Raw genomic sequence first — 144,179 nt, 5'->3', positions numbered from 1 at the left:
GAGAAAGTGAAATTGTGGGAGTCAATTTACCACTTCATTAATCTAATTGTTACCTAATTTGAATCAAGACCAGTGTAACAAATATAATGAAGTACTGAAGGACTTGAGAAAAGAATTTGAGACCAGATTTCAGATTTGAATAATTCTAATTTAAAATAATTGTGAATTTCTAAGTTGTTTTGGTTATTGTTAATTATACTGAAAACATTACGAAACATATTATTTTACTATTATTGTAATTAGGCTATTATATTAATATTGACGTATCGTAAGCATACGTACCTTAACAAGCAACAAGTTTAATTGTAATTTTATTATTACTATGTGACTGAAATTTATTTTATTACATATAGTATAAACTTAAAAAAAGACATACCAAGAAACATTTACTAGAAATGAAGTACTGTTGTTGTTGTTTAGTCAACTGTCCGAAGAAAGGTCTGAACCTCACAAGTGATACCAACAAGACACCAATTATGAGGCAACTAGGCCAGGAGATAATGGGGTAGGGTTGCCAGTTCCTTGTGCTTAAATAATTACGTAACATGTATGGTTGTTCATGCTTCAGATTTCTGTTTACTCAGTTTAGAAAAAAAATGGGATCTGTAGTTATACTGTTACTATTAAAGAGAAGAGTTTAACTTCTTTCTTATGCTTTCAAAACATATGCTTTTCTTTAAAGCTTTATTAATATATAATTAGAAAATAAAGTTGTTGTTATTATTATTATTATTATTATTATTATTATTACTGCAAACTACTTAAGAAATGTTATTCCTTCCGAAAACAACTGTCTATTGTGACAGTACAACTCAAAAGTGCAGCTTTGTGAAATTTCTCCCACAACAGTTGCAACTTAGCTCACTCATGCGTGTGACATGAATCAACGAACGGCTATCTTCGGGTACTGCGCTTATCTCTTCAGCTGACTACGCTATCTACACTTCCTCCCTGTAACAATTTTTATGCGTTGGCTTTGAGACGCCTGGTCTAGTATATACAGTCACGAAGCTTGAGTTGTTGAGGGTACTAGGAACAACAGACTGTGCCGGTACTATTTCGCATTGTCTGTGATGAGGCGATAGTAGCGATCCTAGTGGTTAGCAACTATCTATGGATGCATATTCCCTACGTATTGAGCTTCGCGACTTTATATACTAGACTGTGGTAAAATCGTAATTTCGAAGTCCACGTACCTTGGTAATGTAACCAGTGACCTATATAGTAAGTACATTTGTTATATTACGACAATAAAATGTTGTCAATCAGAGGTAAGCCTAACCTCAAAGTATTTTGAAAATAAAAAGACGGATGGTTAGACTTCAGAAGAAAGATTGGAAGTAAGTAGAGAGAGATTTCAATGCAAGAAAACCTCATCTCAATGTCTTCAGCAATATTGAGGACAAAATGGGATAATATAAAAGTAGATGCAAGGAAAATAATATCATGCAACAAGGAAAATGAAAATACTTCATATATTTACGCTATTCCAAAGTCTTCAAACATAATATTAGGCCTAGGCGATACATATGTTATTCATGTTAGACTACTTTAGTTTCCGTATTTTAGGCAACCGAAGATTGATTAAACGAACCATCAGTTGGAAATTCTAAATCACCTTTTTGCTATTGAAAATATACAATGCTTATGTCTTGCTTAGCCTAAACCGCATTTGAAAATCTTTTTCGTCCGTTGTATTAAAATAATCTTCTCTTTCGGAAATTATCCTCTCCCGTCTTGGTAAGAAATCATAATTTTCAAGTATCAAGTCCATCTTTGTCCTCGCCATGATGGGAATTATTGACGTTAGTGCATGATTAATTATTTAAATGACCAAATATTGACCAATTAACTTAATGTAGTAATACGGCTTAAAACCCAATTTGTGTTGGTGAAATGCATTTCCCCTTAAGTGTCAATTAAATTAAAAATATTTTAAGTAACGGGTTCTCTAAAAGCCATTTGTAAGTAAGCTAAGTAACAACTGAAGTAAATAATTTTGGTTAAATCGGCCTTTAGTTTACGTTAATTAAACAAATGTAAACTTCAGGAGACAAAATTCTTCTCAGAGGAACATTAGCCTAGGCTTCAAATCCCGACTAGAAAGAAATAGCAGTTAACCTACCTTAACTTCGAAATTTATTGGCAATTCTGTAGGCTAAATATGATATTTTGGTCTATTTCGTGTTCACATTTCAGAGAATACTAAACCAAGTTACGGAACTCCCTGTGGATGTAGCTGGTCAGCCAAAGACGATGGCTTTCCTTCGAGCACTCAACAAGCACGAACAAAGAGGGAACGCTTTCAATCACAACTCAAGGACGAAAAATCAAATTTTCTCGTCGGGAATCGAACGTAAGTCCGCTGAATTTTTAGCTGGATATATTCCCGTTTGAGTTTCAGTGCAAGCCAATTCATTTTTCAAATAGCTTTAAATATCTTCTAGGGTAGGTTATATTTTTTTTAGCAATTCTAACTTAATGACCAGGTTTCCTTATTCCAACGTTTACTTAACAATTCATGTATGAAATTAGAAAAATCTTACATTTTTATGCGGAGAAAGTTAAATATGTAGCGTAATATAAGAAATAATTGCTATAGGCCTAGAAATGAAAATTTACATAAGACTGCGGTGCGATAGCCCACGAAGGGCCAAAGCCGACCAATCGACTGCTGGCATCAAGACCGCATGCCACAGAAGAGGTGAACGATCATTCAACCAGAACAGAGATGATAAACCGAATTTTACTACCTATCGTATCTCCCAAAATTCATCAAGATGCTAGGTGGGCAGTTGTCCCATGCGCTGATCAAAAATTCATGAACAATTCTTTCCCCATGAGGAAATGTTACTTTATTATACAGGGACATAATTTTATTTTTACTAACATTTTTAATATCAACCTGGCTATATCTTTGGATTAAAGGTATAGAACCGGAAACACCGCTTGCTCCCCCTTCCAAGACTGGAGTTCGATGATACTGGCGTAAAATACAAATCACTTTACTAGGTATAGGAGGGAAGAAAAGTAGATCATCCATTTATGTAAACTAGGAAATATCATGATTTTGAGTTTGATAATTTTCATTAGGTTTTTGTTTAATCAAAATACGGTACTGTATTAATACTTAAGTGTTTTTAACTCACGAATTGAGCTATCCATTCGGACGTATTAATTATGCAGTGTATATTGTACTGTTACAGCACATTAGCGTACAATATAGAGAATGAAGTTAAATTGAAAAATAATCATAATATAGATATTTAAACACATTTTTGAAAATGGTGGCCGTTCATTTCGATACAGGCTTCAGTTCTAATGTGCATATTATCGCACTATAGACTAATTCCAATTACCAGTTTCGTCCTTCGTACGAGTAACTCATGTTGAAATAATTCTGTACCTACTCTATAAAAGAGTACCTTACGTACTGTAAATTCAATCTTCACTTCTGTCCGATCTGAAAAGATAAAATTACTCAGACATACTATATACTGTCCGTCCAAGTGGTTATGTCGTAGGGTCGTAGAAAGGGAGGAAATCACGTGACAGTTAATTACTTAACGAGGCCCTTTTATTCAAGTTATTCTAAACAGTCGTATAATATTACGTAGACGTCAAATTCCTAACAGAAATTAATGTTCTCAGAAAAGAGCTAAGACAGCCCAGCTACTAGCTGGCGAATAAAAGCTGGTGGGGGAAACCGGGATACGACGTAGGCAAATGGACGAGAGTACCTGTGCGAAAATGATTCAATATTAAAAGTTCTTTCGTCACTGGAAAACGCGAACATATTTTTGGAACGTACTGTTTACTATGACCGTAAGGCTACTATCACTGTATATGCGGTCTTGGATCTGTGTGGAGTACGGTTGAACTTCATTATAGAAGGGGTGGGAGTGAAGTACATTCAAAAACTCGGGTACAATAAAAATTGAAGTAAAAATAAAATGATGTTCCTGTATATCCTGTTTGATAGATTTCAGCTTCAAATTCACTTCATAGTACACACGTGCTCACGGCGAGCATAATGTCCGGTGCAGTAAGAGAGGGGGTTCAGGAAACCTGCTGTAAATGTAAACAGCCACAGTCACGCACTCAAACCTATCGTACCGAAACAGTAAGACCGCAGACGGTTCGTAATACGGATAGGTCCACGATATGTGCAATGGAATAGAATAACTACCGTGGACAGGTATTAATACGGCAGAGAACATTACAAGAATCGGCACTACATTTGAAGTGACTCAAGATTCCTAATGGGGTGAACAATTTCTCTTTGTCCAAACTGTCGAACGTGCCAAATGCTTAGTAGACCTATCGTTATAGCAATGTATATATAAAGTTAAGGAAGATTCACATATTATTTAGTTTGAATGTGTATACTTTATAATAATTGCTATATGTTTCCATTGAATTACGGTAACTATTACACTTTTACTACGTCACACTAGTTTTGACCAATAAAACGGTACGAAAGGACGTCTTTCAACCAATCATGGCTGCTTATCGCACAATTTTATCGCGTCCCTAGCATTTCTTTAATTTTATCGCGTCCCTAGCATTTGTTTTTCATCACTACCCTACCATTTGTTTCTTTGTTTGCCAACATTTGAAACTGCGCTGGTCTGGACGTCAAAAAAAAAAAAAAAAAAAAAATATATATATATATATATATATATATATATATATATATATATATATATATATATATAATTACAAACCACTCCAGTCGATGCACAGCAGTTTCAAATATGACTCGCATTGGCATTCTAGAACAAGAATTAATAAAACTCACAGATCATACCTATGCATCTTCTGAAATCCGATTTACAAATAAATGAAGAGCACCATTCGGAAATCCTGAATAAGTTGAATACACCAAATTCAACATTCAAATTTGAAGATTGTACATTCAATAATTATTCCTTTTAAAATTATTCATGTTTATTTTTTATGTCATCGTCGTTAATTAAAACTTTTCTAACACTTGTGTATATTAGTTAGGTTAGGTTAGGTTATAGCTTCTGCTATATGATATTATGGATAGTCACGTATCAGAGATTGTTTAATATTAAGGTTTATTGAAAATCATCTGTCAAGTGACGTTGATTACTGGGATTCGGATAATTGAAGTGGAATGTTGCACTTTAATAAAAATGAAACTGAATCAACAAAGCCTTCTTGACTAGTAACATTGCCATCGTGTATATAGATCGAGAACTTCTCGACGAGAAGGCATTGCTCACTACTGCCATCTAGCATGCATCTAGCGTAATATTTGTAATGTTGACATGGTACAATAATACATTTGAAAACAGTTGTATTTTCGTAAGTCAATTAATATTTTATTGTATTGGAGTACTTCGTTACTTCTAATCTTTATATACTTTCTTCTAATCGTGTAATAGTCAATTAAATCCCACTTGAGTTTTGATTTTCTCTAGGTAAATCTGCTCGTATTCCACTCGCAGATTTATCGATAAAATCAAAACGTCTAGTGAGATTACTGTTGATAACTTCATTTTAACCTTTGTTTTCTACGGTTTAGGAAATGGCTCTTGCCCCACTATGATTCTGAACCCTTCATATATATCAGTGGCGGTTACTTCTATAGCGCAATGGGCCCCTAATGAAATTATATATATATATATATATATATATTTCTGCAGTGCTTGGGAAAAGTGACATAAGTCAGTTTCCACAAACGTCTCTTGATAATTTATTGACAACTTACACTGGTTTATGTCGATCTGATTTTTGTCTGTATGAATTATGTATTTTTTCCAAGAGAGCAGATGTTCCAGCAGAGGCGTAGCAGGGATGCCAATGTCGGCAAACGAAATGAAACTGTGAGGAATGTTACAACAGGTGTGCTAAACGTTAGGAATGTTACAATTTAGGTTAGGTTAGGTTAGGTAAGGTAAGGTTAGATTAGATGTGTAAGATAATATGAATGGTTACCACAGTTGGCGACACTGTAATCATTCTCCCACTCCACCTCAAATAACGTCACAACGACGGAATATGGCCGCCTTCTTCCTTCAATTACGATTTTCCTATATAAGTAAGGAACCTATTTACGGCGGCTTGTGTGGGGCCACAGCTCTCCTAGTGATCACATCGAATTTCTACTACTCCACATTACAAAACTAATGTATTTTCAGTGTTTGTTTTTAATTTCCTATACTGGCAGTACAGTAATAAAAATTCACCCAATTTAAATGCATATTTTACAAGTCAAGTCATTGTTTTCTGGATATCGACACATACGAAATACGTGACAAAGACAATATCGGAAATAATCTCCCCCAGTTGATAAACTTACACTCCCCAAATTAGAGTTAACTCCGACGAAGGTCTTCCTATATGATTCACTGTCATACAACACCGAGCATCACATTCTACGCTTCTGCATTCAGATTTACAACCGTGGCTAACGGATTTACGAAGCTTCATACTGAGCTAATGTTTGTGCTGTATAAGAAAATTCACATATTAAATCGGAATACAAAATAAAACAAGAATAGAGGACATTTTCATTAAAGGCTGAACAGTTTCATTACAGAGACCAGCAAACAGCAAACGTTAGTTCAGCTGGGTAACATTGAAACAGTGAAATGCATCAAATATATTTGCAGCATTTAGAATAGTGAGGTGAAACTAGCGCTCAGGTAGTTCCGGTGATTTCAGAAGTGAAAATCGTTTAATTTGTAAGGATTTTTTTTTTTTTTGAGGAGATGCAGTTAATTTAGTATTTATTTATTTAACCTGGTAGAGATAAGGCCATCAGGCCTTCTCTGCCCCTCTACCAGGGGATTACAACTATAATATGAAGAATAAAATTACAATTAATATTAAATTTACAATTAGGCTACAATAAAAATTAAAATACGACAAGATTACCTGATTAATGAAAGCTAGACAATTTATCATAGAAGTTAAGAACAAAGAATATTTTTGTATTTACTGAATTACAAATTAAACCCAGAATAACAAAATTTTATAGCGATGAAATTACCATATATTGAGATACTTTGTGATAGATTAAGAGAACTATTTACAAGAAACCATGTCTGAACGAGTCTCAATTACTGACCAAATGCCTAGTAAGTTTGCGTTTGAATTCAATTTTATTTCGACAGTCCCTGATGCCAGCAGGTAACGAATTCCAGAGTCTTGGCAGGGCTATTGTGAAAGAGGATGAGTATGAGGAGGTGCGATGGGATGGTATTGTTAGTATTGTTTCATGGCGAGAGCGTGTGTTCAGACTGTGGTGGGAAGAAAGGTAAGTGAAGCGAGACGACAGGTACGAAGGAATAGAGGAGTTCAAGATTTCGAAGAGAAGGAGAAGTGAATGTAAATTTATTTTCTTATCTAGTTTAAGCTAACCTAAGTTAATCGTATATACAAGGCATAACAAAAGCCTAAACTAATGAAACCTAACCTGTCACAGATTAGTAGGCCTTTATGCAAAGAGTACAAGCAGAGTACGAAGGGAACTACCTCAGCGCTGGTCATGCGAAGTAATTTTGCATTGTTCTCGTAACAAAAATAATTTTGAAAAATGTTTCTGACTTTTAATAATCAAGTTTGACAATTATTAAAGCATCTGAAAATAATCAAGTTTGACAATTATTTAAGCATCTGAAAATACGCTGAAATAAATTTATATAAAATATGTTTTTATCTAATCTACAGAAATATTCATTTCATGAAATTAGAATATCACCAGTGGCGCCAACTTTTGGAAAACATTGGGTGGGCTCAAACACTTCAGTTTTAAGTTAAAGTAAATAAATCTCATAAATAATAATAATAATAATAATAATAATAATAATAATAATTAGTAGTAGTAATAGTAGCAGCACAACAAATTATTGGGTGGGCTCGGGCCCCACGGGCCCATATTAAGTTGGCACCTCTGAATATCACAACAATGAAGTATGCTTGTCATGTATTCTATGGTCAAATATAATGAAATAAAAGTAAGTAATTATTGATTAAATCCATTAACAGAACATGCGGTAACAAAACTCATATTAGCGATCACTAGAAAGGGATATTGAAACGGGAAACATTAATACTTCATATGAATACTTCTTAAATAAATAAATTAACCCTATTAGTCCTACTATATGATACTGTATACTGAATTTGTTAACACAGTGTTATATTTACTCTGTAATTTGCCAATTATAGCTACACTAGTGGCTTGTGCAGCAAATGCTGCTGCAAAATAAGTTCGTTAGACGTTCAAATAACAATTTTTCAGATTTATTTTCAATGAAGAATACTTGTCTTTTTGATAGTTATTTGCTTCCATAATAATGAAACATACTCCCTCTGAATGGATTTTTTTTAGGCCAAATACTTTTTCTTGAACCTATCCAACTTCAGTTTTTGAGTTTCAACGTGAAAACGCAAGTATCAATGTCAGGACCATAGCAGTAGCTATTTCAGGTCATTGTGGATTGTAGGCAAAAGTTAAAAAAGTGTCAGGTTTGCTAAGCTTTCGAACAATAGCATTTTCGTATAGCTGCTGCATGTAGAACTTGAAATGTAGAGCGTAAAATCATTTTATCCTGCTAAGAGATCTTGCTGAAATGATCTATCTGGAGACTACAAAATTTTCTAGGCCACTTATTTTATCAGTAAGTAATACCTTTTGATCTTTCCTTAGGAACTGTAATTTTTGCGCTCTCTCAAGCCAATACTGAAGACAATGACACATATCAATATCTACACTACACCGCCATTAAGTATATGGAAAAAGACCCAACCCCACTGGGTTAATAAGTATAAAAATATTTGATTTTTAATAACAATATTATTATCTTACTTAAGTTTTGTAGTTATATATAGCAGCCACTCAGTAAATTATAGAAATGAAGATCTAAATTAAGATATTCTTTACTTTTACTTACATAACCTCAAAACGTTTCACTTTCATGTCATCAATATAGCATCAATATTATGTACAATTAATGAAAAATAGACGCATCATGATATTAACTATAATAATATTTAATTTATAATGGTAACAATGTCATCAAACCACCTCAAGTTTCGTAGATTTGAATAACCAATACACAGCTGTACTCAGAAAATTATACACTGCAGAATCAGTTTTTAATAACAAATTGAATTGAGCTCTAAATATGTCGGCAATCCTGCAGGTCATGGCCTTCGTGTAATAGCCTATTGTTTATTGTAGTGTGTGTTTTGTTCTGAAATTCAATCAAGTCGGCCGTGATTCCATAAAATTAGTTCTCAAAATTGACAGACAGAAGGATTTTGGAAAATAGGAAAATTATGTAGGAAAATTGACATTTCACTGAAAACTACTACTTTTCCGAAAAACTTTGGATGCCAGGCATGAAAATGAGGGGTCACTCATTAAAATCCGTTCAGCCATTTTCCCGTAATTTCCATTACCAGTTCAAATTATATATATATAGATTTTACATTTTTGGCTATGATATCTATACTTAACTCTTTTTAATTTATTTTTATTTGGTATTTTTCATTTATATCTACATCTGTGTCTTTTAATTAGGTAGTATCTATTTGTTTTTTTTTTTTTCATTTTTAATCTTTCATTTAAGCTACTTGTATCTTGCATTTGTTTCTGTTTTACCTCTTTTTTTCATGTTATATGCAATTCTATGTTTTTTAACAAATCTATGATGTCTATTATAACTGGGGCTTTGCCTTGTTATGGACATAAATAAATAAATAAATACATAAATAAATAGGCCTGTTGGAAAGTTATCCCCCTCTCATAAATTCATATTAACATCCCTGCCAGGGATAAATTCTACCCCCCCCCCCTCACAAAATATAACTGTTTTAATACGAGTATAGGCCTATGTACTTTATAAAGTAGAAAGTAGGCCTAAGCGAAGAGAATAATATTAATGTATTATCATCACCAGCAAGTCCACACCTGTGGAGTAACGGCTAGCACGTCTGGCCGCGAAACCAGGTGGCCCGGGTTCGATTCCCGGTCGGGGCAAGTTACCTGGTTGAGGTTTTTTCCGGGGTTTTCCCTCAGCCCAATATGAGCAAATGCTGGGTAACTTTCGGTGCTGGAACCCGGACTCATTTCACCGGCATTATCACCTTCATCTCATTCAGACGCTAAATAACCTAAGCTGTTGATAAAGCGTCGTAAAATAACCTAGTAAAATAAAATAAAATCACCGGCAAGCTAACAACAATCAATAACTTAGGAATTACACATCTTATCTTAAGCCTGTTCACGGATATAATTTCATGTATGGTATTCTCTATCTAGGATTCTACCTCCCCCTCGTCAGAAATCTTAATTTGCACCCTGTACATAGGCAAATAAACTATATTTACGTGGAAAGTATGTGTGGCTGTACGTGAAGCCACTTGATTACGGTTGTGCGACACAACCCACTGAGAAAACAACGAAGAATAGCTTCCTTTGGTGTAGCTTTTCTGGAAAAACACCTAACCACTCTGTTTTAAGTAAGTATACAATAAATATCCTTGACTGAAAATACATATCTGGTAATATTTAATATTTACTAGCGAAATAATTTATCTATATATATAATTTGAACTGGTAATGAAAATCACGAGAAAACGGCTAAACGGATTTTAATGACTGACCCCTCATTTTCTAGCTCGGCATCCAAAAATTATCAGAAAAATAGTAGTTTTCAGTGAAATGTAAATTTTCGTGCATAATTTTCCTATTTTCCTAAATCCATCCGTTGTCAGTTTTGAGAACTAATTGCTTTTCAGAATAAAACAAATCACACACACTACAATAAACAATATTACACGAAGGCCACGACCTGCAGAATTGCTAACATATTTAGAGCTGAAATTCAATTGGTTAGTACAAGCTTCAAGACTTGCTAAAAATAATTCTTGATGTGTGATTTTCTGAGTACATTGGTTATTAAAAACTACAAAACTTGACGTGGTTTGATGACGTTATTGTCATTAGAAATGAAATATTATTATAGTTAATGCCATGATGTGACTATTTTTAATTAATTTACATATTAATGGTATATTGATGATATGAAAGTGAAACGTTTTGAGGTTATATAAGTACATGTAGAAAATATCTTAAATTAGACTTTAATTTCTATAATTTACTGAGTGGTGGCTATAGTCTACATATATGTTACTGAAAACTATTACTGAAATCTACAAAACTTGCGTTAGATAATAATATTGTTATTAAAAATAAGATATTTTTTATAGTTATTAATCAAGTGGGGTTGGGTTTTTCATATATTTAATGTGGTGTACATATTTGATTCTGTTTAGTATTGGCTGAAAAGAGCGCAAAAATTACAGTTCCTAAGGAAAGGCCAAAAGGTATTACTTACTGATAAAATAAGAGGCCCACAAGATTTTATAGTCTCCCAATCGTTAAGCAAGATCTCTTGGCAGATAAAATGATTTTACCGTCTGCATTTCAAGGTAGTTCACGAAACATGCAGCAGATATACCGAGATGCAGTGTCTATTGTTCGAAAGCATAGCAAACCTGACATTTTCTTAACTTTGACCTACAATTCACAATACACTGAAATAACTACCGCTTTACTCCCACATGAAACACCCACTGATCATCCTGAGATTGTTACTTCCGTTTTCGCGTTGAAAGTCAAAAACTGAAGATGGATAGGTTCAAGAAAAAGTGTTTGGCATAAAAAATATTCAGAGGGAGTATGTTTTATTATTATGGAAGCAAAAAACTTTCAAAATGTCTGGTAATCTTCATTGAAATAAACCTGAAAAATTTTTATTTGAACGCCTAATGAACTTAGTTTGCAGCATTTGCTGCACAAGAAACTAGTATAGCTTTAATTAGTCCGAACATGTCAATAGTTACAATAAATAACCCTCCTAATAATATATAAAACTTGTGACTTGCTCTTGCTGTAGCGTTCCAGTCGATCTTTCACCTACATACGCCATATCTCGCTATCCCAGTAACCCTAACTCACCCATTCAGCTGTTCACAACGCATTCAAGTTAGTTGCTGCTTGTAAACAAACAAGGGAACAATAATGTTTATTATCCTAACATTATGGAAATATCAAAGTAAAGTTTTGTGTCTGTTGACTCATTACAATCAACAACAGGGGAAAATGCAAAACAACACAATTCACTCACCAGTTGTTGCTGTCGCCGGTAACGTGTTTACAAACATCAGGAGCAGCATCGCCGCCCAAGTTGTTGCGACGTAAATGCCTCTTGACATCTTCATAGCGATCAACAATGTATTGTAAACGACGTTAAGAAAACACTTCGTATTCAAAACAATTACTCCAACCGTAATTCACTGTATATTGACGAAAAGAATGTTCCGACAACTCACGAAAATCTGTTTGCCTGAAAAGCACACTGATATACTATCTCACACACAAAATCAAAATTACGGATTAAAAAAAAAAACTATAGAAGTTGTGTCATGGCACTGACAAAACAGTAAACCAGGAACTTGTTAAAAAAAATCACTTCGATACAAGCGCACCTTTTATACAAAACACAGAATTCGTTGCTAAAATGTATATTTACTAGTGGAAGATATTGTATATATATTTTTTTAAAAATCCCGCACACATTGACACTGATTTGTTGGTCAGAACTGTCACAAGTTTTTTTTATCAACCGGCACACAGCGCGCGTGTGTACGGCACGGCACGTTATAAAATTAGAACGTAGTGCTTCAGTACCACGAACCTGTACGCCAGCTCGCACTCCACCACTCGACTGAAAGTCCTTGGCCACACTGTGCCTGGCTTTATAGTATCTCTGTCAAGTACTTGAACCCCTGACTGCTTAGACGTACCCGCAACACTGACAATTCCGTCGCCGAGCTTGCCGCTGCATTCGGCCTGCGGAGACGAATCGAGTCAAGCAAGACTCTTCGAAATACGCAATCTTCTGACATTTTGAACGGAAAAACTTATAAGGTGAAAATTTCCACACATAAACACTCCTCAAGCGAAGATGCTTCTAAAACACTTTGTTAATCTGAGAGTCATTTATGAGCTTCACCACTGTGACCAAGTGACAGCGTTTGCGGTTACAAATCCAATAATCCCGGTTCGATTCTCGGCAAGAATACTTAAATATTCATCTATATTATATAATTTGAATTGGTAATGAAAATTATGAGAAAACGGCTGAACGGATTTTAATAAATGTCCCCTCATTTTGAAGCTTGGAACCCAAAGTTTTTCAGAAAAATAGTAGTTTGCAGTGAAATATAAATTTTCCTACATCATTTTCGTATTTTCCAAAATCCATCTGTCATCAGTTTTGAGAACTACGAGTAATAGCTTTTCAGAATAAGACAGATACTAAAACAATATCATGGAGGCCATGACTCCAGAATTGCCAACAGATTTTACTTACTTACAAATGGCTTTTAGGAACCCGAAGGTTCATTGCCGCCCTCACATAAGCCCGCCATCTGTCCCTATCCTATTGCCAACAGATTCTCTGACGAAATACGCAGTCTTCTGAGATTCTGAACGGAAAAACTAATAAGGTGAAAATTTCCACACATAAACACTCCTCAAGCGAAGATGCTTCTAAAACACTTTGTTAATCTGAGAGTCATTTATGAGCTTCACCACTGTGACCAAGTGACAGCGTTTGCGGTTACAAATCCAATAATCCCGGTTCGATTCTCGGCAAGAATACTTAAGTATTCATCTATATTATATAATTTGAACTGGTAATGAAAATTATGAGAAAACGGCTGAACGGATTTTAATAAATGACCCCTCATTTTGAAGCTTGGAACCCAAAGTTTTTCAGAAAAATAGTAGTTTGCAGTGAAATGTCAAATTTCCTACATCATTTTCGTATTTTCCAAAATCCATCTGTCATCAGCTTTGAGAACTACGAGTAATAGCTTTTCAGAATAAGACAGCTACTAAAACAATATCATGGGGGCCATGACTCCAGAATTGCCAACAGATTCTCTGACATAATACCAATAGGTCGATCTTCATTTGTCTCTTCATTGGTTACTAACAACTTCAAAACTTCTTACGATGTTATATTATCATGAATAAAATTTATAGATCTGATTTTATGTGGTGTAATTTTCTTAGTACAGCTATGTAATGGTTTTTTTTAAGTTTATTTTTATTTATTTAATAATAACATATACATAAAAACGTTACATTAAAATACCCCAAAAGAGCAAAGCTCGTGTTCGGGGACAGTTCCGTTACATAGATACACATGCTTTGTAGATAAAATACTTAAGAAAAAAGCTCACATAAAGATTGTAATAAAATTAGTAAATAATAATACTAATAATAACTGAGTGAAAAAAGAGACGATGTTTAGATTGATGGATTAATATTAAATTATTATTAGTAGTATAATTAGTGCAGGTCATGTTGATATAGTAACCAAGATAAAATAGAAAAATACACTTAGGATAGAAATAAACTTGTTTTACAATACATGGTACATAATATATATACAGGGAAGCCTGTCATATAAATTTTTTAATTCTGGATCTGAAAATTTCATTGCTTAAAGTAGTCAATTCTGGGTGAAATTTTATTATCGAATTATATAGACGTGGACCATAATTTGTACTGTGTAGTAAAGCAGCAGATGTGAAATATTTAGGTTCAACTAATTTAAGAATTTCATTTCGTCTCGTATTATGAGCATGTGGCTGAGCTACAAAATTCGTTCTATTTTTATGATAGAATTTCATTAAAGAGTATTTATAAATTTGGTCAATTCTAAAAACATTCAATTCGGAATGGATCAAATTTGTTGGATAATCCAGTCGCCTTTTCAAACAAATTTTGATTATACGTTTTTGCAACATAATTAGAGGAAAAAGAGCAGTTTTTGTAATGCCTCCCCATCCAATTATACCATATTGGATAACAGATTCAATTAGAGCCAAATAAACCAAACGTAATACATGAGTAGGCAAGTAATGGCGAAGGTTTACAAATTTGTAAATTGTTTTACGTATCCTGTTACATAAAAAGGTGATTTGTCTATCCCATTTCAAGTGCTGATCAACAATAATTCTCGGGTATTTCACATCTACAGATTCTTTCAGGCAAGGGCATTTACAGGTTGTAAAGAGTTTACAAAATGAGTTGTGGATTATTAATTTTAAATGAGAAAGTGATTTCAATTTGTTCAATCCAGAGACTGTTAAAGAAAATGGCACCAAAGTAGTTTTAGTTATATTTAGAGATAGCAAATTTGCATCAAGCCAGTTTTTGATCAAATTTATACCTACATTGGCATGTTTATAAGTGTCCTCCCAAGTTAAACCACTGAAAATCACCACCGTATCATCAGCGTAAGAATAACAGGAGCCATTATGTACTTTCAAATCAATGTTTAATAAATCATTAATATATATTAAAAATAGAATAGGACCTAAAATTGTTCCCTGAGGGACACCTATATCAATATTTACATTTTCACTGATATTATCATCAATTTTGGTTACCTGAGTATAAGTTATTAAAAACTACAAAGCTCAAGAAGGTTTGTTGAAATTATTTCCATTACAAATGAAATATTACAATTAATTGTATGGTGTATTTTGTCACTGATACACATTGATACTATTATTGATGATATGAAAATGAAACCTTTTGAGGTTATTAAGTAAACTTGGAGAAAAACTTACATTAGATCTTCATTTCTATAATTTTCTGAGTAACGGCTATACATACATATGTTACTAAAAGCTACAAATCTTACGTAAGACATAAATGTTATTAGAAATGAAATACTTTTGTAGTTATACATCAAGTGGTGTGAGTCTTTTTCAGATATTAATGGCGGTGCGTTGTTGATATGTATGTGTGATTCGCTAATTATCCTAGGTAGAGGCATTATTAATTAATTGAGTCATGTTCCCTATCCTGCGTCTTTAAACTGTATCAAATTTATATTCCTTTGATTTAATCGGTCAGATTCGTGAACGCTACCAAGTACATCATTTTACTGTAGACCTACGAAAAATAGCAGAACATTTCATTTCTTGCTGACATGACGAGTTAGTTTATTTCCCACAACCAAAAACGAATAAAAAGCTGAAACAGTTAATGATTTTCGATTAATGACTTTATTTGCGATTTATACTGTATTATACAATTCTACAACTCTGCTACAGCATCCGCATCATTTTCAGCATCTCAACAATGGCTTCCCCGCAACAGCCTGTTGAAAATATGTGGGAAAATACATACATAGGCCTAACTTACATCTCTGATCTTCAGCGAGTACTCATTACGAGATTACGGCCAATAAATACGTCATTGATTGAATATTATTATGCTAGCGTTTTAACGTGGCCAAAATGATATCCAGCATTAACTGGTATCTAATACACTCCAAAATGTCATATTCTTGCCAACAATCTGCAAAGACCTGAAATAATAATAATAATAATAATAATAATAATAATAATAATAATAATAATAATAATAATAATAATAATAATGATTTATTTTAGCTGGCAGAGTTAAGGCCGTAAGGCCTTCTCTTCCACTCAACCAGCAAAACGTGTGTGTGTATATATATATATATATATATATATATATATATATATATATATATATATATATATATGCATGAATTTAAGAATTCAACAATTTGATTTAGATGAGAGTTACATGTATACAAGAGTTATTTACAAATTAAACAACAAAATATTATGAACTATTAATTAAACACTGAAATAAACTGTGTAGCAGAATTAAACTAAAATACATAGAATTTTAATATATTTCAAATAATATTAGATAATAGAAAGAGATTATTATGAGACAATTAAAATACAGCACAATCAGGATGATGTCTAAAGAAAAAAGTAACAATGTAGTCAGTGCTATTTTAAATCAGTATGATTGGAGTGAAATGCTAATAAGGTTATCTTTTAAGCTGTTCTTAAAGGTGTTTGTTGTCTTGCAGCTCCTAATACTTTGTGACAAGGAATTCCATTGACCCGAGGTGGATATTGTAAAAGATGATGAATAACAAGATGTTCTATGAGGAGGTACACTTAGCGTGCCACAGATAAGTGATCTGGTATTTACGTCGTGGTTAGAGTATAGATAAGAGAAACGAGACGAAAGGTAATTTGGTGTTGAAGTGTGCAGAATTCGAAAGAGTAAAGACAAAGTGTGTAAAGTTCTACGTTCTTTAAGTCGGAGCCACGAGAGACTTGCGAAGGACGGTGATATGTGATCATATCGTCGGATGTTGCACACGTATCTGATGCACATATTCTGAGCTCGCTGTAACTTGACTGACAGTTCAGAACTTAGGTCACTTAACAGAACGTCACAATAATCGAAGTGTGGCATTACTAGGGTTTGTACTAGGGTAAGTTTTAGTTGCTGGGACAAGAAGTTTCTCAAGCGACTACTACTTCACTCTCAAATGAAAAAAATCGTTGATCGGCTTGATATTGATAGGCCTATTTGCGTTTCCGCATTGAAACTCAAAGAAATGAAGATGAATATGTCCAAGAAAAGCATTTGGCATAAAATAAATTCTGAGGGAAGTTAAAAAAAAAGATACATTTGACAAGGTTAAACTTCATTGAGTTATTACGTCGCTTTCAATGTTACATATTTCGAGGAGTATGTTTCATTATTATTGAAGCAAAAAACTTTCAAAATATCTGATATTCTATCTGGAAAATAAATCTGAAAAATCTGTATTTAAACTTCTAATGAACTTGAAGTTTTATGGTATTAATTGAAGTTTTATGGTATTAAAGATGAGATGTTGGGTTGGTTTACATCGTACTCATCAAATAGAAAACAAAAAGTAGAAATAAATGTACCAAATAGTCATAAAGTTACTATTAAACATGGTGTTCCGCAGGGGTCAATTTTAGGTCCATTGTTGTTTCTAGTTTATATTAATGATTTAGCCTTGACCATAAACAATTCATCCCATGTAATTTTATTTGCAGATGATACAAGTGTAATTATTTCAAACAAACAATACGATCATTTTATAAACACTTCTAATACAGTGCTGAATCTAATGAATGAATGGTTCCATGCAAATAAACTAGCACTTAATGTTGATAAAACCAGTGCAGTCAAATTTAGTACACACAATAGTGCTCAGGTTTCCTACAGTATTCGATTAAATGGAACTCATCTCAAAGAATCTATAAGCACAAAGTTTCTTGGTTTAGATTTGGATAATCACTTGAACTGGAAAACGCATATAGAATGTATTACTCGTAAATTGAGCTCTGCCTGTTATGCATTAAGATCCTTATCTACTATTGGTGATATAAATTTACTTAAAATGTCATACTTTGCATATTTTCACTCTGTAATGAAATATGGATTAATATTCTGGGGTAACTCGTCTGAAGCTAAACACGTTTTTGTTTTACAAAAGAAAGCTATAAGAATAATGGCCGGTGTGCATAAAAGGACCTCATGTAAAAATATTTTCCGAAACTTAGAAATGTTGACTTTACCTTGTGAATACATTCTTTCCCTAATGATGCTGTATATTAAGAACCAAGATAAATTCAGTACTAATCAAGACATTCATCATTTTAATACAAGACATAAATCAGATCTTCATCTACCCTCTGTTAGTCTAAGCTGTTTTAAAAAAGGAGTTCGCTATTCATGTATAACAGTCTTCAATGCACTGCCTAATTATCTTAAAGATTTGAAGAACAACGAGAAAAGGTTCAGAAAAGAATTAACCAAATTTCTACATACTCATACCTTCTACACAATTGATGAATTGTTTATGCTTGTGAATTGAATTATTCTACTTAAATGACATGTACAATTTTATATAGCTCAACTAAAATATGTTTTTATATTGACTTAATCTGTTTACTATGTATTGTATTTTTTGTTTAGCATAACTGATGAATTGTATATACTGTAAATTGAATAGTATACTGTATAGGTCAACTGATGAATTGTTTAAGCTTATAAATTGAATTAATCTACTTCATATGAATTGTATAGCTTAACGAAAATAAGTTTGTAAATTGAACTAATTTGATTGTATATGTTTGTATAGTTTGGCTGATGAATTGTATATGTTCTTAAAATGATTACTAGTCTGTGTAGCTCTACTGATGAATTGTATATAGACCTACTGTAAATTGAATGGTAATATGTATAGTTCAACTGATGAATTGTTTATGATTATAAATTGAATTAATCTACTTGATATTAATTGCACAAATTTGTATAGCTTAATGAAAGTATGCTACTTTGTATTGTATATATTTGTATAGTTTTGGCCGATGAATTGTATATGCTTTAAATTGAATAGTAATCTATATAGCTCTAGTGATAAATTGTTTGTGTTTGTAATTTGAAGTAGTTTGCATGATATGTATTATCAATTTCTGTATATCACAACTGGTTGAATTGTTTATGCCTTAAATTTAATTAAATTGTTTTGTATTATAATATAGCCCAACTTATGAATGATCGTTTGCATTTGTAAATTTAATAATCTGATTGGCTATATATTGTATACTTTTAGTAGAGCCATCGATGTAGCTCAGTCGACAGACTCGCTGGGCTGCTGATCCGGAGCTGCGTTCGGGGTTGGGTTGGATCCCCCTTTGGACTTTGGTTTCTTCGGAGGTTTTCCCCAGCCGTGGGACTGAAGCCGGATGGTCTATGGCGAGTCCTTGGCATCAACCCCTTTGATTTGATTACCCCCTTTGATTTGATTACCTGGTTGGGTTTTTCCGAGGTTTCCCCCACCGAAAAGGCAAATGCCGGGTAATATTTTGGCGAATCCTCGGACCTCATCTCATCTCACTACATCTCGCCAAAATGTAAAAAAATTGTACAAAATTGTAAAAATTGTAGAAAATTACTAAATTGTAAAACTATAAAAATTTGTAAAAATTGTAATTGTAATATTGTAAAATGTTGACATGTTCCACATCTTAAAGCTTCATTGCTCATGTAAGATCTATGGAATAAAATAAATGAATGAATGAATGAACTTAATCTGCGGCATTTCCTGCACAAGCCACTAGTTCATATATAGCTTTAGGTCAAGTTTTATTACTCTACTGCCACTTCCAACGGACTCCTAACGAATATTCACACGTTTATCACTGGGATCGTGACGCTGGAAATCAATTTAGAACACTTTTATCTCAGCCACGACACATTCCAATGTTTATTGTACAATATAAATGCAATTATCACTACAATGACACAATAATTCTTGCAGATAACATAGAAACAACTTCGGAAACGTAATTAACAGAGTCGCGGTTTCACTTCACTTCCACTAGATGGACTCAGAATTCCAGCAGACGATATGGTATAGGTGTAGCAGGGATGCCAGTATCGGCAAACGAAATGAAAATGTGAGGAATGTTACAACAGATGTGCTAAACGTTAGGAATGTTACAATAGGTATGTAGCAAGTTAGGTTAGGTTAGGTTAGGTTAGGTTAGATTAGGTTTTGTTAGGTGTGTAAGATAATATGAGTGGTTACCACAGTTGGCGACACTGCAATCATTCTCCCACACCACTTCAAATAACGTCACAACGACGAAATATGGCCGCCTTCTTCCTTCAAGTACGACGATTTTCCTATATAAGTAAGGAACCTATTTAGGGCGGGTTGGGTGGGACAGCTCTCCCAGTGATCACATCGAGTTTCTACTACTCCACACTATAAAACTAAGGTATTTTTAGTGTTTGTTTTTAATTTCCTTTGCTGGCAGTACATTAATAAAACTTCACCTAGTTTTATGCCCAAAGGCAGGTCTTTCACTGCAAACCCAGCAATCTACTATTTTCTGCCTTCCTCCGAGTCTTCCCAAGGGCAGGTATTTCACTGCAAACCCAGCTTTTTCCAATCTTTCTTATTTTTTGCCTTCCTCTTTGTCTCCTCATATCTTAATGTCGTGTATCATGTGATATCTTCTTCTGCCCCGAAATCTTCCGTTCACCTTTCCTTCCAGTGCATCCTTCAGAAGGCAGTTTCTTCTCAGCCAGTGACCCAACCAATTCCTTTTCCTCTTCCTGATCAGTTTCAGCATCATTCTTACTTCACCCACTCTGTCCAACACAGCTTCATTTCATATTCTGTCTGTTCACTTCACACGTTCCATGCTATGTTTGCAGTTTTTCTCGGAAAATACAGTATAAATGTGTCATGTAATTAATTAAGTTGATATGTAATTAATTACGATGATATGTAATTAAGTTGATTTGTAATTAATCAAGATGATATGTAATTACTTAAATTGATAATAGTTGGGTGAAATAGATCAGGTTTACTTTTGCTTATTGTAGGCGTTATTATAGCATAGTTTTTATTTATAGTCCTAGGTTTATTGCTCTATTTATTTGTAGTTAGAAGTAAATTTACGTTTATTTTATTTTTTGTTGTTGTAATTATTGTATTATTGTATATTATATACCGCTGCCACCGGGTGTATACCCAATTGCAGTGTTAATACATACAAACATACATACATACATACATACATACATACATACATACATACATACATACATACATACATACATACATACATACATAAATTCTCATTTTTAAATAGAACTATAAATGATTGGAATGACCTACCTGCAGCGGTCTTTGAGGGCTGTCCTTCCTTAAGGAGATTCAAGAATAATTTAAAAAGTTGTATATAAAGTGAAAATTAAAATTAAGGTGACATTCAACATTTAATTTTTTAAGGTGACATGTATTTATCTAGGCTGACGAGTTTACTTCCTTGGTTTGAATTGTAAATTATTTAAAAATAGCGTGTAAGAGGGCCTTAGACTAGAAATTTTTAGTTTAAATGTAGTTCTGTTTATAAGTATGCATAAGGATGTAATTATTTGTCTTATTTTAACTGTTGTATCAGTGAAGCGAGGTGAGTCAGTGAAGTTATGGTTTTACAGTGCAGTGAACAGTTCCGATCAGTGATAATTTATAGCGCCAATGAAATGTGTTCTACAGTGTCAGTGAAATGTGTTACAGAGTGTCAGTGAAGTGTGTGCTAAAGTGTCAGTGAAATGCGTCATAGTGCCACTACAGTGAGTGAGATGGGAGTAAAGTGAAAGACTATTGAAACTTATGTAAGACCTATAGATAACTATGTAGGTTGTATTGTAAAATTAGGTATTTTATTTTATGTTTTATTATTATTGTGTTAAAGTGTATTGTGTATTATTATTGTATTGTGTGTAAAATTGTATATGTGTTGTAAAATTGTATTGTGTATTGTAAATTTTATTGTGTATTGGTTATCATTTTATTGTGTATTGTTAATATTGTATATACCACTGCCACCGGGTGCTTGCCCACTGCAGTGTAAATAAATAAATACATACATACATACAGACGTGGACAAATTATTAACAAAATTGACGATTTTTATGATAATTCTATTTACAAAATTTGACTTTTCAATTTAGACTACAGTTGACAATTTTGCATATTTCTATCATTACAATAGATAGAAATATGCAAAATGTCAAATGTAGGCTATTCTAAATTGAAGAGTCAAATTTTGTAAAATATATATAACGAAATCTTCAATTTTGCTAATAATTTGTAAATATGCAAAAATGTCAACTGCATTCTAAAGTCAAGGGTCAAATTTTGTGAAAATATATAATAATAAATCTCCAGTTTTGCTAATAATTTGGAAATATCCAAAATGTCACCTGTAGTCCAAATTGATGAGTCGAATTTTGTAAAAATATACAAAAAAATCTTCACTTTTGCTAATAATTTGTAAGTATGCAAAAATATCAATTGTAGTCTAAATTGAAGAGTGAAATTTTGTACAAATATACATTCAAATCTTCGATTTTTCTAATAATTTGGAAATACGCAAAGATGTCAACTGTAGTCTAAATTGAAGAATCTTACTTTGTAAAAATATATAATAAAAATCTCCAATTTTGCTAATAATTTGTCCACGTCTGTACATACATACATACATACATACATACATACATACATACATACATACATACATACTTAAGTAACTCTAATATACCTTCAGGTGATATAGAGTTTCGCTTATTGAATAAAGAAATAATAATAATAATAATAATAATAATAATAATAATAATAATAATAATAATAAAGTAGAATCTCTTCCAAGTAGCTGCACTCGCAGTAATGAAGCAATAGGAGAAAATCTATCGCCCCTCAATCCATTGTCCAACAACTGATACAATCTATGGATGATCGAACTCCGGCCCCTTCGGTGAGAAGCCCATTGCCAGTAATTACGGACTGATCGCGATGCATCGGAGCGAGGCGGAACTCTGGGAAGCTACGAGAATCGGCATGTGCTGGCTCCGGGATTGGCGATAGTTTACGGTCTATTAGCACGCGTTATGTTATGGCAAGTCATGGTCGTTACATATTAGATTGCGTTAAGACAAGTGAGTCGACAGAGCAATAACTCGTCCCACAGCCGCAGCGTTGTCAATTCAGCACTGTCAGCGGTCGGTGAAGAGGAAGTGGACATAGATTTAGCGCTAGCGTGAAGGTATGTACAGTAGGCTGTGTGGATGCAGCTACAACGTAAACCATGTCCGCTCAAAATTACTTTAAGCTATGTCGCAACCGGTATACAAAAAGCGAAATGTTACTGAGTTCGTATGCAAACTCCTCACTTATAAAGAGTGAACCGTATGTAATACAGGGACATCATTTTATTTTTACTTCAATTTTTATTGTACCTGAGTTTTTTAATGTACTTCACTCCCACCTAGAGTTGAGCTTAAACGATATTTCCAAGTATCTGTGACAACTGTGACTGTTACAATTAAATATCTGTATCTTTTATCTGTGATTTTGTCACACCGATATTTTATATCGATAAGTGAGCACAATATGTATGAATTACACCGATATTTTGTCACACCGATAAAAATTAACAGGAAATATTGAAGAGCAGTGCAATGTGAATACGATTTCTCTATACATGCCACACATCAATGGTGTATATGGGAAAATCCAACAAATAAATTATGTACATGTACCATTAACAAATAAATGCTAATCTAACTCAACATTAACATGTAAAAAGTTAACTTCATATACCAAGAGGTTATATCGTAGTTGATTGTAGATATAGAATCAGTTGATAATTTTTAATGTAGTTGGGTATGAAGAAATTGAGGTTATGTGATTATCCTAATCGTTTTAAAAATTGATCCTTTTTATTGTATATAATATAATGGATAAATTATTTTAAGTCGTGCATTAACATTATAATATTGAGTCAGAATAAAAATTAACGAAACATCAGTAGCCTATTCGGAAAAACAATGGAAAATAATTACAAAACAAAACAGTTGTTCAGACAGAATTTTACACAAGATAAAGTATTGGTAACCAATGGTATTATTATTATTATTATTATTATTATTATTATTATTATTATTATTATTATTATTATTATTATTATTTAAATCGTGTAATGACTATATCATTTACAATAAGATGGTGAAACTAGCGCTGAAGCAGTTTCGGCGATTTCGGATGTGAAAATCGTTGCATTTATAAGGATTTTTTTTTTTTGTGGAGAGAGAGTTCCTCGGGTTAAACTAGCGCTGAGGTAGTTTCGGTGATTTCGGAAGTGAAAATCGTTGAATTTGATTTTTTGTGGATATGCAGTTGATCGTATATCCAAGGCATAACAAAGCCTAAGCTAACCAAACATAACCTGTCACAGATTCCTATATGCAAGGTGTATATGAGGAGTACGAAGGGAACTACCTCAACGCTAGTTTAGTTGTTGATCGTATATGTCTAGGCATAATAAAAGCTTAAACCAACCAAAACTGACCTGTCACAGATTCGTATATGCAAAGTGTATAAGGGGAATACGAAGGAAACTACCTCAAGGTTAGTTTACTGAAATAAGTTGCCCATAATATTAGCCAGTTTTGTCTCGCTCGGTTTTAATTGAGTGGAAAATACTTACACATTAATATAAATTGACAGTAATATGAAAATGTGAAGATCTCGGGGGAATACATAAAATATTTATAAAGCATATATACAGACTAAAATATGAAAACAAAATGTCAGATTCATGATTATATTATTATAATGCCGCTAATAACTTTGCAACACATCATCGCTTAAAAAAATAATATTGAACAAAATATCACGAAAAAATAATCAAATACCACCGCGCGATTGCTGTTATTGTATCATGCGCATGTGCAAACCCACGACGTAGAGGAAAAAAATATCAGTCACAGACGTTGCAACGATGACAGAGTACTGAATACGGAGCAGATTTCGATAGCGATATTTTGTCACAGATATTTCGCGTCATCAGTCACAGCTTTATCTGTGACAAAAAATACCTGTGACAAAATATCGGTTTGTGAAATATCGGCCATCTCTACTCCCATCCCCTCTACTAGTAAACTTCCAATGCCTTACGACAGCCGTGGCGAGAACGTGACTCGCGAGACATTGTGCTCGCAGTGATAGCTGTGCTTGCTTCTACCCTCCGCCAACCCCCACCCTCTCACTCACTGGAGTCAAACTCCGTTCCATTTGTATTTGTCTCTGACCTGCGAGTGGCTTATGTCTTGCTCGAAACCATGTACGAAAGTTCCAAGTAGGATGGGAGGACGCATTTTTTTGCTGTCAATATGATGAGAATATTAAATGTATGATTTGTTCACGACTATTACGAGGAAAACGGTTGTATAACATAAAACGGCATTATACTACATGTTACTGATGAAACATTAAAAGGTTAAGTGTTATTGTTGTTATCATCATCATCATCATCATCATCATCATCATCATCTCTGTACGTGGACCCTTTTCAGCAGATGTACGAATAATGCGGTTAGCTCTTCAATTTGAACTCACTGATTTACTATGTGATGTCAAATGAAAGCTAGATGTAAGGACTTGACAAATGTTGAACTTTCAAATCTTTGCCAAAAAATAAATATCTGAAGCTTCGTTCTTTCGCTTGCTCTGTTGAAGCCATGTTCGCTACAACTTACGTTTGTGAAAATTATTTTCAACAATGAAAATAGTAAAAACCAAATTTAGATCACGACTGACAGACAAATAACTTCGTGATCAACTACGACTGGCAGTAAGTGACATAATTTCTGATTTTGAAACTCTGTCGCAGAGACATTCTGAAGACGGTTAATTTTAGGTTGTGATATTGTTTATTTCTTTCTTCGTTACACGTACTAAACATAGTTTGTAGCCTTGTACTGTATAAAATTTTATATAAGTGCTTGACGTAAGGAAAATTAAAATCCGTTAATAAGTCAGACATTTGCTTCACTTCCCCTTCGGGTGTCCGCCTCCCTCCATAAGTGCTATACACGTTGCAGGTTACACAGTGGCTCGGCGCACGATTACATTTTCGCCACAGCTGCCTGACGATGATACCAAACAGTACTGAGTTAGTGAGTATAGTACGTTCCATAAATATATTCGCGTTTTTCAGTGACGAAAGAGTTTTCAATATTGAATCATATTTTCGTACAGGTACTGTCGTCCGTTTACATACGTCGCATTCCGATTTTCCCCACCTACTTCTGCTCGCCCTGTGTAAAGCCTAATGGCTGGGCTGTCTTAGCTCTTTTCTGAAAACATTAATTTCTTTTATGAATTGGGCATCTACGTAATATTATACAACTGTTTAAAATAACTTAAATAAAAAAAACCTCCTTCCTTTCTACGACTCTGCGACGTAACTACTTGAATGGAAAGTAGATAGCATATCTAAGTAATTTTATCTTTTCGGATCGGACAGAAATGAAGATTGAATTTACAGTACCGGTACGTCAGGTAATCTTTTATAGATTAAGTAAAGAATTATTTCCGTATGAGTTACTAGTACGAAGGACGAAACTGGTAATAGGAATTAGGTACAATAGTCTATAGTGCGATAATATGCACAAAAGAACTGAAGCCTGTATCGAAATGAAAGGTCACCATTTTCAAAAATGTGTTTAAATATCCATATTATGATTATTTTTCAATTTAACTTCATTCTCTAAATTGTACGCTAATGTGCTGTAGACAGTATAATATGCACTGCATAATGAATACGTCCGAATGGACAGCTCAGTTCGTGAGTAAAAACACTTATTGTTAATACAGTACTGTATTTTGATTAAACAAAAACCTAATGAAAATTATCGAACTCAAAATCGCGATATTTCCTAGTTTACGTAAATGGATTAACTACTTTTCTTCCCTCCTATACCTAGTAAAATGATCTGTTTGTATTTTACGGTAGTAACATCGAACTTGAGGGTGGATTCGTTGTTGAGGCCCCACGTTGGGCGCCATTTGAGGGTGTTTGTCGTTATTGAGTCCCACGTTGGACGCCAATTGTGGGTGGTATCGTTGTTGTGTTCCCACGTTGGACGCCATTTGAGGGTGAGTGGTTATTGTGACCACACGTTGGGCGCCATTTGAGGGTGGGTGCGTCTCGATGTTGCGTGAGATTCACTCAGGGTAGCCGAGGTACTGTTGTGGTATAGGGTGATGTCGGGAATAATACCAAGCCGGCTACTTATATAAAAGGCAGTGTAAATTCCAAAACTATAAGTTTATTGTCGTATTCACTTGGTAAACACTAGAGTATGTATTTCCGGCTGACTTATAATTCAATCGTTGGTCGCACTTCTGTATCGACTCTATGGCGGCTCTGAATAAGCTCTATCCGATACTACAAATTCAATACTCTGTCCAGTACACTATGACACGAAGCGAAAAAGTAGTCCTGTCGACACCAAACGAAGTAGTTATTCTGCCCTGTATGTAGGGCCGCCGACACGAAGTAAAGTTGTTTTTATGATCTCCGCTCCGAAGCGGAATAGTAGTCCTGTCGACACCAAACGAAGTAGTTATTCTGCCCTGTATGTAGGGCCGCCGACACGATGTAAAGTTGTTTTGATGATCTCCGCTCCGAAGCGGAATAGTAGTCGTCGACACCAAACGAAGTAGTTATTGTGCCCTGTATGTAGGGCCGCCTACACGATGCGAACTCGTTTTTATGATCTCCGCTCCGCGGCGGAATAGTAGTCGTCATCTCCGCTCCCCGTCACCCTTATTTATAAAAACCTATCCTACGCTAAAACTAACTATCCTATTGGTTAAAAACTACGTCACTAACTGGCCTAAAATCTATTCCCTATTGGTCCAAAGTGACCTCATAAGCTGGACCCAGATCTCTTCTTATTGGGCGCGAAATATGTCATCTCTAAATTTAAACTTTGGATTTCCCATAACATCAAATTAGTTTGTATATCTCACAAGAATACCCGTTCTTTGGAAAACCCAAGCTTGGCAGTATCTTTCCCACGGGTCTAGTCCGACTTCGGCTTTTATGCTTCATCGAGTCTATACGAAAACCCCGCTCAAGATGGCCCTAAATCTGTCCGATGCTGACAAGTGACGAAACACCTGTGTGAGGTAGCTAATTCTAACGAAGTCGCCAGAACATCCCCGCGAATACATGTAATAAAAATATGGAGATATCACTTCGCTAATAAATCGGTCTCTCCCTCTCCTAATTACTGCTTCAAATGCCCATCTACATAACCATTGGAAATTCCCGAAAGAGTTTCCAATGTTATGAGATGTCCCCGCTTTCTGCCTATAACTAGCCTCATAGTTCCCCCGCGCGATCAGCCGGTAACACATTATTTACAATACAGTGAGATTACAATGTCACTACAAACAATTACAATAAATATTACATATATCTTCACAAGCCTTTCTATGTACACAACTCTCACACAATAAGCACAACAATGTACAATTTATATCCACATTTACATATGTACAATACCATTCATTCACATATTTACATTTATTTCTTAATTGATCAATTACACACTCTGCGTGCTTGGTTGTACCAGCCGCCCTGTACAGGTTCACCTAGCTGTACGCGTGAGACTAACCATCCTACTCTTTCTCATTCCTGCCTCCTAGCCTCTCCTGTTTGAAAGGCCTCAAGAGTTGCTTGTGGTACCTTCCAACAGGTTTACTTTTTCCCCTTTCTACCAATTCGAAAGTATGGTCTCCGTATTTACTTTTAATTTCGTAGGGCCCCTTGTACAGTAGCTCCATGCGTGAGTAACGTCCTCTAAGGGCGGAAGATAACTTCACGTCCCTTAGCAATACCAAATCGCCGGGTGAGGGCTCCCATTTGTGGCGATATCTTTTAACTTTACCGAGTCTATACTCAGCCTTTTTCCTGATTCGGTCGAAAGCTAGTTTACACAGTAGTTCCGCACTAGGAGGCTCACCCTCCTGTATTGCCTGCGGCAAACTCTTTATCATGGGATCGGGATCGATCCCTAACATAAGTTTGATCGGAGCTATTCCGGTCGTTGGATTGATAGAGTGGTTCATGACTCTCTCAATCACCTCACATTGCCTAAACCAGTCCTTATGGTTTCGGTGACACACAATACGGAGGTACAATGATATATCCCTAAGCGCTCTTTCGCAGGGATTACCGCTGGGAAAGTATGCGGAGCAATTGTATAGTTTCACACCCGCATCTTCCAGCCTTTTGCAAAACACTTTCGATTTATGTACCGACACATTGTCACTAAGCACCGCCGTTACCGGACCGTAAGTCGGTATGTAATCTCTAACCAGCTTGTCAGCACACAATTTACTAGAGATATTTCTTAAAGGGTAAATCTTTACAAATTTTGTGAATACATCGTACGTAACGAATATGTACCTGTGTCCGAAGGACGATGTGGGCATTGGACCGTGTTCGTCCACTGCTACAAGTTCATTCTTTTTACCCCTGATAATGACCTGTGGTACATTGTCATACCTTACATTTAGAGGTTTCGCCCTCTGGCAGACCTCGCAACGAGATATTACCCTTCTAACCTTCTTTGACAGTTGCTTAATATAAAATGATTCTGACATAGTTAAAATGATCCTATCACTCCCAGAGTGACACATAGATAGGTGAAAGTTGTTTATAAGTTCATTCTCCATACTCGCAGGTATGTATATCTTCCACTTCTGGATATCCCTACCATGCAATTTATACAAGATACCAGAGCGCAATCCATACACTTCATCTTTCACCTGTGAGATTTCTCTAGCTTTGTCCATTAAGGCCCTTATCGTGGAATCCTCCTGCTGCAAATCTGCAATTTTCCGAAATTTTCCCGTCAGAGCTCCATTCCTCGTGGAATCAATTTTCATCACGGCAATTTCGTACGCGGGGGCGGTGATAGTTTCCGGTAGCCCCGATTTGGAATTCAAACGAGAGAGACAATCACCAAAAATATTGTCTGCCCCCGGAATATGTCTAATCGTCACATCATGAGCCAAAATCTCGTGCACATATCTAGATATTCTAGAGTTCGTCAATTTGCATCTACTCAGAAAAGCTAGGCTTACATGGTCAGTAAATATGATGATCTGCCTATTAAAGATATACTGACGGAACTTCTGTAGTGCGAAGTACACAGCAGAAATCTCTAGTTCCGTGATTGATGCGTTGCTTTCGGTACGCGACAGTCCCCTAGAAGCTGTGGCAATCACATGTCGCTTATTATCTTCATCTGTCTGACATAGAATTGCTCCATATCCATATGAAGACGCATCCGTATAAATCTGAAAAGGTAGGCTGTCGTTAGGCCTTTCCAACAGAATTGAGTAGGCGAAAAGCAGTTTCGTTCGATCGAATGCTTCCTGCTCTGCCGACCCCCACCTGAAGGGTGTATCCTTCTTCAACAATGCTCTGAGTGGGGCTACATGCTTAGCATAATTGACGAGAAACCGATTCTGGTATTGTAGGATACCTAGATATCTACGAACCTGTTTCCGGTTCCGCGGCGGCGGGATCCTCGCAATGCTCTGAATTCTCTCGTGGTCCGGTCTAATTCCGTCAGACGAAATTACGTAACCCAGGAAAACTGTCTCAACTTTAAAAAATGCTGTTTTCCCCAGCTTGACTGTCATACCAGCCTCTCTCAATTTAGTCAATACAAAGTCGATATCTCTAATATGCCTATCAACATTATTGCCATATATAAGAAAATCGTCAATGTACTGTGCCAGAAAACCTTTCGTCGAATCACCAAAAATTATGTCAAGTGCCCTTAGTAGCGCAGATCCAGAACTCGCGATGCCGAATGGGCATCGGGTATACTGATAAACTTTCCCGTTATGTAGGAACGCTGTGAATTTTCTCGAGTCCTCGTCAAGCGGAATCTGCCAATACGAACTGGTCAAGTCTAAACTAGTGAATATAGAACAGTCACTGATACGGCCTAACAAAGTGTCCACTGACTCCGTCCTGAAATTATCTTTAACTGAAAACGAGTTAACGTGTCGGGCATCGATCGTTACTCTTAAGCTTCCATTGGGCTTCCTAACCCAGCACAATGCATTTACGTAAGGCGAGTCCGATACTTCTATAACTCCGTCTTTTAACATATCATTTATGACTTCGTCTGCCTGATCCCTTAAAGATAGGGGGATGGGTCTACATTTATGTCGAAATTCCTCCATTCCTACCACCTTAATTTTGTGTGTATACACTCTACACAGACCCGGCGCGTCTGAAAAGACATTTAAATGGCTACCTACAACATCCATTAAGCGTTTTCTTTCACTCTCACTCAGGCCGTGTGCCTGGTTAACTTTATCTCTCACTATTTCGAAAGTATCTGTCTTCCTATTGTTATACGCGTCTACCTGCCTAAGATCGCCCGGCGAACTCTCATTACAATAGCTGGCCCTACCGCTAATGAGATTGCGTCCTATTTGTCTCGCCTGGACTAATTCGCCGATACATAACTCGCATTCTCCGCAGCCTACTTGACACACTCCCCTAGTTACCTCGTTACCTTCCCACGGATTAACCTCTATAATTACATTCTTACAAATTTTGAGGTGCTCTACGAAAAATAACTCTTCCTGTAATCCTATCTCTTCCGCGGTTCTTTCATCTAACTCCGATCTAGCGCTATTGCTACTGAATGGGACATGGCCTACACTGCCGTTACCTGCCGTAACCCCTAGTCTGTTTTCCCTGAAATCTAATAGCGCGTGCCATTCATAGAAGCTTTCTACTCCAATAATGATGTCGGTAGTCAACCTTTGTATCACAAGAAAAATAGCATTTAATTTCACTTCTCCGCACTCTAACTCGAACCATACTTGATATTTTACCTTTTCCTTCTTCTTGCTTAGGGCGCCTGCACAGTACAGTGAACATATGGGTAACGTTTGCAGTTTTATTCCTGAATCCCTAACCTTTTGAAAAAATTCCAAGCTGCATACATTATTTGTGGAGCCCGAGTCCAACAACACACAACACTTTGTCCCAAATATTTTAGCATCTATATAAGGCAATACATAAGTCCCATTATTTTCTAACTCTGGGTTAGTAATATCGCTCTGTCTCTTTACGCTTACCGCGTTGGTGGATTCTTTTGATAGTGACTTATTGCACTTAGCTACAGAAATCTCCGAACCCTTGAGACTTCTGTCTAGCAGTTTCCCGAGTGTGATGCAGTCGGTTCCACTGCTACCTCGTCTCTATTTCTACAATTTATAGGCTCCCGGCCCATACTTATTCTGACCGGACTTTGCTGACGTCCGTTCATGTCTCTATTCCTGCTTTGTCCCACGTTACACTGTGTAGGTGGCCTATTGCACCCTTGTGAGGCCATTTCTTGTAGGACGCCTCGCCTATCTCTCTCCTGCTCCTGTCTCCTCCAATCACCTCGATTTTGCGGTCCCCTGCTAAAATTAGGCTGCCAGAATCCCTGTCTGTAATTCCTGTTCCGAAGCCAGTGTGGTTGGGTTCTAAGCCTATTATTTCCATTTTCTTGTCTTCCCGTGTACCATCGTATGTGGTTAACCCTACGCACGGGACCAACACCTCCTCGATCGTTCCTCATCCTGTTATGACTACTCTGGTTGTTCCTACTATTATTGTAAGGACCCCCAAAGGGCGGGTCAATCCTTCTCTCCCTGTTGGGACTATTCCCTCCGTTCGGACCATTATGGTATCGACTATATGCATTGTTGGGGCTCCTATCACAACCCCAGCTACTCTGATTTTGGGCTCCTGTCCCTGGGGATGAAAAGGCTGTACTTGCCCCCTTCCCCGCTTTCTGGTCGGTGAGGCTTGAACCCTTTCCTTTGCCCTGTTCATAATCTGCCTGTCCACTACATTCATAGTGCGTGGCGTCCGAACCATCCAGCGCCGTCAATAAATCTACTGTTTCCCCGAAGTCTCGGGGCCCTGCTACGATCAGATTATATCTTATGTTCTCGGGATACTGCGAAATCACAGTTTGGATCAGCTCTGAATCCGGTATTGGCGGATTGAGGCTTTTCCCTTTCTTAACAATTTCAAGAAAATAGTCTATCATAGAGACGCCTCTTCCCGCGTCAAACCTGCTCTGATTAATTTCCTTCCTAATTCTTTGTTGTTGTCTTTGTCCCCAGTATCTCTCCGAAAATTTTTCTCTGAATTCCTCATAAGTGACATTATCCCCTAGGGCCACTAGCGCCCAGTTGAGTGGTCGGCTCTTTAGGCTCTTTCGTACGACAGTCATTTTTAAGTCATCCGGCACCCCTCTTACTCTAAAGTACGTTTCTAGCTCACTTATGTAGTTATGCGGGTTTGAAAATTCAACCTCATCAAAAATAGGGTAACCAATCTCATTCAAAATGTGAGTGGGGTACTGGGGACGGCCTAAATATGCCTTGTCGTTTACATTTATCAACTCACTACGCACATCATCCCGTGAGGTCTGACATTCCTCACCAACACTATTGTTAACATGTCTTACATTTATGTTGCTACCTGATGCCGGGCTCTCACTTGTGCCCTCTTGTCTAGAAACTGCACGGTCCGAGCTGCTATGTCCGCTTAAATTTGCGGGACTACCCCCATTTAGTACGTCGTTTATTGAGTTTAGTTTACTTCTTAATTCTTCCGAACATTCGTTATCCGCCCTTTCTTTATTCTTTATGGCTCGCTTGAGACCGTCCACTTCCTGATCCATCTCACCTATTTTCTCTTCCACCGAATTCTGAATTTCTCGAACCTTCTCCACTATCGTTTCCTCAACAGCTGATTTTAGGTCGCTATTCTCTCTAGTAGCGCTATCTCTAACTCTAACTTCTAAATCCTTCATACTTTCTGACATCCTATCCATAGCTATCTTCAATTGGTTCTCCATTCCGATCCCATTCTCGGTTAATTTCCCCTCTAGCTTCTCTATTTTGTCCTCCATCTTGTTTCCTCTCTCCGCTAATTTTGCAATATGATCTCTAATCTCTCTCGAACTTTCCCCCAATCTATTTTCCATTTGTTTTATTTGTTCTCTACTTTCCCTTGAATTGTTGTCTAATTTATTTTCCATTTGCTTTATTTGTTCTCTACTTTCCCTCGAGTTATTTTCTAATTTAGTTTCCATTTGTTTTATTTGTTCTCTACCTTCCCTCAGAATCTGCTCTCTACTTTCCCTTGAGTTATTCTCTAATTTAGTTTCCATTTGTTTTATTTGTTCTCTACTTTCCCTTGAATTATTTTCCATGAAGTGTCTCATCTGCTCCCACAACTGCTCTAGCGTCATTTCCCCTTTGCCGCGGTCTCTACTCTGTTGCTTTTCCACCGTTCGCTCTCCCTCTATTTCTTGTCCTGCGTTATTCTCGACCTCCTCCCTAATTTCCATAATTTCCTCGTCCTTCCTTTGCTCCATGGTTCCCTTGTTTCTATTTCCTCGTCTTTCTCGTATTTTCCTAACTACTTTACTCCTATGGCTACGTAGTATCATCTATACGCTACTCTGTCATCTATCCGACGCTTGCTTTCCCAATAATAATCTAACTAGGCCTGTATTTGCACTCGACTCACTTCCAACAAATTACGCAATACACTTATTTCACTCTTTCCCCCAAAATATCACACAAAAAAAAAAATACATATATATATATACACCCGAAATATCACACCAGAGATTGAAACATATACACTTTATAATTATTCCCCCAAAATTTCATATACATATATACACATTTATACGTCTTCTATTCATACTTGCCACAGCCTCTCCGAGTCGCCTTCTCTGGTGGTCCCCGTGTTGTCTTCTCTAGTGTTGTCGTGATGTCGCGATGGCTTGGTTCTGTTCCCGCCTTCCAGCGTCGTTCCTCGGCTATGCAGGGCTGAACTGCTCCGTCCGGTCCTCCTCGTTGTTTGGTGCTGTGTTCGCACCCGGGGCCGGTCACTGGAACAGCTGTCTTCCTTCGAGCCCCACGTTGGAAAGCGCCATTTGAGGGTGGGTGCGTCTCGATGTTGCGTGAGATTCACTCAGGGTAGCCGAGGTACTGTTGTGGTATAGGGTGATGTCGGGAATAATACCAAGCCGGCTACTTATATAAAAGGCAGTGTAAATTCCAAAACTATAAGTTTATTGTCGTATTCACTTGGTAAACACTAGAGTATGTATTTCCGGCTGACTTATAATTCAATCGTTGGTCGCACTTCTGTATCGACTCTATGGCGGCTCTGAATAAGCTCTATCCGATACTACAAATTCAATACTCTGTCCAGTACACTATGACACGAAGCGAAAAAGTAGTCCTGTCGACACCAAACGAAGTAGTTATTCTGCCCTGTATGTAGGGCCGCCGACACGAAGTAAAGTTGTTTTTATGATCTCCGCTCCGAAGCGGAATAGTAGTCCTGTCGACACCAAACGAAGTAGTTATTCTGCCCTGTATGTAGGGCCGCCGACACGATGTAAAGTTGTTTTGATGATCTCCGCTCCGAAGCGGAATAGTAGTCGTCGACACCAAACGAAGTAGTTATTGTGCCCTGTATGTAGGGCCGCCTACACGATGCGAACTCGTTTTTATGATCTCCGCTCCGCGGCGGAATAGTAGTCGTCATCTCCGCTCCCCGTCACCCTTATTTATAAAAACCTATCCTACGCTAAAACTAACTATCCTATTGGTTAAAAACTACGTCACTAACTGGCCTAAAATCTATTCCCTATTGGTCCAAAGTGACCTCATAAGCTGGACCCAGATCTCTTCTTATTGGGCGCGAAATATGTCATCTCTAAATTTAAACTTTGGATTTCCCATAACATCAAATTAGTTTGTATATCTCACAAGAATACCCGTTCTTTGGAAAACCCAAGCTTGGCAGTATCTTTCCCACGGGTCTAGTCCGACTTCGGCTTTTATGCTTCATCGAGTCTATACGAAAACCCCGCTCAAGATGGCCCTAAATCTGTCCGATGCTGACAAGTGACGAAACACCTGTGTGAGGTAGCTAATTCTAACGAAGTCGCCAGAACATCCCCGCGAATACATGTAATAAAAATATGGAGATATCACTTCGCTAATAAATCGGTCTCTCCCTCTCCTAATTACTGCTTCAAACTCCAGTCGTGAAAGGGGGTAGCAAAGGTATAGCCAGGTTAATATTAGAAATGTTAGTAAAAATAAAACGATGTCTCTGTATAATTAATTTCAGGGGGTTATTCTTTGAAATATTTAAAACAAAAAAGATTAATACAATTTTGCTCATTTTTTGCTTCATTCTCGAGAAACATTTCATATCGTGTTTTGTGAAAGTCATTGATTGAATTCCCAATATGCTCAGTCATTTTAAGAGAAAAGTGTGTCATGATAATTATTTAATATGTTATTTTACGACACTTTATCAACTGCTATGTTTATCTAGCGTCTGAGTGAGATGAAGGTGATAATAATTAAAATCCGGATTTCTAAGCTCAATCAAACAGTAAAATAAGCAAGCAAATAAGCACGAAAAATAAGCACCAAATAAGCAAAAACGATTACACAGAAACAGATGGATGGATGGATGGATGGATGGATGGATGGATGGATGGATAGATAGATAGATAGATAGATAGATAGATAGATAGATAGATAGATAGATAGATAGGTAGGTAGGTAGGTAGGTAGGTAGGTAGGTAGGTAGGTAGGTAGGTAGGTAGGTAGGTAGGTAGGTAGGTAGATAGATAGATAGATAGATAGATAGATAGATAGATAGATAGATAGATAGATAGATAGATAGATAGATAGATAGATAGATAGATAGATAGATAGATAGATAGATAGATAGATAGATAGATAGATAAAGTGCATTTATTGATGCATGATAAATTATACAAACTCATGTACACAAGATCCTTCGCACGAGCTCATACGGCCATTCGTGCTGTAACTATGCACAGTTTGAATCTTCAAAGAAAATAAAAATAATACTACTAATAATAAAATAGTAAAACAACAGTTATTATTATTATTAATACCGTTATCATTATCACAATTACAACTAATCTAACTTCAAACCAAATTTCACAAAAATAATAAAAAATAAAATAAAATAAATGTAAGATATGAAAAGAGAGAGGAAAAAAAACACAGTGAAAAAACACACACACACACACACACACACACACACACACACACACACACACACACACACACACACACACACACACACACACACACACACACACACACACACACACACACACACACACACACACACACACACACACACACACACACACACACACACACACACACACACACACACACACACACACACACACACACACACACACACACACACACACACACACACACACACACACACACACACACACACACACACACACACACACACACACACACACACACACACACACACACACACACACACACACACACACACACACACACACACACACACACACACACACACACACACACACACACACACACACACACACACACACACACACACACACACACACACACACACACACACACACACACACACACACACACACACACACACACACACACACACACACACACACACACACACACACACACACACACACACACACACACACACACACACACACACACACACACACACACACACACACACACACACACACACACACACACACACACACACACACACACACACACACACACACACACACACACACACACACACACACACACACACACACACACACACACACACACACACACACACACACACACACACACACACACACACACACACACACACACACACACACACACACACACACACACACACACACACACACACACACACACACACACACACACACACACACACACACACACACACACACACACACACACACACACACACACACACACACACACACACACACACACACACACACACACACACACACACACACACACACACACACACACACACACACACACACACACACACACACACACACACACACACACACACACACACACACACACACACACACACACACACACACACACACACACACACACACACACACACACACACACACACACACACACACACACACACACACACACACACACACACACACACACACACACACACACACACACACACACACACACACACACACACACACACACACACACACACACACACACACACACACACACACACACACACACACACACACACACACACACACACACACACACACACACACACACACACACACACACACACACACACACACACACACACACACACACACACACACACACACACACACACACACACACACACACACACACACACACACACATATATATATAAACAATTCAATTCCTTATTGAGACTGCACGAAATAATCCAACTAATAAATATAAAGGTAATACATAAAAAAAAACATACACACGCGATAAAATACAAATAGAAAAAAAAAGACACAATAAATACAAAAATAACTTTATCCACTAATTACTTCATCATTCCAACACTAATTAATAACTCTTTCCCTTATTTTCTCGGCTCCCTCCCCCTCGGCCAGTTCCACCCTCAACTGTCGAACTTTTGCCATAAATTTTCCCACACTGTCACAAAATTTAACGTTATTTAACATATTGTATGTTGCCAAGTGCCCCCTGCTAGATGTAATGAAGGACTCTGGCAGGAATCAGTAAAATAAGCACTAAAAATTGTAAAAAAAATAAGGAAAAACGAATACACAGAAATATGATAAATTATTTGTTATTATCGTAATATGTCATAGAAAGTAAAACATTTACCGTAAGTTACGTAAATAAAACGCCAAAATTTTAAAACTATACAGATAAAATAGTAAATTAGTTTATTGCAGTCTGTATTATTATTTAATATCAGTTATTATAGTTTACCAAATCGTAATGCAGTAGCGTCGCATGTCGGTATTTGTTCGAATCAGTACTAACAGCCAGGTAACTGCAGGCCGAGGCATAGTTACTAGTTGGAGCAGAGATAACTGTAAAGATAACGATAACTGTTGTTTCGGAAACTCATTTTAAACATATAAGCATGTTAAATCATAGATAACTCTGTTTGTACAGGTAAATGTCTTTCTAGAAACCGGGCATAAATCGAGAACAAATGACCACCTTAAATAACGACATAATGTCCAGCTCATACCACCATTGGTGCTTGAACTGAGGCTGGACTGATAGACAGAAAAAATAAAGTATTTCCCTAAGGGTTTATAGCCACAGTATTCACCAGTACTGTTTTTTTTTTCTTTCACGAAACTCATTTCATGCGTCTATTTTGTACATTTCCTCTTTTTTTTTCTGCACCATTACAACAGGCTTTTCGTGCCTTTTATTGACAATTAAGTGAAATGCCTCCACCGTTTCGCTGGTGGTCCGATGTTTCTTTTTACCTTGAGGTAACTTATCTCTAACCAGTTTTATTGTTCATCCAGGATACGTGCTCATTCCACTCTCTACTCTTTCCTGTATTCAATCATTTATTGGCTCTGGCACTCATACGATTTTATCTCGCTTCGTGGTGCCAACAATTTGACGCAGTGTTTAGATTTCTATTATTTCCATTGTTTGCTTTATCCTTGCAGTATCACCGCTTGTTTCAACATCATAGGTGAACAGTGGCTCGTCAATGCTATTGTATGTGCGACATTTCATTTCTTTGTTAAGATACCTGTTATTCCAAACAACAAAAGCTTTCTCTTTTCAATTTTTTCGTGTTCGACTGTTGTGTATGCAAGGGCTAACATCCGTCATTGATACTGAGTGTAATCTATGGTCATGGATCGTGGTTCGAATCTAGAACACGAATGCTTATCGTTCCTCTACCGTTGTTGTACATAGAAGTCTCATCTCTTTCTGTATATACGAGAGTATTTTGAAAAGTAATGCCCCCTAATTTTTTGTGTTATTTTTAACAAATTTCTAAGCACTATAGTCGCGACGCTGTTATTCCCGGCATGACTCCTTCTCTTTGCTTACGTCTTAGGAAGTAAAGGCTCTATAAAGTCTAGGTAGGTAGTATCGTTCGCCATTTTTGTTCTTTCGTTGCCAAGCTACCATAATAATAATAATAATAATAATAATAATAATAATAATAATAATAATAATAAAGCCGTAAATCCCCAGTGGGGCAAGGCCTCCTGCTTGGGCAGGGGTGGCTCAAGTCTTGACCATCAGAAGAGCCGAGCTGATGGCCTATTTACATTCCTAGTTCTTTGTCCACAATTTCGCTAGCACTGTTTGTTGCTCCCGCTCAAAGTTGGTTGACTGCGTCCTTCCACCGTGTTCTTTGGCGACCTATTCTGGTCCACAGTCCTCCTAGCTGCAACTGGAACTCGTCCCCCCATCTGGTCCTCGGTCGTCCACGGTTTCTCCAGCCAATTCTTGGATCCCACAGTGTCGCCGTGTGTGCCCATCTCGTAGGTTGCATTCGTATCACGTGTCCTCCCGAGCGCCATTTCATCCTTTTAGCGAGTGTCACCACGTCCTCTACGCCGCTTCGTCGCCGTACTTCTTCGTTTCTTATTCTGTCTTTCAGGCTTATTCCGAGAATTTTCCTTTCCATTCTTCTTTGGCATCTTCCTAATTTTAATGTCTGTTTCTTGGTAAGTGACCAGGATTGCGCCCCATATAGAAGTACAGGTGCAATGCAGCTGTTGAAGATCTGCCTCTTGTTCTGCAATTTGTGGCTCTTGTCCATTAGGATGAAGGACAGACTCCAAAACTTTCTCCATGCCGATGCTATTCGTCTATCAATTTCTTTGTCCATGCTGTTCTGAAATGATATAGTCTGGCCAAGGTAAATGTATTGTGTGACAAATTCGATGTTCGCATTGTTGACGATCATCTGCCCTTCTGCGTCATTTGTCAGTACTTTGGTTTTGCTGTTGTTGATTTTTAGCTCTACTGCCATGCTTTCTTCGCACAATTCGTTCAGCATCTCTTCCAATCGTTTCCTGGATCTGGCAAACAGAACCACATCATCAGCGAAGCGTAGATTGGTCAGTTTTCTTCCGTCGATAGATATGCCGTGCTTGCGACCCCAAGGTAACTTGCGAAAGACCTCCTCCAATACACAATTAAAGATCTTCGGTGACAAGGGATCTCCTTGTCTCACCCCTCGCTGTATGTTGAATGGTGTTCCTTCTGTATCCAGTTTCACTTTTGTTGTGTTTATTTGATACAGCACGCCAAGCAGTCTAATATATTTGATTGGAACATCCTGATTCTTAAGTGCTTGGAATCTATTTGCCACACCGTTAAACATTATCATGTCGTAGCTCCTATGATAATAAATCAAACGCACTGTAATTCACCAAATAATTGAGCGGCAAATAACGTCTTCGTGTGCTTTCTGCGAACTCCAACGAAAGAGCGATTATATCAAGTATTTATCGAGCCTTAAGGGGACACTCAACTTAAAAATTGGAGAAAAAGTGTCATAGAAATAAAAAATTAAATTTCTACACTAATTTACGTGACAGAACGAAATCAATACGCAGAATTCTTCCCCTATTCATTGAGAAGTCACAGTCAAATGCACAAAGCCAAAAAATAAAAAATGATAATTAAAAGTTATATTTCAATTAATGATTGATTAAAAATTGAAATATGTTTTATTTTTAAAATTATTGGATCTAATGAGCTGAGATTTTGCATGTTACTTTCCATGTGTATATTAAATTTTTCTCCAAATTTGAAAAAGATTGGTCAAATAGGAAAAAAGTTCCAAAATATAGTTGAGTGTCCCCTTAAGAAATGAATAACGTCTACCTCAACGAATCACAAGACGCACACGTTTAAATGTAGCCGACCTGCAACGTGATAGGCTGCCGGAAATTAAAGCGACGGGACTATAGCTGTCATACATTTTACTCAGTTAACTTTTCTGCTTCACTGACACAAGCTTCGTATCTCTGCCGCTAGATGGCTCTGAATTATAATTTGAAACATCGGTGCGTCTGAAGCAGCGTGCTGTGATACATTTCTGACTCCAGGAAATGTGACTCCGATTGAAATTCATCGGGAGAATGAAGGCTCTTTATGGAGGTAAATGTGTAGGCACCAGTACTGTGCGACGTTGCTCTGTTCGTGCTTGTATTGAACCTGGTGCTACTCTCAAATTGTGTGAAAAAGAATGGAGCGTGTGCAGGCGATAACAGCAGAACTGGGATTCCGACAACTTGGGACTTGGTTTCACTATCTTTGATCATTCTCAATACAATCCCGATCTGGCGCCATCAGATTTTCATGTCTTACCAAAACTTAAAGAACACCTGATAGGGCTGCATCTTGATTCTGACGATACAGTGTAGACACTTGGTTTCACTGTCTTTGATCAGCCTCCATACAGTCCCGATCTGGCGCCATCACATTTTCATCTGCTACCAAAATTAAAAAAAAAACACCTGATAGGACTGCATCTTGATTCTGACAATGCAGTGCAGACACTTCGTTTCACTGTCTTTGATCATTCTCCATACAGACCTGATCTGGTGCCATCAGATTTTCATCTGTTACCAAAATTTAAAGAACACCTGATAGGACTGCATCTTGATTCTGACGATGGAGTGCAGACACTTGGTTTCACTGTCTTTGATCATTCTCCATACAATCCCGATTTGGCGCCATCAGATTTTAATCTGTTACTAAAACTTAAAGAACACCTGATAGGATTGCATCTTGATTCTGACGATGGAGTGCAGACACTTGGTTTCACTGTCTTTGATTATTCTCCATACAGTCCCGATCTGGCGCCATCAGATTTTCAACTGTTACCAAAATTTAAAGAACACCTCAGAGGCCTACGCCGTGATTCTGACGATACAGTGCAGATACTTAGTTTCACTGTCTTTGATCATCCGCCATACATACCTGATCTAACGCCATCAGATTTTTATCTGTTCCCAAAACTTAAAGAACATCTGAGAGCGGACTTCACCTTGATTCTGACGATGCAGTGCAGACAGAAGTAAAGCAGTGATTCTGTGGTAAAAGTGAAATATTGTACATCGATGGTAACAAGAAACTGGACTCCCGTTGGGAGAGATGTGTTGATCGCCAGGGAGCGTATGTGGAGAAATAATTTCCATGGATATCAACAGCAAAGTTGTAGAAAATTATCAATTTTTGTTTTACTGAAATATTCTTAGCCATTCTCAAATAAAAAATTAGGAGGCAAAACTTTTAAAAACAACCTCGTAGTATAGAAAGAGTGGATGTAATATAACTGTGCAGATTTTAACAAAGGATAAGATACAACAAAAATTTCTAGTACAATATTAGTTCGAAATCAGTACTTTTTCAGAAAAGAAAAAAATATCCTAAATTTTAACACTTACTTGATAAGTACTATCTGTATGATTGTGATTGTTACTCTCATTATTAAAGAAACTGATAAGGAATAATTTATCCCTTTGCAGTTTAACAAATGGACGGTATTTTTATAAATTAAACTAAAAGATTAACAGGTATCGTTATTTCCTACCGTTAGAAAGTCCGATAAACCTATTGGCGTGACTAAGGAACGAAACTCTGCTGTTCAGACCGATTGCGTGTATGCTTTCGTACGTGAGCCGGCGACGCGCTGTTGTCAATGTCACATCAATGCGCATAGCAACAACAAACAATCACAATATGACAAACAGTCACAATACTAAACTAGTGTACCGCCGCACCGATGTGAGATAGGACATACATTGCTTAATGAAAAATGTTTGTTTTGCTATCCTCTATCTACTATATTCTTGTGTAACATACGTACTGAATCACCCTGTGTATTGTTATCTTTACCTGATCTAAATGAAGGTCCCCATCCTTCTCGTCCGATCGAGGAGGTATCGTGTCCACATCTTTTTCTTGCTCACCAAAAATATACAATTTCGCGTGAAGCATCACCTACAAGAAACATTTACACCACTGTGCTTAGCACACAAGTGGCAGGGAAGAGTACACGTTGAGACAGAGGAGCTCACAACGCATAAATTTCTCGAGAGGTGTACTTGAAATGGGCGCCAGCCAGCGCTCTAGTGTGCAGGCTTCGTAACGAGTCCGGGCTCCTGTTTTGCCCTCTTTAATCGCAATAGAAAATTCCCATGGCGACCTAGTGGGCCGGCAAAATATAAACTGTTCTACTTACAGAACCCATAACAAGAATAAATTATTGACCTTATTTTACGACCACAAGTACAGTAGAACTTGGTTATAGCGACCTCGTTTTGTGCGACACCTCGCCTATAATGTCAAATATTCTGTGGTCCCAACAATATAATTCCCCATAAGACATATGCTTTCCTACCCTGCTTAATACGACAAACCTCAGTTTGGAATAAGATTTTCTAAGAACCAAAGTATTTTAAGAAATATTTTGTTGAAATCTGACCCTGACAAATTCTTTACAGTCTCCTTCTGTCATAGACCTCTGGAATGCAGGCGGATTCCCCACCCCATTGTAACCTGCCCGAATTCATGCGGTATTAGATGAGTTTCGACAGGAAGTTTTCACTAAGTGCACGCATTTTAACGCAGTATGACCACTAAAAGAAGTGAGTGACGCTTTAGAAGTCATTAGAATTATGAACGTGTTCTATGAAGCTAGGGAAGGGAGCAGTGAAATTGCAACTGAAATTATGAACACAGAACGTAATTTAGCCCTAGAAAGTGTGTATTGGGCAAGTAGAAGACAACAGAGTAAAATAACTGATTACTTCACTTCTAAGTAAAGTAGTTTGGTGAGTACTGAACAAACTGTTTTAATACACAATTCTGTATTTATAATTGTAGGCCTACGTGTATTTTATTATGTTCATTATACGCTTAAAAGTCAATACATAAATCTAAAATAAGCCTAATTAAGTTTCTTATTCTTCATTTTCCACCTCACTAGATTGATAATATGAATCTCGGTTACTACGACACTCGTTTATAATATATAATTTTTAAGGTCCCTTGGATGTCGTTATAACCAAGTTCTACTGTAAAATATAACTATATGAAAAAAGACTCTTTGAGACGCAATAGACTTTCAAATACCACAGCGCTCATTTTATGTTTTAATTGATTGTCTAACGACGCTGTATCACTTACTATGTTATTTAGCGTTAATAGAATTGGTAACAGTGATGGTATTTCGTGAGATGGGGTCGAGGATTCGCCATACGATTGCCTAACAATCGTCATAAAATTGGGGAAAATCTCGGAATATTCCCAACCAGATAATCAACCCAAGTGGGAATCGAACCCACGCTCGAAAGTAGTTCTTCTGGATCAGTAGGAAAACGTGCCTACCGCACGACCAACGTTGGTGGCCCAAAGCGTTTAGGGAACCAAAATTTAAAATTATTTAGATTTAGGTACTACTAAATATTCTAGTGTAGTTGCTAATTGTTATAGATGTAGCCTACTTAAATTTGTTCATCCTGTTAAAGGAACGTTCCTCTACAAATGACAACTTTTATCTTAATCATTTTTTCAACCAAATTTTGAGAGCATTTTTACTATGTAAAGGACTAACAAAAATCCAAATTTTGAACTCCGAAAGGTTTTCGGCTTTAATTTTGTATTTTTTGTATTTTTTTTAGAAATATTTTGAAACCCAAGGTTTTAGTACAAGATCTCAATTTTTAAGCTTCCTTTGTTTTGATTACATTCACAAGACATTATTATTATTATTATTATTATTATTATTATTATTATTATTATTATTATTACTATTACTACTATTACTTACTTACAAATGGCTTTTAAGGAACCCGAAGGTTCATTGCCGCCCTCACATAAGCCCGCCAGCGGTCCCTATCCATTATTATTATTATTATTATTATTATTATTATTATTATTATTATTATTATTATTATCATCACTATTTCTTACCAATGTTTATTATTGTTACACTAACATTACTTATCCAACTTTCATTATTTACTTCCCTGTTGTTTTATGGTCTAGATATTAATGTAATAACTATATAACCGATTGTATTCAATTAGAATTAGAGTCTGGCTGGGCGGAAGAGAAGGCCTACTGGCCTGAGCTCTGCCAGATTAAGTAAATAAATAAATAAATAATAATAATAATAATAATAATAATAATAATAATAATAATAATAATAATTATTATTATTATTATTATTATTATTATTAGAAAGACATTCCTATTAATTCATTTTATAAAATATCTCATTTATTCACTCTAAAAAATGTTTTCGAAAATTTGAAAATGTTATTTTGCTATAATTCATAAAAAATATTAAAATAAACTAACAACAGTTCTTACAAAATAAATGCACAGATACATGCAGTAACTTCATCTGAAGTTACTAGATGAATGTAGCGGAGGAGATTTTTTATACCTGGGCTATGTGTTACATAAATATTCATTTCACTTTCAAATCCATTTTTCCGTAAGTTTATTTTTATTGATTGAACACAAACTTTTTTGTGCCAAATATTAATCAATCTGGATTAAATTTTTACTGCAAGTATTTCAGTTTCAGGATTATTCTTTTTTCACCCACTCTTTCCAACACAGCTTCATTTTCATTATTCCTAGAAAATTAATCTGCGGAAAGAGAATAGCAAAACCAGCACAAGTATGAATCTTGAATAACTTCGATTTGTTGCTTTTCGAAACAAAGTTTTACCCTAGATCATATATACCCAGATAGGTCGGCCTTATAGGCTTTGAGGTTAACAACTTTTGTCAGACTTACTACGCTGCCATCTAGTTGTTACATAAGTAGTCACGTTTTAATTTCCATTTGAATTGCATTAGGGACTGTACTGCCATCTCGTGTTCGTTTACGGCGGACGGGTGGCGATCCTGGCGGTTGTTCTCCATCTAGTAACTCTAGGAATGCTGAAAAGAAAATTTGGTTGCGAATATGAGCGGGGTTCAGCAGAGATGGTATTGTGAATTTTCGTAATCAGCATGTGTGGGCTGATGAAAATCCCCATGCAGTTGAAGAAACAAGTCATCAGCACCGATTCTCAATCAACGTATGGACAGACGTTCTTGGTGATAGATTAATAGCCATACGTGCTACCACAGAGATTAACTGGGGCTCGTTATCAGGACTTTCTTATTAACGTATTGCCTACCTTGCTGGAGAATATGCCATGTCAGCAAAGACTACAGATGTGGATCATACATGACGGCATACCAGCACATTTTCTCCGCAATAAGCGTGAACATCTAACGCTGAAATTTCAGGACCGCTGGATTGATTGGGGAGGCCCCACACCTTGGCCTGCTCGTTCCCCAAACCTAATCTCCTAGGGTTGCTATTCATAGACATTTCGCAGCACGAGCTACGAGCGTACTAAGCTAGCCCCGGCTATCCACTGGTTACTTGTACAGAATTCAAATCATATCATATCGCTAACACTGGTTTATGAATACGAAAAATGCTGATAATCCTCCGGAAACCCGCGCTAAAAATGTCTATGAATACGGCCCCTAACTTTTGGTTATCAAGAACAACCAGGTCAATTTTAAAGAGTGCGTGATTCGTGCAGAGGAATGTACTGCCATGAATGGACATCACATTGAGCACCTCCTATGAACAAGTGTTCAGATCTCAGAAAGTATATGTTGTTTTTTTTTTGGTTATTTTACGACGCTTTATCAACATCTTAGGTTATTTAGCGTTTGAATGAGATGAAGGCGATAATGCCGGTGAAATGAGTCCGGGGTCCTACACCGAAAGTAACCCAGCATTTGCTCATATTGGGCTGAGGGAAAACCCCGGAAGAAACCTCAACCAGGTAACTTGCCCCGACCGGGAATCGAACCCCGGCCATCTGGTTTCGCGGCTAGACGCGCTAACCGTTACTCCACAGATGTGGACAGTATGTGTTGTAGAACCTATATTTATTACACTTTTTTTCTTGTTTTGATGCATACTAGCACCTCCTAAAATGTTGGATACTTTTTAACACCCTGTATAAGACTGGCTTGGTGTGTCTACGATAACACGTTGTAAAGAATGAGGCCCTCCTATAACACTGTAAATAGCTAAATTAATCTCCTCTCTTCACCACTTTTGCTACCGTCCTGTGATAGGGGATAACGAATTCTACAGGTGTTCCTATCTTTGGTAAGACACTCCTCAAAATGTCAAGAGAGGAGTAGCCATAAATGTCTTAGTAAATCTTGCGTGGAGACGTTAGAAGTCAATCAGTTAAATACTTCTCTTCTTGTGCAATTCTTCTGAATCGGGTGGGTGGCCATATTGAAGGACATCTTCACTATATAAGTATATATTACAATAAAAATATATTCATTTTAAATCTGTTCGTCACATTTAATTTAAATTCAACAGTTGAATTATTGCGTGATATTTTATTGAATTTTACGACGCCATAGTAGTATGTTATCATAACCATAAATAGTTCCTGTACGATCAAAATTCCATCTATGTAAGTACGGGCGGAGAGACGAGGAAATATAAATCTTTCATTATAAAACAGGCAAGAAAAATACTACGCGTCTTGAGGGCGGCAATGACGAATGACATGGATTTATGTTTGAGGTGGGTGTAAAAGAAATAAAATAAGTGTTAGTGAGAAAAATTAATCTTTGAATAATTTAAAGACTCACAATTCACAGGTATTTTATCCTATTATTTTCTATTCTTCTTCTTCTTCCCCTCATATTATTATTATTATTATTATTATTATTATTATTATTATTATTATTATTATTATTATTATTATTATTACTATCATCTTCATAATCTTTATCATCATACTTATGGCTTTTAAAGAATCCGGAGGTTCATTGCCGCCCTTACATAAACCCGCCATCGGTCCCTATCCTGAGCAAGATTAATTCAGTCCCTACCCTAATATCCCACCTCCCTCGATTAATTTTAATATTATCCTTCCATCTACGCATCGGCTTCCCAAAGGTCTTTTCCCTCCGGCCTCCCAGCTAACACACTATTATGCATTTCTGGATTCGCTCATTACGTGCTACATGTCCTGTCGATCTCAAACGTCTGGATTTTTTTTATTTTTTACAGTCTGCATGCTCTATTACTGTGGAGTAATACTACATGTATTGGTTTACCTTGAACTATGTTCATATAATTACTTTATATTATTCTAAGAGTTACTTTATAGGCAATATAGATGGATGAATTTTGTACTTTTCTTTCATTGTAATTTGTCAAACTGTATATTGTTAGTAAATTTGATCAAGTTCTTCTGGTATTTGTGCACTAGTTTGTCTTATTCACTGGCCAGTTTTCAGTCTTTAGAACTGCCGCTTTCAGGATGTCTCTTTCTCTCTCATGTAATTTACAATTGTATGACAATGATCTATCGTTTGTTCGTCATTGTTGCATGGACATAATGGACTATCTTTATTTTATATTAAGTAGATAAGATTTTATATTTCCGTGTCCTGTTATTATGGTTGTGAAGTTCGGGGTTATGTTAAGTTTTAGTTTCAACTGATCGTTTGTATTTGGGAAGAAAGATTTTGTGATTTGCCCTTTTGCTGTTTTTATCCCATTCTGGAGTTAATGTTCCTAATTATGTCAGGTGAAGAATACATTGCGTGCAGTTCTGCGTTGTGTAACTTTCTCCAATCTCCTGTAACTTGATGTGATGTGTGATGTGATGTGATATGATATGATATGATATGATATGATATGATATGATATGATATGATATGATATGATATGATATGATATATGATATGATATGATATATGATATGATATGATATGATATGATATATGATATATGATATAATTTATTGTCACTCAACAGTTTGGTCCTGCTGGCTACATTCCTGTATTCTGGCCAGCATTCCCGTTCTTATATTACATCATATATAAACTTAATGGACGACTCATGTACTTATCTTTCTTTATTCAACCACTGTGTCCTTCCGTGTCCCTTCTTTTCTCTTGTCACTTCATCTATTTCGTACTTTAATCCTCTGACATTATTTGTCGTTCTAAAATCTGTCTGAAACTAATTCCCCTATCCATAACACTTCGTTTACTATTTAGTCCCGTCTCTATTTTCACAACACATACTACCTATTCATTACCGTATCTATCTCTTAGTCGATTTTATTCATACGATATACTTATTTTTTTCATATTCTCTATCCCACCTGATACTGTATCCCTTGTTTCCCTACTTCTTAGTTCTTACTGACATTATCATGGTTAATTCGTACTCCTCCCTCACTTTTTTTAATGACCGGTACTGAAAAATGTACATTTTTCTACATAACTGTTGGAAATAATTTACCTTCGAAACTAGATTTTATTCCATATTATGGTCTTTTTGGCCTTTTGCCTGCAATTTTATTTTATATAAATGTGTAGAGATTTGATTCGAACAAATGTAACTCTTAGTTCTGCAAAAGAATTTTACAATGTTACATTTCTTCGGATCAAATTTCTGCACATTTAAAAACACAACTAAAATTCCTTCAATCATTTATTATCATAATACACTGCTCTCTTAAATTGGCCGACCATATTGGGAATTAAATCAATGGCTTTTCCGAAACACGCCATTAAATGTTTCATACATAAAACAATTTTTGAATAATTTCGAGAGAAATTGTTCCGGAGCCGGGTATCGAACCCGGGACCTTCGTACCAACGCTCTACCAACTGAGCTACAGAAACTCTACCTGACACCTATCCAATATTTCCCTCTATATCCACAGACTTCAAAGTGGACTGACAACCGTCAAGCATCCAACATTGAGTGCACACTAACTCTGTGTGACTTAAATTGTGGTTTTCTGTTAACGAACAGTGAAAAATTGTATCGGTGTCTGGTAGAGTTCTTGAGTAGCTCAGTTGATAGAGCGTTGGAATGTTTAACCAAAGGCCGGGTTCGATACCCGGCCCCGGAACAATTTTTCCGTCGAAATTATTCAAATCAACCTTAAAGCTCGATTTGCATAAAAAAGGAAGCAATAACGAGTAATATTATATTGAACTTTTTTATTGAAATATCTCGAAGAATAACCTCCTAAATTAATGGCATTACTTACGGATCACTCTATATATATATATAATCTTAGTCCGTTAAATTTACTACAAAAACGAATAATTAAAATTTGTTTGAAGAAACGTTTCGATTATCCAACTAAATTAATTTATTCTGAATTTAATGTATTTAATATTGAACAAATTTATAAGTATACGCTGCTAAAATTGTATCATAAAAATCGTAATAAGTTTGTATTACAGACACATAATTATGTCACAAGAAGAAATATTAATGCAACATTAGTAGAACCTAAATGTCTCACATCTGCTGGTCTAAAGCATAGCATTAATTTTGGCCCTCGGTTGTGCAATGCTTTAACTAAATTACACTCAGAACTTCTAACATGTAACCCACTAACATATAATCAATTTGATTAAATAAATTTATAGCCTATGTGTATGAATTAATCAACCTATATTATATTTGTATTCTATAATTTTGAAATATATATATATTCACGTGCGATATTATTCTTCTCTAGTGTTAATATTATACGCTAAGTATACCTCTTCATAGAACATCTTGTTATTCATCATCTTTTACAATATCCACCTCGCGTCAATGGAATTCCTTGTCACAAAGTATTAGGGGCTGCAAGACAATAAACACCTTTAAGAACAGCTTAAAAGATAACCTTATTAGCATTTCACTCCAATCATACTGATTTAAACTATCACTGACTACACTGTTACTTTTTTCTTTAGACATCATCCTGATTGTGCTGTATTTTAATTGTCTCGTAATAATCTCTTTCTATTATCTAATATTATTTGAAATATATTAACATTCTATGTATTTTAGTTTAATTCTGCTACACAGTTTATTTCAGTGTTTAATTAATAGTTCATAGTATTTTGTTGTTTAATTTGTAAATAACTTTTGTATACATGTAACTCTCATCTCAATCAAATTGTTGGATTCTTTGTAAGTTCATGCATATGTATATACACTTTTTGCTGGTTGAGTGGAAGAGAAGGCCTTACGGCCTTAACTCTGCCAGCTAAAATAAATCATTATTATTATTATTATTATTATTATTATTATTATTATTATTATTATTATTATTATTATTATATAATTCTATTGCCGCTGTAATTTAAATTCTAGTTCCTATTTTATTTTACTTATTTATTATTATTTTTTTTTCTATATTTCTCATATTAATATTGTATTATATAATTTCTGTAACTGTAATTTTAATTTTATTTCCTATTTTATTTCATTTTATATTCTCTTATAGGCCTATTAATATTATATCTGAACTGCGACCGAACACGAGCGCTGCTCATTCGGTCTCAAATTTTGTTAATACTACTGTATCTCCTTTTTTATATTGATTGTATTATTTTATTTCTCTTTCTCTTGTTTGTTTATAATTATATTCTATATTCTGTATATTCAAATTTAAATAAATAAATAAAGTAAAATTAAATTAAATTAAATTAAAACAATATATATATATATATATATATATATATACACATACCCATATGAACAAATAAACTGATTAAATTTCATTACAGTTTAAAAAGTGCAAAATCGCAGAATTATGTTGGGTAAGATATCCATATTGAGAATAAGAATGTCTCTTTCTGCCACATTTGAGTAATATTGCACCCTGTGAGTTGAAAGAAGGTACATTTCAAGTGAAACACGGTGAAACGCATCATGCTGCACAACTTCGATCAAGAAACCTGATCCATCACCCGAGTTCCGGTACAGAGGACCCTCATCTGAGTTGATCGCAGGTCTGAGGCGCAGATTGACACAGAGGAGGAAATAAGAAGAGGGCGAGGGAAATGAAAGAGGAATGGAAATGTTTTCAGAAACAAAGTTTGCCTCCAGCAATGTGAAACATGTTAAACAATGGGAAAAAAAATCTGAACAAGGTAGAAAAGTTGTAGAGCTCAAAGAAAATTAAAGACATGAAGAGAAGAGATTTAAAAGAAGAACAATAAGAACAAAGAAGTGTCTTCCCATAGGAAAATAAGCTAATTAAACCTAATTAGTTCACTCCTCAACCACCTGCTATTTTGACGAAAATTAATCTTAGAGATTTGTACCAATTATGAAAAGTGAACTTAATACTATAAGACGGGTATGAAAAGAAACGTAAGAACTTCTTTATGAAAATAAGAGGCGTCCAAAAATACCTTCAAGGCATCGTTAAAAAAATATAAGCAAATTCAATGCAGACAAAAAACGAAGTATACGTTACATAATTGCCAACCAATCAGAATGACAAAATGAATTTATCTGCTGACAATGCGTAATTCCCAAATACAAGAATTTGTTCATAGAAACAAAGGTTTAATATGATCTACATAATTATTCAGACGTAATATATCATTCTCCTTGACGAAAGTAAGTGCCCGTTCATAGAATCACCTACAGTATATACCCTATTGCTTACTTATGGTTTTCAGAGAGAATCTGGAGGTTCACTGTCGCCCTCACACAAGCCCGACATCGATCCCTATCCTGAGCAAGATTAATCCAGTCCTTAACATCATATCCCACTTTCTTATTATCCTCCCATCTATATCTCGGCTTCCTCAAAGGTCTCTTTCCCTTAGGTCTTCCAACTAACACTCTATAGGCCTATGCGTTTCTAGATTCACCGAACGTGCTACATGCCCTGCTCATCTCAAAAGTCTAGATTTACTGTTATTAATTATGTTAAGTGAAGAATACTATACGTGCATTTCTGTGTTGTGTAACTTTCTCCATTCTTTTGTAACTTCGCCTCAAATATTTTCCTTAGCACTTTATTCTCGAACACCCTTAACTTCTGTTCCTCTCTCGAAGTGAGAGTCCGAGTTTCACAGACCATACAGAGCAACTGGAAATATAACTGTTTTATATATTCTAACTTTCATTTTTTTGAAAGCAGAGTGGATGAAAAAAGCTTCTCAACCGAATAATACAAGACATATCCCAAAATTTATTCTGTGTTTAATTTCCTCTCCAGTGTCATTTATATTTGCTAATGTTGCTCCAAGGTACTTAATTTTTTCTACCTTTTCAAAGGATAAATTTCCAATTTTTACATTTCCATTTCGCACTATGTTCTAGTTACGAGACAATCATATACCTCGTTTTTTCGAGTTCATTCCCAAACCGGTTGGTACAGCGTTGACCTTCTATGCTCGAGGTTGCGGGTTCGATCCCGGGCCAGGTCGATGGCATTTAAGTGTGCTTAAATGCGACAGGCTCATGTCAGTATATTTACTGGCGTGTAAAAGAACTCCTGCGGGACAAAATTCCGGCACACCGGCGACGCTGATATAACCTCGGCAGTGCGAGCGTCGTTAAATAAAACACAACATTTTTTTCCAAACCTATCTGACCTCTATACGCTATTAAATTATTTAATTTCGTATTTAGAATAGGTAGACTAAATGCATGTGAAACTGTTAACCTGCCTTGTTAGCGTTAGTTACTTATAAAATGTTTAATATTAAGATTATAAAAATAAGAAAACGAACAGTACTCTATCAGCTATCAAATAATCTTCAACAAAATTTGTCGACATATTTCAGTATTTTACTTATATCCCTTAGAACAGCCATCGTCAACTGGCCTGCATACTAGTTCGGAGCGCCCAGACGCTGGTTGAGAAGGTAGTAGTGTGCAGTGTGTCGAGCCAAGCCATCACAGAAGCCAACTTTCTGACCATAATTTACAAAGTCTTCTTCGATTGTGTTCTACACGAGCATTGACATCTAACATTGTCCAGTTAGTGAGGGAAAAACGAATTAAAAAATCCAGGAAAACCAATGCTAATGATCGGCGAAAATAATTTTTATCATTTGTTATTTACATTGTAATAAAATAATTTTGGGCCTACTTCAGTCTTGTAACAGAAACGACATTATGTTTCATATGTTATACGTAATAACAAATAATTGGTTTTGTTATATATAGTGTCAGGTACAAAATGGATAATTAATTTTATTTTATTGACGACACTTGAACAAAGGAATAGGGTGATATGAATTAAATATTAATAATGGATTCGTTTTGTTTAATATTTCGTAATACTGAAATGCATTAGGTCTATAGGTCTGTAAGTTCTCAATTACTATAATATAGAAAAGAACTATTTACTTTCAAAACCGATACAACACATAAGGAAAAATACAACTTGTTTCTTGTCTTAAACTGAAAAGTGGTTTACTTATTACTAGGGAACGGAATTTGGAGCAGTAAAAGCTAGTATTGGCATCTACACAGTCATTTGTTTACAACCCTCTATACCAAGTCCTCCCCCCCCCCCATGACATACTCGCAGATCTCTGCACGTCAACAACAGGTGAACGGGACAGTTGTCGCATAAGAACTTCAACATGCAGGTTTACAGTTCAGAGTAGTGAAGTGCAGGTACAATGCCGAAAGTGAAACCAACTAACAATACAAAATTGAAAGACTATGTTAGTAAAAGCTCCAGATCGAGTATCAAAATTCAAGAAACAGTTCCCTAAATTGTCGCTTCCCCCATGTCCAGTTCTTAAGAGCTGGGGGTCAAGGTTAGAAGCTTGCAATTATTACGCACATCACCTCCAATCTGTGAAGAAAGTGGTCCAGGCTTTCGATCCCGATGACGCGGCTGCGATTCAAATACGCCAGGAACTGCTAAATGATAGAACAATCGAAAAAGAAGTCATGGATATTAAGTCAAATTTGTTATATTTACCGGATGCCATTATTCGATTAGAAAAGTCAGGAGTAGAAGTAGTTGAGCAAATAAATATTATGAGGACTATTGTAAATAAACTGAATGCAATAGAAGGTGAAGTAGGAAAACGTGTTGGTGAAAAAATTGACAGGGTTTGATTAAAAATTATGGTTACAGTATTCTTAGTCAGATTTCAGATGTACTAACAAAGACGTGTCCCAATGACGTCATTTAACATGTGAATTTAATTGACGTATCTTATTTCAAGTACTCTCCAATTGTCTCTGGAGATGTTAAAAAATTTCGTTCCTTGCAACAGAGCAAAGTTGTATTTTGAAAATTTGAAAATGATATTTACAATTTATTATAACAAGGCAAAGCAGGAATAATTGTTTCATCAACAAAACATACGATTAATTGAAAATGCCATTTCGTTCGCTTCTACATTTTGTTCAACATTTAATGATAGCGTATTAGGCTATATTGTAAATATTGTAGTATATTGAATATATTGTAAATACTGTAGTATACGTTGTATACATATTAATCATATTTCACGACATTGTAAATAAAGATTTTAATTTAACACGCTCCTGACAAAAAAACATACATATTCAGAGGCGAGTTCCATGCAGAATGTAATGTTGGTTATTGGTGTCTTGTGCGTTGCCAAGAAAAATATATGTATTTCAAAATGAAATGCAGATTATGCGCATATGGAGGCCACTATATGTCATTAAAATATAATTTGTTTATTCTGAAATACGTTTACAGAACATTGCGTGTAAGTTTGTATGAAGTGAACTGTACTAGTCCATGCTCCGTGACGCAGCTCGCTTGACAGTCACTGAGCTACGAATATCTATACCTACTACGTTTCACCATTCGTTATAATACTCCAAATCCCTTTCCCTGCTTATAACACAGTTCCCCTTAAAATAAATTAAATACATGTTTCTTCCGTGTTTATTATGATTATTAGAGACTGATTAAAAGAGTTGAACAAGTGAACGGACGCCACTGCCATCACCTGATTCCTTCCCCCCACCTCCTGCTGCACAGCTGATGTCTAAGGGATAGAACTGATCTAGCGAGCAAACTGTGCCTGCACCATAGTGCACTGAGATGACGACTCCTGCCTTAGAATCTCTTTTGTTTTTTGATTTATGAAGTGTGTACATATTTAAATAGACAATGTGCACAAAGTCACAAGCTCTAAGATAGTCTAGGTTTAACATGAGTTTAAAGAGTTCTTCCAAATTACATCGCAGAGCCTTACTTTTAACTACAACTGCATAGGCCTTGGTAGGTACCATTCATTGAAAGAGGGGGATGGCAGACGTGAAATAAGAATGGATCTATGACCTCGTGACTGAATAACAAGTTCTTAATTAAACATCATGGGATAATGAAGGTAAACCAGCATATTCGAGTATAAAAACAAGGCAACAGCTCACATGCTATCCTTACGCGGAGAAGTGATAAATTCTTTGTATACATACACTGGTTCAATAGTCCTTGCCATCCAGTTGCATTTCGAAAGAATCACATAGTGCAAGTTTCATCCGTTCACCACGGACGACTGTCTGATCCTTGTTCTACAGAAGGCCTTGCATATATGCATTTTTTTGTATTTGCGTGTGCGTATGTATGTATGTATGTATGTATGTATGTATGTATGTATGTATGTATGTTCATATATTTAAGTAACCACATTACAAATCTACTTGAAGAAAGTAAAGCGATAGGGCTAGAAGTAAATCCCGAAAAGACTAACTATATAATTATGTTTCGTGACCAGAATATTGTATAAAATGGAACTATAAAAATTGGACATTTATCCTTCGAAGAGGTGGAAAAATTCAAATATCTTGGAGCAACAGTAACAAATATAAATGACACTCCGGAGAAAATTAAACGGAGAATAAATATGGGAAATGCCTGTTATTATTCGGTTGAGAAGCTTTTGTCATCTAGTCTGCTATCAAAAAATCTGAAAGTTAGAATTTATAAAACAGTTATATTACCGGTTGTTCTCTATGGTTGTGAAACTTGGACTCTCACTCCGAGAGAGGAACAGAGATTAAGGGTGTTTGAGAATAAGGTGCTTAGGAAAATATTTGGGGCTAAGAGTGATGAAGTTACAGGAGAATGGAGAAAGTTACACAACGCAGAGCTGCACGCATTGCATTCTTCACCTGACATAATTAGGAACATTAAATCCAGACGTTTGAGGTGGATAGGACATGTAGCACGTATGAGCGAATCCAGAAATGCATATAGAGTGTTAGTTGGGAGGCCGGAGGGAAAAATACCTTTGGGGAGGCCGAGACGTAGAAGGGAAGATGATATTAAAATGGATTTGAGGGAGGTGGGATATGATGGTAGAGACTGGATTAATCTTGCTCAGGATAGGGACTAATGGCGGGCTTATGTGAGGGCGGCAATGAACCTCCGGGTTCCTTAAAAGCCAGTAAGTAGTAGTAGTAACCACATTACGAATACTGATAGACAATAGATAGTCATATTTAAGTCAGCATGTTAAGAATAGGTTCTTCAGTAAGTTAAGGTATCTTTTCAATAAATAACAGAAAATAATAGCCTTGCCTCTACAAACGCGAACTGACCTTATTCAATGTTGCAATGAATGCAATAGAAATTATCTCAGTGCACTAAGAATCTTCAGAGCTCTAAATAGATTCAGATATGGAATCTGCAATTATTTTACTAAAAGATTTGTTGCAAAGAAAATAACTTTTCATTTCAAAATTATATCGTTTTGCTATTTGGTAAGTGACGTACCTAGCGCACGGTATAAGCACGAGCATTTTATATGATTTTGTATGAGATTAATGACATAGATGTTCTTCAAAATTGCCTGATGTAAGCAATCAAGGTATTCATATATTCCAAAAAGGCATATGACTCGGTTAAGAGAGAAGTTTTATATAATATTCTTATTGAATTTGGTATTCCCAAGAAACTAGTTCGATTAATTAAAATGTGTCCAAGTGAAACGTACAGAAGACTTCGTATAGGTCAGTTTCTGTCAGATGCGTTTCCAATTCACTGTGGGCTAAAGCAAGGAGATGCACTATCACCTTTACTTTTTAACTTTGCTCTAGAGTATGCCATTAGGAAAGTCCAGGAGAACAGAGAGGGTTTGGAATTGAAAGGGTTACATCAGCTGCTTGTCTATGCGGATGATGTGAATATGTTAGGAGAAAATCCACAAACGATTAGGGAAAACACGGGAGTTTTACTGGAAGCAAGTAAAGAGATAGGTTTAGAAGTCAACCCCGAAGAGACAAAGTATATGATTATGTTTCGTGACGAGAATATTATACGAAATGCAAATATAAAAATTGGAAATTTATCTTTTGAAGAGGTGGAGAAGTTCAAATATCTTAGAGCAACAGTAACAAATATAAATGATACTCGGGAGGAAATTAAACACAGAATAAATATGGGAAATGCGTGTTATTATTCGGTTGAGCAGCTTTTATCATGCAGTCTGCTGTCAAAAGTCTGAAAGTTAGAATTTATAAAACAGTTATATTACCGGTTGTTCTTTATGGTTGTGAAACTTGGACTCTCACTTTGAAAGAGGAACATAAGTTAAAGGTGTTTGAGAATAAGGTGCTTAGGAAAATATTTGGGGCTAAGAGGGATGAAGTTACAGGAGAATGGAGAAAGTTACACAACGCAGAGCTGAACGCATTGTATTCTTCACCCGACATAATTAGGAACATTAAATCCAGACGTTTGAGGTGGGCAGAACATGTAGCACGTATGGGCGAATCCAGAAATGCATATAGAGTGTTAGTTGGGAGGCCGGAGGGAAAAAGACCTTTGGGGAGGCCGAGACGTAGATGGGAAGATAATATTAAAATGGATTTGAGGGAGGTGGGATATGATGGTAGAGACTGGATTAATCTTGCTCAGGATAGGGACCAATGGCGGGCTTATATAAGGGCGGCAAAGATCCTCCAGGTTCCTTAAAAGCCAGTAAGTAAGTAAGTAAGTAAGTAAGTAAGTAAGTAAGTAAGTAAGTAAGTAAGTAAGTAAGTAAGTAAGTAAGTAAGTAAGTAAGTAAGTAAGTAAGTAAGTACGTAAGTAAGTAAGTAAGTAAGTAAGTAAGTAAGTAAGTAAATTAGTAAGTAAGTAAGTAAGCAATCAAGGAAACGAAAATATAACTTATTATATTATTTGAATGTTCAATAAACTGTTTTATTTATGCCTGTTTTTCGCATAATAGTTCAAGAAAATAAACTAACTTACTTACAAATGGCTTTTAGAGAACCCGGAGGTTCATAGCCGCCCTCACTTAAATCTGCCATCAATCCCTATCCTGAGCAAGATTAGGCCTAATCCAGTCCCTGCAATCATATCCCACCACTCTCAAATCTATTTTAATATTATCCTCCAATGCACGCCTTGGTCTCCCCAAAGATCTTTTCCCCCTCAGGTCTTCCAACTAACACTCTATATGCATTTCTAGATTCACTCATACGTGCTACATGCCCTGTCCATCTCAAACGTCTGCATTTAATGTTTCTAATTATGTCAGGTGAAAAATACAATGCGCGCAGTTCTGCGTTGTGTAACTTTCTCCATTCTCCTGTAACTTTATCCCTCTTAGCTCCAAATATTTTCCTAAACACCTTATTCTCTGCTCCTCTACCAAACTGAGAGTCCAAGTTTCACAACCATACAGAAGAACGGGTAATATAATAATTGTTTTATAAATTCTAGCTTTCAGCTGTTTTGAGAGCAGACTGGATGACAGAAGGTTCTCAACCCAACAATAACAGGCATTTTCCATATTTATTTTGTGTTTAATTTCCTTCCGAGTGTTATTTATATTTTTAATGTTGCTCCAAGTTATTTGAATTTTTCTACCTTTTCAAAAGGATAGATTTCGAATTTATATATTTCAATTTCGTACTATGTTCTGGTCGAGACATAATCATATACTTTGTTTTTTCGGGATTTACTTCCAAACCTGTCTCTTTACTTACTTCAAGTAAAATTCCTGTGTTTTCCCTAATCGTTTGTGAATTTTCTCCTAACATATTCAGTCATCCGCATAAACAAGCAGTTGATGTAACCCGTTGAATCCCAAACTCTTTCTATTATCCTGGACTTTCCTAATGGCATATTCCAGAGAAAAGTTAAAAAGTAAAGGTCATACTGCATCTCCTTGCTGTAGCCCGCAGTGAATTGGAAAAGCGTCGGACAGAGACTGGCCTATACGGACTCTGCTGTACGTTTCGCTGAGACACATTTTAATCAATCGAAATAGTTACTTGAGAATACCAAATGCAATAAGAATATTATAAGTATAAAATTTCTCCCTTAACCGAGTCATATGCCTTTTTTAAGTCTAGGAATAACTGGTGTGCGGTGCCCTTATACTCCCAATTTTTCTCCAATATCTCAAGGAAATAAACCCACACTGACATGTTATTTGTAACATGGTGGAAAAACGCATAATATGTGCAATACGAGTATTAGTGACATAGATTTTTAACGTAGGTTGCAGCTTAAAGAACTCTGATCTTTGACATCTGTAATAAAAAAAAAAGAACATTGCTAATGTCTCGAAATTGTTTGCAGGGGAAATACAGGGACATCATTTTATTTTTACTTCAATTACTTCACTCCCACCCCTTCTACTAATGAAGTTCAACAGTCCTCTACACAGATCCAAGACCGCATATACAGTCATAGTAGCCTTACGGTCATAGTAAACAGTACGTTCCAAAAATATGCTCGCGTTTTCCAGTGACGAAAGAGCTTTCAATATTGCATCATTTTCGCACAGGTACTGCCGTCCATTTCCCTACGTCGTATCTCGGTTTCCACCACCAGCTTTTATTCGCCAGCTAGTGGCTGGGCTGTCTTAGCTCTTTTCTGAGAATATTAATTTATGTTAGGAATTGGACGTCTACGTAATATTATACAACTATTTAAAATAACTTAAACAAAAGGGCCTCGTTAAGTAATTAACTGTCACGTGATTTCCTCCCTTTGTACGACCCTACGACATTACCACTTGGACGGACAGTAGATAGTAGGCAAATGTCTGAGTAATTTTATCTTTTCGGATCGGGAAGAAGTGAAGATTGAATTTGCAGTACGTAAGGTACTCTTTTATAGAGTAGGTACAGAATTATTTCAACATGAGTTGAAGGTATGAAGGACGAAATTGGTAATTCGAATTAGGTACAGTAGTCTATAAATCGATAATACGCACATCAGAACTGAAGCCTGTATCGAAATGAACGGCCACCATTTTAAGAAATGTGTTTAAATATCCATATTATGATTATTTTTCAATTTAACTTCATTCTCTATATTGTACGCTAATGTTCTGTAGATAGTATAATATACACTGCATAATGAATATGTCCGAATGGATAGCTCAGTTCGTGAGTAAAAACGCTTATCCTATTGTTAATACTGTACTGTATTTTGATTAAACAAAAACCTAATGAAAATGATCAAACTCAAAAGAGCAATATTTCCTAGTTTACGTAAATGGATGAACTACTTTTCTTCCCTCCTATACCTAGTAAAGTGATTTGTTTGTATATTACGCCAGTATCATCGAACTCCAGTTGTGGAAGGGGGTAGCAAACGGCGTTGATCCAAAGGTATAGGCAAGTTAATATTAAAAATGTTAGTAAAAATAAAATGATGTCCCTGTAGAACAGTACAAACTTTTTGTACATGGTAATAAAATTGTGGTTTGTAGAAAAATTAGGTATGATTAGTCTTACAGACTACAAAGAAATAACAGTGACAAAGGTTTTAGCACGGCTTAAAATAAGGCGATTATTGTGTACCTCAATGTGTTGATTCTAAAATTAATGAGCGACAAATACGTCTCTCGTTGGCTAGAGAACGGCGCCAGGAGTTCAGTCTCTGTTAATTCGCGTTTAAAAACATTTGTTATTTTTTTTTCAGAGAAAAAATAAATTAACCATGCCCGACAATAACTCTCTTCCGACTGTACGGTCTGAATATGAAGTATGGAACCGAATTCTTCGTGTCCGGTGTTTCATATGCGTGTTAGCTTTACACATAAAGTTTAACTTATCAATAATTATGATTAGGGACCGTACTTTGTCCCAGTTGGCTACAAGATTAACCTAAGTATTATTGAAGTTGTTAACTGGACGACGCACGTGCATCTAGCAAGCGAAGTACTTGACTGACGGCTCAAGGACTGTTGTTTCGTAAAGTGGGGCAGAACTAAACATGGACCACTTTAACAAACACACCAATATTTACAATTTAAATTATTTACACTATGTACACTAGAATACATAATTTTTTGCAATACTTTATATACAGGGACATCATTTTATTTTTACTTCAATTTTTATTGTACCTGAGTTTTGGAATGTACTTCACTCCCACCCCTTCTACTAGTAAACTTTCAACCGTTCACGACACAGAGCCGAGGGCGCGTAAGCAGTACTGAGTTACTGAGTATAGTACGTTTCAGAAATATGTTCGCGTTTTCCAGTGACGAAAGAGCTTTCAATATTGAATCATATTTTCGTACGGGTACTGTCGTCCGTTTCCATATGTCGCATCCCGGTTTCCCCCACCTGCTTCTGTTCGCCCCTTTGTAAAGTCTAGTAGCTGGGCTATCTTAGCTCTTTTCTGAAAACATTAATTTCTGTTAGGAATTTGACGTCTACGTAATATTATTCAAGTGTTTAAAATAACTTAAATAAAAGGGCCTCCTTAAGTAATTAACTTTCAAGTGATTCCCCCCCACCTTTCTACAACGCTGCGACAAAACCACTTGAACGGACAGTAGATAGCATTTCTGAGTGATTTTATCTTTTCGGATCGGGCAGAAGTGAAGATTGAATTTACAGTACGTAAGGTACTCTTTTATAGAGTAGGTAAAGAATTATTTCAATATGAGTTACTAGTACGAAGGACGAAACTGGTAATTGGAATTAGGTACAATAGTCTATAGTGCGATAATATGGACAAAAGAACTGAAGCCTGTATCGAAATGAACGGCCACCATTTTATAAAATGTGTTTAAATATCTATATTATAATTATTTTTCAATTTAACTTCATTCTCTATATAGTACGCTAATGTGCTGTAACAGTACAATATACACTGCATAATTAATACTTCCGAATGGATAGCTCAATTCGTGTGTAAAACACTAAGTGTTAATACTTTACTGTATTTTGATTAAAGAAAAACCTAATGAAAATTATCAAACTCAAAATTGCGATATTTCCTAGTTTACATAAATGGATGAACTACTTTTCTTCCCTCCTATACCTAGTAAAGTGATTTGTATTTTACGCCAGTATCATCGAACTCCATCGTGGAAAGGGTAGCAAACTGTGTTTCCTGTTTCAATCGTTAATAGAAAGGTATAGCCAGGTTAATATTAAAAATGTTAGTGAAAATAAAATGATGTCTCTGTACTAAAATCAGCACATTTAGGAGTCCTCGTGGGCACCTTTGAGGGACAATCAATAAATACTAGTATCGATAAATGTTCATTGCTACATTTTTCAGTTGGTTATTTAACAGTATCGGCCCGCGGTTACAAAGGTTGGCACTTCTGCATGAAAAATAGTGTATTTAGCAAACGCATGCTGTTTATTGCATCTAAATCGGATGACGCGTGTAGTTACAGCCCCTTCTCGAAGTTGACTGTGCACCCGAAATTGTGCGCTACACCTCTCCCACCTGGTGCAACTAGTCACGTAGTGGAGATTGCCGCACATGTTTTTCTAGATTTTAAGTCAAATTAACTAAATCCTTCACTCCGGTGTTTGTCCATGTATTTTCTCCACTAAACAGGATACACGGGTGGGGGAGAAAGCGTTTTCATGAGCGCAGCAAAAAACCAATCGTTTCCATTACACATTTCGGTATTAAAATGACTGGTAAGCTACATGATTTCCTCGACTTTTTCCAGAAATTTCAATATTTAAATTTTGTGTAGGACGTCCTCATTTTTTACGTTAACATGCAATTTCTCTTTTAATTTCGAAAAGGGTTGGTTGATTAGGTTTTCATTTCATTCATTTATTTTATTTTATTTTATTGGGTTACTTCACGACGCTGTATTAACATCTAGGTTATTTAGCGTCTGAATGAAATGAAGGTGATAATGCCGGTGAAATGAGTCCGGGATCCAGCACCGAAAGTTACCCAGCATTTGCTCGTATTGGGTTGAGGGAAAACCCCGGAAAAAAACCTCAACCAGGTAACTTGCCCCGATCAGGATTCGAACCCGGGCCACCTGGTTTCGCGGCCAGACGCGCTGACCGTTACTCTACAGGTGTGGACTTCATTCATTTTTAATAAAAAATATTTCCTTAGACACACTGACTAATCATATCACACCACCCACAGTGCTATAACACACTGGAACTGTAATGATATACAGTAGTCCAGAAGTCTGTGTGTTCTAACGCAGGTTATAAAGAGATGAGGGTGTTGACGGTTCTTTTGCATATTCGGAGAGAGCTGCTTCGGTTGCAGCTCTAATGCAGTCTTATGGGACGGTGAAGAAAACCAGTTTTCTGCTGCCGACTACCCTACGTTGAGCTTCAGGAACTGCCGATCACAGATCCGAAAAGTACGCTACAGCTAAAATTCTCGAGCAGTTCAAGGCTCCTACAGACAGTAAAATCTCGAATCGAAAAGAATGAATTGGAAAAATAAATGAAAACAATGAACTAGATTACATAAAAGCACGTTTTACATTTTTAATTTTTTCAGGTCCGTTTAAATGGCGGTCCTGCAGTTCTGCAGTTCTTATTGTAGAGCCGCCCCTGTTATTTAACGACGCTGTATCAACTACTCGGTTATTTATCATCGATGGAATCGATGATTGCGAGATGGTATTTGGCGATATGACGCCGAGTATTCGCCATAGATTACCTGACATTCGCCTTACGGTTGGAGAAAACTTCGGAGAAATCCCAACCAGGTAACACTGTTCTACAAGGGTCATTTTTCTTATATGAAAATATGTGATTCCAAAGGATTTTTATATGGCAAATTCAAATCTGAAAACAGAAATTCGCTATCAGGCACAGATTTTTAGTTATACGACAATATACGTCTCATTTAACTTACATTTTAAGTTTGTGATAAAGATGGTGAACTTTGCTTAACAACAGTTGCCTACAATTAATTTTGTTCTTCATTGGTTTTCATTTTCAAATTGTGGCATTCCTGTTGCTAGTAAAATTTTATGTTAATAAGCAAGTCGTTGTCACAGGATTTAAAATTGAGTTAAACTGGCATTATTTGGATGATGGAGACATTCCTTATCATGTGAGTAAATATTCATTTTTAACCATAATATTCCGACATCTGTGGTATATAAAATGTGTAAAACTTTACATATTTCTCTTTCACAGAAACCTCCTAAATCATAGAAGTAAAATAGACAGATTCTAACAGAGAGAGAGAGAGAGAGAGAGAGAGAAATCTTGAGTTTAACCTGAAATTCTTGTTAGAGGAAGTGAGTATTATTTGTTTACATGAAATATTGTTTCTGCATATGCACAATTCAACTCATAATGACATTCTGCAATGATGTTTGTGACCTAATGAATACTTTGAACTTCAAATACGAGCCACAGGAGTGGAGACTTTTATAGATGCCTCAAAATACAGTCTAATCATGCTAGGCCTTATTAAACAATTTGTTAAGGCCATGAACACATCTGGAAGAGGATTTATGTACCTTTCAAAAACGTTTCTTTGTTTTTCTACAGCAAAAATAAAAGAGGGCGTGTTTGTGAGTCCCCAAATTAGAAACTTCAGAAGGATTCAGATTTTGAACAATGCCTTGCACCAAAAGAAAGAAGAGCGTGGTCTTGTTTCAAGAATGTAACGCAAAATTTTCTCGGAAGAAAAAGAGTTAACGACTTCGAACAATTGGTTCAACAAATGATAGATACATATAGAGATCTAGGATGTCACATGTCTTTAAAAGTGTATTTCCTAGATTCTCATCTATATCATTTTCCTGAGAGCTGCAGTGATGTCTCCGACGAACATGGTGAAAGGTTCCATAAGGATATAATATCCATGGAAAAGCGGTATGAAGGGAAATAGATGCCTGCGATGCTTGCTGACTACTGCTGGAACATTATTAGAGACTGCAAAATTGAACACAGGGGAAAAAGATAAGATATTTAAATTCTTAGGGAAAAGTGTATTTTGTTCATATTTTCTAACCTTAAATACGTTTTTCCATATAATATAATTATTATATTGAGGCTTGTATTTATTTTTTGTTTTATAGTGCATAAAATGTTTGTAAATAATTTTGTAAGTGACTAAAATATTAATAGTTACATATTTTGCCTACATAAATACATAGCGTGGAAACGAAAATTATTTAAAAAATGAAATTGCATATAACTTGAAAACTATGCGTGACACAGAGAAACTAATTACAGATTTGAATTCAGGAGGTAAATTTCCGTATTAATCAAGAATGTTATACCCATAAAAATGAATTTCATTTTTTTTGTAGAACAGTGTAATCAGCCCAAGCGGGGATCGAACCCACGCCCGAGTGCAACTCCGGATCTAATCCGTAGGCGGTTGAATTATTGGCATTGTAGTGTGATCTGATTGCGTCGTGATTGTTTCTTCATTCAAATGAAAATGCTACAAGCTACTGCATTCCCAAGGAATTTGTGCGTTTCCGATATTCTGATAGTAACTTGTAAATTATATAGCCTATGAATCTGGACCAAATTAATCGGGATTTGAATAGGATGTCACCGATTTTTAAATCTGAGCATGTACAATACGTGGTATTTTGAGAACTAGGATTTCTGTTCTGTTGTAATCGATACCCAGCTACTGTGTACGTGTGCGTACATCCTCTCCCCGGTAAAACTGAACAGGAGGCTGCTCATGTCGCCCATCATGCATCATTCCTCATGACAAGCAGGTTCAGCAGGGGTTGAAAGCTTTCGCACGGATTTTTTTTCATAGTAAACGGAAACAAAAGCAGAGTCCCGCGAGGCAATATCGCGATGGCCATGAGCAGAAAATATTAGATAGTAGTCGCTTTTGAATTCAAGGTCAGCTCAATAAATTTTCTCATTTCTCATCATAATTACCTCTACCATCATCGTCATCATCACCATCAGCTATTACTGCCACGTTTTCCTCTTTAATCACCGAGATATCAAAGAAATATGCAAAAATTAATAACTGCAGACTCGTTAGACTTCGTAGAAAGCGATGTTGCCGCTTCTTCTTTCCCTCCCGTTGTGCTTTTCATTACAGCAGAGCAGTGTATATTTGAAGTAACTTATATATTGCAACTCAGGAACTTTCTCCACGCGGACGTGACGAGTAGCTGTCACAAGGAAGTTCTCGATTGTTACTCGTGGAAGCAAAAATATGATTGGAGCGGCTAGCTTAAAAAGGAACTATATTATTGGAGCAGTCAGAGTAAAAGACAGTTAAAGCTAGGTGAACCACAACAGAAACTTCGCCGGTGGTTAAGAAGGCAAACACGGCAATAATAAAGATTAAATTAGCTATGGGCAATAATAAAATAAGTGCAATCACGCATGTATTCTTGATTGTCACAGGATCCAAAATTTACTGCATTGTTCATTTGAAGTACGGTGATACAGACTGCTAGTCGTTGAATGTCGGATATATGATAAACATGCAGTTGTTGAAAACCATCATAACGAAAATGCAGATACGTGAACTGAGAGAATATGGCGTAATTAATTTTTTTCATTATACAGTTCGACACAGCTTAAAGTATTTTGGTTGTCAAGCATCAACAAATATTTTTTAAGTTGGTTATTTAACGACGCTGTATCAACTGCGAGGTTATTTAGCGTCGAAGAGATTGGTGATATCGAGATAGTATTTGGCGAGATGAGGCCGAGGTTTCGCCATAGATTACTTGGCATTCACACTCAAGGTTGGGGAAAACCTCGGAAAAAACCCAACCAGGTAGGCCTAATCAGCCCATGCGGGGATCGAACCCGCGCCCGAGAACAAATATCTATATATATTTTTTACATTAAGTGCAAAATAATTATATTAATAACCCAACCAGAAGTGTAATGTATGTATGTTTGTAGGTATGTGTGTATGTATGTATGTATCAATGTATGTATGTATGTATGTATGATTTATTTTATTGGGTTATTTTACGACGCTGTATCAACATCTAGGTTATTTAGCGTCTGAATGATATGAAGATGATAATGCCGGTGAAATGAGTCCGGGGTCCAACACCAAAAGTTACCCAGCATTTGCTCGTATTACCTCAACCAGGTAACTTGCCCCGACCGAGATTCGAACCCGGGCCACCTGGTTTCGCAGCCAGACGCGCTGACCGTTACTCCACAGGTGTGGACTGTATGTGTGTGTATGTATGTATGTATGTATGTATGTATGTATGTATGTATGTATGTATGTATGTATGTATGGGCACTGCAATTGGGTATACTCCCGGTGGCAGCGATATATAATATACAGTACAATAACATTACAATAATTACAGTAATAAAATAACATAATTATAGCAATAAAATAACTTGTAAAATTAGGTCTAATTATAAGTAAATAATTTCAATAAACCTAGTGTTTATTAATAAAGACTAAACTATAAAGTATACCTGACTTAAAAGTAAACTTATTTCTACCAAACGCAACCATTAACAAATTAAGTAGTTATAAGTCACCTTAATTAATTACGTGTCAACTTAATCATTTACATATCACGACTTAAATAATTACATTGCACCTACGTTACTATTAAATCTCAGCTTAATCTTTTCCACCTTTCCTTAAACGTATTGATTTAAAAGGACTACTCTGAAAGATTGACGCAGATAAGCTGTTCCGATCTATAATTGTGCGGTTTACAAAGGAAAATTGCATACGATTGGTTTGAATTAAAATGTGTGCTGTAATACAATTAATTACAATATAGTCGACTAATATTTTAATATATTTATAAATATTCTAAATAGTACAGACGGGAAGGCGAGACCTGGTACAAAATCTGAGCGAGAGGGGAAAGAATGAGCTATCAGAAAGGGAGTTTATTTCATGATGGTAAATATTACATGACTCTATCGATATGGTAGTTCATCTCAAGACAAAAACCTATCTTCTCCCCCTCCATATCCATTCACGGCACATGATATGGTCACAGGACAGCGTTTGCCTCCTCTACTGTATACAGGATGATTCACGACTAATGACACGCCCTTTAGAAACCAGTTCTATGGGCCATTTTGAGCATTAAATGTCATATGAACATGAGTCTAATTATCGGCCGTTAAAGAGTTGCAGCTGATAGAATTATACGAAATTAGCAGTGGTTTGGAGCAGAACTAGGAGTTATTCACTTAAAATACATAGAAGTATTAATCATAAAATAGACATATGTCAGTTTGGAAGCAGATTTTCAAATAACTCTCCTTCCACTTCAATTCACTTGGCCACACGGATGTGAATGGCGCTCGTAGTGTTCCGTACCTCGGCACGGCTGTCCCTGATAAGCGCAGCTGATATTCACCAGGTCTATCTTCCCCTTTACCCCCGCACTTCACGCCATAGCGAACCGTTTAGTTTACGTTCCAATTTGTGTATTACGATAGAAGCAACTCCAAAGCCTGATTCACAGTATGACTTTTTGCATTTTTACGAATAATTTTCAAATTAAAGATATAAACCTATTGATTTTCCATCTCAAAATTTGTTTCTAGACTTTAATGTACTTAACGTAAGACAAATTTATTATATTGTATTAATAAAATTCATACATAAAAATCGAAATAATTTTGAATTGTATTCTCATAGTTATGAAACAAAAGGTATGTTTGAACCAAAATGCAACATTGTTACAGTATTTAATCATAGTAGTAATTTAGGCCCAAGAATATATAACAAATTTATATTTAAATATCCTAATCTTGTCAATGCTAATAGTTCTAGTATTAAATTTAAAAAGTTATGTATGGATTTTATAAAAATTGAAAAATTGTAAATTTAAATTTATATACTATAATTGCACAGTAGACATAAGACAAATTGTATTGTATAATTATTAATTTCAATTCAGGAATCCGCCCTTGAGCACGAGTTCTACTCTTTCAGGGGCGAGCTAAAGTTTTTCTGTATATATTATATTTTATGTTGCAATTATTAGCAAAATAATAAATAAATAAATAAATAAATAAATAAATAAATAAATAAATAAATAAATAAATAAATAAATAAATAAATAAATAAATAAATAAATAAATAAATAAATAAATAAATCGAACCCATTCATGTTCATTTGACATTTTATACTCAAAATGTCCTGTAGAACTCATTTATAAAGCGTGGTTAGTAGTGAATCACCCTGTATTAGCGCTTTAGAAAAATGTCTAGCATGGGAGACCGGCCACACGTTCACGTTACAGAATTCTTCGCATCAGAAGGTCAAGATTCCACACACTGAGAATTGTTGTGCACGTATGACTTAAGTCATTATTTTCTAACTTGGTAACGGTGAATCAGACGGTAATTATAATGGAATTTTTTTTTTTTTTGGTAAAGGCAGATTCACAATAAACCGGGAAAGGAAACGACAACGAAAACGAGAACGAAAATAATGTTAAAGTGTATGTATTTAAATGTGAGCATTCACAATAGTTAATTGTGAATGCTCACATTTGAATACCTTTATTTTAACAATATTTCCGTTCTCGTTCTTGTTGTCGTTTCCGTTCCCGGTATATTGTGAACCAGCCTTAACTCTACAGCATCTATTAGATGATGCTAACAGATGGAGTTACTTGTCAACAATGTGACGCTGAAACATGTGTTCAGGTTACTGCCCAGCGACAGTCCTGATGTATTTTTATATTTGTGATGATTGGTTAATTAATATTAACCCGGCACACTCACATTCACACTCACATTCATAGAAAGTGAAATTTCGTGGAATCAAATTTGAGTGCATTAACAACTCGCTCTCGGTTTCTATGGTTATGCTCTCCACGAAGCTGTTGAACAAACCTTGACTTATACAAAGTTGCGTATCTCTGTGACACAGTCATTTATCAACTGCGAAAGAATTTGTGAAGAAGTGCGAGGAACTGCCATTCAAACACACGGAACAGATGACAGACGCGGAAAACTGCCTCGAATTCCCGAGGTACGGCGCACTAGAAGGGACATGTGAAGGAAAGAGCGGCACGATTCCTCTCTGTAATGTTAAAATTAACTTGGACAGACTAATAGGCGTCTTCCTAATGTACCGCTACATGCTTGCGTACACTGTGTAATAACTCGTGCAATACCGTCTTAAGGCTCATTTACACTATAGCAAAAGTTAGTGTCACCAGATATTCAGCAGATTAGGCGAGGGGAAGTGAGTTCATCGTAGGGTAACTTGAGTATTAATATTAATAATTATGTAAATTAATAAAGGACATTAAGGTACCTATATGTACACCTTTACATACAAAAAATTTTGTTTTGCATAATTTTGCTCTGTAACATTTTTATACAATTGAGAATGGTACCAGATAGATAGATAGATAGATAGATAGATAGATAGATAGATAGATAGATAGATAGATAGATAGATAGATGGATGGATGGATGGATGGATGGATGGATGGATGGATGGGTGGGTGGGTGGGTGGGTGGGTGGGTGGGTGGGTGGGTGGGTGGGTGGGTGGGTGGGTGGGTGGGTGGGTGGGTGGGTGGGTGGGTGGGTGGGTGGGTAGATAGATAGATAGATAGATAGATAGATAGATAGATAGATAGATAGATAGATAGATAGATAGATAGATAGATAGATAGATAGATAGATAGATAGATAGATAGATAGATAGATAGATAGATAGATAGATAGATAGATAGATAGATAGATAGATAGATAGATAGATAGATAGATAGATAGATAGATAGATAGATATATTTGTTCCATAATATTCTTACATTTGCTTTACAGCATAGAATAAAGAACATGTCCAATTCTTACGTTTAACAATAAAATGCAATACATATAAAATGCAAATATGAAATATGTACAGAATTAATACCTTAATAACAATAATATTTATACAATGTAATATGTTTACCATTTAATATTATTATAATATTTACACAGTACTGTGAAATGTCAAGAATTCATCTACAGAATAGAAAGTGTGAGATATTAAGTAATTTTTTAGTTTTGTCTTAAATAATGCAGGGTTTTGGCTATGATTCTTAATGTCTTCAGGAAGACTATTGAACAATTTTATCGCCATGTAACGTACTCTCCTTTGAAAGCATGATACATTTGATGAGAATGAAGTGAACAAATCTCTTGAAATTATGTCTAAATTGTTTATAAAAATTATTTTGTTTATAATTTTGACATACAACTTGAAACATGATAGCTCATACAGTTTTTAAGATAGAGCCACATTTTTTTCACTGTTTTATAGCTAAAACTATTCTTTAGTGCCTGACATAGAGCTATTTTTTATTTTCATTTACATTAATTAAATATTATCATATATGTAACTTATACTAATATTTTATGTTGCATATATCATTTAAAAAGCCCATAGATAATTATTAACTGCCTATATTAATGTTATTTTACTCATTGTCACGCACTAGGGGACATTTCAAGCTTCAAAATGGCACCAATATCGTCTTGGTATCGCCATATTTGACTGAGATATCATGTTTAAAAGAATTAAATATTCTAAAATTACTATTTGCAGGAAATGAACCATAAACTTTCAGAGCCTAGAAGACTGCATCATCATATGTCACCCGTTAAGCATCTTCATGTCGGTCCTGTTTCAGCTTCTTTCTGCCTCTCGAATAATTCCTCCTTGTTTTAACTTCATGTGTTGAATGATTTTTTTGGCATTTTTGTCCTTATTTTCCATTGATGCAACAAATCCTGCGATGGTGCTTGTCTCAGAATTTTTTCTCCTTTTGGACTCTTACTAAAATGACGTACAACATCACTGACACACAAATTCACAGTTTTATGACTAACAGTAAAAGATTATAAATTACTTCATTATGTAAAAACGTGTTTTCAATCTAATGATCATCCCTTGATATCTATGCATCTATTTTGGGACTAGAAAGAAGTTTATTTTACAAGTAATGCTGGACGAGGTGATTGACTGCTACGAGGATCACTCCAAAAGTAATCCACAATATTTATTTAAAAATTACATTTTTAGCCTACAGCTTTGCTATTTTCGTAGAATGTAGATACATCCTTCAGGAACAATACGTCACTTTTCCACATAATCCCTACACCTTCCAACTGTCTTACGCCACCTTGGAATGAGGGCTGTATACCTGCACGATAAAAGCCTGAACCAACACGTCTGAGCTACTCTCTGGCGCCACTCACGGGAACGACTTAAATTAAATTTTAATACAAGGGGGAAGGATGTATCTATGACCTCTATAAATTGCAAAGGTTTAGAATAAAAAATAAATTTAAAAAAATGTTGTGCATTACTTTTGGAGTGATCTTCGTAGAAGTGACCGTGGCTGATGACGCAGAATTTTGGAAAATGGGGCTTATCTGGAAAAACCATAAGGCATAAATAAAAAATTCTTATATCGAATTAAAGGGCAGAAAATTCTCTATTAAAATAGTTATATTTTGAAAATTCTAATTTTTCATCATTTTCTGCCATTATATACCTTAAGTAGATAAAATGTACTATAAGTCCATCGGAAAGGTACAGGTCACCAAGGATCTTTTGGTGCACCCCAAAGAAAGCAAAGAAAGCATAAATGAAACCAGTATTATTATTATTGTTATAAATAATAATCTGTAACAATATAACTGTCCTAAACAAATTAATATCGACATGGTAACAGTAATATACAAATTTAACAACGTGATGGAAAATAGGTGTGCAAAATATAACACATAAAAAAATGTTTGGAACCAAACATAATTTAAGAGCCTTTTCATATTCCAGTATTGTTTGAATTTTACCACAGGCTACTATATACAGTCGCGAAGCTTGAGGTGATTTTTTGCAAATCTCGTGATAAAGCGCTCCAAGCGGTTAGCAACTAGAAACAATAAACTGTCCACGGTTGACTTTGGACTGTGTCGTATTTCCATCGAGTGCTAGCTCGTTGCGTACTTCACATTGATGCTTGTGAAATGTTCGTTATTGGTTGTAATGAAATGTTAATGACTAAAATACAATAATTGGAATAATATTTTACTAGAGACGTAGAAAAATTAAGTTTGTTTTAATGAAATTTATTGATCACGTTTTATTTTCAATTCTGGTGGGATTATTATTGTTCAGGCCTACTTTTTTTTTTTCAAAGGATATGTTTTTAATTATAGCTGATAATTTTGTTGTTATTTTTATTTGTTACATTACTAGAGACGCAGAAAAAGTCTGTTACAATAAAATTTATTGATCACGTTTTATTTCCAATTCTGGTGTGATTATTATTGCTTAACCTCATCCCACTTTGTTAACTACGTAAGGCTACACTACAAGTACCGGTACACGTAAGTTACTCCATTAATTCTTATTTCCATTATTATTGTTGTAAAGGGAAATGCAAATTAATATTTATTGGTTTCATAGTTAGTTATCGCTATAATCTTGAATGAGTGAAGCGATTATAGTAAATTTCAGTTCGTTTTGCACAAACAAAAATAATATTAATCTATTTCTTGCAGGTATCTTCGAGTTTATGGTGGAATTTAATATACTTCATTAAAATAATAAATTAACTTTATGCATTTAATATTTCAATAATGGAAGGAAGGTGTTAATTTTTCCAAAAGAACACAACGAAAGTGTAACATATTTTGTCGTCTGCTAGGAGAGAGATCTGCGATGATGAGGCGATAGTAGCGACCCTAGTGGTGGGCAACTATCCATGTTTGCATTTTTACTACATATTAAGCTTCGCGACTGTATATACTAGATTGTGGTTTTACTAAGAAACCCTGCGACTACTTTAACCATATACTACAGTATAATAAAATATTAAATAAAAATCAAATGTTACTGTTTTATTCACGCATAAATAAACAAAAGACATAGTACTGTAAGGAGAATAAACTTACAGTTCAATTACATGCAATTTGTAATATGGACATTTAAAACAAACTGTTTTAGTAACGCGTCATGCCGCCTCTGGTTCTGACAAGTGCCTGGATGCGTCTTGGCATGCTCTCGATCAGGTTGTAGAGATCGTGGAGGGTTTGAACAGGTGGTTGACGACGGCGAATGGCATTCTTTAGCTGGTCCCAAGCATGTTCTATGGGATTCATATCCGGTGCGTAAGCAGGCCATTGCATATGGGCTGTTCCATATGAAATCGATCAGTAAAAAACCTCGCATTTTTTTATACTCTTATTTTTTCCCTACTTATACAAGGTGCTGAGGAGAGTGCATTTTCAAAAATATACTACCGAAAGTCAAACGGTTTTGGTACTATTGAGCGACAAATTTAGCGTATTTTATAAAAACAAGCCTCTTTCAGTGCTCAGACCTCTGGAACCATTTACTGCAGAACACTGAACGAGAGCTTATTTTGAAGCTGACATTTGGTAGGTTATGTTGAGAAGTAATAATTATTTTTATTGTACACAGAGAGACAGATAATCTGATTTTACTTGCTTATAGGCTTTTTAGCCATTTGTAAAAATGTAAAAAAAATATTTTGAAAAACCTTGCATTATTAAGAGGGATTCGGCATTGTTTGCTTAGTGGTACGGCAATAAGTTTCGAGGGTATTAAATAGATTATTTTCACCCGCCTAGACTTGAACGGCGCAGTACCGCACGCACTGGCCGAGATCTGAAGATAAGCGAGCGTTGGGCGTCATTTTACTCCTGTGTTTATGTAAACTTGTGATAAAGCTAGCACAGCCATGACTGCTAGACGACACATCACGTGTTTGTCTCCTGGCTTGCTTGTCTCGACTAAGCTCACGTCTCACAGTCAGCTGGTTAGTTCACGCGGGTACTATTTATTTTCTTTGTTTGATATTTTCAATACTTTCTTATCAACATACCATCAGTAAAAATTATGTGTTTATTTGTACTTTGAATGCGGAATCTAACTACATATTTTTTAAATATTTTTTCTTAGGCAAATGCGTCTTAATGAGGAAAAATCTAAATTTCTCCATTTCCATAAAAAGTAAGAAAATCTGTTTATATGTCAATATAAACTTTAATTTCTCAGCATCAAAATAAACCATGATTTTGATCATTGGGTAAAAGGGTTTCGGAGTTACAATAGTTTAAAGTTGCAAATTTTATGAAAATACGATAAATTTAAATATTTTTAATTTAAACACTATGAAGTTCTGATGCCTTAAACTTTGCACAAAACATTGTATCACAGTTCTCTACGTACAAAAAAAGTTTCATAGTATTTAGAAATTGTAAGGTCAATTTTCTCTATATTTCGGTCGATTTGAGATGGAATAGCTCATATGGGTTATTCCAGCGGCCTGAATTCGTTCATTTACGTACCTTCCTCGTTGTGGCAGGACATTGTCATCTTGAAAGATAAAATCTTCACCAAAATGTTCCCTATAGGGGATGACAAGACTTTGGACAATCTCCCTCCATTATTTTACTGCAGTCATATTGCCTATCATGGGCACTAGGGATGTTCGTAAACCATGCATTATGCCTGCTCAAAACATGATACTTCCACCTCCCTACCTGTAGTTTTCTACGGGATGGCGGGCGCGGGCTGCATAATCAGCCATATGTGTGTTTAGTGCAATAGCGGGCATTTCTGCGGCATTGCCGCAGTGACGTCAGACCTCAGCGAAGCATCAAACTTACCCCCTACCTTCCCCTTCCCCTACTCCATGAAAATACTGCGCGTGTATGTGGCGGATTATACTGGATTGCTGTACTTCGGAGCTTCATTAGTGATACAATGTCATTCGCAGAATCATATGAATCGAGAGGATATCATACTTACAAGAAAGGCGGTTCTTTCATTTCTCATGTTTAGGATCAGTTACAAATATTCAGGACGCGAACTTAAATAGGTACATTCTTAAAATAGATCACCTGTTATACGAGTTCAAAGAACACAGATTCAGTGATTTTCAAAGGATGAGAAAGATTTCAATACTTTTGCCACTCCTTTTCATGTTTAAATTGAAAATGTTATCCCAGAATTGCAGTTAGAGGTACTGGATTTGCAGAATGATGGCTTCTTGAAAGCAGAATGTGAAGGTCTACTGGGGGCTAAATTTTTTTAAAAAGATGTCCAGTACTATATATCCACTCCTTAGACAGTTTGCTTAAAAAATAATGAGTACCGTCATTTCCCATAAATATGGTCCTGGAACATAACTATTGTCCACGATACAACTATTCAAATTTTGTACTCCATAACGTAGTACCTCGTTTATCTATATTCTTGCTGTACTGTAGTTTGAATTCAAGTCACTGCAGCTATCTACGAACGTTCTAAGTTATGTTACTTCTACAATGATCTTTGAATGGTCGTATCGTGGACCATAGTTATGTTTCAGGACCATAGTTATGGGAAATGACGGTCTGTATTCATCAACCTACCAATGCGAACAGCTGTTTTCTAAAATGAAATTTATAAAGTCCAGCCACAGGTCCTGCTTAAGCGATGCTCATCTCCTTGCGCAACTGAAAATAGCATGCACAGATAAATCCCAATTTCGAAGAAATTCCTTTGATAAATGATTAATTAAACATCACATGAATGGACTATTCTAATTACATATGGTAGATAGGAGTGTAGTGGCGCAACTGTCTGTAAATCCGTCACTGCACTGTAGAGTGCAACCCCTCCCACAGTATGTAGTTGCCATTTAAATCCTGTCTTGTGGGTTGCGTTCATTTTGCCCACCACTGGTTTAGTGTATAAGACTGAAACTGCTGCAAAAAATTTCGATCTTACAGAATTCAAACGCGGGTAAAGTCGCATGGAAAGAAGAAGACGCGAACGATGAGAAGCCTTGAAAGTTTAATAGTACAGCAATGTGAGTTCATTTGTTGGCTGGCTTCACGCCTCCAGACACGGTCAAGTAAGACTTCAGTGGCCCGTAGAGGCTTCGTGGCGTAAAAAATCCTATTTATGAGGTGGGCGTAGTTGTAAAACGGAATTCATTATCCGTGATGTTACGATGATAGCAAAGTCCGTTACCAGCAAAGATGAATTTTATATGGGCGAGGAAAGCCCTCCGTGTTAGGGACAGGTTCCACAGTCTACGACACGCTCGGGCCCCGACTTAATTTCCCGTCAGAAGGAAGGCACGGTAATGAATTTTATTTCACTTAAAACTCTGTCACCTGACAGTAATGAGTGGCAATCACACGAACATCGGGAAAGAATGAGAGTCTGTACGTACAGTAGTGGCTTTCTTACGGGCTGAAACTACTGGGAACGTATTATACTGACCACAGAATTAATTCCACGACAGAGTGCTGCATTGGAGTTAAATCGCTCGCTTGAACTCGGTCGAATGTCGTACCCTCGAGTGAGATACGATCGGTCGTGATACGCTCGTAATAAATAGAAGCACAGTACAAGGTCATCTCACCGACATGTCTTATCTTGTATGGAAGGCGACAGATAAGATACACATATGTTTTGCTCACACGGTAAAAATAAGGCTTTATTTTCTGCGTTTATGACAAACGTTAATGGAACGTACCAAAACAGGAACATGAAGTTATAAATAAAATAGTATGAAAAACTCTGATATACAGTTATTATTGCTAATTAATAATTATTCAATATTTGATTTACCGCATATATAAAATGATAGGTCCATACATAGTGTTCCGCTTATATACTGCGACAATGTACAAACGTATTACAAAATATTATTGATATAGCAGTAGATTAATAACAATATTAGTACAGAGATAATGTCACAGAAAATATAATAAAACGAATAATCATGCGGGACAACTGTTACAGACGCAAAGATTGATACACTAATTATTAGAGATTATTATTATTATTATTATTATTATTATTATTATTATTATTATTATTATTATTACTAGAAAACTTGATACAGTTCTTGCATTATCGTGATTGTGTTCTCTGTTTATAATAATTACATTTACATTTTATTTTATTTTATTTATTTATTTAATAATAACATATACATAAAAACGTTACATTAAAATACCCCGAAAGAGCAAAGCTCGTGTTCGGGGACAGTTCCGTTACATAGATACACATACTTTGTAGACAAAATACTTAAGAAAAAAGCTCACATAAAGATTGTAATAAAATTAGTAAATAATAATACTAATAATAACTGAGTGAAAAAAGAGACGATGTTTAGATTGATGGATTAATATTAAATTATTATTAGTAGTATAATTAGTGCAGGTCATGTTGACATAGTAACCAAGATAAAATAGAAAAATACACTTAGGATAGAAATAAACTTGTTTTACAATACATGGTACATAATATATATACAGGGAAGTCTGTCATATAAATTTTTTAATTCTGGATCTGAAAATTTCATTGCTTAAAGTAGTCAATTCTGGATGAAATTTTATTATCGAATTATATAGCCGTGGACCATAATTTGTACTGTGTAGTAAAGCAGCAGATGTGAAATATTTAGGTTCAACTAATTTAAGAATTTCATTTCGTCTCGTATTATGAGCATGTGGCTGAGCTACAAATTTCGTTCTATTTTTATGATAGAATTTCATTAAAGAGTATTCATAAATTTGGTCAATTCTAAAAACATTCAATTCAGAATGGATCAAATTTGTTGGATAATCCAGTCGCCTTTTCAAACAAATTTTGATTATACGTTTTTGCAACATAATTAGAGGAAAAAGAGCAGTTTTTGTAATGCCTCCCCATCCAATTATACCATATTGGATAACAGATTCAACTAGAGCCAAATAAACCAAACGTAATACGTGAGTAGGCAAGTAATGGCGAAGGTTTACAAATTTGTAAATTGTTTTACGTATTCTGTTACATAAAAAGGTGATTTGTCTATCCCATTTCAAGTGCTGATCAACAATAATTCCCAGGTATTTCACATCTACAGATTCTTTCAGGCAAGGGCATTTACAGGTTGTAGAGAGTTTACAAAATGAGTTGTGGATTATTAATTTTAAATGAGAAAGTGATTTCAATTTGTTCAATCCAGAGACTGTTAAAGAAAATGGCACCAAAGTAGTTTTAGTTATATTTAGAGATAGCAAATTTGCATCAAGCCAGTTTTTGATAAAATTTATACCTACATTGGCATGTTTATAAGTGTCCTCCCAAGTTAAACCACTGAAAATCACCACCGTATCATCAGCGTAAGAATAACAGGAGCCATTATGTACTTTCAAATCAATGTTTAATAAATCATTAATATATATTAAAAATAGAATAGGACCTAAAATTGTTCCCTGAGGGACACCTATATCAATATTTACATTTTCACTGATATTATCATCAATTTTGGTTACCTGAGTTCTTTTGTTTAAGTATGATTGAAATAACTTATGCGCAATACCCCTGACTCCTATATCAAATAATTTGTCCAGAAGTAAACGATGGTTCACCGTGTCAAAAGCTTTCCTTAAATCTAAGAAAATCCCTAAACATTTAGAACCGTTATCCAACTCCTGCATAATTTTACCAGTGACTTCAATAATTGCGTCATCCGTAGATAATTTATTTCTGAAGCCATACTGATGTTTGGAGAGAATTTCATTTTTCTCTAAGTAATTTACTAATCTGTTTTTTAAACATTTTTCTAATATCTTTGAGAAGCTAGAGAGCAAGGATATAGGTCTATAGTTATTCAGACTTTTTCTTTCCCCTGACTTATGGACCGGTACAACTACAGCATTTTTCAGAGATTCTGGGAAAACTCCTTGGGTGAGACATAGATTGAATACATAAACAAGCGGTTTTAATATATGTTTAATGATAATCTTTAATGTGTTATTTGTAATTTTGTCGATTCCCGGTGAGACATTATTTTTTAAGGATTTAACAATATTATAAATTTCTTCTTCGGTTACTGGTGATAAAAACATGGAGGAAGATGCGTGCTTATTATGGCCACTGCAATAATTTTTCGTGTTAAATGCCGATTTGTTGATGTTCGATGCAATGCTATGTCCTACTTTTGAGAAATATTTATTAAATTCATTAGCTATGTCTTTTTTGTTCTTAAATATTTCTCCCTCTTCATTTAAAATCTCTGATATGATACTATTTTGGTTCACATTTACGTCTGTGGCTTCATTAATAGTTTGCCAAAATTTCCTAGGATTATTTCGATACTTCTGAAATTGAGATTGATAATACTGAGTTTTCATGTTTCTTATAATAAGAGTTAAAGTATTTCTGTATTTTTTGTAATAATTTATTAGATTTATATTATCAGGTTCTTTTCTAATATTTCTGGCTAATTTGTCTCTTATACGGATTGACTTAATGATACCTGTGGTGATCCAGGGTTTTATTTTTCTTAATTTAGAAGATACTTTAAAGTAAGATACATCTGTGCTTATGTCTATATAATTAGATATTAAATTTTGGAATACTTGAAAGCACAATTCAGCATTTTCACAATTAAGCACGGAATCCCAATTTTCTTTTTCTATAAGCGAAATTAGCTTATTGTAATTTATGTTTCTTTTTATATGGAGAGGATACTGAGATGTATTAGAGTTTTTAATTCCAATTTCGAATAATGCAATAACTGCATAGTGGTCGGTAATAGCACTACACAAAACAGCAGGTACAAATTTCCAGTTACTCTTTGTTTTAAAAAATATGTGATCAAGGCAAGACTTAGAATCAGGCCGAGTGATAGAGTGTAAAAATTTGACAAAACCATATTCGTGTAAGATATTCATGTACCTATTGCCAGTACTGTCTAATTTGTCTTCTAGAATTTGTATGTTAATGTCTCCAACAATGATTTGATTGCTTGTGTCTTTAGAATTAAACAAAAATAGTTCAAAATTGTCTAAAAATTCATTTATACAATTGTTTGGGGATCTATATATCGCCACAATGGAGAATGGAGTATTATTACATATAAAATTAAGATGAATAGAATTACATTGTGGGATATCTACATGTACTATTGTGACATCAATATTATTTTTGCAGTAGACAACTAAACTATCGCATTTATTATATTTATTCGTTTTGACAAACTTTTTATAACCTGGTAAATCATAGCCAGAGTCATGATTTAACCAAGCCTCCGTCAATATAATGAAGTCGAAAGGATTATTAAAATTTTGCATAGTGGCACAGAATTCCAGGAAATGTTTATTTAAGCTGCGTATATTTAAGTGAAATAATTTAAAATCGTGTAAATTGTTACCAATGTAACTGTTGCAAGAGTTAAAGTCTTCCAAAACTGCTGTGCGAGTGTTATTATTAGCGGAATAATAATTTAGCTCATTTATTAGACAATCCATTGTTTAGAAATATTAACATTAAAAAGGATAACAAAAATCAGACAGTAAGACAATTACAATGTAATTAAGTCTTGGAAAGAATTTATCTTATAAGCAGGGCTCGTTTCATCCTTACGAATAAATACCTTGCAATCTCTCGTCCATACAAAACGGTACCCTTTCTGATTAGCTGCCTCTCTTGTTTTGTTTAGTAGGTCACGGGTGGCAATTGTCAAATGTTCACCAGCAGTCAGCCTCCCATCAGGTAGCAAAGGGTTGATCCTTTGTAGCGGAATTCCTGGGCCTTCTGGGTGTTTCCTCGCTTCTAACTTGAATTTCTGGAGCCATGTGTCTCGACTAATTCATCCAATAACATCTATCAGATGTGGCAAAAACAAAATCACTCGTGTCCGGGGGGGGGGAAACTTTACCTACAACATTTATATTACATTTTAAAGGAAGTTTTGTAGTTGTACTATGGAGAGGTTAGTTAAACACTGCAAAGTTTTGAAATGATAAACATCTATGATGTTACTACACAGTTCATCACTGTAACAAGAACGAATGTTTAACGCTCGGCTCATACCGTTCGAGAATTTATCGCTCGTGACAATTTTACCCATGATGCATGTGCGCTACCTATCGGATTATGCTATGAACTACTTGGTGCTCGAGCGAAAACGTCCGATGCAGACCTCTGTTCCACGACCTTATAGAATAGCATCTTTTAACCGATTCTTATCTCTGTTCAATTGTTATTCGCCATTCCAAGTTAATATCTCGAAATTTGTTCTTGCTATTAATCCTAAGAGACTTATTTTACCATGGAATCTCACGTTACGTACGTATAATGAAATATGTAACAATTATACTAGTGGCTTGTGGCAACTAAGTTCATTAGACGTTCAAATAAAAATTTTTCAGATTTATTTTCAATGAAGAATACCAGACATTTTGAAAGTTATTTGCTTCCGTAATAATGAAACATACTCCCTCTGAATGGTTTTTTTTTATGCCAAATACTTTTTCTTCAACCTATCCACCTTCAGTTTTTGAGTTTCAACGCGAAAACGCAAGTAAAAATGTCAGGACGATCAGTGGGCTTTTCATGTGGGAGTAAAGCAATAGCTATTTCAGGTCATTGTGGGCTGTAGATTAATGTTAAAAGAAAAGTCAGGTTTGCTATGCTTTCGAACAACAGACATAGCATCTTAATATAAGTGCTGCATGTAGAGCTTGCAGTGTAGAGGGTAAAATCATTTTATCCTGCTAAGAGATCTTGCTGAAATAATCGGGAGACTACATAATTTTGTAGGCCTCTTATTTTATCAGTAAGTAATACTTTATGGTCTTTTCTTAGGAACTGTGATTTTTGCACACTCTGGAGCCAATACTGAAGAGAATGACGCGTATAAATATCTACACCACACCGCCATTAAGTATATGAAAAAAACCCAACCCCACTTGATTAATAACTATACAAATATTTGATTTTTAATAACAATATTATTATCTTACGTAAGTTTTGCAGTTATATACTATATAGCCGCCACTCAGTAAATTATAGAAATGAAGATGTAATTTAAGATATTCTCTACATCTACTTACATAACCCCAAAACGTTTCACTTTCATGACATCAATATAGCATTCATATGTATAATTACTGAAAAATAGTCACATCATGGTATTGACTATAATAATATTTCATTTCTAACGGTAATAATGTCATCAAACCACCTCAAGTTTTGTAGATTTTAATATCCAATACACAGATGTACTCAGAAAATTACACACCGTAGAATCAGACTTGTAAATTACTTTTAGCAAGAGTTGAAATTTTTAATAACCAATTGAATTTGAGCTATAAATGTCAGCAATCCTGCAAGGCATGGCATTCGTGTAATAGCCTGTTGTTTATTGTAGTGTGTTTTGTTTTGGAAAATAGGAAAATTATGTAGGAAAACTAACGCTTCACTGAAAACTACTATTTTTCTGAAAAAGTTTGGGTGTCAAGCTTCAAAATGAGGGGCCATTTATTAAAATCCGTTGAGCCTTTTCCCGTAATTTCCATTACAATTTCAATTATATATATATATATATATATATATATATATATAATAAGCACGACATCAAATGGTCACTGCAACGTATTTCAGCTGTCGTTCAGTTTACCATGCTCAACCCAACCCAATCGTTAGATCTCTTCCTGGGTTTGTAAATGAAAAATTGTACTGCAACGAGTTGTGACTAACCGTTTACGCATTTTTTTGCAAAATTTAAGCAATAACCATTTCGACTCCAACAAGAAGCTGCATTATTAGAAGAAGAGAATAAAGTAGATGCTCGACTGCAAAGAACAAATCTTCCAATTAAGATTACATTTAATTTTCCATAATTTCTTAAATTCAATAATGTTAATTGAATCAGTGAGTGGAAAAAGGGAATAACTACTTTGAACCCTACTTTCTACAGCTTTTCTGTTAAGTTTGATTTAAATGTTGTCAAGAGTAAAAATGTTCACTATTGTTTGTAATATATATATTATTACCAAACTTTGCTCTATGCCTTGTTAATATTTGTATACAATTGTTTTAAATTTTAAAACTTATTTCCTTTTTCCACTCAATAATCATACATGTACTTTATTAGCTTCCTAGCCTCTCCTCCAGTTTTTTTCCTTCTTTAAAAATGTATATAGATGATTAAACAGTTTAATAACGACTTCCACATTACAATTTTATGGAAAAAAATATACAGGGTGAATCAAAAGCCTGGAACCATATATATATATATATATATATATATATATATATATATATATATATATATCTTCCATATGCTTGATTTTCGATTGTTATAGGTGTTACCAGTATTTGTAAAACCAAATGCTCTACCAGTGACACATTCGATTCTAGCTCCCAGCTATCTCAAAAGCCACCATTTTGAATGCAACTTTGAAATTTTAAATGGAAAGGGGGTCATATAGGTACTCAAAATCATCTGAAATTTTCTGAGAAAAACAGTGGCGCAATTCGTTTTGAGATATGTCTAATCGTTTTCAAGTTATTTAAAGATAACTGTAATAATGACACGAACATTAGTTACTGCATCTACAGATATTTTGTAACACGGTACGGTACTAAGGAAGCTTTGGAAAAGGTATTTTTATGCAATTATGGTAATTAACTGTTCCTGGTTTACTGTTCGGTTAATCTGTGGCAGTTTCAATGCATTGTTGTTAGAAAGATTATGAATACAGAATACTGTATGTACGTATATCCAAAGCTTGTGAAGATAAAACATCTCCAGTACACGAATAAAGGAAAGTGACAAGTTCTGCATGTAGTGGAATAATAACCCAACAACATTTCCCCTTTGTTTACATGTATCAGTTACTTCCTGCGCCTTATTATTAGTTTATTATAAACATTTTCCAATATTAGTTGTAATAGAACAATATTGAGTGGAAAAAGGGAACTACTACAGAAGGTATTCCCTTCTTCCACTCCACACAAAACAGACATGAGATTTTACGTGGGTAAGAATGTTAGTAATATTCCCTTTTTCGGCTCATCCAATGGGTCTATCATTGAGGAACAAAATGGCTATCTCAGTTCAATTTAGCAAAAAAATGTAGTTATTCCCTTTTTCCACTCACTGGTTCAATTCTTATCGGACAGTTTTAATTTCTGTGTTCAAAACAGTCTTGCTTATCACCATCGACTCTAAAAATGTCAGATATCTTAAAAATTTTGGTAAATAAATTGTTTTTGCCTCATCTGAAAGCTCATTTCTTCTAGTTTTCAAAAGTATATAACTTGTACTCATTATCTTAATAATTTCATAATTATTTGGGCATTTATAATATAAGCACACTATACTTTCTATATCGTACGCCATCTGTTATCTCCTATTTCACATTTTGCTACATTTGTTATCCTTCCGACGGACAAAAAGTAGACAATTGGGCAAGAGATTCACATTGAGATAAGAAATTGAGCTTAAACATGTGGCTATGTTGTAAACTAAAATTTTATTTTGAATCCATTGTAATTATTTTTTTCTCCAAAAAATATACAAATATACATTTTTTCCTAAAGTGTTTATACAGGGTAATTCACGAGGATTTACCGTCACTTACGGAGCTCATTTCCGAAGATATTCTGAGCAAAAAATGTCATATAAATCTTTGTCCTAATCTCAATATGTTCAGAGTTACACTAATTTGAAATTGTTTGTAAAATAGCTTTCTTGAGTTTTAAGGGTAAGAGAATATTACGCATGAAGAATGAATTATTCAGGAGTATCATTTTTTTAATTCGTTATTATTCTGAAGCTAAAAGTTGTGTGGGGAATTCCATAGTTGTTTAGTACAGAATTTTTTTTCTTTCGATTTTTAACTGAAAAATTACATTATCTTACACATTTATCACAACAATTGTTACAAATCGCGCCAATGTTTGTAAATTGCTTAAGACTGTACATTCAGATGCATAAATTACAAATAATCAAGTTCGTAAGTCGTATCCTTTGTAACAATTTTTGTGATAGGGGAGAGTCGGGTAGTATCGGACAGTACGTTTCTTTCATCTACCACCATATGGTAGTACCTGAATGACATGGTTACATTTCTCTATGCGACATCACAGAAACGTAACCATGTCAATCAGGTACTATCATCTTATTGTTGATGAAAGAAACTCACTGTCCGATATTACCCGATGTCCGATACTACCCGATTCTTCCCTAAGTGTGTAAGAATGATGTCATTTTTTAGTTAAAAATGAAAAACAATATCTGTACAAAGCAAATGACACATATTTAGCTTCAGAACACTAGCCAATTAAAGAAATTATGCTTATAAATTGTTCATTCTCTATTGGTAATATATTTTTACCCTTAAAACTGAAGAAAAAAGTAGGCCTATTTTACAAACAACTTCAAATTAGTGTAACTCTGAAAATATTGAGATCAGGACAAATGTTTATATGACATTTTTGCTCACAATGTCTTCGGAAATAAACTCCGTAAGTGATGGTAAATTCTCGTGAATCACCCTGTATAATGTGGCATATCTTTTGAATGGTTCAAGATAAATAAATAATTTTAGTTATGTAACATTCTCCATACGAAGGGGATCATTTTGGTGAAAGAAGTTTTACCCTAGATCAATTTCTAATGTAATTAAGTCGGTCCAAAATTTTATTATTATTATTATTATTATTATTATTATTATTATTATTATTATTATTATTATTACTATTATTATTATTATTATTATTTTATTTTCTTTGGGCCCCCAAATTCGATTTACAAGTTTAAATTGAGTAAATTACTTAGTTTACTCCTAAGTATCATGTCCCCTAAGTTTAAAAGACATTAAGGAAAAAATGTGGATTTTTAACCAAAAAGTAGATGTATACCTTAAGACAGTTCCCTTTGGCGAGTCAGGAATTTACAGAGTACATTACAAATTGTTTGTACAACACATCGTTAAATATAAACAGCAATAGACAACATTTCAAAGCTCTTAATCCTTTTTGAAGGCTTCATTCATTTAACTCAACCTACTAACCACGGCCCATAGGTCAGCATCATTACAGCGAGATCTTGTATAATTGAATTCCAATGCAAATGGAATTACAAATCAGGCTTATGAACTACATCAGTTACCTGTTAACTACGGTGTAAATTTGGCTTGTGCCACTGGAATGCACTTACGTACAAGTAGGAAACTATCCCTACGGTTACACAACTACACGATATAATGCAACGACAGACAAATCAATGGTAGTGTTACTGCAATAGCCATTAAAACAAAAATTATTCCTTATTATTTAATAATTTTTATATCCACGACGCCACTCGGACCTGCAGTGTGTTGGAAAGGGTAGCATTCGTTTGCTATTCACTTTATGGACTTATAGATGAAAATGATTTGTTTAAACATACTGGTTGTTTTTCGACTTCAATGCAAACATGGAATTGCAGAATTAATACACCGGAATGACAGCTTCTGTTAGAACAATTACATTTCGTTATGCAATCACCAGTTCTCAAAGCGTATTATATATATATATATATATATATATATATATATATATATATATATATGTACTTATTTATTTTATTTAGAAGTTTTATTTCTACTGGCAGGGTTAAGGCCAAAAAGCCTTTTCTTCCACTCAACCAGTATTAGAACAACAACAAAAATAAAAATGGCAGAAATACAGGAACAATATACAATTGAGACAGGGAAATAAAAAATTGCCTAATTCCAATAAACCAAATTTTACAGGAGAGAGAAAAACTTATAATCTGTCTTAATAACTTTAAATATTATATATTTACTTATTAATATTGTGTAAAATTACATTCTTTATCAATTAAATACTTCAAAACCTAAATTTTTACATTATCTTACGCTACAATTTGAAATAAACATTGCTGGAGTTAGTGGTTTTCTGACTTCCACAGTGTATGAATTAAGAAAGGTGAATAAATATGAGCCATGTGAAGAAAAAGAGATAAGTATATCATAATTCCCTTATGAAACATTGGAATATACGAGAAAATGGAAGTTTCTTATTGAGATTAACATTGCTACATTTTTTTAAATTTCAAATATATGAGACAGAAAATCACAAATTACCATAATAAAGGGCATCAAAATAAATAAAAAAATAAAACCACAAACAATATTAAAATATTAACACAGTCTCCTTCATTTTACAGATTATGTTTTTCTCTCACTCTTATGTTCTTCCTGTGCTTCTGTCCAAAAACAAAGTTTCATAACACATATTCTACTTTCCTCGGAAATAAATCATTAATTTTTGCAAATCCTTTTGCTTTCTTTTTTCAGTGACAATGCCGAATTGTACTCTAGTTGACTGGGGAACGTTGCATCTGTATTGGGTTTCTGGAAGTTAAATCGACTCCATATTGTGGCTTTCATAGTCTTACTTACATGGATTTTATAGATTTTTGTGAGATTCTGAATACCGTATCGTATCACTTTACTCAGCTGGGTGAGCTATAGTGTTGCCACCTACCGGAAAATTAAGTTCGGAATGCAAAAACTCTCTTATTCCATGGAGTAAGTGGAGTTCTGACTTCCACGAGTTTTAAAACAGCCCCCAGAATGCAGATGAATGTCGAAATTAGTATATTCTTGCCTTCCACGCATGCGGGACAAACTAAAAAGCACCATCCAGCCCATAACTCAATTTTGTAAAAAATTGGAGTTAGTGGGTTTTTGATCTCCCTGTCTCAATTAATAATAATAATAATAATAATAATAATAATAATAATAATAATAATAATAATAATAATAATAATAATAAAATTATAACAAGTTTGATTACATGTAATAATTCTAACAATCAAACAGTTATAGTAATGTGAATCGAAGTAATTGTTAAAATAATAAATAAAATGTATATGTTAAAAATATAAATAATATATTAGAAAAAATTATATTTTAGGTAAGCTCACAGTCTAAACAGTCTATTTGACAACCGGGTTTTGAAATTAGTAAATGTCTGACAGCCCCTTTCCAACATGCGTAAACAGTGTATCTATTGAATACTCCGTTAGCCAGTCACTATTGCAGCATGTGTAAACATGCGATGTGGAGCGAAGTTTTTGTCGATATAAAAATTATTTTCGTAATAATCGGAGAAGATTCACCTTTGAGGCACTGAAGATGTTTGTTGTTGTGAATTGTAATTGTACGGATCCTGAAGGAAAGGCGGAAACTCAAACCCACGAATAATTTTATTATATGACTGTTACACTTTTACTACGACATACTATTTTTGACCAATAAAACGGTACAAAAGGACGTATTTCAACAAATCATGGGTGCTTATCGCACAATTTTATCGCGTCCCTTACATTTGTTTAATTTCATCGCGTCCCTAGCATTTGTTTAATTTTATCGCGTCCCTAGTATTTGTTTCTTTGTTTGCCAACATTTCAAACTGCACTGGTCTGGACGTAAAAAAAAAAAAAAAAACAAGAAAAAAAACTGAAAATTACAAACCACTCCAGTCGATGCACAGCAGTTTCAAATATGACTCGCATTGGCATTCAAAAACAAGAATTAATAAAGATCACTGCTCATAGCTATGTATCTTCCATGAAATCCTATTTACAAATAAATGAAGAGCACCATTCGGAAATCCTGAATAAGTTGAGGAATACGCCTTGTACATCAAAGAGTTCCACTTCTTTTACGCACACGTCTAATATAAAACACTAACACCAACCACTAAAACATTCAAATTTGAAAATTGTACTTTCAATAATTATTTATTTTAAAATTATTCATGTTTATTTTTTATTTCATCATTGTTAATTAAAACTTTTCTTGTTTATTTCATCATCCCTAATTAAAGCTTTTCTAATACTTGTTTATATTATTTAGGTTATGTTATAGCTTCTGCTATATGATATTATTATGGATAGTCACGTATCAGAGATTGTTTAATACTAAGATTTATTGAAAATCATCTGTAAAGTGACGTTGATTACTGGGATCCGGATAATTGAAGTGGAATGCAACTGTTTTAATAAAAATGAAATTCAATCAACAAATCCTTTTTGACTAGTAACCGTCTACAGAGTTCAATGAAGATTCTATAGTTGGCACACCTGATAACATCACATAATTATAACCAACGAGTTAGAAAGAGAATAATCTCTTGCCAATTCGTTGATTATAACAAACCACTGTCATCTGGCATGCATCTAGCGTAATATTTATAATGTTGAGATGGTGCAATAATACATTAATTGAAGACAGTTGTATTTTCGTAAGTCAATTAATATTTTATTGTATTGGAGTACTTCGTTACTTCTAATCTTTATATACTTTCTTCTAATCGTGTAATAGTCAATTAAATCCCACTCAAGTTTTGATTTTCTCTAGATAAAAATCTATCTCTATATGCTATTTAGCTTATATTTATTTTTAGAGCTATTCAGATTCGTTTATATTCACCTTGTTATTCCCGTGATCGATTGCTGAACCAAATCAATGTCCTCGTACTAGCTCACGTTTGCGGTCTATTTATCATACTGCAGTCAACATTTGTAATCGGTCCCCAACATTGCAAACCTAGTTATATATGATGACTATTACACTCTTACTACGTCATACTACTTTTGACCAAAAAACGGTACGAAAGGACGTATTTCGACCAATCATGGCTGCTTATCGCACAATTTTATCGCGTCCCTAGCATTTGTTTAATTTTATCGCGTCCCTAGCATTTGTTTAATTTTATCGCGTCCCTAGCATTTGTTTCTTTGTTTGCCAACATTTGAAACTGCGCTGGTCTGGACGTCAAAAATATATATACAATTACAAACTGCTCCAGTCGATGCACAGCAGTTTCAAATATGACTCGCATTGGCATTCAAGAACAAGCATTAATAAAAATCACAGATCATACCTATCCATCTTCTGAAATCCGATTTACAAATAAATGAAGAGCACCATTCGGAAATCCTGAATAGGTTGAATACACCATGTAGGCCTAAATCAACGAGTTCCACTTCTATTACGCACACGTCCAATATAACATCAATTGAACCACCAACCACATTCAGATTTGAAAATTGTACATTTAATAATTATTCCTTTTAAAATTATTCATTCTGAAATCCTGAATAAGTTGAATACACCATGTAGGCCTAAATCAACGAGTTCTACTTCTATTACGCACACGTCCAATATAATATCAATTGAACCACCAACCACATTCAAATTTGAAAATTGTACATTCAATAATTATTCCTTTTAAAATTATTCATGTTTATTTTTTATGTCATCGTCGTTAATTAAAACTTTTCTAACACTTGTGTATATTAGTTAGGTTATGTTATAGCTTCTGCTATGTGATATTATGGATAGTCACGTATCAGAGATTGTTTAATATTAAGATTTATTGAAAATCATCTGTCAAGTGACGTTGATTACTGGGATTCGGATAATTGAAGTGGAAAGCAACTGTCTTAATAAAAATGAAACTGAATCAACAAAGCTTTCTTGACTAGTAACCGTCTACAGAGTTCAATGAAGATTCCATAGTTGGCACAACTGCCATCTAGCGTAATGGTGCAATAATACATTTGAAGACAGGTTTATTTTCGTAAGTCAATTAATATTTTATTGTATTGGAGTACTTTGTTACTTCTAATCTTTATATACTTTCTTCTAATCGTGTAATAGTCAATTAAATCCCACTCGAGTTTTGATTTTTTCTAGATAAATCAAAACCTCTCGTGAGATTACTGTTGATAAAACAGTTAGGCTATATAAAATAGAGAAAACTTGAAAGAACAGCTAAACAGAATGCCAAATACTATAACACTCAAAGCAGCATGGGCATAAAATCCAGAAAAGAAAAGGAACGCAGGAACATCTAAGAAAAGATGAGTTGAAACTCACATTGTGATTAAGATAAAAAGAAGTCTTTTACATTGTTTTTTCCCTGTTCTGGAAGGTATAGCAATATTTCATGCATATGGGCTATTCCATCTCAAATCGACCGAAACATAGAGAAAATTTACCTTGCAATTTTTAAATGCAACGAAACTTTTTCTGTCCGTTGACAACTGTGATACAATGCTTTGTGCAAAGTTTGAGGCATCAGAACTTCATAGAGTTTATATTAAAAATATTTAAATTTATCGTATTTTTATAAAATTAGCAACATTGAACTATTGTGGCTCCGAAACCCTTTCACCCAATGATAAAAATCATGGTTTATTTTGATGCTGAGAAATTAAAATTTATATTGACATGTAAACAGTTTTTCTTACTTTTTATGGAAATGGAGAAATTTAGATTTTTCTTCATTAAGACGCCTTTGACCACGAAAAAATATTTTTAAAATATATGGTTAGATTCCGCATTGAAAGTACAAATAAACACATATTTTTTACTGGTGCACCGTTGATAAGAAAGTATTGAAAATATCAAATAAAGAAAATAAATAGTACGCGCGTGAAGTAACTAGCTGACTGTGAGGCGAGAGCTAGCCGAGACAAGCAAGGCCAGGAGACAAACACGTGATGTTTCATCTAGTAGCGCATAGCTGGGCTAGCTTTATCACAAGTTTTCATAAACACAGGTGTAAAATGACGCCCAACGCTCACTTATCTTCATCTCTCGGCCAGTGCGTGCGTTACTCCGCCGTTCAAGTCCAGGCGTGTGAAAATAATTTAAGCAAACAATGCCGAATCCCTCTTAATAATGCAAGTTTTTTTCTTAATATTTTTTTTTTACATTTTTACAAATGGGCAAAAAGCCTAAAGGTAAATAAAATCAGATTATCTGTCTCTCTGTATACAATAAAAATAAGGATTACTTCTTAACATAACCTACCAAATGTCAGCTTCAAAATAATCTCCCGTTCAATGTTCTGCAGTAAATGGTCCCAGAGTTCTGAGCGCTGAAAGAGGCTTGTTTTTATAAAATACGCTAAATTTGTCGCTCATTAGTACGAAAACCGTTTGACTTTCGATAGTATATTTTTGAAAATGCACTGTCTTCAGCACCTTGTATAAATAGGGAAATAATTAGAGTATAAAAAATGCGAGGTTTTTTACTGATCGATTTCATATGGAATAGCCCATATTAATTTACGTAATTTTTCATGTGATTATGGATAACCGTTGGGAGGCGAAGTAGTCTACAGTTTCTGAATCTATATCCATAGCTGTTATTACATTGAGTTGTCCTGTAATGCAATCCCAAAGATAGACCAACGGCCGATTTTCGACAAGTCAGCAACTTCTGACTACGAGATATGAAACTGTGATGCAGCGTAACGTTGCTGGAGGTAAAAATTCTTAACGAAGCCGTGGTCTGTTATAAAGCTTTATTTCTCCTGCTCTGCTATTTTAATATAAGGAAGATATTCCAGAGAGGTAAGAGAGTCATAAACTATAGAAGTCTGTTATGTATTCCAGCACAGATTTCTCGAGCAGATGGCTTGGGTGTGAATCCTAGCACTGTTCTTAACCTGTTTGCAGTCACTGCCCTGGGATAAACCGTAATGGACAAGGCGTCACGTCGTAAAGGGAACACTTCACTGCTCTCTTCCTGTGTAACAGAGCTATCTTTTAAAGACAATATAAATTACAGACATCTGCTTGTTCTTCACTGAATTACTCAGAACGGTTACGGAATAATGCAATGAAGTCGTATAAATTGCAGGGAGGCGTAAAAGAAATGCAGTAAAGAAACTTTTTATGTCCGAACTAGGCTTACATTCGCATTTGAGATATAAAAAATACCAGTAATATTTTTCTTGGGCAATTAAAAACATGAAGATGAAATTATTGGGGATCATCGGTGTGGTTTTAGGCGTAATAGATCAACTATTGACCAGATATTTTGTATTTGGAGAAAAACTGGGAGTATAAGGGTACAGTACATCAGTAATTCATAGATTTCAAAAAGGCATATGACTCGGTTAAGAGAGAAGTTTTATATAATATTCTTATTGAATTTGGTATCCCCAAGAAACTAGTGCGATTAATTAAAATGTGTCTCAGTGAAACGTACAGCAGAGTTCGTATAGATCAGTTTCTGTCAGATGCGTTTCCAATTCACTGTGTGCTAAAGGAAGGAGATGCACTATCACCTTTACTTTTTAACTTTTCTCTAGAGTATGCCATTAGGAAAGTTCAGGATAACAGAGAGAGTTTGGAATTGAACGGGTTACATCAGCTGCTTGTCTATGCGGATGACGTGAATATGTTAGAAGAAAATCCACAAACAATTAGGGAAAACACGGAAATTCTACTTGAAGCAAGTAAAGAGATAGGTTTGGAAGTAAATCCCGAAAAGACTAAGTATATGATTATGACTCGTGACCAGAATATTGTACGAAATAGAAATATAAAAATTGGAAATTTATCTTTTGAAGAGGTGGAGAAGTTCAAATATCTTGGAGCAACAGTAACAAATATAAATGATACTCGGGAGGAAATTAAACACAGAATAAATATGGGAAATGCCTGTTATTATTCGGTTGAGAACCTTTTGTCATCCAGTCTGCTGTCAAAAAATGTGAAAGTTAGAATTTATAAAACAGTTATATTACCGGTTGTTCTTTATGGTTGTGAAACTTGGGCTCTCACTTTGAGAGAGGAACATAGGTTAAGGGTGTTTGAGAGTAAGGTGCTTAGGAAAATATTTGGTGCTAAGAGGGATGAAGTTACAGGAGAATGGAGAAAGTTACACAACACAGAACTGCGCGCATTGTATTCTTCACCTGACATAATTAGGAACATTAAATCCAGACGTTTGAATTGGGCAGGGCATGTAGCACGTACGGGCGAATCCAGAAATGCATATAGAGTGTTAGTTGGGAGGCCGGAGGGAAAAAGACCTTTAGGGAGGCCGAGACGTAGATGGGATGATAATATTAAAATGGATTTGAGGGAGGTGGGATATGATGGTAGAGACTGGATTAATCTTGCTCAGGATAGGGACTAATGGCGGGCTTATGTGAGGACAGCAATGAACCTCCGGGTTCCTTAAAAGCCAGTTAGTAAGTAAGTAAGTTAGTAAGTATTAAAAATGTACTGTTAAATTTATTAGATTTCTATTTCAACAAATTATTCAATAAAGAAAATATTAAATATTGAACTTATCGGATAACTATATAAGTATTACATTAATAAAATATTCATATTATTTGTCGATTATAACAGGTAATAGAGCAAATCCAATAGTGATGCCACGCTTTGTAAAATTATATTTATAACTTCTCTTAAAGGACTCCAAACGGCTGAAAATTCTGAAGCAATAAATTTAATATACCCGTAAGGGTTTTCATAATTTATACGCAGAACAGGTGTAGAAATTAAAGTTTCGTGGATGTAAGAACAATTTAGAAAGCTGGATTCGAGGCGTCTCTCCCGGGTATGCCAGTAGAATTGTCGCATCTGCTCAAGGTGAGACGCCGCCCTGTGAATTAAATATAAAAACACATGTAAATGAAAACGTAACACGTCTAATTTATTGCAATATTCCTATTCAGTAATTAAGTAAGCTACACATAGGTAATAAAATTCTCAAAGTACCTGTTTATAATTTGGAGAAGAGTTTGAAGAGAAATCTTTAACAAATTGTTGGTATAGCGCTGGGCTTCTATGTTCGAGGTTGCGGGTTCGATCCCGGCCGAGGTCGATGGCACTTAAGTGTGTTTAACTGCGACAGGATCATGTAAACGAATGCCTGCGGGACAAAATTCCGGCACACCGGCGACGCTGATATAACCTCTTCAGTTGCGAGCGTCGTTAAATAAACCATAATTATTTATTTATTTAACAGATTGTGCGCGTTGTTTTCCTGTTATTTATGACGTTAGCAAATGTCGTACAAGGACAGGATTGCCAAAGGAAATACATGGAAATGTAGCTTTTCCTTCTTTTGAAAATATTTGTGGCACACTCAGTTGCACAGTAGACCAGTAGGCATAATCTTGAATCATTAACATCATCATCATCCTCCTCCGCTTGAAGCAGCAGTCAAAAAGGTAACAAGTGGGTCCATGTCAACACGAAAAGCGCGAATTTTATAGGCTCGTTCCCACAACAGTCAGGAACCGTCCGTAACCATCGTGAGCATGCGCAGTACAGAAAAAGCGTTCCAACACAATCCTAACCAGTCCTGAACCGGAAACATGTACTGCAGTCGGGCGTTCCAACAAGCTTTTGACACGGGTTCGGAGCGGTCAGAAATAGTCCGCGGATTGAGGCATGTACGGAAGAGTACGCAAGACGCGCATGCGCATAAGCTCACCAACGTCTCCTGGATACTGAAGAAAGACATGCTCGACTGTTCACATCATGAGGTTAAAGATGAAAAGTGACAGTGCAGACGAATAATAAAACTAGAGATTTAATTTAAATTTTCGCCAAAAAGAAAGGGAATGAAAATTATTTGGATATTGAAATAGTTAATTACAATTTCAACATGCAGCTTTGATTAAAAGTATAATAAATAACGTACATACATTAATAATTAAAAAAATAACTATTTTTAGATGAGAGTCCCCCAGTACACGACATTGAATTAGCGGAATTCTTGCCTTCCATATTTTTTGTCATCTTTTTATAGAAAATGATCGAAATTATATTTTCTGCAATTAGATTTAGCTGCGAAACGATAATAATAAGCATCCCGTTCTTAGCAAAGATGATCACAGTTATAGCGTCTCTGGATTTACGTAACGATCCGCGAAAGCGTTCCAACAGCGTCCAGTTTCAATCACATAGCAGATGCTCAACTAGCGCATGCGCATAAGATGGTATATAGGAACCGTGCATGAATTGATCCATGAACCGCTTGTTGGAACGAACCTTGTGATACTCATAGCGAGATGCACAGAATAACAGATGTTAAAAACCACGACAGTGTGCGCCACTCATACGTCAAACTTTTCACGTTGTGCCGCATCACGTTCACGCAGGCGTCATTGCGTGGTTGTTAAAAACCAAGGCTGAACCTTATCTCCGTATGACCTGGTCCAGAATACGGTCCCTACTTATAATACTGCAATATAGATGCACGAAGAAACAACGGCTCGGAAAACTACCACTGTGTGGTCAATGACCGGGAATTGAACTGGCAGTGTGAGTACGTCGACTATAACAGTAGTCGTAAAACAATTAATAAATTTAACGAGAAATTAATAAAATAAGTTATGCATGAAGGTAATCATAAATAATGGAATGTAGGATACACTTCTTGCCGCGTTGGTTTCTGCAGACAGCTGAGCGAGGCCGTGAACGGTTGTAAAGCGTTCCCGCGTTTATTGCACTCTGTAGAAGAAACGGCTTTTGATTCATACAGAATATTACGTTGCCGATATCTTAAATCAGAAGATGTCAGATTACGCTTTACAGTCTGAATGAGATGAAGTTGAGACGCCTGTGTATCTTGCCTTATTTATTCGTTGACGTGACGTCACGGCTGCAACCACCCAACTAGAAGGGTCATAATATAAACCATTTCACGGCATAGCATGTCAGGCATTGACACTGCTATCGGCAGTGGTGCCAATTTTGGAGAAAATTAGCTCAATCTAGTGGATTCGAAGATCATAATGGGAACGGAATTTAATATTTCTGATTAGCGATATTCATGGGGACAATGGACTTTGAAGATAACCAAAGTTATTTTAAAATTAGAATTTATTTACTTTATCGCCATATAATAATAATAATAATAATAATAATAATAATAATAAAAATAATAAAAATAATAGAGGAGAAGGTGGAAATATGGGCTAGGACTGGTAATATGGGCTACCTCGTTTTTTACTGTATATGATGTTCTTACCTAGCGAAAAAGCTCTAAAACTACATCTCGTGTCCATCAGTCTGCGTGCACAAAGAGACAAACCAGTTGCCTTTATGGTGTGGATGCGGTGTGCCCTTTGTGTTTTTCACCAATTTCAAAGTTTTTGCAGGTATGTAGTTTCAGTATTATTGAAAGAAATAGAAATAGAGATTACGCTTGATGTGTTGCATTGATGAGGAATAGCTCTATCACATGGCATAAGAGTAATATTTATTTATGACAACAATTGCCGGCATAATCTTAGAAACCTTCATGAGTCGATGCTGCTAATATGGGCTACCTTCTTCTTCTTCTTCTTCTTCTTATTCTTCTTCTTCTTCTTCTTCTTCTTTGGGACTACGGCCCTTGTAGTCTAGCTTTGGCCTCCCTTAGCATTTTGTTCCACTCCTGCCTAACCACATTGAATATGGGTTACCGCTATGTGTCAAATATGGGATAGGTATCCCATATTACCAGCACATTAACACATCCCGTTTTTTCATGATCGTGATTTGCGTTATTTGTTACAGAATATTGCCATTGATGTGACACAGGTTTCCTACTTATGTTTCTTTGTTTTTTCCAATTTTATTTTCAAACTTTTGTGGTAACCCATATTTAGACCCTACTACCTATAGAGGACCAGTTCGTCTTTCTTTCAAAAAGTAATTATATGCAAATATCTATTGCAACTATTGACCTTTAAGACTGGAAAAATTGTATATGAATAATTACTCTGTATGTCAATAAAGATTTGCAAGCAATATGCCACAACATTTTCCATTATTATGAGGAAAACAAAATGGTAGCCCATATTTCCACCTTCTCCTCTAATACTTTATTGTCAGAACAAAGATACATATTGATTTTTTTTATATAAGAACTCTCTAACACCCCCCAGAAAGAGTAAGTTACATATTCGTGCTCAGGGGACATTCCACATAAGTTAATGTTAAGGCATTTTATTGAATAACAGAGTAAAAAGTAATAAAAGAAAAAAAAAAAGGAGAAGAAAAAACACATATCACAATAACTCAACTTTAAATTTCTCTGTTAGCAACAATTTTTGATAGATTTTTTGAAATAAGGAGCATTAACAAATTTAATGTTTGGGAATTTATCTATTATCATGTTATAAAGCCCTGAACCGAAATTGCTACTATGATTATATGGTACAGTCGTAGTACATTTAGGAACTGTCAAGCATATGTTGTCTGATCTTTAGGTTTTATATACTGTATGTAACTTAATAGGATAATTACTTACTTGTTAGACGTAAGCCTATCTGTATTATGAATCTCTGAAAAACTATCTGTGTCGCCCACTTGAAAATGCTTGTTTGGTAAATCCCCGATTTCTTCATTCAGTCTCTACTTTTGTTTGTAAGCAACAAGTGACTGACAGTGGCGGTTCTCTACATAACAGTAGGTTTTTTGTATTTAATTTCAAAGTGCAGTGATCGAAAAGATTGTAGGAAATTTGAGCGACATATCCCAATTTCAAATACTGATTGCTTACAATGGAAAGAGATTCGACAAGAACTTAATGTGCATATTTCAAGTGCGAAAGTTTCCCAAATTAACTCATTTAAAAACAAGTTCAAATGCAAGACCATCTAAAGTGTTTCTACCCATTCGAGATTGTAAACAAAGTCAGTTTTCATTTTAAAGAGGAAAGTAATTAATTTCATCCAAATTTGCAAAAGCAGAGATAGGAATGTTCATTTTTTTTCGTAGGTTATTTTAGGACGCTTTATCAACATCTTTGGTTATTTAGCGTCTGAATGATATGAAGGTAATAATGCCGGTGAAATGAATCCGGGGTCCAGCACCGAAAGTTACCCAGCATTTGCTCATGAAATTGGGTTGAGGGAAAACCCCGGAAAAAACCTCAACCAGGTAACTTGTCCCGACCGGGAATCGAACCCGGGCCACCTGGTTTCGCGGCCAGACGCGCTGACCGTTACTCCACAGGTGTGGACAGGAATGTTCATGAACATTTGAGGAGCCTAGTATCAAAGACGGACAAGAACCATTTTTATTAACTTATTTACCATTATGTTAACTTACAGTATAATCTACAGATCATTTATTGAATCTCTGCCTCTGTACAACGTCACAGTTTGCGATATGGTTGAGTGGAAGAAAAGGTCTTAAGGCCTTAACTCTGCTAGGTAAAATAAATTATTATTATTATCATTATTATTATTATTATTATTATTATTATTATTATTATTATTAGTAGTAGTAGTAGTAGTAGTAGTAGTAGTAGTAGTAGTAGTTGTAGTAGTAGTAGTAGATTATTATTGTCCCGCGCCGTGGCGTCGTGGTCTAAGGCATCCTGCCTAGGACGCGCGTTACGGAATGCGCGCTGGTTCGAATTCTCATGGGGGAAGAAATTTTCTCATGAAATTTCGGCCAGTGTATGGGACGGGTGCCCACCCAGCATCGTGATGCACTTGGGGAGCTACGATAGGTAGCGAAATCCGGTTGCGAATGCCAGCTATAACGGCTAGGGGGATCATCGTGCTAACCACACGACACCTCCATTCTGGCTGGATGATCGTCGACCTCTGCTTCGGATTGTAGGCGTGAGGCCAGCAGCCGGCTGGTCGGTCTAGGCCCTTCACATGTTGTAGCGCCACGGATTATGATTATTATTATATTATTATTATTATTATTATTATTATTATTATATTATTATTATGAGGGGGAAGAGAGATAGCAAAAGGTCGTACCAGTCTATGAGAAAAAGTATGAGTAAACTCTCACCTTAAGGAAACAGTGATCATTAGAATGAAGGCAACCAGAGATCTTTTGTTTTGCTTTTTAGTATTCTGACGCCCACGACCAAAATAAGTCATTTAAAATTCAACTTTCACTCATTGGCAGAGACATAATGCAACATCTGTACTCTACATGTCCAGTATATTTTAAAAAATCGGGATTAGCATTCACGTCGTTAACAGTCTTTGACCCAAATAATGTAAAAATGTTTATTTTAATTTTTTTTATAAATACTTGATTTGATTTTGTTTTACTTCCGTCACGGCGCGTTTCTGGACTGCATTGCTATTCAAAATTTTATCTACTTGTTTCCCTCTACAAGTCCTTGGAGTTATTATAGGAATTTCGAGTTTTACTGTCACATAAACATACAATTTCTCTCCAGTCTTCACCTACATTTCAGCCCAGAGTTCCTAGTAAATACTGATCTGACTAAATTTGTAACTTAGATTTTTACTATTAACCACTTCCATGATTAACTCGAGTTAACTTGGGTTGCTAACTTGTGTCAAAATTTATTAACCCGAGTTAGCTTGTTTGAGTCCCATTTTAGTTGCTAAGGATTATTATCCCGAATATATACGTTTCCATCCAGAGGGACAAGAACATTACCCTCAGGTTGAAGGATAAAAAAGAAGCGGTGCTTCTTAGCACAATACACAGCGCTGAGATGGTCGTCATCAAGGATGATTTGAAGCTGAAAATGGTGGTCGACTATAACAACTCAATGGGAGGAGTCGACAAGGTAGACCAGCACTTGGCAGCTTATCCTGTCCCGCGATATAGTGGAAAGTGATATTATAAAAATATCTTCTTTCATCTTCTCGAGTTGGCCCTGTGGAATTCCTACGTTTTGTATACGATATCTGAAGGCAGGAGGACACCCTTGGACTATCGAATGGTGGTAATTCGTAAGATTTTCGAAAAATACACCCCGAATGTCCTATCACTCAAGGCAGGATGGCCAGGAAAATCGCCCAACCCACTTCGGCTTACAGGTAGACTTTCTCCAGAAGTTATTCCACGAACTCTGAAGAAGAACAACCAACCAGACAGTGTTTCATGTGTAGTATTGCGAGAGACTCAAAATACAATCAAATTCGACACAAGAGCAGATACTACTGTCCGGACTGCAATGTGCCACTGTGCGTAATACCCTGCTTTCGAGTCTATCACACGACAAGCAACATTTAACGCCTTGATAACAGTACCTCATAAATTAATCCATAAAAAACATAAGTTGGTCATTAGTTCAGGAGAAAATCAAAGTGGGACAACTACCAGAGCTGGAATCAAGATAACTCGGGATAATAATTCAGGTATGAATGTATGTCTCTTTCATAGTGATTTTTTAGATATATAAGAAAATTAGTGATGTACAGTGATTCTGTAATATTAAATGACCTCTGTACAAAAATAAAAAAATATGATACTTTTTTTCACAAAACTGGTAAAATATATAGTAAGGGAAGAGGTTAATCTGCTTCTAATATAGCGGAAGATGTCTTGGCGAGCGGGACGTAGAGAGGACCTCAGTACTACTTGAACGGAATACTTCAGCTGCTTTTCAAACAATTTTGTGTGTCTTACCGTTTGCAATAAGCCTACAGTATAGCTCAGTTTTCCTTTGCCTCTTTTTATCTTTAAAAGAGCTTTCGACTTGAAGTTGTGGAAGATTCTCTTGTAAGTACAAAGTGATAAATTAAGAGTTGCGGAAGAACATGTTGCGTCTTATACCACAAGATGGCACTCGAGTTCCAAGGAATTTCTTCTTGTTTAGTTTTGGCGTAAATAAGAATATGGAGATAAAAGCAGCAAAAATCCATTTAGATTTTCACACTTGGAAAGCTTAAGAGGGAAGACGATAAGGGTAAATTTACACAAAAAAAACCCGTCTTGGTGGTTCAGTTGGCATAGCGGTGGCTTACGACGACCGCAGAACCAGTTCAAATCTCGTCGATGTCGGAGTTCTCTTGTTTGACCCGAACAAATATAACTTCTCGTTCTGCAAAAAAAAAAAAGTTGCAATATTAAATTTGTTCGGATCAAATTTCTGCACATTTAAAGGACAAAACTAAAATTATTTCAATATAATTTATAATCGTAATACACTGTTTTTTAAATTGACTGAACATATTTGGAATTAAATCAATGGCTTTCCCAAAGCACACTATGAAATATTTCATATAAAACAATGTTTACCTCGAAAATGAAGTAAAAATGGTCAAAATTGTATTAAACCGTTTTGTTTGAAATATCTAAAAGAATAACCCCCTGAAATAAATTACATTACTTACGGTCCAGCCTGTATATATCTATGACTGGCAACAGAGTATGATATACGGACTTTAAGGCTGGAGAAGAATCCGCAGTATGGCGAGTGGTGAGGCCGGCTTAGTCAGGCAGCACAGTCGGCACGCAACTCATTCCATCACGGATGCACAAAAAGATTTTAGGCTGCAGTCCATAGGGAAAATCCTTGCTCTACTCTCTACCTCTATGAGCCTACTTCTATACAAAACTTTTGCAGTCCCGTCCATCTGATAGACATAAACTCACCAAAGTAATGCCAAAGGAGAAAATACTTTTTAGTGGTTTATTTTACCACGATTTATCAACTACTATAGTTATATAGCGTCTGAATGATATGAATGTGATAATGCCAGCGAAATGAGTCTTAATGGGTTGAGGGAAAACCCTGAAAACCTGAACTAGGTACCTTGTCGCAACCCGCGCTCGCTCGTTTCACGGTCAGTTATGCTGTTACTTCATAGCAGTGAACTTCTGAAGAAGTGCTAAATTAAACGTTATAGATATGATAACATGGAAAAGGATTAAATCATATTCAGTACAGGATGGGTACAAAATAAGAGTTTAATTAGACTATTACACTTTTACTACGTCACACTACTTTTGACCAATAAAACGGTACGAAAGGACGTCTTTCAACCAATCATGGCTGCTTATCGCACAATTTTATCGCGTCCCTAGCATTTGTTTAATTTTATTGCGTCCCTAGCATTTCTTTATTTTTATCACTACCCTAGCATTTGTTTCTTTGTATGCCAACATTTCAAACTGCATTGGTCTGGACGTAAAAAAAAAACAGATAATTACGAACTACTCCAGTCAATGCACAGCACTTTCAAATATGACTCGCATTGGGATTCAAGAACAAGAATTAATAAAGATCACTGGTCATATCTATGCATCTTTCCTGAAATCCTATTTACAAATAAATGAAGAGCACCATTCGGAAATCCTGAATAAGTTGAGGGATACACCATGTACATCAACGAATTCACTTCTTTTACGCACACGTCCAATATAACATCAACTGAACCACCAACCACTAAAACATTCAAATTTGAAAATTGTACTTTCAATAACTGTTTCTTTTAAAATTATTCATGTTTATTTTTTATTTCATCATCGTTAATTAAAACATTTCTTGTTTATTTCGTCATCCCTAATTAAAACTTTTCTGACACTCGTTTATATTATTTAGGTTATGTTTGTTATAGCTTCTGCTATATGATATTATGGATAGTCACGTATCAGAGATTGTTTAATACTAAGATTTATTGAAAACCATCTGTCAAGTGACGTTGATTACTGGGATCCGGATGATTGAAGTGGAATGCAAATGTTTTAATAAAAATGAAACTGAATCAACAAAGCCTTCTTGACTGGTAACCGTCCACAGATTTCAATGAAGATTCCATAGTTGGCACAACTGATAACAAGAAAACAGCTAATCATAACACACTATTGCCATCTAGCGTAATGTTGAGATGGTACGATAATACATTTGAAGACAGTTATATTTTCGTAAGTCAATTAATATTTTATTGTATTGGAGTACTTTGTTACTTCTAATCTTTATATACTTTCTTCTAATCATGTAATAGTGAATTAAATCCCACTCGAGTTTTGATTTTCTCTAGATAAATCAAAACCTCTAGTGAGATTACTGTTGATAAATGTTTTTCGGGTGTTGGAAACGGGACTTTCTAAATTAATGCATTAGTATAGATTATCAGAAATCAGAGATGCATGCATTAGGAAGACCGAGAAAGAGGGTGGAATATTTACTATGAATTCAGAACAGGTGGTTCTCATAATCCATGAATTCTAGAGTAAAACGAGAAGTTTTTATACCGGACTTCTTCTGCGTTTCGCAACTCTTCACAAGTGCTCGACTATGTAGGAAAATGAATGTAACGGGAATCTGCAAATGCCGTGGTGGCTTTTTGTTTTTATGAAGTGACACATTAAACACTACAACTGTTTACTTTGCGAAAACTAACACAATGCGACGCCGGCATGATGAAATAGAAAAATACGGCTTTATACAAAGTGTGCAAAAAGTTACGCCCGATATTGAATGCAAGAAGTATCATTTATTTATTTGTTTCAACACCATGAATACGCAAAACGAGCCATAACCTTAATCATTACACAGTAATTCTACCCACTCTCAGCAACAGCTTTACACAATGATAACAATAATGCTAATCCTCGTAAAGGGGGTATGTTTGCATGAATACAAACCGGGTGTAACTATTTACACACGCGGTACATTAGCACATGTAATAGTTACATACTGCTTCATGGCTAAAATATTTTTTGCGACATAGTATGAAAAAACGGTTAATATTATGGTTTACACAACGCATTCCAAAGCATTTGTGAGACACGACTCAGCAGAAATAGAGCCACATGCGAATTATAAAACAAACATCGCCTTAGAGACACGAACAGTTCAACCTGATGAGGCACCTCTTTCCTTCTATAATTTCTTCGCTTAGCTATGGACTTGATATTAATATTAAGGGACTGAAAATAAAATTGTCAGAGCAACGTAAGATCATTAGAAGTTACTTCATAATTTTCATATTGCAAAATTACATTTAAATAATATAAAATCATGCAACTATTGCATAATCATCATCATCATCATAATCATCATCATCACTACGTTCAGGCATTCGAAGTGACTCGAACAATTTGTGCCGTTTAGACAAAGAACGGCATCGGGGAAAGTATGGTACGAAAATTATTTTCTCAGTTCAAAGAGGGCTATTTTAACATAAATGTTTCTCCACGTCCAGGAAGACAATTCTACTTTGATGAAAACTGATGGAGAAATCGTTGCAATAAGTGAAAGTCTCAGAATCTTCTATTTCACATCAATAAATTTAAGAATGCAGTTATATTGTCAGATTCCAAAGCAGCTCTTCTATGAATAGTCTCTAAACACACACCTTCATCTCAGACAGCAGAAATAACTAAAATGCTCTCTCAATTAATATCACTCAATAAAAGAATTGTATTCCAATGGATACCATCCCATTGTGGAATCCTGGGAAACGAGAATGCGGATGCTTTAGCAAAGAAGAGCAGCACTGCTACTTACAGACCTGTTACTAAATCTACGTATTACTCTGTGAAGAGATTTATTAAATCTACATACTTAGACTTCAACAAACAAAATTTGATAACAAAATCTCAAGGGAAAAAAATGGAACTCTCTGCATCATAATCCACAGTTAATTCCTGATTTACCACGAAAATCGTCCGTAGCTGCATTTAGATTGGCAACAGGCCATGATTGTTTGTCCAAACACTTGCATAGAATTGGAATATATCAGTCCCCTAACTGCCCATTGTGCAACTCAAACCAAGAAGTGGATTTGGAACACCTCAAAATCTGTGCTTCAGTGGCTGACCATGATAATATCTTTGAAAAATATTGGAGTGCAAGAGGTCAAATGACTTTATTGTCAAACACTTGGCATTAGAAAACAACAACTTTGATGAAAACTTGTTTAAAAGTTTTTTTTCACGGTGATCCACATGAATCAATTAGGGAATCGGTCAATATGAGTAATATGGCCAATCAACCATCGTACGAAATTTTCATTTTAAGGACAAAGTTAAAAAATTGATGCATGGGTATCGTACGTTCTGAGCAAAAACAACAAAAATCAGCGTGTTACCACTTGTGCTTCCTTTCTTGCATGTCATCGTTTAGCTCGTTAACAAATCAATCGTTTATTCTCAGTGTATTACTGGTGACGCAAAATAGTGTCTTGATATCAACATCAAGAAAAGAAAGAAGTGGTTGAGCGTAACAAAAACTCGACTCCCATGAAACAGGCTATTGTTGTAGTAATAACACACATAATGATTTACGATATACTTTCAAACGATGCAAATTTAAATATTAATCATTTACCGTATTTAAACTATTACATTAAATTTAGTAGACCTATTATAAGAAACACGATTAAGTATTAATACATTAATGTAACTTATTGCAAATACGAATGAACACCAAATACTTACTTAATATGGCTTTTAAGGAACCCGGAGGTTCATTGCCGCCTTCCATTAAGCCCGACATCGGTCCCTAGTCTCTATCATCATATCCCACCTCCCTCAAATACATTTTAATATTATCCTCCCATCTACGCCACGGCCTCCACAAAGTACTTTTCCCCCCAGGCCTCCCAACTAACACACTGTATGCATTTCTCGATTCGCTCGTACGTGCTACATGCCCTGTACATCTCAAACGTCTGGATTTAATGTTTCTAATTATGTCAGGTGAAGAATATAATGCGTGCAGTTCTGCGTTGTGTAACTTTCTCCATTCTCTCGTAACTTCATCCCTCTCAGCCTCAAATGTTTTCCTAAGAACCTTATTTTCAAACACCCTTAATCTCTGTTCCTCTCTCAAAATGAGAGTTCAAGTTTCACAACCATACAGAACAACCGGTAATATAACTGTTTTATAAATTCTAACTTTCAGATTTTTTGACAGCAGACTGGATGATAAAAGATTCTCAACTGAATAATAACAGACACTTAGTTTCGTAATAACCTATGCTCTGCTCAGCTGCAATTTTGATACTATAGTCGCGTCGCTGTTATTTCCGGTGTGACTCCTCCTCTTTGCTTACGCCTTAGAAAGTGAAGGCTCTATGAAGTCTAGGTAGGTAGTATCCTTCGTCATTTTTGTTCTTCCGTTGCCTAGCTACCAGACGAGGAATCTATTTGTCGTACTGTTAAACATTATCATGTCGCAACTCCTATGGTAATAAATCAAATGCACTGTAATTGAGCAAATAATTGAACGGCAAATAACGTCCTCGTGTGCTTTATGCGAACGTCAACGAAAGAGCGAAAACGGCGGGTGATTATATTAATTATTTATCGAGCCTTAGGAAGTGCATAACGGCATCAGCAGCAAATCACAAGACGCACACGTTGAAGTGTAGGCGACCTGCATCGTGATAGGCTGCCGGAAGTAAAACGAAACTCTATATCTGATATTTTCCCCACACGCTATTAACATCTAACTCTTTCTCAACAGAAAATACTACAATGTATAAAATTAAGTTTAATTCTTATTTCCATGCTGCACTAGACATTCCTGTACCAGTCATGTTAGTATTTCAGCCCTAACTGTAAGCAAGCAGAATCAACACTGAAGAGTAGGCCTATATTGCCAACACAGTACTTTCATATTTTCTCGCGGCTGGTAAAAATTAATGTAACATTTGATCTAGTTCACCTAATTCCTGGTTCAGACGTTGGTTATAGCGAACAAGGAATTCAAATCTTTTTATTTTTACTATTTCTTGCATCACACACACACTCACACTCGTATTAGACTCAGACAGTGCCAGAAAAGATTGCCAAACACAAGATTAACACGTCTGCAACATCTTAATATCCCAATTATGAAGTCCACGCAATCGTTCAGCAGTAATAATAGCAGTGGCAATAATAATAGTGCTAGAATAGAGTAGCCTACATATTATCGTCAACGGTAGTGTTTATTTCCTACTTTAATTGCTAATGATTTCGTTTAAATAGGTACCGGTATAAGGGAGAAAAGGATTGGTAACTGGCGAAAAAGAAAGAATCTGGAAGGAGGCGCTAATATTAAATGTATAGGAAGGTACTATGTTGAAATATGTGAGAGGAAGTAGAAGAAAAATCTTAAGAAAATCTTCTTTTTCTGATAAAGTGTAAAAACAATGTTTTCAGGTGAACAAAATGGTGTGAACGTTATCCTACTCGTTGGGGTCGTTACAAATGACTACGTCCAACTGACTGACAGACGATTGTTAGCAGGAGGAACCTCAGTGTGTAAGTATCGGGTGTTGCAAAAATAATACGTAATAATAATAATAATAATAATAATAATAATAATAATAATAATAATAATAATAATAATAATAATAATAATCTATGTATTTATTCTGACGAAGTTAAGGCCATCATCTCTTCCACGTAGCCAGAAACAAAAGAAGCTGATACAATTTTACAGACTAATATTTAAAGAACACTAATAAAAATTTATATAGTTATTATACAAGCAAAAGGTGATCAGAATATTGTACGAAATGGAACTATAAAAGTTGGAGATTTATACTTCGAAGAGGTGGAAAAATTCAAATATCTTGAAGCAACAGTAACAAATATAAATGACACTCGGGAGGAAATTAAACGCAGAATAAATATGGGAAATGCCTGTTATTATTCGGCTGAGAAGCTTTTATCATCCAGTCTGCTGTCCAAAAACCTGAAAGTTAGAATGTATAAAATAGTTATATTACCGGTTGTTCTGAATGGTTGTGAAACTTGGACTCTCATTTTGAGAGAGGAACAGAGATTAAGGGTTTTTGAGATTAAGGTTCTTAGGAAAATATTTGGGGCTAAAAGGGATGAAGTTACGGGAGAATGGAGAAAGTTACACAACGCAGAGCTGCACGCATTGTATCCTTTACCTGACATAATTAGGAACATTAAATCCAGACGTTTGAGATGGGCAGGGCATGTAGCACGTATGGGCGAATCCAGAAATGCGTATAGAGTGTTAGTTGGGAGGCCAGAGGGGAAAAGACCTTTGGGGAGACCGAGACGTAGATGGGAAGATAATATTAAAATGGATTTGAGGGAGGTAGGATATGATGATAGAGACTGGATTAATCTTGCTCGGGATAGGGACCAATGGCGGGCTTATGTGAGGGCGGCAATGAACCTCCGGGTTCCTTAAAGGCCTGTAAGTAAGTAAGTATACAAGCAAAAGTCGAGTAAAATAATGCGAACATTTTAAATAATAATTACAAAATAATATAAGGCTAGAAGTTACACCCAACGAATATGCAAGCGGTAAGTGAACCAATATTACAAATTACAAGAATAGCAAATTCAAATGTAAATCATAACTATACAACACTGAGGAAAATTACATATATACACATATACACGCAAAGGAGTATTAAACCTGAATACTGGTCACGTGTTTAAACAATTCACTTTTAAATTGCAATATCGTTCGACAGTTCCTGAGGGAGCTGGGTAGGGAGTTCCAGAAACGAATTGCTGATATTGTGAAAGAGGAAGAATAGTGAGGCGTTTTGTGGCAAGGCATAGATAATAAAGGGTCATTTTTATAATGAGTACCCAGGCTGTGATAAGAGGACAAGAAATTAAAACGCACCGAGAGATAGTTAGGCGAAGAAGTATTGATGATGCGATATAGGAAAATTAGTGAATGGATATATCTTCGGTCCTGTAATCTTACCCATTGGAGCGTTTCAGGGGAAAGTGTAATGTGGTCGTATTTGCAGATGTTTCAATTGAAACATATGCAGTCATTATGAACGCGCTGCAATCTTTGGGCTAAGTTAGAATTTAAATCTGTTAGTAGAATGTCGCAGTAGTCAAAATGTGGCAGCACCAATGTTTGTATGAGAATTATTTTTAATTGAAAGGGTAGAAAATTTTTCAGGCGATTTAATGAATGAAGGATGGAGAAGACGGTCTTGCAGATTGCATTGGAAGGAATTGTGATGAGAAAAGAGTTCGGGGTGGAAGAAGATATCAAATCATAGATGACATTAAGATATATGGATCATATAAGAAAACGAAGAGGAAGACAGAAAATAGGAAAGATTGGAGAAAGCTGGGTTTGTAGTGAAATACCTACCACAAGACATCTTTATATTCTTCATCTTATACAGTTTCAGTTGCTAGAAATTGGAACCTGCTTCCGAGTGATGTAAGGGGTTGTTGGACAATAACTTCATTTAGGTCAAAATTACATAAATTCTTACTTAACAGATGAATTGCTGATTAATATTTGTTACTTATAATGAAACGGCGGCCGGGTAGCTCAGCTGGTAAAGCAGCTGGCTACAGACTGGAAGATCCGGGGTTCGATCCCAGATGGTGACAGGATTTTTTCTCGTTGCCAAACATTCAGAACGCCCCAAGGTTCACTCAGCCTCCTATAAAATTGAGTACCGGGTCTTTCCCGGGGGTAAAAGGCGGCCAGAGCGTGGTGCCGACCACACCACCTCATTCTAGTGCCGATGTCATGGAAAGCATGGGGTTCTACCTCCATGCCCCCCCAAGTGCCTTCATGGCATGTTACGGGGATACCTTTACCTTTTTACCTTTTACTTATAATGAAACTAACATCTGTCCATTCTTATTATTATCATTAATTTCTCTAAATAGATTTACAAAACCTCTAATGGCAATTACATTAATATTCCCATTATAGAAATATATATATATATATATATATATATATATATATATATATATATATATTTTCCCCCCTGTAACATAGTCCTATTAAGCTTATATTAAATTAATTTTCATCATTTTACTAGCTATCTCAAATCTTAAATTAATTATAATTGAATGAATTAAATTAGCTCATAAATTAAGTTACTACTTTACCTCATAGCTTTATCTAAATTTAAATAAATATGTAGTCTACTAGTCTTCAAAACTTAACTGAAGAATATAGCTTTTAAGTGTAGTGTAAATATGTACAGTATTGTATTGATTAAGGCTGGTTGAGTGGAAGAGAAGGCCTTATGGCCTTAACTCTGCCAGCGAAAATAAAACATCATCATTATTATTATTATTATTATTATTATTATTATTATTATTATTATTACCTGCCCTTGGGCAGAGCACGAAATGAAATGATGACATATTAACTTTTTACCCACAGTTGCTATCTACTGTATTTTACGTATTGTGTCACCAGCTTCACTGCATTCCCGTGACAAAGTCTACCGCCAACGAGTTGAGCTGCTTAGATACTCTTCACCATTACTTGAGCAATTGTAAAGCGCCGAGATTATAGAGAGCGACGCTTTTATGTGCAGAACAAGTGGTAGTCGGGGCTGTAGAGTGAGGTGGTTGAAAACTTCTCAGAAAAAAAAGAATCATACAGCTAAACAATTCGAGTCGTGGAGTGAGTTGCGCATTATGGCGAAGAAACACAAAGCTGGGGGACAGCATTCCACATCTTTTGTTCTGAAAGGCGCGTCTCAGTTTCTTGAAGATTAGTATCTGCAGTAATTGTGGTTCCAAGTTCGAGAAGATCAACAAGGACGAATCCTTTCTATCATAGATTTTTTCATGATAAAAGTTACTTGTTTTAACATTTTCAGTTTCGGGAAGGATAAACAGAGCTTTTGTATATGTAATTTCTTGCCGGAATTAAATATGTTTCTAGGAACTTTACTTCGCTTTAGTCATAAAATGACTAATAATCTTCTCAGCTTTAAAAACACTGGAATAAATTCTTGAGCTGATCTGACACAATTCTGTTTGTGTGCATATCAGCATTTTTGGAATCCCTCTGGAACAATCTATATCTGTCGTAGTAGTGGTTATATAAATCTTTCTTTTTTTCCACTTTTCCGCCGAAACCAATGAATGACGCATCAAGTGGAACAAAGTGGATATAATACTGAATGGCGCCAAACTAAAATCAAAGTGCAAAAGATGAGCACAGAGAATAGATGATTCAGTAAGTATTCTGTGATCAAACCTGCCCTAACTTGTGTATTATGATCATTGCACCCGTCACTTTGCCTTGAACATGCGTGCTAGAGTCATTTCTCCATTTCGTAAGCATGTCTGTAAGAGACTGCGCGGAATTATCTTCTAATCCAGACTAAATCCAACAATCTCATAGGAAAGAAATTCAGCTGTAAATGTCTAATATGCCATGAAATCGGGGCATTTTGACACATAAGCAAATTATCTCGGGCCGCAATGGTCGAACTTGGGACTGTCCCGGAAAAAACGAGATGGTTGGCAAGCCTATCAATAGTATTCTCAACTAATGGCATCATACCAAAGACATTAGTTCAGGAGCTATACTCTTTCACCTGTATCATATTTTATCACTCCTTAAAAATTAGTAATTTTAGACATATTGTCCAACGTTTCCTAAATGTTGAATAATTTGTGACAATGTAAATCGGTATTAAGCCATGTACCCTTTTTATTTGTAGAATCGTTGTTTATAGTGAAAATGGAAAATAATCCGGTATTTATCTTTCCAAAAATTTAGATTCCTAATTATTTTGTGATAATATTGTTCGACCCCAGGATTTAAATTTGGGTCCGCTCCAATTCGAGGCCAGTGTTTTACCACTGAGTCATCTCACTCGGTCCCTACATTGTTGTTCACTCACAAAATCAGACTCGCAAAACTCTATTTGAAGAGTCCAGAGGAACGTTTATACACTGCAGAACTGACAGTTTCCTTTATATGCTTATAATGTGGAACCAAGCGAGTTTTCCCCCTGCATGATTAGGGGATCTTTAACTGTCAGATTCAATTGGAATATAAAAATTACTAAGTTTGGACTAAACGTGTTTTTATCACGGACCCTTCATTTGTTTTTGAGTTACAAAGTTACAATTACAATAAAATATTATTAGAATTTTTATTTAGTTGATCGTTCCTTGGGTCTCAGTAATATTTTAATTTCGTCTGCAAATAAAATTATAAAGAAATAAATTATTGTGCTAACAATAGTAACATTGATTAGAAATACCGAGGGAAGTGGCAGAGATGTGTATGTAAAATGCATAAACAGAGCATTGCTAACAAGTCAGCCATGTTAAGCTTAAACGCTTCGAAACTAGAAGTCCAACTGTGAGATAGCACGAACATTTTATTTTGGAGCTCAAACAGAAAGAAATCTGTTGTTTGTTGTTCATGATGGTGATGGAAATAACAATAGTGGTGAGGATTATTATGTTCAGGGGCAGGTATTTATGGAGTTTAATTTTATCATTTGTGTTTTTTAGTACTGATGTGGGCAGAGATTGTTGGAAATTTTTTATAAGCTTACTCATGGCGGAGATAGATGAAAATTGTGAAATATAATTATTTCGTAACTGGTGTATCAATTTAATCTGTGACTTGAACGTCCCAACTCCACGTTTTGGCCAAAATGAGATTGTTATACCATTTTGTAGCATTAGCTATTGCGCATCTACTATACGAAAAGAACGGCCCAATTCCGTTTCTTAACATGTGAAACACCTGTCTGAAAATCCTATACCTACTATCAGTCAATGATGCAGAGGAGCTCTTGCAACGTGTTGAAAATGCATGAGAATTGATCCGCGATGACAACGTGGTGTTTGAGCGCGTGTGTACGTCGTACTCAGGCATGTGTAAACAATTGATGACGATGACGATGAGGATGGAGATACAGTACATAATTAAAGACCTAAACTGTGATGTTTATGATGATATTGAACAGAGAAATTTGAGGAAGTGTGCAGTCATGGTGGAGCATGGTCATAACTAGACAGTGGATGCGTGATGACTTAAGGAAAAGTGAAGTTGTTTCGTAACAGAGTATATGGCACGTGCCGCGTCGTCCGTCTTTTGTGTACCTGGCGAGTACAGCAGCGTACAAAAAGAAGGAACCCCGATCCGTGCAGTTGTGTTATCCTGCTCAAGTATTTAGTACGCGTTGAATATGTTGTGCTGATCCATTCATAATGGCAAAACGTTCAATTCGCTCAGAGATACGAAATGCAATTAAGAAGTATGAGAGTGATATTTTATGTATTAAGGAAGACAATATCGTGTATAATGTATGTAAAACCACGAAACTTCAACGTGCTCATAATTTGTGTGTACGTTTTGTAAGCAATGTTCGTAAATATGATCATATTACCCCATCCCTGGAAACAATAAGTTGGCTTAAACTAGATAAGAAAAGAAATTTACATTCACTTCTCTTTCTCATCGAAATATTGAACTCTTCTATTCCTTCGTACCTGTCGTCTCGCTTCACTTACCTTTCTTCCCACCACAACCTGAACACACGCTCTCGCCATGAAACAATACTAACAATACCATCCCATCGCACCTCCTCATACTCATCCTCTTTCACAATAGCCCTGCCAAGACTCTGGAATTCGTTACCTGCTAGCATCAGGGACTGTCGACATAAAATTGAATTCAAACGCAAACTTACTGGGCACTTGGTCAGTAATTGAGACTCGTTCAGACATGGTTTCTTATAAATAGTTCTCTTAATCTACCACAAAATATTTCAATATCCGGTAATTTCATCACTATAGAATTTTGTTACTCTAGGTTTAATTTGTAATTCAGTAAATACAAAAATATTCTTTGTCCTTAATTTCTATGATAAAATGTCTAGCTTTCATTAATCAGGTAATTTTGTCGTACTTCAATTTTTATTGTAATTGTAAATTTAATACTAATTGTAATTTTATTGTTCACATTATAGTTGTAATCCCATGGTAGAGGGGCAGAGAAGGCCTGGCGACCTTATCTCTACCAGGTTAAACAAATAAATACTAATACTAAAATTGAAATAAAAAACAGAACAACTCTGGCTATAGAGAAACATTACAAACAGTAGGCCTACATCGCACAGGAAATGCGTTGAAATGAAATCTGAGGAACCATCTACATAATCATCATCATCATCATCATCATCATCATCATCATCATCATCATCATCATCATCATCTAGCTGTGCGGGTCTAACGACACGTGCAACATGATGCTCAGTACAAATATTCCTCTAAAGAAATTGAATGATCCCCATTTTAGAGGTTTTCTTCAGAAATTCTCTCGATACAAAAACAGTTTAGGCGATAGGCGAAGACGATTCAGCTTCGACAACTTACGACAATATATCGTCGTTTACTGCAACGCTGGTAATTGCATCAACGATGACGAGGACTGAACCCTGCAAGGTATGTACTACAGTACGTTATTTTTCTTTTCCTTCTGACTGTACGGAGATACAGTAGCATGTTGACGCCGTCTGTTTACGTTTAAAACCTGTTCAGCCAATGGTCTGAATGAAAAAAAAAATGTAACATATAGTAAATGTGCACCTACATTCAACGATAAGTCATCTCGCATCCACTGCTTAGTCATAAGTTGTGAAATACCAGCAAAATGAGGCAGAACATTGCGCAGGTTCGTAGCTGGGAGTAACTTCTCTGCCTCTCGGCTGACGCACGCTATGGTCAGTCTCATTAAAATCATGGCTGTTTTTGCGCAGATTAATTTAGAAGATTAATCTAGCAGTCTGCTACTTCTTGGTATGACGCTTTTTCCGTGAACAGAACACCGGAGCACTAATGGTTACAGTCTTGCATGAAGAGTAACTTTGTAAGCCGCAGACCTCCAGATATATTTCTGCTTCAATGTAACCTACATCGACACTCACTGACGTTTCGAGCGATTTATATTGCACGTGTGTTAGTGATTTACTATTTAGATACCAAGGTTCATATGAACTTCATGCTCAACGTACACTAGCTTAACAGTAGTAAACTCTACGAACGTACGATGTATGCAGTAAAGTGTACAGTTATGTAGGAAGTAATTTCTAAATTGCACTCAATAGAGAGTTTTGCACTCTCTTGGTCCGCTAAACTGTTAACGCTATGTTGACGTCAATAGTGACGTATTTGGTGACGTGCTCTATTATACGATATTCTCCGTTCAGTTAAATATTTATCATGTCGTAGCTCCTGTAATAATCAATCGCGCTGTATCTTTTTTCTTAAATTTATAGCCCAGTGTCTAAGGAAAGCATAGAAACAAATTCAGAATTGAAAATCTTTATTTGAAAAGTAAGAAAAAAAATACTAACTTCGATGTGATCTGTGCAGAGTAGACATTTACACCTTTAAAAGTTGGTAAGCGTCAAACTATTTTATTTTTCACGTTAGATGGAGGGTCAAAGCGAGATAAATGTTGAGAAAGGATGGAAATTACTTATGAAGGTAGTCGCTACTCAAAATCTTTATTGATTTCCTAGTTACGGCGAGTTAAAGAAGCGTTTTCGCTTACTGGAGTACTCACGATTCAACCTTTATTTATCCACCTTGACCTGTACTAAATAATAAATAAATATCGTTCACAGTGGTAAACCTCAAACGAGATGCTATGTTTCAGAGGAAGAATTTATTGTTTGTATGCATTTGAAGTCTGATTAGTGCTTATATGTAGCTAATTGGCGATGTATGCAACAGGATATGAATTGCTGGACCATCCACCTTATTCACCAGATTTGGAACCAAGCAACGTCAGGCTATTCCCAAAATTCAAAGAACACCTGAGTGGAAAGAAATTTTCATCCAATAATGAAGTCATGGAGGCCGTAAACCAGTGGTTTCATTCATTCATTCATTCATTCATTTTATTCCATAGATCTTACATGAGCAATGAAGCTTTAAGATGTGGAACAAGTCAAACTTTACAATATTACAATTACAATTTTTACAAATTTTTACAGTTTTACAATTTAGTAATTTTCTACAATTTTTACAATTTTGTGCAATTTTTTAAAAATATTTTGGCGAGATATAGTGAGATGAGGTGAGGTCCGAGGATTCGCCAAAATATTACCCGGCATTTGCCTTTTGGTTTGGGGAAAACCTCGGAAAAACCCAACCAGATAATCAAATCAAAGGGGGGTAATCTAATCAAAGGAGTTGATGCCAAGGACTCGCCATAGATCATCCGGCTTCAGTCCCACGGCTGTGGAAAACCTAGGTTGGACAACATTTCTTCCAGGAAGCTGTGAAAATGTTGGAGCACCGCTGGGAGAAGTGTATCAATCTACTAGGGGAATATGTGGAAGCATGAGGTAAGATTTCTTTTCAACTATAAGTGAGTGAGGGCTACAGCATAGGAACCAACCATCGTATCTTCCTTGATAATGAAGCCAATGCGTAGCTCGGAAACGTTAGATCTTTTAAGTCTGTGACATGGTGAAAGAAGAAATCACGCTTAAGGGAACCAAGTAGTAATTACGGGCCAAAAACCCGATTCTTTATTTTGTGTTTAAAAAAAAAGTACAAAATCTGCTCTTTGAAATAATATAAATATTGTGGGGTATTTCTGCAAATAAGCCATTTAAATTTCCTCTTTAAATTTAGTAGTGCATGTAATTCAACACTCCTCTTTTTTTAAATGCAATTTTCCATAAGTTGACATTTTTCAAACTTAAGTGCATTTTTCTCTGAAACTACTACAGAAATTTATATTACATTTTTACAGTGTTTTCTGCAGCCTACGTTCTACATACTAGACCTACGAGTTTAAGAATATCACACACATAACACGAGAAAAAAATGTATATGCATTGAAAAAAATTGCAAAAAATGTTAAAGAAGGTTTAATATTTTTTCTGTTTCACTAGGGGTGAAATATTTAAGGAATTTTGCTTTGTAATTTAAGATATACATTACTAGATAACTTAGAAAAATACAAAGTATACGAGTGAAGATTGTGGAAAGTAATGTGCACTTGAAGAATGAGGTACATTTAGCAAAATGGGAAAACAGGTTATTAGTTTGGGCCTTTATTTTGCACTTGGATACGAAACTAATCAGCTGTCTTTTATAGCTACCACTGGATTCAGAATGATTGATTTTATAAATATGAAAATTTTGATTCTACTCTGAGCACTAAAAGCCTAGAAATAGTGAACTAAATTTTGTACTGAAAATTTTTAATCACACAGGCATCATTGTCCACTTCCCTTAACACGAACGTTTGAGAGAAGTTTGCATATAAATCCGGGTCTTACCGATAAGCCTAACCTTCGCATTGTGTTCTCTCCCGAACTTAAGTGAACGAAATGCTGGGAAACCCCAAACCCACTACCTGTCACACGGCATCTCGTGGCTCGGTAAGAATGCCGAATGCTGATAACTTAGGTTTGACTCACTCTGTGGTAAAGTCATTTTCCTCGATAAAAAAATATAGTAACATTGAGCGAAATGGAAGCACTCGCAAAAATTTCTCATTCTCTCCTATTATCTTCCACAAATAGCACTTATATCAACATCAGGAATCGAACTCGATTTCGCGAAACAAACCTGCATTTTACAGTACACTGTTCCGCCGATTTAGTAGAATGCGTTTGAGTCTGAAGAAACCAGCAAAACAGTAGAAAGTGGTCTGTTGTTGTGACAAGAATCCAACCCCCGCATACCGGTAAGATATCATGTCACAAAACGTTCATGTCTCAGTATTTTTGACAACGTAAATATTACTCAACGTCTAGAAAACCATCCATTCATTTGTGTAATTATTCATTTATCTATTAATTAATTAACTAATTTATTTATATACTTATATGTAGGGCCCGGATTTTTATGTAATATGAAAGTGCGAAATATGTACATAAATATGTAGTAATTATCAGGGAAATATAAAGCTAATTAAATATGTAGTATTAATAAAATATGTAATTTAAAATCACTATTTATTAATGAATTAAAATCACAAAAAAGTTGTCACAATTTAACTGGTCAGTTTAAAAGGGAGGATATAGCCTGGAAAGTGACTTGCCATTTCCCCCTCATTGTATAGTTTGCAAACACAACTTGTCTCTGTCACAATTTATGCTTTTTTTTCTTGTGCCTTAAGATTTCCTAGAAAAATATTTTTCTGTGACACACAAAATGGTATTTTGAATTACCTGACACTCGACCCAAACCCCTCGCTAATAGCCTACTTTCAATTTGTAACATAGTTAAATGATCGGCGCACTTGACCATCCCATATTCTCAAAAAGCATTAGTGCAAATGTATAGATTTGAGGCACTTCGAACTATTATGTTTTACAGACAAAGAGTTGGAATCCCTAGTTATATGTTTGTTTTTTTATTTATGAAAGAACTATTGTCTTAATCCAGCTTTAGAAATTGAAGTATTTTCTAGAGTTGTGAACAAAACATAACGACGTCAGTTCCGGGCCCTCCCTCTTTACCAGCACCGTGAACTATAGTGAGAACAAAAAGCGGCCCTCCATCGGAGTAATGGAACAGGGACGTTAAGACATATGTCCAAGTATATGTGAAAAAAATTCAATAATTTATTCTGAAAAATAAAAAGAATTCAATAAAAAAGTTAAAAAGTCAGTAATTGCCTAGATATGTATAAAAATGTTACATTCTTTGCATTATATGTAAAATATGTAATATTACTAAGAATATGTAAAAAATGTAAAATGAAACTCAACTACAACCATATCAGAACCACAAATCGCCGACATTTGTCATTTTCAGTAGTCTACAGGTAAAGGAATGCAGTATGTAATTACATAAGAATCCGGTCTCTACTTATATGTATTTATTTGTTTACTTATTTATTTACTTATGTATTTATTTGTTATTGTATTTTATAGATAGAAATATTCTAGGAAATAAAATTAATTTGTATTAACGTTGTATCACATTCGCTCTTTTATAATGAATTAACAACTCTTAAATACCAATTCCCGTATGATCGATGTTCTACTGTCCATAATATTTCCCGACTTTCATGCTCTACCGCTTGCCGACTGCAGGGGACTTGCTCCGTGTATTACATCTAAGTAGGTGAACATTGACATTCTCATATATCGAGGTTGCGGGTTCGGTCTCGGCCCAGGTCGATGGCATTTAAGTGTGCTTAAACGCGACAGGCTCATGTCAGTACATTTACTGACACAACCTCGACAGTTGCGAGCTCGTTAAATAAATCATAATTTACTGCTTTCCTATATTAACGGAGCTACGGGAGGGGCTAAATGATTGTAGCAGAGTATTTAGTAATTGTTTCCTGGAATCACTTTTGGGAAGCGAGCTATAGCAGCGGCTCCATGGTGCATCTCATAAGCAACAGACAATACTACGTAACAAATCAACTGCCGTCAAGACCTGACGTGAACTTCATGCATTAAGTCATAATACGTGTCGGTGAGCATAACCACAGACATACGTATTCAGTTGCACATGCAAGACTCATTGTGCCCCACACCTGGGGGAGGATCAAACACAAAAGCTTACAGTGGCAGGAACCGTGATAATGGCACACGGGATAGCATCGCGTCCCACTCTTAAATCATCCGACTATGCGTCTGCGAACTAAGACTTCGCTAGCCTGATTCTATCTTGCGCAGAATTATTAATCTTTTCATTTTAATTCATGATAGTAATAGAAAGAAAGAGAGACAGACAGACAGAATTGTGGAGAGATGAAGAAAAATATATTCACAAGGGCAGACTGTTATTTTGAAATCTGACGTCTCTGTACAAGCTGTCCAAGATAAAAACTACCAATAAGAAAGTCTTATAACTAAGGGCGGATTCATATATACTTAAAAACGGCAACATATACATGTAGTATTTAGTATTTTAGTATCTATTTATTTAACCTGGTAGAGATTCCAACTATAATACGAAAAATAAAATTACAATTAGTGTTAAATTTACAATTACAATAAAAATCAAAGTACGAAAAGATTACCTAACTAATGGAAGCTGGATAATTTATCAACAGTAATCTCACTAGAGGTTTTGATTTATCTAGAGAAAATCAAAACTCGAGTGGGATTTAATTGACTATTACACGATTAGAAGAAAGTATATAAAGATTATAAGTAACAAAGTACTCCAATACAATTAAATATTAATTGGCTTATGAAAATAAAACTGTCTTCAAATGTATTATTGGACCATCTCAACATTACTATTGATGGCAGTAGTTTTTTTTATGATTATGTTTTCTTGTTATCAGTTGTGCCAACTATGGAATCTTCATTGAACTCTGTGGACGGTTACTAGTCAAGAAGGCTTTGTTGATTCAGTTTCATTTTTATTAAAACATTTGCATTCAACTTCAATCATCCGGATCCCAGTAATCAACGTCACTTGACAGACGATTTTCAATAAATCTTAGTATTACACAATCTCTGACACGTGACTATCCATAATATCATATATCAGTAGCTATAATAAAAATAACCTAAATAATATAAACACGTGTCAGAAAAGTTTTAATTAGGGATTATGAAATAAACAAGAAACGTTTTAATTAACGATGATGAAATAAAAAATAAACATGAATAATTTTAAAAGAAACAATTATTGAAAGTACAATTTTCAAATTTGAATGTTTTAGTGGTTGGTGGTTCAGTTGATATTATATTGGACGTGTGCGTAAAAGAAGTGAACTCGTTGATGTACATGGTGTATCCCTCAACTTACTCATGATTTCGGATGGTGCTCTTCATATATGAACAGTGATCTTTATTAATTCTTGTTCTTGAATGCCAATGGGTGTCATATTTGAAGGTGATGTGCATCGACTGGAGTGGTTTGTAATTTTCTGTTTTTTGACGTCCAGACCAGTGCAGTTTGAAATGTTGGCAAACAAAGAAACAAATGCTAGGGCAGTGATAAAAATAAACAAATGCTAGTGACGCGATAAAATTAAACAAATGCTAGGGACGCGATAAAATTGTGCGATAAGCAGGCATGATTGGTTGAAAAACGTCCTTTCGTTCCGTTTTATTGGTCAAAAGTAGTGTAACGTAGTAAAAGTGTAATAGTCAAAGAAAAACAAAGAATATTTTATATTTACTGAATTACAAAGTAAACCTAGAATAACAAAATTCTATTGTGATGAAATTACTGGATATTGAAATATTTTGTGATAGATTAAGGAAACTATTTACAAGAAATTAATTACTGACCGTGCCTAGTAAGTTTGCGTTTGAATTCAATTTTATTTCGACAGTCCCTGATGCTAGCAGGTAGCGAATTCCAGAGTCTTGGCAGAGCTATTGTGAAAGAGGATGAGTACGAGGATGTGCGATGGGATGGTATTGTTAGTATTGTTTCAAGACGAGAGCGTATGTTCAGATTGTGGTGGGAAGAAAGGTAAGTGAAGCGAGACGACAGGTACGAAGGAATAGAAGAGTTCAAGATTTCGAAGAGAAGGAGAAGTGAATGTAATTTTTTTTTCTTATCTAGTTTAAGCCAATCTATTGCTTCCAGGGATGGGGTAATATGATCATATTTACGAACATTGCTTACAAAACGTACACACAAATTATGAGCACGTTGAAGTTTCGTTTTGTTGTCGCTGGAAGGTCAGTCAGTAAAATGTCAGCATAGTCAAAATAGGGAAATACAAGCGTCTGCACAAGGGACTTTTTTAAGCAAGAGGTAAGATGAACATTTATCCTTTTTAGCACATGGATAATAGAATATACTTTTCTGCAGGTTTCTGTGACTTGCATGTCCCAGTTGAGATTATTATCCATGTGAATGCCAAGATTTTTTTACTGCAGAACTGAAAGAGATATGCACTGTACTTACTTTAACGGGGGAAATGTCAAGGTGTTTTATAGCGTCGGTTTGTGACATGTACGTATGCACTTAAAATCCGTGATATACAGAGCGAGTCAGGAGGAGAGTAAATGATTTGAGGGATGATAATATTGGTGATTCAGAGTAAAAAAGTTTCCCATAATCCTCAAAACAATCATTTAGCTCCTGTAGTATATTCCTTAGTATCGTCTCCTCTTCTGCTGACAACGCCATATCATCAGCAAATCTTATGCACTTTATTCTACTTCCTCCTACTTTTACCCCTCCCATTTTCTGCAAACAGTTCTTCACGTAGATACATATTATTGGAGCATAATTCGATCTGGCACCGGGAATCCAACTCAGGATCTCTCAGCTTTGCGCTCTGAGCGCTCTTTCCATCTGAGCTATGCCCAGACCCGAATTACGGTGCGCGCCGGCCTACTTTTCTCCTTTGTGTCATGAATGGCCTACTACCTGCATTTCAGACACATACGTCATGTAAGCAGGAGTGCATATTGAAAAGAGTTCATGGCATCGGCAAGGAGGATAATTGATAATAATGAATAAATTGTGAAATGATGGATTGAGAATTTGGAATATCCCACAATATTTTGTTCCAAATCTTAAGACACTCCGTTATTCGAAACTTGGTCTACGCTGAGAAAAGCGGATACTATAATAATCCAGTTAACGGTGTGTCGTTATAAAATATGTCTGACAGAACATTATTTTAATTTAGCCCCTAGGAGGTCTATAACTTGTTCCTCTAATAGTTGGTTACCTTTCATCTGTTCAGTAAACTTCTCAGTTCGTGGGTCTCTTAGCTCTATCAATCTGCATCATAAATCAGTCAATGAATCGCATGTAGGGCAACATCATTTATTTTTTATCAGACTGTGAGATGAGATTAGTTCTCTGTCTTCCCAGCAACAGCAGCACGACCATCATCATCATCATCATCATCATCATCATCATCATCATCATCATCATCATCATCATCACGTTGGCCTCTTTTGTTTATAATAAATTTCTACTGTTTGGAATAAAAGTTCTGCGCTGTATGAGAGATACACAGGCATGTACAGGGACAACATTTTATTTTTACTAACATTTTTAATATTAACTTGCCTATACCTCTGGATCAACGCCGTTTGCTACCCCCTTCCACGACTGGAGTTCGATGATACTGGCGTAATATACAAACAAATCACTTTACTAGGTATAGGAGGGAAGAAAAGTAGTTCATCCATTTAGGTAAACTAGGAAATATCGCGGTTTTGAGTTTGATCATTTTCATTAGGTTTTTGTTTAGTCAAAATACAGTACAGTATTAACAATGAGTGTTTTTACTCACAAACTGAGCTGTCCATGTGGACGTATTCCTATGCAGTGTATATTATACTGTCTACAGCACATTAGCGTACACTATAGAGAATGAAGTTAAATTGAAAAATATTCATAATGTGGATATTTAAAAACATTTTTGAAAATAATGGCCGTTTATTTCGATACAGGCTTCAGTTCTAATGTGCATATTATCGCACTATACCCTATTGCACCTAATTCCAATTACCAGTTTCTTCCTTCGTACCAGTAACTCATGTTGAAATAATTCTGTACCTACTCTATAAAAGAGTACCTTACGTACTGTAAATTCAATCTTCATTTCTGCCCGATCCGAAAAGATAAAATTACTCAGACATGCTATCTACTGTCCTTCCACGTGGTTATGTCGTAGGGTAGTAGAAAGGGAGGAAATCACGTGAGAGTTAATTACTTAACGAGGCTCTTATATTTAAGTTATGGTTTTTTTAAACAGTTGTATAATATTACGTAGACATCCAATTCCTAACAGAAATTAATGTTCTCAGAAAAGAGCTAAGGCAGCCCAGCCACTAGCTGGCGAATAAAAGCTGTTGGGGGAAACCGGGATATGACGTAGGAAAATGGACGACAGTACCTGTGCGAATATGATTCAATATTGAAAGCTCTTTCGTCACTGGAAAACGCGAACATATTTTTGGAACGTACTGTTTACTATGGCCGTAAGGCTACTATGACTGTATATGCGGTCTTGGATCTGTGTGGAGGACAGTTGAACTTCATTAGTAGAAGAGGTTGGAGTGAAGTACATTCAAAAACTCAGGTACAATAAAAATTGAAGTAAAAATAAAATGATGTCCCTATAGAATATGTCATCCAGTTTCGAGTATGAAACTACAGTTGTGTTAGCTTCAATGTTTATGTTTTTAGCTTTAGTACAATCATTAATAAAATATGGTATAATAAATTGGGGTGAAGTACCATCATCTGTACTTAATCCATTAATTTTATTACATAGAAGATTAATACAAATTTTTCTAACCAAAAATATGGATTAACCAACAAATTTAATTTATGTAGATTTTGGATTATTAACTATTGAAGAAATTTATAAATATAGTTTACTAACTTACTACCACAGAAATCAAATAAAACATAAATCTAATCGACATGAATATCGTACTAGAAGATAAAAGTCTACGTTCCCATTAATTGAGCGTAAATGTCATACAAGTGCAGCTCTTAAACATGGTGCTAGTGTCGGCCCAAGTCTTTATAATAAAATTACAAACCATTTTCCATATTTGAAATATTTTAAAATTGAAGCTTTTAAAAAAGAAATTTATAAAATTATTCATGATATATAATGTTAATAAATGTGTGTATTTTTTACCTTTTATTTCTGTGGACTATATTCATGTTTTTATTAAATATCGCTGGCTTCTGTCTGATTGTCAATTTATATTAAATGAGTTTTTTCTCTTTTTCCTTTTTTTTTTTTTTTTTTTTTTTTTTTTTGATCTTGTGTCTTATTTATCGGTTTGAATTAAGTTACATACTATATTTAGTAAACTGTCCTTGTAGATTTTATGTTATATTATTGACTAAGACCACACCGTAGACGAGCCTGGCTCTTACGGTAGTGGCTAGAATCATTTTTGTTTTATAATTTTAATTTGTACTAAATAAATAAATAGGCAGGCAGACAGACAGACAGACAGACAGACAGACAGACAGACAGACAGACAGACAGACAGACAGACAGACAGACAGACATAGATAGATAGATAGATAGATAGATAGATAGATAGATAGATAGATAGATAGATAGATAGATAGATAGATAGATAGATAGATAGATAGATAGATAGATAGATAGATAGATAGATAGATAGATAGATAGATAGATAGATAGATAGATAGATAGATAGATAGATAGATAGATAGATAGATAGATAGATAGATAGATAGATAGATAGATAGATAGATAGATAGATAGATAGATAATCTTTCATACCTCCGAAAAAGTTAACGGACACAATGTTCGGATTTGGAGGTCGAAAAATTAAGATGTAGGCGAAAACATGGCAAATATCGGGTTTCGATCTGACGTTCTCCGGGCAACAAACGGAGCACATGTGGAGGTGTATTATGAAAACTTTGAATGTTGAGGTATAATTTTCTGAAAACCGAGTCCTTGTATCTATCGTAGTTTTTAAGTAATAAATGTTTATAATCAGAGAAAGACTATATGTTAATCCCGTACTTTTGGTACACACTGTACACCTAACTCATGTAGGATAAGCAGTGCATGTCCTATAAATACCGTTAAAGAGAGCAAGGAGAACAAAAATAAATGTATTTTTAAAAAGTGAAATTAAAAGAATAGAGAGTAGAGTCGGAGCAGCGTTTAACCTTCAATTACGACGAGCTGTGTGACATTAACGGGAATAGAAGTGTGTTTTGACCAGCACTAAATACTTTCAAGGTCTCCCTCCACGAGCCCGACTTGGCGGCAACTCGAGCTCCATTGCTCTCGTAAGTTCTGTCTGTACCTCGCTCACGTTTTATTAGTCCAAGTGAGACTAGAGTAACCCCAACGGCGTGTATTACGAGTCATAAATACAGCATAGCCGTCAATATTCTAACAACGTCAAGGTGACCCCACCCGACTCGACTATCAAAAGAAATATCTCCACAGACGAAGAGAAGTTGAAAATAACAATTAACAAATCTATCCGTATTCCACAAATAATCTTGTGAACACATTGAACACAGGGCAAGTACATAGGCCTATTTGTTTCTTCGTCAGTCCAATTGCATATCCATCAATCTATATTGGATTCATCAATCAATCTATCTAGTAATTAACTATTCATCTAACCATTTATACAAATTTTATCAACAGTAATCTCACTAGACGTTTTGATTTATCTAGAGAAAATCAAAACTCGAGTGGGATTTAATTGACTATTACACGATTAGAAGAAAGTATATAAAGATTAGAAGTAACGAACTACTCCAATACAATAAAATATTAATTGACTTACGAAAATACAACTGTCTTCAAATGTATTATTGTACCATCTCAACATTACAAATATTACACTAGATGCATGCTAGATGGCAGTAGTGAGCAATGCCTTCTCGTCGAGAAGTTCTCGATCTACACGTATACACGATGGCAATGTTACTAGTGAAGAAGGCTTTGTTGATTCAGTTTCATTTTTATTATTAAAACTTCAATTATTAGAATCCCAGTAATCAACGTCACTTGACAGATGATTTTCAATAAATCTTTATATTAAACAATCTCTGATACGTGACTATCCATAATATCATATAGCAGAAGCTATAACGTAACCTAACTAATATACACAAGTGTTTGAAAAGTTTTAATTAACGACGATGACATAAAAAATAAACATAAATAATTTTAAAAGGAATAATTATTGAATGTAAAATTTTCAAATTTGAATGTGGTTGGTGGTTCAATTGATGTTATATTGGACGTGTGCGTAATAGAAGTGGAACTCGTTGATTTAGGCCTACATGGTGTATTCAACTTATTCAGGATTTCCGAATGGTGCTCTTCATTTATTTGTAAATCGGATTTTAGAAGATGCATAGGTATCATCAGTGATTTTTATTAATTCTTGTTCTTGAATGCCAATGCGAGTCATATTTGAAACTGCTGTGCATCGACTGGAGTGGTTTGTAATTTAATATATATTTTTGACGTCCAGACCAGCGCAGTTTAAAATGTTGGCAAATAAAGAAACAAATGCTAGGGACGCGATAAAATTAAACAAATGCTAGGGACGCGATAAAATTGTGCTATAAGCAGCCATGATTGGTTGAAATACGCCCTTTCGTACCGTTTTATTGGTCAAAAGTAGAATGACGTAGTAAGAGTGTAATAGTCCAATTAATCATGCTGTTATAAAAATATTAATCTATCAACTTATCTATCATTATATCCATTATCAACCTAGCTATGAACTTATATCAATTTATCTATAATTTTATCCATATTTCAACCTAGGTATGAACTTATTCATATATCAACTTATCTATCATTTTATCCATTTATCAATATAGCTACGAACTTATCCATATATCAACTTAGCTATCATTTTATCCATATATCAACTTATGTTTAGATTTATTCACATATCAATCTAAGTACCAACTTATTCATATATCAACCTATATAAACTTATCAGTACAACAATTCATCGATCAACTTATCCATATAGGTCTGCCAACCTATCAAGTTATATATATATATATATATATATATATATATAACAACCTATCTATAACCTTATCCACATATCAACTTATCTACCTTTTTATCCATATATCAACTTATATTTAGATTTATTCACGTATACAATCTAAGTACAAACTTATTCATATATCAACCTATATAAACTTACCAGTACAACAATCCATCGATCAACTTATCCATATAGGCCTGCCGACCTATCAAGTTATACGCATATCAACCTATCTATAAACTTATTCATATATCAACTTATCTATCATTTTATCCATTTATCAACGTAGCTATGAACTTATCCATATATCAACTTATCTATCATTTTATCCATATATCAACTTATGTTTAGATTTATTCACATATCAATCAAAGTACCAACTTATTCATATATCAACATATATAAACTTATCAGTACAACACTTCACCGATCAACTTATCCATATAGGCCTGCCAACCTATCAAGTTATACATATATCAACCTATCTATAACCTTATCCATATATCAACCTATCAACTTATCCATGTATCAACTTATCCATAATTTTATTCCTACGTACTTATTTCAACCTAGCTATGAACTTATCCATTATATGAAAAACTCAGCGCAATGCTTGAAATATCTTAAACAATAACCCCCTGAAATTAATGACATTACTTACTGTTGGTTCTATATTTTCCGCCGCAGGGCATTATGTTTTTGTTTCTTTACCATTTTTGCTGAAACTGACGTTTAGATTTAAACGATATTGTTTAGACATTGAAAAGCTTCATTTTCCGATCCAGACAAAGCTTAGAACTGTATCAATGTGTTCCTTACATAAAACGGTACAGGAAATAAAATGTATGCGTAAAACCTGTGCACGTATTTCTTTCACACAACGTAGAATGGAGTTTCTACCCTTAAACTGTATGAAATACTGGACATTAGAGATGGTAAGTTGGATATCGGGCAGCTAGCCCCGCGGATGTTTATACTGAAGATAAACGGAATCATCGGGTCGAACGCTGTAAATACAGTAATTTGTACACATTCGCCCCACGTACTCGCCGACAAAATGTCGAGCACGTTCCGTCTATAGGGATGAGATATTTCAGGTGAAATGCTAGCCCAGTTAATTAGCAAAAAATGGGAGCTGTGGGGCAGGCCAGTGGAATGACATCACAAACATTTTTAAAAACGAATCGTGAACGGAATCGCCGATGTGACCCACTAGCTCCTCTGTTGTTTCATTTATCGTTTATCTACGTTTGAACTCGCTGCTAGAGTGCCGGAGAAAAGGAGTTCAAATTCCGAACAGTCAGTGTGGGGTAAACCTATTTGGTGGTAAGTGAAGTTGTTGTAGATGATTTCCAAAGAACTTCCGTTTCTCCTATCACAATTTCACAAATGCTTATATTCATTACTTACTTACTGGCTTTTAAGGAACTCGGAGGTTCATTGCCACCCTCACATAAGCCCGCCATAGGTCCCTATCCTGAGCAAGACCAATCCAGTCTCTATCATCATATCCCACCTCCCTCAAATCCATTTTAATATTATCCTCCCATCTACGTCTTGGCCTCCCCAAAGATCTTTTTCCCTCCGGGCTCCCAACTAACATTCTAAATGCAATTCTGGATTCGCCCATACGTGCTACATGCGCTGCTCATCTCAAACGTCTGGATTTAATGTTCCTAATTATGTCAGGTGAAGAATACAATGCGTGCAGTTCTGTGTTGTGTAACTTTCTCCATTCTCCTGTAACTTCATCCCAAATATTTTCCTAAGCACCTTATTCTCAAATACCCTTAACCTATGTTCCTCTCTCAAAGTGAGAGTCCATGTTTCACAATCATAAAGAACAACCGGTAATATAACTGTTTTATAAATTCTAACTTTCAGATTTTTTTGACAGCAGACTGAATGATAAAAGCTTCTCAACTGAATAATAACAGGCATTTCCCATATTTATTCTGTGTTTAATTTCCTCCCGACTATCATTTATATTTGTTACTGTTGCTCCCAGTTATTTGAATTTTTCTACCTCTTCAAAGGATAGATTTCCAATTTTTATATTTCCATTTCATACAAGATCCCCGTCACGAGACATAATCATATACTTTGTCTTTTCGGAATTTACTTCCAAACCTATCTCTTTACTTGCTTCAAGTAAAATTCCAGTATTTTCCCTAATCGTTTGTGGATTTTCTCCTAACATATTCACGTCATCCGCATAAACAAGCAGCTGATGTAACCCGTTCAATTCCAAACCCTCTCTGTTATCCTAGATTTTCCTAATGGCGTACTCTAGAGCAAAGTTAGAAAGTAAAGATGATAGTTCATCTCCTTGCTTTAGCCCACATTGAATTGGAAACGCATCTGACAGAAACTAACCTATACGGACTCTGCTGTACGTTTCACTGAGACACATTTTCATTAATCGAACTAGTTTGTTGGGAATACCAAATTCAATAAGAATATCATATAAAACTTCTCTCTTAACCGAGTCATATGCCTTTTTTAAGTCTATGAATAACTGATGCAGTGTACTCTTATACTCCCGTTTTTCTCCATTATCTGTCGAATACAAAATATCTGATCAATATTTGATCTATTACGCCTAAAACCACACTGATGATCCCCGTCATTAGAATTAAAATTTTAAAATTAATCTTGGACGGAACAAAATAACTGAAAATATTAAGCCCAATTTTCGTTTAATTCATTCACCTACTTATTTTATTTCAGTTATTGGCCGGAATCAGAGTTCGAAACTGCTGAGGTGTGCAGCTTTAACACTGAACTGAAGCCACCATCATGTGCTGTGCTCTATTCCATCCTAGGGATAAATGTATTTCAGTTGTCAATGTAGCGTCTGTCCTGTACTGTGTTAGGCCTCGTGCTGATCTCATATCACAGACGTTCTGCCATGTTGGGAATTACTGCAATGTACAGTAAGCCTACAACGTGAAAGTAAAAAATGTGGATTTGGGATAAATTCTGCTGGGTGTGATCAAATCTTTAATAGATAGATTTACTTATTGTTGATATGACGGTAATATGATGCATAGTAATAATAATAATAATAATAATAATAATAATAATAATAATAATAATAATAATAATAATAATAGTAATAATAGTAATAATAATAATAATAATAATAATAATAATAATAATAATAATAATAATAATAGTAATTACTATTATGTCTGCCAATGGTAGTGATGATGATAGTAAATGCAGTGATGATTGATAATATTTTAAATAAAATAATCTGCCCTCAATGAGGATGACCATAAAGGTCCAGAATAAAAGCACTACAGAATAATTTAGAAAGATAGAAATTGTATAGTAAAAATCCAGAGAAATACAAACCCAATAGAATCATCAATGGCCACAATATAAATGGTAATGTAATATTTGGATTGAATCCTTAAGAATATCCAACAAAACTTTTTGAATTTCAAAAAATCGGAGACCGAGTGCTTTTTAAAATAAAGGGTGCGGCAAAACGTCGTCCCTACTTTAAAGTTTAAATAAAAAATAGATGGATGAAAATAAGGAAACTTTATTAATATGAATGGTATCTTAACAGTGGGAATTTTTCATTTTTTTTAATAACGTGTCTCTCAAGTGGTATCCTTCACTATCAATGCATTGTTGAATGCGACTTTAGAAATTCTGAATCACTCTAACTAGTATTTCTTGAGGAATAAGACCAATTTCTTCCTGTACTGCATTTCTTAGGTATGGCAAAGTCCTCGGCCGATGTTTGAGCACCTCAGCCTTAAGATGCCCTTATAGGAAAAATCGCAGGGTGCAAGGTCTGGTGATCGTGCTGGCCAGAGGACGTCGCCACGTGAAGAAATTAAGCGTCCGGGAAACATCTGAGCAGCGACAACGGAATTACCACTTACCAGAAACGATACCACAGCGTAAGCACATTCTTCACCCGTCCACGGCATAGTTGGAATTCGTTACAGATTACAATTTGCACTAATTGAATGTCAATTCCGTGTATTTAATGTCCTACTCAATTCTTGTCGTTTTGCGTATATCATTTGATATCGCTATGGCAACGAATGTAAGCCTAAATTTCCCACTGTCTAGATACAATTCATATTAATACAGTTTCCTTATTTTGATCCATCTGTTCTTTATTTAAACTTTAAATTAGGGAGGATGTTTTGCCGCATCCTTTATTACATGTGCATTTAGGAAGTGTGCCACGTGCACCAAACAAACGACCAGAAACTCTCCACTGACTAGTGGGAATGTTATATTTCGCACTTAGGTATGGGATGCAGGACTCATAAATGGATTTCTTCTCCTCATCAACGTGTTGTGCCTGCAGGGCATCCCTCTCAAACCGGATTGTAGGATCAAGGACTATTCCCTTAGATTGAGTCCTGTGGATGGCTGCAATATCTGCTCTTCTGTTCGAATCTAAGGATGAAACGCAGTGGATCTCCTCGTGTACCTCCCATCCACGACGCTTGAGGACATCAGCTATACCGGTCCTGGCCTTATGGTGTCGATTGTTACGCAGCAGCTCCGTTTTTCGACAGAATCCCAACACGTGACCAAAAGTGACTTACTCACACATGGCTTTTAAGGAACCCGGAGGTTCACTGCCGTCTCAAATAAGCCCGTCATTGGTCCCTACCTTAGCATCATATCCCACCTTCCTCAAATCTATTTTAATATTATCCTCCGATCTACCCTTGGCCTCTCCAAAGGTCTAGGTCTTTCAACTATCTGTAAAAATATCAAATTTGCATAATTATTTTTACAACCCTAAAATATTTAAATATTATCTACAATTAATTAAATATCTTTATGATTCTTTTATAGAAATATTCTAAAGACCTACATCAACAACATAGTCTAGGATCTTTTACCTACTACTTCAGGAAATATTTTTTTCTTAATCATTTTAGAAAATTTAATATTAAAGGTAACGATTAAGAAAAAAAAATATTTCTTGAGGGAATAGATAAAAAAAGTCCTAGACTGTGTTGTTAATATAGGTCTTTAAAACATTCTAGCAAGAGAATCATGCAGATATTTAATTAATTGTATATTTTATTATGTAAATGTTTTACAGTTGTAAAAAAAATATGCAAATTTAATGCCATTTTTACAGGTAATTATTAGCCATTTTAATATTCTGAATAGTGTTTTATAAAGTGTAATGTATGTATATTAAACATGAAAAGTTTTGTTCATTTAGGTTTATAGCAGCTGCGTTATAAAAAATGAATTTCACTAATTTCTGCAGGCCAATGGTGTATCTCCTCCCTTAAAATACAGATGATGCGGAGTCGTATTTATGTTCAAAACTAACGTTGTGAGTATTTTTCTACGAGCTTTTCGTTTTTGCTCTGTTATTCCACGAACACTGTCCACAATTCCCCTTTCATTATAATTTTGTGTTGAAAAATATGGTACCACTTGCATCTGTTTGACGCCGAATCGATCGTCCTCCATGATGGTTGTTCCTCGCGGTTTGTTCAAAGATTGGTAGGTTTTAGACGGCTCATAGATCTACATCAGATATATTTATCGAAGCCTTTCATGTTCGTCCTCGTCTTATGAGGACATGACGACTGTGTAGAAGTGTGAGATAGGACAAACCACTAGAAGTATAGTATATGAAACAAAAATGAATATTTTATAACGATTTCAAGTTAATATTATGAATTGGTCTTGTCTGAGGAAACGGCTTTAAAGATAAGTAATATTGAACGTAAAAATAACATTTTCGTTGTCTTTAAGGCTGCTATCACATCGATGGTCGTGTCATCACGTATTTCAAAGTTTGATCCAAATTATTATCAATCTAAGATCCATAATAGTAATATACGTTACAAGAGCGGTATGTTGAAGTTTTCATGTTCGAGGAAAAGTTTGAAAAAGCGAAACGTATTTGAGCTTTTTTAATTTCCGAGAATTGAAAGAAAACATACCGCTCGTGTATCGTATATTATTTTGTGAGAAGATCGTTTATTACATACATGAAAGAGGAATTTCTAATTAGTTGCAATGAAATCTCCATCTTGGTTTCTGTTCAATGACGGCAAAGTTGCAAAACAAAAATATCTATCTTCAACATTGTTGCTTTAAAATATTTTCTGTGTTTACTATACTCTAGCAGGCCGTGATATACGTCTGTCTTCCCCCTCCCCCCAGTATATAAATGCGAACTTAAAACAAACGGCTTCCTTAATGTTACATGCATCACGAATGCAGTAACTTTAGTGGAGTTGTAGAGTTTACTTAATTTTTGCAAATATTTAGAAACAATAATTAACAGTGCAATTTAGGTGAAATTGCAGTGGTAAGTTTCCAATTTATAATTATTACTATATTGAACGTCTCTAAAAATAATATGTTAAAAGCCTAAAGCAGTAAAATCAATACGTCACTTAAGCGGTAAGAAGAGGGAAATTGTTATGTGTGTTAGGTTGGGAATACTGAATGTGGAATTTTAGACTTACCGCAGATTGGTTTTGTGCGGAAACCAAGCAAATACGCACGATCTCGCACAAATAATATTTTCACCCAAGTCAAGGTATTTTTATGCTGTAAAATTACGAGTTCAGTATTGGCTCCCTTTGCCTAGGCATGGTCACAGATAGGAATTACACATACAGTAGCTTACCGTAGTTTAAAAATCCACTAGATTTTTAATACGGTACCGGTACTTGAATTTGTTCAGAGTCTTTCCCAGATCTTTGTATTCTGACCTCTTAAAGAGACGAAGTTGAAATCGTTGCTTCAGTATTCGGCTTAGGGAAAGAAATATCCTAACATTTATCATGCAGGACGTGAAGGCTTGCTTTAGTTAAGTCTGACAGTTTAAAAGGTATTGGAAGAAAAGTTGGGTTTTTTGCTCGTTTGTTAATACAGGAAGTAGAACATAATCTTTAAAGCCGACTGCATTCATTTCTCTGCAACTCATTATCAACGAATTTCTTAATCAACTTCTTTGTTCAGCTGAGTAATAACTAACGGGATAAACATTCTTAATTAAATGAATCTATAATCTTACCTACAGCACAACGTAACAGCTTTATCCTCATAAATGGAGCTAATTTCTTGTTGACGTTTTCGTATAAAAAGGCCTATTAATTTCTTTTTCCCCCTATATATTTTCCTAGTTACAGAATCTTACAGAAGATTTAAATCTATGTACAGTGCAAAACAAATAGTTTATCTACGAGATTTCTCAAGAAGTCCCATTAATTTTCTTCTTCTCTCAAGTTTATTTGCGTTACGGACTTTCTGCAGCAGATTTAAAACTGTGTTCGAAGAAAGTAATTTGACCAAGAGAATTTTAGGTTCTTTAAAATGCAGTGTAAATAGAGAAGAACTTTGAGAAATTATGAGTCGAAAAGGCTATCCTAACCATCTCATTAATAGGGAGCGCATTTTTATGTGCTAAAAAATGTAAATATATTTATTTTTTATGTTCTAAGAAGTACGAAAATATTTGCTAAAAATAAAAATATATACAGTATACTTTTTAAATATGACAAAAATACCTTACTTAGCTTGAAAAGAAATGCTACTAGGTACTCGCCAACCACACTTGAGTGCTAGTAGTTGGCCGAGAATTTCAGTAAACAACAAAGGTCATCTCCAAATTCTCCATCACAAATGCATGCCGATTATCTCTGAACGACTTATACTGTGAAAACGATCTTTCCACATCACAGGATGTCAGACGTGCATATTTAAAGAGAGGAATGTCACAAACACATACACCGTAAATTTCATCTACAGGCACATCCTCCAATACTTGAGCAACTTACACATTTTTTTATATCCACTGTTTTCCCCAAACACATTCTGGAATTTGTCCCTTAGTAATTGTGCTTTTGAACCTGGTAGTGAGTCTAGTTTAATATCCACAGCACGCACCTCCCTGTTTCAGACAAGTTTTTAGATGTTTCGAGTTTTTTATGGTGTCTCACAAAAAGCTTAAATTTGATAATAGGAAAGCCAAATCGTTTCTTAAACAACTATCTTTCAATATATCTTGAAGGATATCGATTGACGAAGCCCGATAACAGGGAATTACAACAAGATGTATTGCCTTACTTGACAGACATGAGCGAAAGACGAGAGATTTGTTTAAATTAAATAATATTTATACAGGAGCTCTTATCTGTTGTGTTCCACAAACAAAGCGTGGAATGAAATCATATTCAGTAACAATAAACATTCTTAATTATGTGTTGCAAGATTTCTCCTTTTTGTCCATGTTAATTTATTCTCTATTAATCACATTGACATGCTGCCTACCAGTTCTCAGAACATGAGGTGATACTATTACGAAAATGGATCACGGATACATCACACAGCGCTTAGAAACACGAAGCAACCAAGAATTCTTAAAAAAGATAACGTACTTCTGAATGATATAATTGATTTAGTTTTAAAATATTTAAAAGTTCTTGTAAAAAATTATGTAAGTAAAAAAACTCCAAGATTTATGTGTTTATAATAGATTTCCTGAAAATATGTATTTACATAATTTTTTTGTGAAAATGTGTTTTTATGTGAAATAAAATTTGGGTTTTGAACTTGAAACTACATGTTCGGAATTTTTAAGTTCGTTAATTGTGTTTTATCACACGCAAAAAGAATATTTAATTACTTAGGAATCCGCTCCTTACTCATTAAAGTATTGAAAGATATATTATATAAAGATACAAAAATTAGTATACAGTACATGCATTACACGCATAAGTGTTCTGTCCATGGGCAGGTCTTTCACTGCAAACCCAGCTTTCGCCAATCTTTCCTATTTTCTGTCTTCCTCTTAGTCTCCGAATATGATCCACATATCTTAATGTCGTCTATCATCTGACATCTTCTTCTGTCCCGAACTCTTCTCCCGTTCACCATTCCTTCCAGTGCATCCTTCAGTAGGCAGTTCCTTCTCAGCCAGTGACCCAACCAATTCCCTTTTCTCTTTCTGATCAGTTTCAGCATCATTGTTTCTTCATCCACTCTTTCCAACACAACTTCGTTTTTTATTCTATCTGTCCACTTCACACGTTCCATTCTTCTCCATGTCCACATTTCAAATGATTCTATTAATATCTCTTCATTTCGTCATAATGTACATGTTTCTGCCCCATACAATCCCACAGTCCACACAAAGCACTTCACTATTCTCGTCCTTAGTTCTTTTTCCAGAAGTCCGCAGAATATTATGAGAGGTGATCGTATTCATCCAAACAAGGAAAAATTCGAAAAACCTAAACATGGGTTCTAAAATCAATATCTTCCGAAATATGAGTACTTGTTCATCAACGTAGGCCTATATAGGAGATGCTTGATGTGATTTCTATTAAGGTGATCCTATTGATCAAAACAAGGAAAAAGTCTAATAAACTTGGGTTCTAATATTCAATTTTATACGAAAAAAGAGTTTGATATTGGTATTGTAAACAGCATGTCTTTCTAATGTGAATTCTTAAGCACATCCTACGTTGTTGATGAACAAATATTGTCCGTCCGAGTAGTTATGTCACATTTCGATTTCCCCCACCCGTTTCTGCTGACCTCTCTGTAAAAGCAAGTGGCAGGGCTGTTAGGCTCTTTCTGAAAATATTTGTTATTCGGAATTGGAAGTCTACGTAATGTTATACATCTGATTAAAATAATTTAAAGAAACAGTAACGTAAATAACTGTCACGTGACTTTCTTCGTTTCGCCCACCCTGTGACATAACCACTCGGTGGGACGGTAATCATAGCTCGTAAAATATTAATTTTAGGACTGATGAATGAAGAAATCAATTAATTAATACGTAAACAAATAAGTGAATAAATAAATAAGTAAATAAATAAATAAATAAACAAATGAATAAATAAATAAGTAAATAAATAAATAAATAAATAAATAAATAAATAAATATATTAATCAATCAATGTCCCGCGCCGTGGCGTCGCGGTCTAAGGCATCCCGCCTGGGACTCGCGTTACGTAATGCGCGCTGGTTCGAATCCTCATGGGGGAAGAAAGTTTCTCATGAAATTTCGGCCAGTGTATGGGACCGGTGCCCACCCAGCATCGTGTTGCAGTTGGGGAGCTATGATAGGTAGCGGAATCCGGTTGCGAATACCAGCTATAACGGCTGGGGGGATCGTCGTGCTAACCACACGATACCTCCATTCTGGTTGGATGATCGTCCACCTCTGCTTCAGCATGTGGGCGTGAGGCCAGCAGCCGGCTGGTCGGTCTAGGCCCTTCACGGGCTGTAGCGCCACGGATTATTATATTTTATTAATCAAACAATGCATATATGTAAGTAAGTAAATGAATGATTGCATATGTATGTAACGAAGTAAGGAAATAAATAAGTAAGTAAATAGGCCAATAGATAAACAGATAAATATATAAATAGATGAATTAGGTAAATAAAAATAAAAAGTAAATAAATAAATAAATAAATCAATCAATGCATATATGTAACTAAATGAATTAATGCATATGTAGGCTATGTAACTAAGTAACGAAATAAATAAGTAAGGAAATAGACCAATAGATAAAAAGATAAATATATAAATAGATGAATTAGGTAAATAAAAATAAAAGTAAATATATAAAGAAGTAAGTAAGTAAATAAATAAATAAATAAATAAATAAATAAATGCATGCGTGTAACTAAGTAAACAAATTAATGATTGCATATGTATGTACCTAATTAAAGAAATAAGTGAGGAAATAGGTAAATAGATAAACAGATAAATATATAAATAGATAAATTAGATAAATAAAAATACAAAGTAAATATATAAGCAAGTAAATGGATAAATTGGTAAATAAATAAATAAATTAATAAATATATAAATAGATAACTAAATGAATGAATGCACATGTAACTAAGTAACGAAATAAGTAAATAGATCAATAGGTAAACAGAAAATATATAAATAGATGAATTAGCTAAATAAAAACACAAAGTAAATATATAAACAAGTAAATAGATAAATTAGGCAAACAAAAATACCAAGTAAATATATAAGCAAGTAAATAGATAAATTGATAAATAAATAAATAAATAAATAAATGAAAACTTATGCATGTAACTAATTAGCGAAATAAGTGAGTAAATAAGTCAATAGATAAACGGATAAATATATAAATAAATTAGCTAAATAAAAACACAAAGTAAATATATAAATAAGTAAATAGATAAATTAGGCAAACAAAAATACCAAGTAAATATATAAGCAAGTAAATAGATAAATTGATAAATAAATAAATAAATAAATAAATGAATGAAAGCATATGCATGTAACTAATTAGCGAAATAAGTAAGTAAATAGGTCAATAGATAAACGGATAAATATATAAATATATAAATTAGCTAAATAAAAACACAAAGTAAATATATAAATAAGTAAATAGATAAATTAGGCAAACAAATATACCAAGTAAATATATAAGTAAATAGATAAATTGATAAATAAATAAATAAATAAATAAATAAATAAATAAATAAATGAAAGCATATGAATGTAACTTATTAGCGAAATAAGTGAGTAAATAAGTCAATAGATAAACGGATAAATATATAAATAGATAAATTAGCTAAATAAAAACACAAAGTAAATATATAAACAAGTAAATAGATAAATTAGGCAAACAAAAATACCAAGGAAATATATAAGCAAGTAAATAGATAAATTGATAAATAAATAAATAAATGAAAGCATATGCATGTAACTAATTAGCGAAATAAGTGAGTAAATAGGGCAATAGGTAAACGGATAAATATATAAATAGATAAATTAGCTAAATAAAAACACAAAGTAAATATATAAACAAGTAAATAGATAAATTAGGCAAACAAATATACCAAGTAAATATATAAGTAAATAGATAAATTGACAAATAAATAAATAAATAAATGAAAGCATATGCATGTAACTAATTAGCGAAATAAGTGAGTAAATAGGTCAATAGATAAACGGATAAATATATAAATAGATAAATTAGCTAAATAAAAACACAAAGTAAATATATAAACAAGTAAATAGATAAATTACGCAAACAAATATACCAAGTAAATATATAAGTAAATAGATAAATTGATAAATAAATAAATAAATAAATGAAAGCATATGAATGTAACTTATTAGCGAAATAAGTGAGTAAATAAGTCAATAGATAAACGGATAAATATATAAATAGATAAATTAGCTAAATAAAAACACAAAGTAAATATATAAACAAGTAAATAGATAAATTAGGCAAACAAAAATACCAAGGAAATATATAAGCAAGTAAATAGATAAATTGATAAATAAATAAATAAATAAATGAATGAAAGCATATGCATGTAACTAATTAGCGAAATAAGTGAGTAAATAGGGCAATAGGTAAACGGATAAATATATAAATAGATAAATTAGCTAAATAAAAACACAAAGTAAATATATAAATAAGTAAATAGATAAATTAGGCAAACAAATATACCAAGTAAATATATAAGTAAATAGATAAATTGACAAATAAATAAATAAATAAATGAAAGCATATGCATGTAACTAATTAGCGAAATAAGTGAGTAAATAGGTCAATAGATAAACGGATGAATATATAAATAGATAAATTAGCTAAATAAAAACACAAAGTAAATATATAAACAAGTAAATAGATAAATTACGCAAACAAATATACCAAGTAAATATATAAGTAAATAGATAAATTGATAAATAAATAAATAAATGAAAGCATATGCATGTAACTAATTAGCGAAATAAGTGAGTAAATAGGTCAATAGATAAACGGATAAATATATAAATAGATAAATTAGCTAAATAAAAACACAAAGTAAATATATAAACAAGTAAATAGATAAATTAGGCAAACAAAAATACCAAGTAAATATATAAGCAAGTAAATAGATAAATAAATAAATAAATTGATAAATAAATAAATAAATGAAAGCATATGCATGTAACTAATTAGCGAAATAAGTGAGTAAATATTTCAATAGATAAACGGATAAATATATAAATAGATAAATTAGCTAAATAAAAACACAAAGTAAATATATAAACAAGTAAATAGATAAATTAGGCAAACAAAAATACCAGGTAAATATATAAGCAAGTAAATAGATAAATTGATAAATAAATAAATAAATAAATAAATAAATAAGTAAATAAATAAATTCATATGTAACTAAGTAACGAAATAAATACGTAAGTAAATAGGTGAATGGATAAACAGATAAATATATAAATAAAT

The sequence above is a fragment of the Periplaneta americana genome, chromosome 12 (assembly GCF_040183065.1).
Source record: "Periplaneta americana isolate PAMFEO1 chromosome 12, P.americana_PAMFEO1_priV1, whole genome shotgun sequence".
NCBI classification, from domain to species: Eukaryota; Metazoa; Arthropoda; class Insecta; order Blattodea; family Blattidae; genus Periplaneta; species Periplaneta americana.
This window is presented reverse-complemented; position numbering follows the sequence as displayed.